The sequence below is a fragment of the Temnothorax nylanderi genome, unplaced genomic scaffold (assembly GCF_030848795.1).
Source record: "Temnothorax nylanderi isolate EJ_2023f unplaced genomic scaffold, tnyl_v1.0 TNYL_tig0009_pilon, whole genome shotgun sequence".
NCBI lineage: Eukaryota > Metazoa > Arthropoda > Insecta > Hymenoptera > Formicidae > Temnothorax > Temnothorax nylanderi.
In genome coordinates, this window is record NW_027249071.1 from 2,719,006 (window position 1) to 2,841,536 (window position 122,531).

The 122,531-nt window shown below is 35.8% G+C and overlaps 14 protein-coding genes across 18 annotated transcripts; 8 read left to right on the plus strand and 6 right to left on the minus strand.

Moving 5' to 3' along the window:
• Positions 1-308: 308 nt before the first annotated feature.
• LOC139786035 (uncharacterized) lies at positions 309-2,265 on the minus strand. The gene is made up of 4 exons (XM_071725199.1): positions 1,928-2,265; positions 1,542-1,658; positions 1,042-1,424; positions 309-685 (listed from the first exon to the last, which is right to left on the minus strand). Exons 1-4 carry the CDS (start codon positions 2,112-2,114, stop codon positions 524-526), a joined length of 849 nt encoding a protein of 282 aa, XP_071581300.1. The 5' UTR covers positions 2,115-2,265; the 3' UTR covers positions 309-523.
• A 3,900-nt stretch (positions 2,266-6,165) lies between these two features.
• On the plus strand, positions 6,166-8,294 carry LOC139787457 (cytochrome P450 9e2-like). The gene has a single exon (XM_071726558.1). The coding sequence runs from the start codon at positions 6,436-6,438 to the stop codon at positions 7,498-7,500; it is 1,065 nt and encodes a 354-aa protein (XP_071582659.1). The 5' UTR covers positions 6,166-6,435; the 3' UTR covers positions 7,501-8,294.
• Positions 8,295-8,850: 556 nt separating this feature from the next.
• On the plus strand, positions 8,851-12,396 carry LOC139787456 (uncharacterized). Its single transcript, XM_071726557.1, has 5 exons — positions 8,851-9,243; positions 9,882-10,140; positions 10,243-10,424; positions 10,905-11,144; positions 12,235-12,396. The coding sequence occupies exons 1-5, from the start codon at positions 8,988-8,990 to the stop codon at positions 12,381-12,383; spliced, it is 1,086 nt and encodes a 361-aa protein (XP_071582658.1). The 5' UTR covers positions 8,851-8,987; the 3' UTR covers positions 12,384-12,396.
• Positions 12,397-12,519: 123 nt separating this feature from the next.
• Gnptab (N-acetylglucosamine-1-phosphate transferase subunits alpha and beta) lies at positions 12,520-15,910 on the minus strand. Its single transcript, XM_071726554.1, has 8 exons — positions 15,890-15,910; positions 15,510-15,767; positions 14,872-15,293; positions 14,577-14,788; positions 13,700-14,477; positions 13,451-13,622; positions 13,176-13,363; positions 12,520-13,061 (listed from the first exon to the last, which is right to left on the minus strand). Exons 1-8 carry the CDS (start codon positions 15,893-15,895, stop codon positions 12,752-12,754), a joined length of 2,346 nt encoding a protein of 781 aa, XP_071582655.1. The 5' UTR covers positions 15,896-15,910; the 3' UTR covers positions 12,520-12,751.
• A 1,859-nt stretch (positions 15,911-17,769) lies between these two features.
• Positions 17,770-41,007, minus strand: LOC139787459 (putative fatty acyl-CoA reductase CG5065). The gene is made up of 8 exons (XM_071726560.1): positions 40,340-41,007; positions 25,972-26,248; positions 23,120-23,436; positions 21,491-21,738; positions 20,821-21,007; positions 20,075-20,260; positions 19,736-19,996; positions 17,770-19,649 (listed from the first exon to the last, which is right to left on the minus strand). Exons 1-8 carry the CDS (start codon positions 40,537-40,539, stop codon positions 19,571-19,573), a joined length of 1,755 nt encoding a protein of 584 aa, XP_071582661.1. The 5' UTR covers positions 40,540-41,007; the 3' UTR covers positions 17,770-19,570.
• A 13,679-nt stretch (positions 41,008-54,686) lies between these two features.
• On the minus strand, positions 54,687-59,661 carry LOC139787458 (F-box/LRR-repeat protein 4-like). Its single transcript, XM_071726559.1, has 8 exons — positions 59,550-59,661; positions 57,447-57,680; positions 57,225-57,333; positions 56,683-57,133; positions 56,103-56,241; positions 55,659-56,013; positions 55,243-55,576; positions 54,687-55,107 (listed from the first exon to the last, which is right to left on the minus strand). Exons 2-8 carry the CDS (start codon positions 57,669-57,671, stop codon positions 54,786-54,788), a joined length of 1,935 nt encoding a protein of 644 aa, XP_071582660.1. The 5' UTR covers positions 57,672-57,680; positions 59,550-59,661; the 3' UTR covers positions 54,687-54,785.
• A 13,564-nt stretch (positions 59,662-73,225) lies between these two features.
• On the plus strand, positions 73,226-83,208 carry LOC139787461 (uncharacterized). The gene is made up of 4 exons (XM_071726562.1): positions 73,226-73,719; positions 74,398-74,514; positions 79,369-79,492; positions 80,112-83,208. The coding sequence occupies exons 1-4, from the start codon at positions 73,625-73,627 to the stop codon at positions 80,154-80,156; spliced, it is 381 nt and encodes a 126-aa protein (XP_071582663.1). The 5' UTR covers positions 73,226-73,624; the 3' UTR covers positions 80,157-83,208.
• Positions 83,209-87,728: 4,520 nt separating this feature from the next.
• Positions 87,729-90,144, plus strand: LOC139787460 (uncharacterized). The gene is made up of 5 exons (XM_071726561.1): positions 87,729-88,032; positions 88,405-88,515; positions 88,601-88,723; positions 88,978-89,073; positions 89,773-90,144. The coding sequence occupies exons 1-5, from the start codon at positions 87,944-87,946 to the stop codon at positions 89,774-89,776; spliced, it is 423 nt and encodes a 140-aa protein (XP_071582662.1). The 5' UTR covers positions 87,729-87,943; the 3' UTR covers positions 89,777-90,144.
• Positions 90,145-90,650: 506 nt separating this feature from the next.
• Positions 90,651-100,347, plus strand: LOC139787462 (uncharacterized). 2 transcript variants are annotated; one of them, XM_071726565.1, is made up of 12 exons: positions 90,651-90,787; positions 91,069-91,168; positions 94,215-94,798; positions 94,944-95,819; positions 95,895-95,920; positions 96,031-96,197; positions 96,268-96,444; positions 96,525-96,827; positions 96,908-97,067; positions 97,175-97,305; positions 98,175-98,783; positions 99,718-100,347. In XM_071726565.1, the coding sequence occupies exons 1-12, from the start codon at positions 90,777-90,779 to the stop codon at positions 99,892-99,894; spliced, it is 3,321 nt and encodes a 1,106-aa protein (XP_071582666.1). In that variant the 5' UTR covers positions 90,651-90,776; the 3' UTR covers positions 99,895-100,347. The 2 variants fall into 2 exon arrangements, with proteins under 2 accessions (XP_071582666.1, XP_071582664.1); XM_071726563.1 differs by having other exon boundaries at positions 94,944-95,920.
• A 700-nt stretch (positions 100,348-101,047) lies between these two features.
• Positions 101,048-104,034, plus strand: LOC139787463 (serine/threonine-protein kinase VRK1-like). The gene is made up of 7 exons (XM_071726566.1): positions 101,048-101,434; positions 102,105-102,157; positions 102,238-102,307; positions 102,444-102,640; positions 102,725-102,938; positions 103,066-103,689; positions 103,785-104,034. The coding sequence occupies exons 1-7, from the start codon at positions 101,098-101,100 to the stop codon at positions 103,805-103,807; spliced, it is 1,518 nt and encodes a 505-aa protein (XP_071582667.1). The 5' UTR covers positions 101,048-101,097; the 3' UTR covers positions 103,808-104,034.
• Positions 104,035-106,808: 2,774 nt separating this feature from the next.
• Dbp80 (putative ATP-dependent RNA helicase Dbp80) lies at positions 106,809-110,423 on the plus strand. Of its 2 annotated transcripts, none has more exons than XM_071726569.1 (9): positions 106,809-106,832; positions 107,219-107,305; positions 107,626-107,867; positions 108,023-108,115; positions 108,183-108,400; positions 108,478-108,655; positions 108,741-108,978; positions 109,064-109,226; positions 109,350-110,423. In XM_071726569.1, the coding sequence occupies exons 1-9, from the start codon at positions 106,824-106,826 to the stop codon at positions 109,601-109,603; spliced, it is 1,482 nt and encodes a 493-aa protein (XP_071582670.1). In that variant the 5' UTR covers positions 106,809-106,823; the 3' UTR covers positions 109,604-110,423. The 2 variants fall into 2 exon arrangements, with proteins under 2 accessions (XP_071582670.1, XP_071582671.1); XM_071726570.1 differs by lacking the exon at positions 106,809-106,832 and adding an exon at positions 106,942-107,097.
• LOC139787464 (heat shock protein 60A) lies at positions 110,369-116,512 on the minus strand. Of its 2 annotated transcripts, none has more exons than XM_071726568.1 (5): positions 116,131-116,512; positions 113,312-113,723; positions 112,529-113,115; positions 111,674-111,977; positions 110,369-111,599 (listed from the first exon to the last, which is right to left on the minus strand). In XM_071726568.1, exons 2-5 carry the CDS (start codon positions 113,721-113,723, stop codon positions 111,199-111,201), a joined length of 1,704 nt encoding a protein of 567 aa, XP_071582669.1. In that variant the 5' UTR covers positions 116,131-116,512; the 3' UTR covers positions 110,369-111,198. The 2 variants fall into 2 exon arrangements, with proteins under 2 accessions (XP_071582669.1, XP_071582668.1); XM_071726567.1 differs by lacking the exon at positions 116,131-116,512 and adding an exon at positions 114,662-114,848.
• A 1,291-nt stretch (positions 116,513-117,803) lies between these two features.
• Positions 117,804-119,964, plus strand: LOC139787467 (10 kDa heat shock protein, mitochondrial). Of its 2 annotated transcripts, none has more exons than XM_071726574.1 (3): positions 117,804-117,994; positions 118,927-119,094; positions 119,574-119,964. In XM_071726574.1, exons 1-3 carry the CDS (start codon positions 117,992-117,994, stop codon positions 119,715-119,717), a joined length of 315 nt encoding a protein of 104 aa, XP_071582675.1. In that variant the 5' UTR covers positions 117,804-117,991; the 3' UTR covers positions 119,718-119,964. The 2 variants fall into 2 exon arrangements, with proteins under 2 accessions (XP_071582675.1, XP_071582674.1); XM_071726573.1 differs by lacking the exon at positions 117,804-117,994 and adding an exon at positions 118,216-118,536.
• A 203-nt stretch (positions 119,965-120,167) lies between these two features.
• Positions 120,168-122,525, minus strand: Sas10 (UTP3 small subunit processome component Sas10). Its single transcript, XM_071726571.1, has 4 exons — positions 122,283-122,525; positions 121,355-121,908; positions 120,415-121,091; positions 120,168-120,321 (listed from the first exon to the last, which is right to left on the minus strand). Exons 1-4 carry the CDS (start codon positions 122,297-122,299, stop codon positions 120,232-120,234), a joined length of 1,338 nt encoding a protein of 445 aa, XP_071582672.1. The 5' UTR covers positions 122,300-122,525; the 3' UTR covers positions 120,168-120,231.
• Positions 122,526-122,531: the final 6 nt, after the last annotated feature.

Genomic DNA, 122,531 nt, shown 5'->3' on the forward strand with positions numbered 1-122,531 from the left:
AATAATTATAAATAATTATGGGCATTTTGGATAATCTAAATTTGCAATTAAATAAATTTGCAAGATTGTATATATGTATACCAAGATGTATACACAAGTATATAAACAACTACAAACAAATGAATCGTTTAACCTTCTTAATCCGTATCCGAGGGAGATATTATGACTTCAACCTTTTTTTGTTTGCGACAAAATTCACGAAAAGTCATTCGCTTACCATCTCGACCACCGGTTTCGAACTCGTGGTCTATTTCCTCTGTAGTTGGATCATATATATTATATTTTTGTTTCCGTGTGATTTTTTTCGTGTTTCTTTTGTTGATCTTTGTTTTGCATTTGCCATTTTTATTCTGAGAAGAACTTATTTCATACCTTTTCCATTTTCGTAAAGTTTTGTCCCAATATCCCCTAATGCATGTCATTCCTGGAGGAATCGAAATACTTTCTGTCTTCCTAGGAAGATTAGAAAGCAAGTTAGGAAGGTTTCGGTTAAACTCGTTAATTGGTGACCACGGAGAAGATACTAAATGACGAGATGTTTTCCCAGGATATGTTTTGACAGATTGATCCCGACGCAAATTGTTCGTTGTTGTCGACAATTGTATATGAGAACTAAAGTTTTCAGGTTTTTGTTTCGAGATTTTTTCTGGATTCCGTAATGAAACATGTGTTTGTGCATTGTTTTCTAAAATAAGCAATTTTTTAAATGGAATTATATACATTTTAAATAGATAGAGCAATAAAAGTATGTTGTAAAAAAGATAAAGTAAAAGTTAATAAAATTTTGCGAAAACATTTCACAAACATTAATTATTATACGCAAATGATGTAGAAATATGCGTAAATAATAACTAACATACAATAGAAGAAATAATTTGGTCTCTGCAATAATTAAAATAATAGAAATTATAAAATAAGCATTATTGAGCAAAAATTTAACTACAACTTTAAAAGAATTATTGAACGATTATCTCTCAAGTGTGTAACAAAATCTCGACAAGTATTTCTGGTAAAAATCCTACTTTTCAACAAGATACATACGGAATATTGTTTCATCTTCGTCTCTTCTAAACTTCGTACTTCCGTTGTTAGTGAATTTACCGGCAGCAGTGTATCTTGCAGTATGATATCATTCTTTTTTGATATTAGATGCAATCTTTTTCTTCTGCAGGAACCTATAATCGGTGATTCGTAGTTGTGAAGAATTTCTTCATACGCAATTGGCCGGTTTCGAATTTTCTCCGGTGTACACGGAGGATCCTGAAATAGTTTTATGCACTCATCGTCGATGGATCCTCGCGAACCTATTAAAGGTTCGTTAATTGACTCTTCCGTTTCGGTTTCCCATTCATTATCCGTATCTTCTAATATTCGCTTTCTTTTGATGGCTTTTTTCTCGCTCCTTAAGTTTTTCTTTCGCTTCACTGTCATATAAAGAATATATTAGTTTTATGATTGGTGAATATGTATATATTTTATATACTTTAATGTTAAAATAATAAAAAATCTTATATTTTTTGTTAATTTTAATTGATATAAACCATTTAGAGATTCGTCGATTAACTGTTTCTGTTTGGCTTCTAATTTGCTATCATCAGAGTCTTTCATTCTCCATTTCGTGTCTTCTCTTTTCTTTCCCTTCGTATGTCTTTTACGCTCTAAAACAGATTAATTTAATGGTATGTATATATTTTGTAGTTTAATTTATTTTAATTCTCAGTGATTTAGAGATATCTTTTTGAAAATTTTTTTTCTCAAATTTTAATTGACAAACTATATTTTTAATTATATAAATTGTTATTATAATATTATTAAAGAGAGCATATTTAACTCATAATTAGTTTTAATAATTTAATTTTTATTGAAAAATAGTTCATCTATAATATATTTACAAAAATATAATTAAGCATACATAATAATTCCTCACCTTGTAGATGTAACTGTAAATTTTCTCTGCCACTTGAAGAAGAAGCTGTATCGATCTCAGATAAGGATATACTACAATGTTTCATAGATGTATTGGTTATGCTCGTGGGTGTGCTCGTGTACAAAGTATTTATAGTAGCACGTTTACGGCTGTTATTTATATCACGTTTATTAATCATTCGTGACATACTACTGATTACTGAATGCGCGTAATCGGCGTAATTAATATACTAAAACACTTAGAACTTTTTCACAATTAACACTTTCGACTCCGATATTTGCGTTCGATCGAGGATCCATTCAGCGTTTGAGTATTATATGAGAAGTCGACGAACGGTATCTCTCAAGGTTTGTACACAAAACCGTGTCCACAGTCTCCTTCACCATATTATGCGATGTAAACATATTGGCCGCGTTCAGCAGACACAACTGTTGAGTTCGTCTTACCAACACTCTGCGTTGATTGGTTGGTTCTAAAAGTAAGAGCCAATCACGTTCGACTGTTACTGAGCGGCTTGGTCTGCTGAACGCGCCCATTGTGACTCCGACAAATCGATCGTATTTCGGCAATCCAATATTTATCATTTAAAAGAAATAAGATATAAAAATGAGAAAACTGTTTACCAGTCTTTTTTTAAATATTTTATTGAAAGTTTCTTACGTAATATATGTTTAATGGAAGATAATAAAAAATATTAATATATTTACTAAAATATTATATGTTATATAAAATATTATTTACATATTATTCCTTATCATACAAATTTCCAATAAGATTATTAGTCTTTAATAGTATCTTGCTGCTAGCTAGTACATACGTCTCATAAGTGCAGTCATGTACTTTAGTTTAGTTATCGGTCGCTTGATGTCTATCACCTTGTATCTTTTGCGATTGTTTAAGTTAATTACAAAAATTACATTACATGTACACTTATTATATTAGAATTTATAATATTCTTGTGAAAAGTCTTGCAAATAATTGCATAACTTTAATTCTTCAATGTTAACTAGGATTTATTATTATAAGTTTAATTTCGAATCACTAATACCTAGTCTCATTTCGGAAAAATGAAATTTAATAATTACAAATGTTCTCGATAGCGGTTGTTTTTAGTATGATTCTTATATAAGGATAGGGCATAGATGGATACTTCGGATCCTAGGCAGTATTCATAATTCAATCTTGTATTCAAGATTGTTTTCATCGTTCGCTCGAAATGCTGTAAGGTCATTTCGTTTGCGGGGGATTGAGTCCGGCAGACGGTCTTGAGTATAAAATCGAACTGTGAATATTGTTTTTAAGGATCTGTCTGATACTGGTCAGGAAAGCACCTTTACCTTTAATAATACCATAGTTTTATTCGCGTTTTTTCACTTTCTGTTACAACGTGCCATTTCACTGCCATGCTAAGACGAGTCCTAAGTTAAGCTAAAGAAACTTATAATTCCCATTAGCTTAATTTAGAACTCGTTTTAGCAGATTCTCACAACCGGTCATGTGTAATATGTTATTATCTTTAATCCTATATTTGTTTAATCCTATATTTGGGTTAACCAATCCGAATTAGGAAACTGTTTGCTTATTCGAATAATAATAAACGTTGGGTGCCAGTTTGTGATTCTATAGTGCACGTAACGCGCACTGTATAGAAATCTCAGAACGCAGCTACCTTCAGGTGTAAAGGCATTTCATGCCGTGTGTATATTGCAGAAAAAAACTGAATGAATAAACGCAGTTTCCTTGTTCCAGTTAAATATTGACTGCCAGTAAATCTAGTCCAATTAGTTTAAGTTTAGAATTAATGGTGTTGGGAGATGGGGTAAGGGTAAGTATATTGTACTCACTGAACCAGTAACGTTGACTATTTTTTTTTTTACAAAAGCTATGTCTTTAATTTTTTAACATTAGTTACAATAAATAGGGAACATAATTATCCTATTCAAAAATATTCAACGATGATGTGGTTGAGATCCACGTATCTTCAGTTAGTTTTTAACCCAACTCAATTCGTTATAAATGGTAAACTTTATATGTCAATAACAATAATCTTAAAATAGTAAGATAGTACAACTTATCAGAAGGCTATCAGAAAACTGGTGCAATCTTACGACATTCACATCTGTGCACTTGAACTAGAATGAATATAGAGTAGGAAAGTGTTTATAGTTTTTATATCTTGCACATTTTTAGATAACATATTAGAACGATAAGTTATCATTTATTGATCATAAACGTTTCTAAGTTTCTAGATAAAAGATTAGAGATTTAATAAAATCAGTGGTAACACAGTAAAGTAAATTTATTTATAGCAAAATTGACAGTCTTGTATATTTTCGTGTTTTGTAAATATATGTAAATTTAAAATAAAGATAACTTTTTATACATTTTTTAAGCAGTATTAAAAAAGAAAATTTGAAATTATATCAGCTTTTTAATATCATATCATATAATCTCTGGCTTACATTGTAAAATTATTTTAGCTTTAGTTTAGCTGATAAAATATAAAACTTCCATGAAAAATCTAAAAACAAATGTAATACATATATGCTGCGACTATGTATTCCGTAATTAATCTGTGAACTTGATTTTTAATTTAGTTAAGTGATGTTGATTTTTAAATTAAAACGGGTGATTAATTTGAACAACTTTATTTGTATTTTTAAATATTCATTTATGTACTTTTAATAAATAAACAATAATGTTAAATAAAATTATTTATAAAAATATATATATTGATTTTACACAATTGCTATATAAGAAGAATCAGGCCGTTCATTCAGTTTATACAAGTGCAAGGATTCCACAATTTACTGCATTTGTCCAAAGTATTAACCGGATTATTTAGAAAAATCCTGGGGTGTCAATCGTAATAACACATATAAGTGGCACTATGTATATAAGTACCTATCAATTTCTCAAATCACCATTCCTATTATTATCACATTTAGTTGATGGAATGTGTCCTTAATTGTGACGTTCTATTCACCTTGATAAATTTTTTTGTTAGAATAACTATTGTGTAATTCTCCAAAGCTTTGACAATGTGGCGGTCAGCTGTCCACCACGAGTGCGCGACGGTACGCACGCAACGCGTGCAGTATGACGGGTGCACGGTATCGATCGATGAGCAAGGGTACCGGCACCGGCTACCGCCCGCGCCGCGCGCCTCCCGTCATACTGCACGCGTTGCGTGCGTACCGTCGCGCACTCGTGGTGGACAGCTGACTGGAGCTGACCGCCACAGACAACATAGGAATTATATATTCATAACTTGAATAGAAATTTTGTATCAGCAAATACAAGAGTTAAAATTTTATTACGTTATGCTGTTGTATCAAATGTTCGTTGCGGAAAACGATCATGCTCATTTTTATTACAATTTTAGTCATATTCCATATTCTACGATATTTTATACTGTCTTATAAAAATCGAACTCTGATTTGTGATCAAAGTAGTTCTATATTTATTTTATGAATCTCTTGATCTCTGTTGATTTTTTCAGTTAATGAATACATAGCTATATAAATATATAAATATAGTTAACGTTATCACATAGAGTTCAGTTAATATAAGAAGCCTCATTATTTTTAATTAATATAAGAAGCATTACTTAAATCCAAATATTTCTCAAAGATTACGCAATTAGTCGAAAGAATTATTCTACATCTTTACTGTTTTTATTATCAAACAATTATCTTCTGTTCGATTCTATCATGATGGACTTATATTGGACGTCTTGCACATTGATAAATAATCCGCACGTTATCGCAGTTAACCTTCAACTCGCTTAATTCTCGCAACTCACTTAATAAAAAACAAGTTTTACACACCAATAAAATTTAATTCATGAAAGAGCTAGTAAGTCAATGATATAGTACCATCGTATTAAAATTTTATTTAGAAGAATGTCTGCACTATATATATATAAAAGTCCTTGTTCTTAATACAAATCCGATTTATTAAATCATTAACGTACGTGTTAAAGTGATTTAAAATCCTGAAAAAAAAAAACAATTTAGTGATTATTCTTTATAACTTGAATAGGTAATATCCCTTGCGTTCATGCAATTGACTGTTTTCGACTAATGTAGAGTGACCGCGTAATCCAATTTAAAAGAGCGACGAGCTTCGCATATAGATAAGAACGTTTGCGAAGAAGTGCGCCGTCATTTCAAGTTTCAAGATTTATATCTGAACACTTGCAATTTATATAAGTTCACCGCGGGGTACGTGTAGTAGCCAGTCATATAATCACGCTGATATTGTGTACACCTCAATGCCAGATCCACCGAGTTAACCGTGTCTAAAAATTTAATTAAACGACAATTAACCAAAGCTATTACAATAAAGTAATTAACGCTGTTTTTCCTCGCGTCACTGAGATTACTTTAACGATCAAGGGTGGATATCGTTTCATCAATCCGAAACAGAAACTGCCGACAAACAGAATTTAATCAGGAACGTCTTCTTCTTGTACAATAACGAATCTGGAGATTGATCCCGTCGCGATGGAGTCATCTACTTTGCTTCTGACTATTCTGACAGCGAGTATTTGCTTATATTATTTTGTTCTAAGAAAGCTATCTTACTTCGAGCGACTGAAGATCCCGCATGTGAAACCGGTTCCATTATTGGGCAACATGGCACCTTTCATTTTTCAACGTACATCCCATATGGAGCATATACAAAGATTCTACAATCTCTTCTCGGACGCAAAATACTTCGGTCTCTACGATTTTATAACACCGACCTTCGTTATCCGTGATCCAGAGTTGATTTCCACGATTGCCATCAAAAAGTTCGACAACTTCTGTGATCACAATAATTTCGTGAACGAAATTCTTGATCCGATAGCCGGTAGAAATCTGTTTGACCTGAAAGGAGATCACTGGCGCGAGATGCGAAAACTTCTTAGCCCTAGTTTCACATCCAGTAAGATGAAGACGATGTTCGGACTTATGAGTCAATGCGCCGAGAACTTCGTCGATTTTGTGACAACGCAATCCGGAAAAACCGGCAAGACATATGATATGAAAGACATACTGAGCAGGTACGCCAACGACACAGTGGCCACGTGTGCCTTCGGGATCAGCGTAGATTCTTTTAAGCACCCGAACAACGAGTTCTTCTTGCTTGCCAAGAAGGCAATGACTATTGGCAACTGGCTGGCCTTCAAGTCCTTCATGCATAGAAACTTCCCGCTGCTTGCAAGACTCCTCAATCTCAAAATGTTTGGCCCAAAGATAGAAAATTTTTTTAAAGATATCGTTTCCAACACAGTAAATGTCAGGGATGAGAAGGGAATTGTTCGTCCGGACATGATTCAGTTGATGATGGAGACTAGAAACAAAAATAGCGGACCTGCGTTCGAAATTGACGAAATGACCGCCCAGGCGTTTGTTTTCTTTCTCGCCGGATTCGATACTACATCGTTAACCATGTGTTTTATAACGCACCAACTCGCTGTCAATTCTGATATTCAGAGCAAATTAAGAGAGGAAATTGATGACGTTCTCAGACAGACCAACGGTAAACCTACCTATGAGGTAAGCAAACATGACCAAAAAAGTTAATAAATTTATTTATTATGTTTCTTAACCGTTCAAGTATTGGAGAATTCTATAAAGTTTTCTGCAAAAATGTGCAATGCACGATAAGAAGCTAAGCTTTAAGATAAGCCAATGATGAAATTAATAAGATAAACCGCGATAAAAAACTGGCCAAGGGGACAAATCGATTGATGATATTCGCGATACTAATTCTCGAAAAAGATGTGAAAAGAGTTAACCGATGAAACGTTTTAGAATAGCTATCAGCGAGAAAAGCGGAGCTTTCACACATCTCGAGAAATGTCATTATGTTATTAACAATGCTATGTGTTTTTTAATGTAAAAAGCATATGCTTCTTCTAATAAATTCAACAATAAAAAGCTTCAATGAATGTTGTTGCATAATAGTGGTTGACAAAAAAGATAAAGCGCTAAACTCCGATACACGATTATTTTTAATTTATAGCGTTTTCGATTTGTTGACTCGACCCGACTCGGGTCAACTTGGGTCAGATTAAAAGTTCTGAAAAATGATAATGAAAAATGATAATAAAATATGATAATATGCCACGATAATGCTAAAATCTTTGATGGAGGTCAAGAAACGCTTGCTGCCATGATAGTTTAGAGTCATCGAGTTTCAAACCGAAATTCGGATCTGACCCGAGTCGGATCGAGTCGACAAATTAACGCTATTAGTTAAGTCATATTTGTTAAAGTGACAAATGCATGATCAATTTGAACAACTTTATTTGTATTCTCAAATATTCATTTATATACCTACAATAAATAGGAAACATTCTAATCAATTTAAGAAATTGGCGAATTTTCTCTTACCTCTTACAAATTTGGTAAAATTTTAATTAGAGGGTAAATTGAAGCATTGTCCAGACGTTAACGTCATTAAACAAATTTTTTTCTTCATATGATTGACTATTTTCGATTTACGTGAAAAAATTCTACAATCGTATTTAAAAGAATAATAATACGCGCGGTTGTATATATCTTGCAGATACATCGACATATGCATGTTTGTAAAAAAAAAATATTTTAGGATCTTATCAAAAACCTCTATCATTTTTTCTTAGGTATATGAAAGAGAACTAAACCCGTCTCGGTCATTAACACTAGAACAACCAGCGTTATTTTAATATATGTAGACATCCTCTATACAGAACTTCGAAATTAAAGTGCTTAATAGAAAATAAATTGACAAGTATAATCATTTTTTATCTCGCCAAAAGTCAACATAAATTCCAACAAAAGCACCTTAATAATTTCTATAATTTAAAACAATTAAGAAATTTGAAATTCCTCATTCCGAGTTGGTTATTCCTATAGTTAAAATAAAATCACCCCGCTTAGAATACTTCGCGTGCCCGCGCGCGAAACTGCCGTCGCCGACGACGGTTTCCGTTTCCCGGACGACGGAAGGCACCGCGGGAGCACAACAATCGGCCGAGCCGACCGACCCGCCGTGGACCGTGGACGACGCCGTTGTATTGCCGAGGATGTCGTTCGTCGAACAGCCGTCGCTCGGGCGAGAGATTGCGGTGCCGGCCAGACTGCCGATGATCCTGAAGCAGTTCTGCAAGGCCGCTATCCGTACGCAGCCTTACGACCTGCTCAAGTGGTCCGGCTCGTACTTCCGCGCGCTGGCCGACGGCGAAGAGCCGCCGGTCAAGCCGCGGCTCGAGTACCCGCCGCCGAGCACAGCCTCCGGTTTGACTCTGGGCTTCCTCAGGGTACTGCTGCGGCAGTTTGGAAGTACGCGAGTGGCCACCGAGAAGACAAGGCTTCGACCGGGGTATCTTTTCAACAAACACCAATTAACAGTGATATTACATATCAATACCCTGAAGAAAAAAATTTCTCATATTTTCTCAGAAATTTTGTAAGAATTAAGACTTATGAAAAATTCTTAAAAAAATATATAATTTCTCTCTCTCAGATGCTTTCAGAAATAATTGGATGAGGCTTTTCGGAATATTTCAGTTGCCGTATGTATAAAAATTTCTTAATTGCACAGATTTTCTCATATTTATTCAGATTTTTACAAAGATACGTTGGCGGAAAAATCTGAAATATTTTATTCTTATTTTGTCCGAGTTCTTTCAAAAAACGTTCTAATTCATATTAAAAAAAAGCTGAAAAATTGTGAGCAAAGTCTGAAAATTTTTATAAAAATTCTGATTAATAACATGAAAAATTCTGAGATATTTTTCCACCAGGGTATTATAATTTTCCATTCTGTGAAATATATGTAGGTATAATATAACACATGTTGCACATAAGTGAATATAACACAGTTGAATAGGAAATTATAATATTGATATAATGTCACTGTTAGTTGGTGTTTGCTGCGTTTCTGCATGATAATCTAATATGATGATAATCCTTTCCAGATTACAACAAGACGCTGCCGGTCGAAACGATCTCGCGTCGCTGGGACTGCCTCTGCCTGGACCGCAGGGACCTCGACACGATCCTCGCGATTGGAAGATTTCGTCGCACCTGCCAGGTGAAGAAGTTCCTCGCTATAGCGGTGGGCCTGCTCGGCGCCAGTCTCACCGAGACGATGATCATGGTCTGCCAATTATTCAGCCACGAGCCGGACGGCGGATCCGCGATGATCCCGCTCACCTTGTTTATGGAGATATACGAGTAAAGCTCGGCATATAGTGATGCCTCTCAACTCTTTCTCCTATCTCCTCTCTATTATATTGATTGCGATTGTCCGAATAACACGTTGTCCAAAATGAATAGGTATTTAGCGGGACTCGCGTGCGACGGCAACGAGAAAGACACGCTTGATCAAAATACAACGGAGCGTACCGCGTGTAAGGATGAGAGCTCCGTCGATCGTACCTGCTCCATAAACAGCCAAGACACCGACGTGGACATTAATTCGGAATTGATATCCAAGGACGAGGTCGATCTGTCAAAGAGTACGTTACTCTCCTCTGATGGAAATATTTTTCGCTGAAAGTACTATGAAATCGACGAAAAGGGAAATGAAAGTTGCTGAAAAATTACTAAATATATTTCAAAATAAATCATAATTTTCCTTATGAAATGTAATGTAATATTGTAAAATATAAGGAAAGTTGAATTATATACTATTAAAAAGTAATAACAAATTTTTTGAAATATTATGAAATTTACTAAATTGAACTGAAAACTGAATTTTTACTGAAATTTCAATGAAATAATAATGAAATGGGGTTGAGAGAGAGAGAGAGAGAGAGAGAGAGAGAGAGAGAGAGAGAGAGAGAGAGAGAATTTCAAATACGTTTCAGTAAAATTTTATTATTATATTTTCAGTAAAATATTTCCATCAGGGTCAACTATTACGTTTCTTACGTAGCTCGTGCTCGTTGAGCTTATTTTACCCATTTAAATTCCTTCTGTTCAATTTCCTCTTGTAGCCGATTTGTCGGAGCTGATAGATAATAGTTCACTCGAAAGGGAAGCTACTAATTATGAAGAAAAGAGGGATGAATCTTCGACTAGCTCAAATAAAGGCGACGCCTTGACCGGCAAAAATCGCGCGAATTACAATGTAACGATCGGTAGGAAATTCTGCGGAGTGAAAGATGCCAATGACGAAAGTCTATCTTCTGAAATAGAGAAGGCTACGAAAGTTAGGTGTTATCCGAATGTGCCAGGTAACCAAGCATTCTCTTATATATATCTTAACCGTAGAGATGTGCGAATCAAGGCTTTTTGATATCGAATCGAATGGAATTTCATTTCCTCTTTCGAATTTTAATTAAATCGTTGAAATATAATTTTTAATTAACAACATAATTATTATTAGATTAAATTTTACACGTAGATAATAAGAGGATATTTTAAAGTGGAAAAATAATATTGATTATATAAATTCTTTTTAAAGCAAAAAACATATTTAAATATTTAATATGAAACTAATAAAGTATATTTTATTTAATGTCACAGTAACTAAAACAATTAGGCAAAAAATCATAGATAAATTATTAAAATACTCTAATCTAGTATCCAATAATATTATTCCAATTACATTCATAGAAATTAAAATAAAATAATAGTTTATTTATTATCAATACTCATAACTTACTATTTTTTATGCATATTCAAACTTTTACTTACAATTTGATAGAATCAAAAGGCATGTCAAAAATTGGAAATAAACTTTTTGACTGCTACTTCTAGCCGCTCAGCGGTGAGCGGTTAGTGCTGGTCTACAACCTTGCTTTAAGGGTATTTAAGCTCTAAGTCGTAAACGTTATAATAATGAATGCACTCACTGAATGCATCTATTAACATCGTCGTACTTGTTTATTAATGGAAAATATGATTTTATAAAATTGACAATATATATGATGAAACTCACCCGATTCGATTCGATTCGTATTCGAATAGTTCACACATCTCTTCGAACTTAACCGTTCGAATGCCGTAGGTGATCATGATACGAAAAATGCGGTGCGTTCGCGCCTCTCCTACACGTCGAAAAACGCTGCAGATATTATAAGTAAAAATAAAACTTACCATACTTTTTTAATTTTTTTTAAAATAAATTAAAAGAAAACACTTCGATTGATAATGCCTAACCAGATTCTGAGAATCGCGGTAGAACCTGAGCGTATTATCAGCACGCTCGCCGAAGTCTTTCAACACGAAAAAGTAAGCAGTGCGGTCACGCTGCGGGCACTCGAACGGTCAATAATCATCCGCTAACTTGTCCATTGGAATCTGTACACAATTGAAATGTAGGTATAGGACCTCGTGTGCCAGCCGAGCGAGTTGCGAGCGTAACAGCGTGGATGCTCGAGTGCGCGAGGCTGCAGGAGGGTATGGTCGGACCACGAAATATTCGACATACGAGCTGCCCGCTTTTGCACGAACGATCGACGTCAAAGTGATAACGCCTCGTTATTTCGTAATAATGAATACGGAGAATGCCGTCATGCAACGTGTGCTTAACTCGTGGGACTAAAATCTTCGATCTTCAGACATACCTGTCATTCACACGACCTTAATTAAATATTCCATTATATATAAATTATATGTCAAACTTTTTATTAAAATGCGATTATAAAAAGTGTTTATTGTATCACAGATATATCGTTATCTGATTTTAGAATATGTCGAATCAAAAAATTCTTACAGATCTTCCGACGAATGTTTTTAAATTATAAATTTAACATTGCGTATTATATTGATAGTTAATATTGTTAGTTCCATCGTGCAGCTGTACGTGGATTGATAGTTTGGCTTTATTATTAATTCTTCACGCTAGAAACGTAGATAATTCTCGAGTTCTGCACAATCTGCGCATGTGATGGTAGAGTACGTGATAGAATGTAAACATACAGAGCAACGCCAGAAGGCACAATAGTAGGTTTCTAGCTTTCGCACGACTTGCTCGCCATTCAAGAAGTTCGTGTAGGTGGGAAAAACGATTTCGATATTGTGACGGTAATTCAAACGTGCTTCGCAGCGGATACAGCGAACGATAAAAATCGTTTAACAGGGCGCGAACAATCTCGTTCTCGGAACGTCGAATAGGGTCGATGTCATCGTTCAAGCAGATAAACTTCCTGAAAGCGTTAATACACATGTAAATTGTTCCTATATGTATGCGAATCGTTCCTATTATATATGTATTTAAGAAAAATGAAAAATATAATATATAGTATATATGTATGACATACTTCGGATCTCTCCGAATTTCATCGAGCAATTGTACTGTTAAGGAAACATTGCTGGTCAACATCTCGAAAATTTCATTCTTGCCAGCCTTTATTATTTCATACGGATACCGACTACCTTTGCCGAATTTTAATTGCATCCTTCTAGAAACTGATTCGCAGTTCAATATCAATTCTTTCGAAACCACTGGCTGTAAAAAAAAAACAAAGATATTGCAATTTTCCAAATCTTATTTTAAATCCGCACAAAGTATTATTAGAGTGCACCTCGTACTTACGAGAGTGGAGTCCAGATACCTCTCTCCGGGTGGAACGTCAATGATATCCGGCAGATTTACCCGACGCGAACAATTCATTATCTCACTTTCAAATTCCATGACTAGATTATAATCGAGTGGCAACGGGTATAATCTCGATAAAAGCGTCCTTATTTCTCTGTCCGACCAAGTGCTAAGGGCATCGGCCGATTTGTAACGTCATTACAATTACAATTTGGTGTAATCATAGGTGGGCACGCTGTTTCTTACCGTGATTTGTCAGTGTCAAACATGTCGAATATCTCCCCGACGGGCACTCTCCGTTTCTCGCTTGATAAAAAGTAGAAGTAAGAAAATGCAAATTGCATATCCTCGGAATCTCTCACTTTGTGACTAGACGTTTTCTTAAATTCAAGATTAAACTTCTCCTGCATACTATTTACGATCCATTTATCTACCAAGTGCGGCATATGCGCTGGCACTCGCCTCCGTTCGAGGCCGTAACCGGCGTTGTATATCTTATTAACGTATAACAAAGACTCCGCATAAGTGTCCAATCCTCGTGCATTGCGTTTCCACTGATTCGGATATGCGAATTTATCGAACTTAACAGAATTGTTGGACTGCGCATTCATATTGCGATAACGTTTTAATCGTTTGATACGATATGCAGTTTTGCTCGAGGCATTTACGTGTAAAAGTTTGGAATATATTGTCTTCAAATTTCTTATAGATTTATACTTTTCTCCATCGTTAATTTTTATATTTCGTGCTTGTAATTCCTTAGAACTGCTATTTCCGAGATTGTGAAACGTTTGGATTGGCGTAGAAGTAGTACTGAGATTATACAAATGTAATGTTTGAACTGTGGACATTAGCATATCCTCTGGCGATGGACGAATGACGTTTCTATTGCGTAAGATGCTTAACAGTTTCAGCTCGTTATTATTGTTTTCACGAGAATCTTGTAGATACTTGTACGGATAGTCATCTTCCTCTTCCATCATCTCGCTATCTATAGGGACATCAGTCGTTTGGCAATCTCCACCTATGCAATCCATCGAAATACACAACATTCTTTCAGATAACGTATAAAAATACATACTTGTACATATCGTCATTAGAAAAAGATAATTTAGATAATTACCGTCAAATTCGCACAACGTCGTATTACAAGCGTGATCGCACGATCCATCGCCGACCCATGCCCACGGACAGATCTCGGAGCAATCGGGAACCCACCACGCCAGGTATACCTTTTGTCCGCCCGCTTGAGTTATAAAGTCCTCCGGCCATATTTCGGCACCTAACATGACGTCGTCGTTAAAATACAAGAACTTATCGGAGACTCCAGGTATCCTGGAAGAAGAGAGATATTGTTGCTTGTCTGTGCGCCCCTGCTGTGTTCGTGTGCACATAATGTATTTCATATTTCCAAGCACCTATGAATATGACTTTCAATAGCAGGACTAGAAAAGGTTGGTAAATCACTTTTATTCAGAAAAATGTCTTCGTGAGTGACCAAAGTCACCCGAGGATTGTCCATATCGAGCCAGCTCGGTATTTGGCCGTTGGTAACGATGTAAACGTGCCTCACCCAGGGTGCATACATTTCCAATGATCGCAACGAATAGCGCAGCTCGTCCTTGTCACTGAATCTCGAAGCTGCGGCACTGAGATCCACAACTGGCACATGTTTCTGAAGACTTTCTAAAAATAGCGAATCAGATCCGTTTACCCAGGTGTAAACCACGTCTATGGGGACGTGCTGGCACAATTTGTTTTGGAAAGATTTTCCCAGGATATTGTCGTTGAAGGAGTGAAAGACCGCCTCATATTTTTCCTTGCTCCATATCAACCATACCTGCGCAACAAAGTCAATTGAAGTCTATCAAAGTTTCAACTTGTTAGATATTCCAATATGTAAAATATTATGTTGATAATGTAAATGCTGAACGAAAAATTTCAATCGGAAGACCAAACAATTTGGAATATACATAACTTTCGTTGTAAAACGTTGTTACCTGGACGTATTTATGATACACGACGTGCATAAAGAAAATAAATGTTGTATTCTAACCTCTCCAAAGTGTACTATGCCGATGAATATGCAAGTAAACGCCACCAATATCACGAGCAATGAGTACTTATACGAGAGCAAGTCGTAACACCGTCGCTGTATCAACTTCCATGTGCTCATTATATTGATAAAGACGTTAGATGCAATTAGCATCGCTATGTTCAATCGAAGGGTGAGACCGAGACCATGCGGTGCTGCGCACCGTGTGGCCGTGGGTGTACTGGCAGTACTGGGTGTGGGCACACTGGGCACTGTGGGCTGTGGGCCCACAAATATTTAAAAATAATGAACAAATATTTCGTTCACTTAATCTAACCTGATTTATCTTTAACGAAATTCTGCTTTTTTGCAGCTTAAGACATAATAAATATATTACTTACATCCATTTTGTTAATTTCTTAAACTTAATACAGTTAGAAAAAAATAAAAATTATTCTTGGATATATTTTTCTATATATATTCAAGATTTTTTTTTTAATTAAACAATTTTTTTGAATTAATTAGCGATAATTTATAAGCATGAAAAGAGATAATGGGAGCTTTCCAGCAAGCGACACAAGTCGATGACACAATTAAATATGTCGTTTTGTCTTTGTTAATTGTTACTCAATGCCAAAAAAGAAAGATAGAACGACGTTTGTTTCGATTTGTATCTCTTGCTGGAAAGCTCCCAATGCAACGTGAATGAAAATTAGCAAATTATCAGGAAGATAACAATAATGTCGCCATTTACTGTGTAATGGGATCATATGTTATATATTCATATGTATATATTCATATGTACATTCATATGTACATATATGTTTAAATTAGTATTTTTTACGCAGGGACCACATATGATATATGTATATTGTATATGTATATACAAATATATGAAAAGTTAATAAATGTGATATGGGCCAACGATTATATCACGATTATATTATATTTATTCTACAATCAATTAAAGAAATTGCTGTGCACATGTGTGTCATAAAGATGGTGTTACATATTTTATCTCAATGATCAATTGAACATTATTTTTACATATTTACGATTTTTACGCGGGGACCACAATAATACATTTTATAAAAATTTATGAAAAGTTAATAAATGTTATGAAACAATGATCATATCAATTATATTAATTCTACAATCAATTATTTATCAGTTAAAGAAATTGCTATGCATGTGTATCTCATAAATATGCTAAGATTTTATTTTACGGCGCGATATCGAATATGATTGGTTCTGTGGCGCCAACCAATCACATTCAGCCGCTCGGCGAGCAGGCTGGCTGTTTGAACGCGCCCTATACTTCAGCCACCTTCGGCCATCATCCTTCGCCGTTCGCCGCGTCGCCGCGTCACAAGCGCGAAGTCATCGGGTCGCGCGGTTTACGTGACGAAGTACGTGAGATCGTGCGATTTAAGTAACCGAGCGCAGTGATGCGTCGACCGTTTAATCGCGTCTGCATCTCGCGGCATTTAGTTCTCGAGTTACGTCGCGTAAGCGTGTCTCGAGTACATTTTCGGACGGTCCGCTCGATTCAATTTAGTTCATTTGGCTTCTGATTCGACTCGCGTTGTATACCCGTCGCGCGGCGTCGCGTCGGTATGAAGTTGGCGTCGATCGAATGTCTCGGGCGCGTAGCCGGATATTTGAACGATGGAAAAACGCCGTGATATGTCGGATCGTTTCGTCTCGCGGGAGTGCCGGATACTGCCGGATAATATGTCGCGATCGTCGTATAGTGACAATTGGTTCGCTCTCGGTCGCGTTTCCGCGAATGTTGCGCGTTTCGCGAGTGTGCGGCGAGCGGCGACGGGACTTGAGACTGGTTGAGACGAGGACGAGGCCTGGGACTTCTGGGAGGCGTCAGGTTCATTGGCAGGTGCGTTGACAGGGCATCGTATTGGCGAGTAAATTTCTCTATTGTATTAACTTACGACGAGACTAATGGATTTGTATGAATACAGTTTCGTGAGTGTGCAGCGACGAGACTTGAGACGAGGACGAGGCCTGGGACTTCTGGGAGGCGTCAGGTTCATTGGCAGGTGCATTGACAGGGCATCGTATCGGTGAGTAGATTTCTCTATTGTATTAATTACAACTCTTATTATTTTTTTATACTTCGACGATCATTATAGACATTTCATCATTATGTACATTTCAACTTTTATATTGTTATTTCTTACCAGAGTATATTTGCTTAATTTTAACGATATTTGAAGGATTTCGAAAGATGTGTGTTTGAACTATTGAAATATTCCACAAGGACTATTTATTAAACTATTATTTATTACTAACATACATAAAATTTATGATACACGCCCGAATAAACGAAACAGTCAGATGTTAATTACAAATATGTTTTATGTAATTACAAGTCTTGTACAAGTTTGATACATGATAACAATATACAATATACACATTAAAGTATATAAAACATAGTTTTAGTAGTAGACATTGCTTAATAAGGATGTATTCCATTAATTTGTCTATGCTTACCTACGATATGTTATTACGCGCAAAGAAAAGTAATTTAGGTAAGTATAATACTTACTTGAAAGCTTATACGTTCAGGAATATGCTTATGTATATGCGTTGAATATTCGTCTCGAGAATTAACAAAAATCATTACTTTATATTTAAACGCCATATTTTGCCATATTTTGCGAACGAATATTTTTGTTATACGTCAAACAAAAATCAAAGTGTCTACTAACGCAATACATAAACTACATACGAAAGATCGATATTTCTAAAATATCTCGTACATAAATATTCCACATAAAAATCAAACTACAAATATATATATATGTGAAATGTAAATGTATTCATATTTATTCGCCATATTGTAGATATACGTACGATGCATTTATGTCCCCGCATTTTTAAAGAAAATTTGCTTAGTTTCTCGTGCATGGACCAATTTGTCAGCATAATTAGTTGATACGAATTATAATAAACTGTCGTAATAGCTCTATCATAGATGCCTATAATTCCTCGTTCGGTTTCGCACAAAAGGATAAACGATAATCATTTCTCACGTAACACGAGCATTTAAAAAATATTTCAGCTTTTTCATTCTTACTACGAACAAATTTATTCGTTCCTGAGGGTAATACGAATATTGGTTTAATACAATTTATTGGTTTAATTATGGCAATTAGAATATCTGATGGATTAGCAAAAATAATTTTCTTTTTGATATTGATAATAATTAATAAGGCAATAGTGTAGGTCTTCTCTTTTTTTTTTGAATATATCGTTTTAGTATATTTGATTAAAGTCAGTCTTCGCAAGTAACGATATTATATTTAAGAACTTCGATTATTCGTATTGTACTATGCGTAGTTTAGCTCGCATATGCATATGTAACGTGACACGCTCGATACATTTGGTCTGTGAGCGCTCGGAGATGTGATTTTTATCTTACAATTAATATTTTAACATTATAAGGGTCGGATCGCAACAATTTAAATACAAAACATAGTGATTATTCAGTATGATGAAGAATCTACATTTTTCTGATATATACCATTAAAAATATTTTGCATTTAATTGTTTAAAATACACATTACTATGTTTTGATTGATGCAATAACATGGTAACTATTGGCAGAAGAGATGTTTCGATGCGGATTTACAAAGAAGCGTTTGCTCAAAGTCCTTGTCTCTAATTCTATCATCTCGAACACGTACTCTGAATATATTGAACAGCTGAAAATAGACACGTATTTTTTTTGTATATAAGTACGTGTCAATCATACGTTAGGAGGTCGAAACAGCTCTGCGAAGCTAATTTAATATTGCGGAAAGTGTGACATATATACGAAGAAAAAGGTCTTAAACAAAAGTTCTATAATATCCGTAGGATCCTGCATCCGAATATTTTTCAAAATACCTCCTCTCCCTCTCGTTAATATTTGATTTAATTAGTATATTAGTACTTGATAAAGATCTTAGTCTTCGAGAGATAAAGCGTGAGTCATGTCTCTTTCTCATGATATTTCCTTTCACGATATTTCTGCGGCGTTTCTCGGATCGCGCGTGTCGCGATTCAGATTCTCGATGGCATCACCGACCGGCGCATCTGATTAATCCTAATAATGCGAATATACTGAGTATTTTGGTAAACTTATGCATCCAGTACAACCTGCAATACAATCGACTTATTTCTTGCGCACACAGCACATTGCAAATTTAAAAGTTGCAAGATAAAAATGAAATTGGAAGACTTACCTCGATAATCGATTTCGGGCGTTGTTTAACGTATCTAGATTGTCCTTCAAGATATATTTTCGGATTCCTAACATGTACTCATGCAAGTACATGTCCCAATCCACGTTTTTAATATCTACATCAAAGTTATCACAATCTTTCGACGCTCTTACAAATTTCACCAATTTTGTCATGTTACCCGAATAAAATTTCCACTCGTTCATCGCGAAGAACTCCCCAGTTTTGGCGGCGCGCTCGAACCGTTTGGCTACTTTCACCATCCTGAAAGGAAACGACGCGCGTTATATTTATCGTTATAAATAAAATTGCCACGCGGTGAAACCGAGGGGAGATACTTACATGGGTTTGCAACCTTGAACCCTCAGTATAAGATCCACGATAAATGCAGGCAAAAAGTGCAACGTGGCCACTATGATAGAGTGAATAAATTTGTTTGTCCTAAATGTAAAACCTGGATACCACATCACGTATTTCGATGGAGATTCTATGGCGTGTTTCCTCACGAGGTATCCAAATTCGCCCCATCTACAAGAATCATATATGCATATACGTATACAAGATGATAACACTATTCAACAAAAATAAAAATGCACAAAAATGAGTGTAATTATACGTCTTATAGCTTTTTGGACGCTGAATACGATGCCGTTTGTCAAATTGCTCTATCGTCACAATTTTGAGAAATTTGTGATTGTCATATTAGGAAATTTGTGTCATATTAGGATTTTCAGTCCTTAAAAAGAACCTGCTGTGTGTCGATTAAAAAAAATTTGTGAATAAAATAGGATCTGTTGCATCAAAGTTGCGATTTGCATACGCCATTAAAAGTCTACTAAATGTTTTTAAATTAAATTATTAAAACTTAAAGTTGATTATAGATAGCGGAATCAAAATTTTAAAATATTCGAATTTTCATTACAATTTAAGTAGAGGATTAGGGTTTTTAATGCAATTTAAATTGAATTTATTAACTTTGACATATCAGATTAGTATTTAGCAACCTGAAAAACTCTCAAGTTGCGCGGGTGCTCGCACACATGCATTTATTTAAATGTTTTGTTATGTCTATTGCTGCATATACTCACGTAATCGGATGTACTGTACTGCTGGTACAATTGTAAATCTTTATCGTGTCAGTACGTTGCATGGCATTGTGCCAAGATGCGCAGATCAATGTATTGACAACAAAATCGACAGGTACAACGTCTACCACTAATTTCGCGTTACACACGATACTTCTAACGGTACCTCTTCCGATCTCCGTCATTATACCTATTAAATGTAAACAATTAAATGTGACACATGTATGCTGATATCGACATGGAAGAAAATTATTTAATTCCTGATTAATCTCGCCCTTTCCATCTGCATGTGTTTTTCAAGAACACTCATTTCTCGTTATAATAACTCGTTAAATTTAAAAATGTATTAACTTGTAAAATAAAATTTTAAAACATTTTTTAAGTGTCCATTATAGCAACAAACATTGTAAATAATCAATTATATTTATTGGATTTTTCCGGTAACTTTCAGTAAAACGAGTACAGTCTCTTCTCTATTATTCCCATCGTCGTTCAATATTTTACAGTGAAATGCCTATTCTTTCTTTAATAACCCGAGAAAAAATTTTTCATATTATGTATATAATTATATATAAAACATATGTTTATATACATATATGTATATGTTTTCTTTCTCTTGTATAATCTTTACGATTCATACAATTTATACGATTGTATAAAATTACGATTGTACCTGTAATACCGCAAGTATTATCTATCCATCCTGGAAATGGCTCTTGGTACGCGGCACAGACTATACTCGGTCGTACAATTGCGATCGGTAGGCCGCTTCCCTTAGACATTACGATCTGTTCCGCCAATCCTTTGGTCAACGTATACGTATTCGGATGTTTGCCGATCAGTCTCTTCTCTATTATTCCTATCGTCTCGTCGTCCAAATTTTCGCACATATCGACTACCGTGTACGGCTTCACCTCCGTGCTGTAATATTAGCAATATACGATTAAGCGCCTTTTAGCTCTATAATTCGCGTCAGAATTTAGGATAGAATTTTATTCTTAATTTTATATATGTATGTATTTTAGTATAAATTTTATACATACAAGGTGTCCCATTTTGAAAGATCCACACAAATATCTCAGAAACTTTGCGTTATCTTAAAAAATGTTTTAAATAAAAGTTGTAGGATTTTAAGAGGGCCATTAGGTGAGTTACCTAGATTTTAGATCTGGGGCCCTACTGGGCCTAATATGGGCTCCTACTACTAAAATCCTACAATTTTTATTTGAAACATTTTTTTAAGATAACGCAAAGTTTCTGAGATATTTGTGTCTGGATCTTTTAAAATGAGACACCCTGTATGTACTTATATTCTAACTTTTTGAATGTACATTTTTCAAGTCGTATCGAGTTTATTTTAGACAATTTGTAATTCGAGTCAGAATTCAGAATACAATTTTATTTGCAATTTTACGTGTGTCCCGTAATACGAAAAACATTTAAAGAATCGACACTTGACGAGACACATAAAAATATAAATAAAATTTTGTTATTGCAGATAATCGGAAATTATGATAGATTAATTGGGTAAATATTATAAAACATTATGAGTTAATATTAATTAGGTATATTAATAATGACATTAATTAATATAGATTAATAGATAATTTAAAGCAAGCATTTCTTTAGGAGCATTATTTTTTAATACCTTTTTACCATTTTGAATCCTATCGTAAACTGAATTGGATTACATAAAATGCAATTCGTATCATGTAAAATAAAAAAAATGTACCCGCAATTTAAATATCTATCGTAGGGGAAGATTGCAAGCAAGAAATAGCTAGTTTATTGAATGTACTTATAGTCTAGTCATTAGATTCCCCTTCTGTTCCGCTTATCGGACATTATGTTCTTGAAGAAAAACCCTTTGCTCGTATCTATAACTCGTATATTTTCATTCTTAACATTTTAATGTATATAAACGCGATAATTTAATGCATTACCAACCGGCAGCTTGATATTAATTAATAAGCTTTGTGCCACCTGCGCTTATTGATTAGAAGTCTACTAATCGGCGACAAACCGATTCATTATTCTTATCACTGCATTTATTTGTCAAAATATACCGATCATCCAATAACATATTATTGTGAATATTATTTATAAAAATATATTATCGCTCGAGAATGTATGTCAATTTTATCTACCACGGGCGGTAGATAAAGTGTTAACAGTATCGCAGAAGGAAGTATTTCCGCGGCGAAAATAATTTGATTGAGGTGATCTTGAAGATCTACCCTCGAGATGAAAACGGTAGCGCGTTATCCGTGCGGCTGTCACGCGTGCTTAACTGGCAGCTTACATGTATATCGATTCTTCAATCTCCCGTCGGTCGGCATTACTGTAGGCCGTGCTGACGTGAATGACGCTAATAAGGTTTGTCATGCGCTTGCACAAGTCCAACATACGATCGGTGCCCATCGTGTTCAGATTAACGGCTATCTTCAGCGACTCGTTAAAGCGCACGGTGGCCGCGCTATGGAACACGATATTAACTCTCTGTATCAACATATCTCTGTCTTCAGGCTGGAGCCCCAGCTCCGGCAGGCCTACGTCACCTTTCACAGGGAAGATTTTGTTCAAGGTGCTCGGAAACTCCGATCGTATCCTGTCGAAAACCTGTCACAGAGAGAGAGAGAGGCACGTTACCGCTTCGTTTCGTAAGAAGGGTGCGAGGAGCGCGCGGAAAAATATTGAACACAAAATTTTATATACTTATATAGAAATATATTATATATGTTAATTTATACTCATACACATATATTATTTATATATTAAGTAACATAATAGAATAAAATAAAAAGAATAGAATAGAATAGAATAAAAATATTATTTATTTTTATATATTAGATATATATAAAAATAAATATAATAAATAGCATTGTATATTATTTACAATAATTGTTATATTTATATGTAATATCGAAAGTAATTACGGTTCAACATTAATATAATTTGAGATAATCGTGAGAATGGCGACAATCGCGACCTTTCGTCGTGCATTTCGATGACAACTTGACACTTTAGACATAAAGCTACGAATAAAATATTTAAGACGTCCTACATGAGGTTGTGCGAAATCGATATTACATTAATTTAACAAGTGTGTACGCTATTACGTCCATAAGAAATTTGGCGTGAATACGCTGCGATGAAGTTACAGAAGGATAAAATAAGCTTCTACACTCAAAAAAATGATTTTGCACCTATACCAAAAATTTTCTGGGTGCAAAAAATTAGCTAAGGTAGATAAATGATTAGCAAATACTGTGATATTGCTTATGTTTTACACTTAAAAGGACGTTCACTGGTCCTTATACTAGAGAAAATCGATTTTCTATAGATTTTCTTGAAACTGTGAATATACGTTAATTTAGATGTGCTTTATGCGTGGTATAAATTTCAGTACCTCTTGCGGTATAAAAATCGAGATACTGATCTTCAAAGTTTCAACTTTTACTAAATTTTGGTAAAAATTGAAACTTTGAGGCTCAGTATCTCGATTTTTATACCGCAAGAGATACTGAAATTCATACCACGCATAAAGCACACCTAAATTAACGTATATTCACAGTTGCAAGAAATCTATAGAATTTCGATTTTTTCTATAGTATAAGGACCGGTGAACGTCCTTAATCAATCTATATGACAGAGACATAATTTATATCTGAACTGTTTGTAAAATTTAGAAAGAAAGTTTCTCTGTGGCGCCTATCCATGTTAAAGCCACTGTATAATAATCATATTTGTTATAAAGTTTGACTGTGGTACACAGAAAAGGTTAACGGCGAGAGACAAAATGAATATATGATCCTCATACCTAACATAGTTCGTATAATGCGCCCAATATGTCTAGCTCTTTTAAAAAATCTCGCGCTCAACTGTTACGCAGTTATCGCGTGCAAGTCTGTGTCGGTCAGTCACTTCAGTCATTCAGTGTTTAGTGGACAGCGTACGTGTTTGTAAAATTATTGCGAATAAAAAAGTATTGTTGTGAAGTTCTCAGCTTATAGCCGTAGTAGTTTGACCTTTTCCATCATTTGTGAATAGAAAGAGATAGCTATGTTGGCCAACGCGCCTCTCTTTTTCTAAATTAATTACACTTGTTTATCATTCTACATACACTGAAAAACAAATTATTATTTGTAAATAAGAAAATATATTTCTTTGACTTTGGTTTCTTTAATTCAAAGAAGCATTGGGTACATTTAACAATAACAAAACATTTTTCTGAATTTAAAATATTTTCTCGAAACCTAATACTTCTTTGAATTAAGGAAACTAAATTCAAAGAAATCTATTTTCTTGCAAATAATAATTCTTTTTTTTTTAGTATAGGTATCCTAAAAAGCTATATAATTATTATGGCTGCAGATAAAAAAATAAGTTAGTGACATCTAGAATGTGTTGTTATATATTATCTCGATGCTACAGTTATAATCGGCAGCTATATTTTTCACAAAGATCGTTCTAGCTGTAGTATCGAAACTCATATTTATTCAATGCAGTGATTAAAATTTTGGGACCTAATGGGGACAATGGGACCTAAATTTTCCAGAAGATGTTACTAGAATGTTGCTGCTATAAATTCTATATGTGGCAAACAACATTCTAGCAGATACGAAAAATAGCGATAAATTTTGTTGTTGTGACACCTAGAAATCTACCTACATCAACAAAACATTTTTTTGAGTGTACATCGAGAATTTCCGAGACTTATCCAAAAGCGAATGTTCCTAATATGAAACAAATATTTTTTAAATTCTCTTCAGACTAAAGCTTTTTGGAACAAGTAAGAAAGAGAAAATATTGTAACGTACAAAGTAAACATAAAAATTTTCGTTTTAAACGAGTTTAATTCTCGTATAGTCTTCAACGCATAAATATGTGTGTTATGGCGAGTAGTGGGAAAGTGCCTTAATTTAAAGGCCATAGAAATTCTCGCGTGCGCCCGTCACGCGATGTAGGTCTAAATTAGCTCAATTAGCTCGATTTAAAGCAGTTCAATTATTCCGATATTTCCGGCGATAATAGACTCGAATAATATTTTCCTATTTGGCTAACAGAAATAATTTGTTTATGCATAACTGAGCTTTAAATGCGATATACGCGGGAGTGCACATATTATACATATATATAGGTATATATACGAACGGGATTGTTCAGTAGTTCTTGAAAACGTTGCTCGACGGACTGGTCCTTTTTTGGACGGATCAGAACGAAAATTGTGGCCACCCGGGGACACGAGCGCAGCAGCTTTTCCAGAAGAGCTTTCCCCAAGAAGCCGGTGGCGCCGGTTAAAAAGATCACAGTCTCGGCGAAGAACGCGTCGATCGAACCTCCCCTCGGGTGAACTTCGTCATGTGCGTGCCCCGAATTAGTTTGTGCGTTCGTCGTACCCATCTTGATATCTGTTTCGAGCTCTACACAACTGTAAAAATTCATATTAGTATTAGAAAATCTTCTACAATTTTTTAGATACCGGGTTGAATTTTGGTACACAAATAGAGTATCATAGAAAGTATGTTCTCCTCTAATTTTATTAAAATCTGTCGACCGGTATGGATTTTAAGGAGATTTTTATTTTTTAGAAAAGTGTGTTTTACGCTGTAGCTTTCTCAATATTTGAGATATCGATCTATTTCTAATTCTATTATATTTTTCAGTTTTTTCTACCCCTATTTCATATATAATTCTTTAAAATTTGGTTAATCAGTTCTTGAGTTATAGAAATTTCAGTAAACTTGACTGTTATAGTTTTCTTCTAAGGAACTTGACTTCCTTATAGTTTTTAAGTGTGCAAGTAGAAACCTTCGCTCATAAAGCTTCCTCTATGAGGAAGCCAAAACAAATAAATACTAATAATTATACATACAATAAAATACAAGCTTCCTCATAGAGGAGCTTTGTGAGCGAAGGTTTCTACTTGCACACTTAAAAACTATAAGGAAGCAATGTGCAGGTTTCTACTTGCACACTTAAAAACGATGAAAAAGCAATGTGCAAGTTTTTACTTGCACACTTTTTACTTTGTTTCAAGATACACAATCGATCTTCTAAAGGCCAAGGTCGAAAGACAGAGATATATGTTAACGGAGATGCTTTCTCCGTTACACAGTACTCTAGGAGGTGGCGATGGGGAAAATAGAAGTGTGAGAGAGAACATTATAGTAAATAAAAGAGAGGAATAATGTGTGTTTCATAGTGTGAAGGCATAAGTTTATAGCCTTCTCACATTAATACATCTGATCCTGACCCTCATTCCGTACGCCACGTGTGTTTTTATAAAGGAGCTTGATTAGAGAGTTGAAGATTGATTGAAAGAGTATGAGATGAATGGGCGATAATATTTCAGGGATTTACTTTTACAAGCACAAACTGATTGAATCTACAAATTACGAGATTCGAGAAAACGGACAACAAAATGTCAATTGCATGAACGTATCGAGTTAAAGTATTTATAACTGGGATATGAGAAAGATTAGCACAAAATTTGATAAAATAGATGTAATGGAGATGATAAAAGCGGATGTCAGGATCCCACACAGAACATATAATATTTAATAGATATCCAATGGATATTTATATATCCATATAACGTCCATATCTATTATGGATATTTAATAGATATCTAATAAATGTAAAAATATCCATATCTCTCAAATAGCCAGCAGGGATATCCATTAGATATCCATGTGTTATCCACATATCCATGTCCACAAAATATCTACACAGTAAAAAAGTTTGTATATTTTTGTTAAAAAAGGTCCTTATTAAAATTTTTATGTTAAAAATGTAACTTATTTATGTGTTAATTTAACTAATTTTGATTATGTTATCTTATTTATTTGTGTTTAATTCATATTTAAGTAAATCAAATGTTAAAATAACACATTATTATATATATGTAATCGTAAGATTAACATAAAAATAATATAGTTTTGTTTAAAAAATATTCTTTTCATTTATATTTAACATTATACAGATGTTTGTTGAAAATAAAATTTTTGTTTATATATCATCTAACTTTTATTTTTCAAAGCAATATATATATTCTCTTTGTAATTGGCACAATTTAAAGATTTCATATATTTTTTGAAATACATATTACTTGCATTGAGTTAAATAACGCAATTTTGTGATATAATAATTCTGTTAAGGAGAAATTAAAGCTACTATCTCAGGTTGAATTTTTGGATTTACAAAATACATTGCTTGTACTTGGCACCTTTTTTGAAAAAGGTAATTTTGTACTTATATTATTATACAATAAAATTTTAATAAATTATGATATTAATTGTATTGAATTAATTATTTAATTTATTGTCAAATTATTATTAAATAATTAATAACATCTGAAGTTCTTGTATAGTTTCAACAAAATTTAATTTGGAAACAAAATTGCATGTTTTTATAAATATTTTCTTCAAATTTATATAAATTTTGATGAAAATATTCGTTAAAAAAACATGCAATTTTGTTTCCAAACTTAATTAAATTTTGTTGAAATTATCCCGAAATTATGTTAAAATTATGCTGAAATTTTGCTGAAATTATACTGAAATTTCGTTGAAATTAGGCTGAAATTTCATTGAAAAGTGTTCCAAAACGTGGAACAATTTCAGAAAATTTTCAGTGAAATTTCAACAAACTTTTCAGCGAAATTTTTCCACTAGGGATGTGCTTCCAAACAGTGTAAACATCACAATAAAACTCTTCGTAAATAGTGTAACCATTGATAAAACTCTTCATAAACAAATATAAACACAATATCTCACTAAAAATTTTCGCCAGGGTAATACTGTCTTAACCCATTCACTGCTTTAGACGAGAATACTCGTGCGACGATATCGCCCATCAGACGCTTTGAACGAGAATACTCGCGCGACGATATCGCCCATCAGACGCTTTGGACGAGTTTAACTCGTTTGTTAAAGAAATTAGTCAAACTCTCAGAAGTCAAGTCGTAAGCATTGTAATGTTCTCCTTTGTGTTGTTCCATGCTTTTGAATTTATCGCACAGAAAAACAATTCAAATAAATTAGTATTTTTCTTTATGCATTTTTTTCTTTTACTTTTCCTCTTACCTCAAATATTAATATAAAATAAAACATTAGTTGCTGTTGATTAAACAATCTTGATTTTTAGTCACACTTGTAGTCAAATTATGAAGATTTGCTTGACAAACTTGCGGTCCAAGTTAACTCCAAAACGTCTGACGGGCAATATCGTCGCGCGAGTATTCTCGTCCAAAGCAATGAAAGGGTTAATGACGTCACTAACATCAATAATACGTCGTTAAAACATATTTAGACGTTAACTTGTTAACTTGTTAACTAGGTGATTTTTTAATTAAATCAATCGACGGAAGGGGATTTCGCTGAAAGGCCGTAGCCGGATAAGAAGGGTCAATGTGCCCCCACACGGATCATGCTCATTTTTTTTGCTTTGATTGCTATCAGTGTCACTTACAATTTAGTCAAATATTAGCCCTTAATATTGAACCGTTTTGCTGTAAAAAATAAAAGTAAAAATTTCGAAAATAATTCATATCTTTTGATCGGCTTAACCGATTTTGATAAAATTTTAATATGTTGTAGATATCATTGAGACACATTTGTGGAAAATTCGGGAAAGGTTTTTGATGACAGAAACATTGATAAAAAAAAATAAATAAATGTTCTTGATTTTTTTTAGTCCGATATCTTTCTTGTACAATTACGAAAAAATTTTTCTAGAATCTTGGAGTAGTTTCCTATCGGACATAATTTTTGGAAGCGATAAATGGGTAGGCGGTACTTTTAAAAAATAAAATATTCTTATTTATTTTTTTTAAATATGATATGCTTTTGGTACGATCGTCATATATTTTATGTAGAATTTTGGAATAGTATTCTACAACAAGTAATTTTTTCGAACCAATAAAATAGGCGGAAGTTAAAAAAAATAAAATATTGTTTTTTATTTTCTAAATTATGATATGCTCTTCGTACCATTGCCATATTTTTTTGTAAACTTTTGAGACGGTATTTTATAACAAGTAATTTTTTCGAACTAATAAAATGGGTAGAAGGTACTTTAAAAAACAAAATATTTTTTTTCAAAATTATCATAGTTTTTTCGTACCATAGCCATATTTTTGTTTAGAATCTTGGAATGGAATCCTACAACAAGTAATTTTCCGGAATTGATTAAATAAATAGATGCAGGTACTAAAAAAATAATAAAATAAAGTAAATTGAAATAATTATGAAAGGATAAACTATAATCGTATTAAATCAAATGTTTATTTTAATGAAGTACACATACACATACACGTACACATACACTAAAAATAATGACGTACACATACACATTCGTTCACATAATCACTCTCATACTATTATTTACACTATTTATAGTCATATGGATGGACTAATCTTCATCACTATCTTCATTGATAGTAAGCGTGATGCCGTCTGTTTTAAATATATTTAAATATTTTTTTATATTTAAATATATTTAAAACAGACGGCATCACGCCTATTATCAATGAAGATAATGCTGAAGATTAGTCCATCCATATAAATATAACTATAAATAGTGTAAATAATAGTATGAGAGTGATTATGTGAACGAATGTGTATGTGTACTTCATTAATAAACATTTGATTTAATACGATTATAGTTTATCCTTTCATAATTATTTCATTTTACTTTATTTTATTATTTTTTTAGTACCTGCATCTATTTATTTAATTGATTCCGGAAAATTACTTGTTGTAGGATTCCATTCCAAATTCTAAACAAAAATATGGCGATGGTACCAAAAAACTATAATAATTTTGAAAAAAAATATTTTGTTTTTTAAAGTACCTTCTACCTATTTTATTGGTTCGAAAAAATTACTTGTTATAGAATACCGTCTCAAAAGTTAACAAAAAAAATATGGCAATGGTACGAAGAGCATATCATAATTTAGAAAAATAAAAAACAATATTTTTTTTTTTTAACTTCCGCCTACCTATTTTATTGGTTCGAAAAAATTACTTGTTGTAGAATACTATCCCAAAATTCTACATAAAATATATGGCGATCGTACCAAAAGCATATCATATTTTAAAAAAATAAATAAAAATATTTTATTTTTTAAAAGTACCGCCTACCCATTTTATCGCTTCCAAAAAATTATGTCCGATAGGAAACTACTCCAAGATTCTAGAAAAATTTTTTCGTAATTGTACAAGAAAGATATCGAGACTAAAAAAAATCAAGAACATTTATTTATTTTTTTAATCAATGTTTCTGTCATCAGAAACCTTTCCCGAATTTTCCACAAATGTGTCTCAATGATATCTACAACATATTAAAATTTCATCAAAATCGGTTAAGCCGATCAAAAGATATGAATTATTTTCGAAATTTTTATTTTTATTTTTTACAGCAAAACGGTTCAATATTAAGGGCTAATATTTGACTAAATTGTAAGTGACACTGACAGCAATCAAAGCAAAAAAAAATGAGCATGATCCGTGTGGGGGCACATTGACCCTTCTTATCCGGCTACGGCCTTTTTGAAACTATGGGAAAACGGCGGAACTAAAATCGTTACTTATACCTCGTGCATTCCGAAGTGTGATATTTCGAGCGAAATTATAATTTGCGCCGCACTTCTTGCGCACGTGTAATCATTATTCATGCATTAATTATATGGTGCTTGTATCCTTGACCCGAGAACATCATAACTTCTACTGCATATCTCGAATCGATATAGCCGTGTGGTGACGGTCATCAACCGACGACGTCGGAAAAAGCTCTTTATTAATATTTCACGCGGGAATATAGTTTCGCGGCTATAGCTGCGGCGAAATGTTATGTATGTCGCTCACGAGCTCCACTTTGCTTCATGACGTCACTTTACAAACCCTGACTGGATATCAGTAGTGAGAATAATATTATTCAACATTTTCACTGCCAAGCGAAATAAAAAAATAAAAAAAATTACGCCCTTAGGCCAAGGCTGTTTTTTGATCACTTGCTGTATTTTATTGCCGACTCGAATACAGTTTTGAAAAGGTCCACCCTTCAATTTTCATGAAATTCGGTGAAATGATCCCAAATACTGCTAAATAAACATATCTAAAAGGTTTTTTGGCACAATTCAAAATTAACCGAGATAATACTAAATAATAAACGTAATATACAACAAGACCTCGTATCGCCCTGTAAGCAGGGAGTGAGGTAAAGTGGACTCGCTTCGCGTAGAAAGTTGGAAACCCGAAAAGTTATTAATAAACAAATTTAAGAAATATAACAGTTTGTGTCAGCGTCAAGGGAAGTAATTTGCTAGTACACAGTAAAAACAATTGTGTTAAATATAACATAAATCACATGTTCCAAACGGTCAAATTTTTGTGTTAATTTAACATAATGTAAATATGTCAAATTATGACACAAATGTTATGACCATAATTTAACACAAAATAAAGAAAGTTTGATGATATGTGAACGAAAATTTTATGTTGAACAGACATCTGTATAATCTTCTATATATATAAATAAAATAGAATGTCTGTATGTATGTTCTTTATACACTCTTAAACTATTCGACCGAATTTTTACCAAAAGTATATAAAATAGGGGTAGAATTTTCTGGGGAGTGTTATAGAGTGTATAGTTTTTCGTTACCGATCTTTTGGGAAACCGGTATCAGAAATTTTTCCAATTTTTCGGGAAATAATTGACCGAATCTTAAAGAATTGTATACAAAACAGGGGTAGAATTTCCCAGGGAGTGCTATAAACTGTATAGTTTTTCGTTACCAATCTTTTTTGGAACCGGTATCCGAAATTTTTCAAATTTTTCGGGAAATAATTGACCGAGTAGAAAAAGATTGGTTACGACATGTTTAATCCATGAATATTCTTTATGTTTGTTCACAATAAGGATATTGAAATATAAATGAAGTCGTTTTAAGAAAAACGACTCCCGGGCGAAGCCCGGGTAACCAGCTAGTGTTAAATATAAATGAAAAACATGTTAATTTAACATTTTTGTATGATGTACTATAGACATCTGTATAATGTTAAATATAAATAAAAAGGATATTTTTTTAAACAAAACTACGTTGTTTGCTTTGACAAAGCTTTCGACCCGACCTCGGTGCACACGATATTTTTCACAACACTTTTACGGAAAGTTCGACTTCCATGCCTAGAGAGGGGCGAGAGTGGCCAATTTCACGCCAGGGCTTACTTTCCTCCCTAGAGAAGAAAATTGATACTTTTCGCCCGCTATGCCGGGTGGAAAGTATCAATTTTCTTCCCTAGGGAGGAAAGTGGTTACTTTCCGCCCGCTATGCCGCCCTGGCGTGAAATTGGCCACTTTCGCCCCTCTCTATAGGCATGGAAAGTCGAACTTTCCGTTGAGGTGTTGTGAAAAAACATTTTTCGGACAAAAGTTGTTCAAATTAATTAGTAGACAATTTAATAAAAAGTGGAGGTTTCCACTTAAATTTAACTTGGGCTCTGCTAGGTCCAACACGGGTCCTGGACCCAAAGTCTAATAAGATCGTCTGTTGGCTTCCTTTAAACCTTCCAATTTTTATCTGAAACATTTTTCCAATAAACCAATACTGTCGGAGATAATTGGCCGTTCCGGAACTTTTGGTACGCACGTATATATTACATAGATTGTAAATTTTGTACAAATCGGACACAAATTTTTGAATAAAATATACGTGTATACATTAAATAGTCTCTCATTGATCGAACGTCGTCTTTTGAAATGCTGTGTGACTCGTGGCACAATTAACAGCGGGTGGTTCTATCAAGGTCGAGTTTACGTTGAATGCTTATCGTTCTGGCCATTACTCTGCCCTATGCGAGAAGATAATTCACCGCGAGACTCTATACGGTCTGGAGATATAATTACAAAACAGTGTATCGCGAGATTAATAATTACAAACACTGTCTCAAGATACAATTGCAATCTCGTGGACTCTTATCTCCGACTGTCCGAGACAGAACACTGACCTATCTCACGCTGGATGGGACACGAAACGCGAGACGAAGTGGGAATTAAGAAATACTGTGACTCGCGCGTTCATATTGCGGATTTACGATACATCTTAACAGAAGAAAACAATCAAACTATCTATATGTATATAACTGATTAAAATGAATTATTATATAATTAATTAAATATAAATAATAAGAAATGGATTACTACAAACATAAGTTTAAGGCTCCTGATTTTATAATCTTATTGACTAAAAGCGAAAAATGTAAAATTTTTGTTCTTATATTAAAAAAGAAGATTAGCTCTCTCGCATGCCATCATTCGCGTTAATACAAATTGATTAGATATAAAAATTTCGTATTTTATTTGTAGATGATGTGTACTTTATACTAGCTTCTGATAGTTGATTTAATTATTTATTAATTTACTTCTGTTAATTAATTCATAGCAAAGTATGTTTTGGGTTACACTGTATTAACTGTTTATTTTTTTATTTGAAGATGGAAGAAAAAGTATCTTTAATTCAAAAGAATAAACCGTATTAGAACTAATGATGTTATCGCATGACTATAGTATAGACATGTGACTATTTATTGAAGTTTACTCGCTGTTCTTGAGGCACTTAGAATATCGAGAAACCTGCTCTTGCGCCAAGTTACGCGCGACAAACAGCGAAGGCGTATATCGACCATACATCGCTCCTCTCATGTTTATACCAGAACCATGAATGTGCTTTTATGATTAAAATAGAGACCCTCAAGTAAGAGTCTAGCCACTGATCGACTGTGTGCTGATTGGTGTTGACAAATCGTGGCAGAACCAATCCAAAATATAAAAAGCGTCAAAACGAATCCAGCCTATATTTGTTATTTATAATTTTTCATACAGAACATGTGTCGTCGTGTGTCTCTAATATATAAACTCTATATATTAGAGTGCATTATTTTTAAACGCAGCCACCATTATTTGTCAAATTGGCCAGACTCTTAACTTGAGGGTCTCTAGACTCTAGACTGAAGGAAGAGGGGGCAATCAAAAATTAATTTATAGTTAAATTTGAATCTGAAATATAAAAACTGACATATCTGCAAAAAAATTCAAAAAAAATTGATTTCCAGAATTATTTGAAATTGTAAATTTCCAAAATTTATCTAATTATTCATAATATTGGCATAAGGGGAACGATATATACGCGAGCCGACAAGTTGAGAATACTTCAGATTATATCTCAATGATGCTCTTGAACCGATTCAACTCTTAATAGGTTCAGTCGATAACTGGGAGTTTTGATTACATAACATAAGTATTTTTATTTCTGCTCTGTATATCCTGTTAATAAAAAGTATTTTGCAGTAAGAAACTTGACATTATCGTCGATGAGACGTTATAAAAAACTTGATTATTATAAATATATATAATTGAGAGATATAATGTATAATTTAAAAATTGAACAAACTTACCGTGAAGTTCAACTACAATTGTGTTGTCTCGTCTAGATGGATATATTGTAGTAGCGTTCCAAACTGTGTTATCCTCAACAGGAGGAAAACGCTACTACAATATATCCATTCGGACGAGACGTTGCATATAATAGATATTATAAAATCGTTATAAAATCTACATAATAAAATGATTAATATTCGATGCATTTGCAATAATTAATATTATAAGTGTTTACGTGATTGTACGATGTTATTCGGCACGATATTGATTGTTGTCGATAATTGCGAACGTACGCACTTATTAAAATTCCGCGCAATTTCGCGTACGACGTGCGTATATATGTATATATGTGCACTCGACAAAATAAAATAGCTTCGAAGACCGGAGAACTGATAACACATTTATGTTTTTTAAAGCTTGAATTATCTTTAATGACCTTGTGTCATACATCACGGAATTTGTCTCGACGCGACGTCTCGACTGTTAATAATACGTAAATAAAAATACGTTCTATTTTTGAACGATTTAATTTTACATCCGGAATATATATGTTTGAAAAGTTATATCTCTAGTAAATGTCGTGTCATTAAGGCCAAACAGAGGAAGGAGGGACACTCTTACGACCCTCTCTTTGTTACATTGAATTCGATATAACTGTCACAGCTCGCTATATCATTATATGATTGTGTGGACGTTTTAACAAAGTCGTAAAAATTGGACAAACAAGAAAATTAGGTGGAAACTCAAACATAAACAAACAATAATTAATTTTTTATGATTATTGGAGTCTCTCACAATTAAGTTAACTCGATGTTATCAACCAATTTTTGAATTTGTAGTTATAACTCGAAATTTATATAATCAAAATATCTCAAAAAATACTTTAAAAACTATCAGTAAAAATTAGACAAACAAGAAAAATAGGAAGTGCTTAGGAAATTATTAGAAAATATATTCTTGAAAAGATATTATGTCCTTTTTTTAATACTTTTTTTATTATCCCTTTTTTGCACCGATAAAACTGATTTAAATATTTATGAGTATAATAAAATTCTGTTTATAATGCAGGATATATATAAAACTTTTCTAAACTAAACTTCTAACTAAAGAGTATAAAAAAAACCATTAATTTTATATTAATTATATCTCTCAACAAGATTAAGTGGAAACTCAAACATAAACAATAATTGATTTTTTATGATTATTGGAGTTTCCCACAAGTTAACTCGATGTTAGCAACCAATTTTTGATTTCGCAGTTATAACTCCAAATTTATATAATCAAAATATCTATAGTAAAAAAAATACCTTAAAAACTATATCAGTGTTTCGATAATGACCTTAATGGGGTGTTTAATATGATGAACAAATAAGAAAGCTTTCGATATCAAAACTACGTAAGTCTAATCTCATGAAAAAAGAATCAAAGAAAGAAATAACAAAAAAGAAAACACGTAGTAGAAAAGATATATGTGACAACACATTAATTTAAGATAAATAAATAGCTGCGAGAAATTTGAAATAAATAAAGTAAAAGGTGTGCAGTGAAATCGAAGAAAAGTAAAACGTGATACATTTGAAATGCACAAATAGAATTAGCATGGCTGCACTGCAGTCGAAGACTGAACGTGCTGACATTACGCGGATGTCGTTCGACCTGTCGTTGCGTCGTCGTTGACGATTTTTCTCATCAGCGTCGTGTGCGGGTATCGGTCGCGGTGAAACGCGAACGGTATCTTGGAGAACGGACGCGCGGCGGGAATCGCCGGCGGACCCGCGAAGTCCTTCACCAACCTAATCTAACCTTCAACGCGCGGCGGCCAGCGGAGAATCTACGTCCCGGATTCCCGGCGACGCTCGCGAGCCCCGAGGGGCTCGTCGACGTTTTCCAGCGCGCCGTCATCGTCACCGTCATCATCATCGTCGTGGTTACCGTCCCGCGATCGCCGGTTGCATCGCCGCAATCGAAGACTTTTGACACGAGTGCTTCCCTTTCTTCCGTTCGTCTGCGACGACGGCGGCGATGGTGACGATGACGATGACGACGACGACGACGAAGATTCGCGCGGTCGCACCGACCGCGCGAATCTTCGTCGTCGAATTAAAGAAACAAGAATATACAAGTAGAAAAATATAAGTCGATTAGACAAGAATCGAGACTTGCAAAGGTATTCAGAGACACAATCAGAGGTAAGGAAAACCCATATGGAAGAAATATGTGAAAGAATTGTTTCAAAATGTTAAGAGTTTCCGGATAGCCTTGATATTTTGTCGAGAATAGATTGAAAGTATCTGTTGCAAATTTTGTCGATAGAGTGCCAGCAGAAATATGACAGAAACTGCTAACAGAATATAATTGACAGATTGACTTCAGAAACTGAGCAAAATCTACTGTTTCGAAACCATAATTTAAATGAAGTATTCCATTTAAATGTTTACAAAATGACAGATTCTGCTCTTGATTTCTACCGACAATCTGCTGTGAGATTATATCGGTAGGCTTATCGGCAAAACACGAGTTTTAATGCCGACACAGATGATACCGGATCTGTTGCGATATCTGAGCAAATCTACTGTCGATCTGTGTCATACACTGCAGGCAGTTTGCTTACTGGGTTAGTAGTGGCACTGACTTATATGTAATATATATATATATATATATTTTTTTTAAATCTTTTTAATATTTAAACTAAAATAAAAATCAAAATAGACGATCTTTGCAACGACAGTTGCTCTTGATGCAAAACAAGCACCGCGTACATCGAACGTATGCATGTCAAGCGAGTATCTCGAGCATCCTACATGTCATTCACGGGGACACTAATGAGCGAATAAGAAAAAAATTAACGTAATAGATCTGTAACTATTATGTTTATTTCTATCAACGAGGATTAAATCTTAATCTTAATCTAACTTATTATTTCTACTTCTTGGAACAAGAAAAAGATTACAAATAAGTTAAACCTGCAAGATTAAAGTTAATCTGCATTGGTAGAAATGGACATTAGGTGATTGTCTAATATTGCAGAGTTCGAATACGCGCTCTATGTAAATCGTTCATGGGCGCGGATATACGCCCTTTGCACAGGAAGAGTTAAAGCAAACGGTCTGGCCGCCGCGGCCGCGCCGTGAAGTCGCACGTGGTTGTACAACTTGGGAGAGCGATCGATCGACCTATACGCTCCGAATATCGATCGGCCAGCCATACCAGAAGTTACACTTTTCGCCTATACGTATGTGCGTAAATATCAGTGTAAATCTTGCTTGTTAAGATTAAAACTACTGCGACAGTCTTGAAGAACGACGTAGAAACTGCTTCGAACGACTGAAATAAGAAGCTCCGCGGATATCGCCTTTTTTCTTCTTTGTTTATTATTATTATTATTATTTTTTTTTTTTTTACAAAAGTCAGGACTTTTTCTTATATTCGCGGATATAATTTCACGCCTCACATCCTCGTCATTTTTTCGCGAAAACTAATTCCGCCGATGACTTCCTTTTATCGCGTAATCGAACGCGTGCAATAATTACGTTCTATAACGTCAATGACAAAGTAAACAATATATTTCGATCCGGTTTTTCGACTCGGCGTGCCAAGTAACGAGAGCATGCGCCACTGTCGTTTTCTTATCTTATCGCGGTTTTAAGTGTCAGCATAATGCAGCTAAATTCTCACAATCAAATTACCGCATGGCACAAGGACGCTGCGACGAATGGAATTCGCGACGGAATATTTCTCTTTTAACGAGGAATCGTGCCGTTCTTTCAATCGAGAACATCGATAAAGCGTGTTACGAAAGTGGAGGGGAAGTAAAAATTGGACGGCATATATGATTGCGGCGCGATAACAGAAGTTTCGAATAAAAGTGATAAGAGATAGTTTCGGGACAGTTTATTTTGGTAAACGGACATTAAGAATTACATATAAAGCTTAACCGTTTGCCTAACAAATTTAATATTTTGCTCCGCCAGTTTTAAATAAAAATTTTAGATACCTCTTTTGATGTAGAAAGTAAAGAATGTATTGGATATTTTATAATTGTTAGTATATTTTAAAACCGATTTATTACATTTTGTGTTTTAATTTTAATAATGTATGATATCGTTTGAAACACTTGCCCGGTTCAGGTTTCCTTTCACGCAGGACAGGAAAAGTTTTCTTTCACATTAAAAGAATAAGGTATTCCAAATTGAGGTATTGGGAACTGTTACGGAAACGAATAAATCCTACGTATTTTTACGTATTTCGAGTAGTAGAATCCGAAAATGGTCATAACAATCACGCTTGTAGCGAGAAAATCGTGGAAAATTGAAAAAAATGTGAAAAAACGGGAAATTGTTATACTGTCTAACAGGCGTTGCGTTTGCGCAGAACAAATCGTCTGCTATCTGTCTTACTTTATCGGCGAGCACACCGCTTAATTGGGAAGTTAGCTGGCTAACAATATGGAAGTATTACATACATATATGTATCGCTTCTCAATTTGGAATACCCTTTTAAGGATCAAGATTTTAAATCTGTTAAATACCCAAACAGCACCAGGTCCAAATTTGGGACATAAGACTTTTAGACATTATATCATAAGACGTCTTAAAGATGTCTTTAAGATGTCTTACGTACCCGATTTTGGACATGCGTGCTGTCTGGGTATGTAACGACGCGATAACGAGAATAAAAAACAAAGCGAAACATTGGTATAATATAAATACCGAATCATATAATATGCATAATACTGTCAATTAATTTTAATAACTTAATTATTTAATTAATTTAAAAAATATAGGAGAAAGTATATAAGAGCTTTATGTCGAGTCTAGCTCGACATTGGAGCTGCTGGAACGAAATATCGTATCGAATCCAACTCGACACAGATCTTCGAGTCTTAAGGATATTTTTGTGGACACAAATATTTGCTAGTTCTAGATAACAGACAAGCGGAGTGCTCCGACATTAAAAGCGCATGAAAACCGTGGTGTAATGCGCCTGCCTCTCTCTTTCTTTCTCTCTCTCGGTGCGCGACTGTCATAATGAAAAATCGTTCGCGAGACTGACACAAATTTTGACACGTGTGTCGACTCACTGTGTGCCGTGCGCGTTAACAGTTCCTGATGGGTGAGCCCGCTCGGCGCCTGGTTCCTCGACATACCCTCCATCCCTCTCTCTCTTTCTCTCTAGTTTCATTGGCGTGTCTTCCGGTCCGCGTGCCCTGGAAGAGGCGGAGCACGTCCTCGCGCATCTCGACGATAGAATTTTCGACGCCGGCGGAAACGCGGGCGACATCGCGACAATTACCCTTTCGTGAATCACGACATCGGTGGCCCGAACTGGCTGTCGGCTGTCGGCTGTCGGACGCGAGATGAGATGCTGAAGATGCGGTTGCCACGCGAGAATCGCGCGCTGTCACCAGGAGTGACTTAGACTCACCGGGTGGCCGAAGAGGGAGGCTCGAAAGCTTTCCGAATCCTCGATCACGAGGTTCACCACGTCGCGTGGTGGATGTGCCGCGTCGCGCCGCGCCGCGCCGCACCACCGTTCGTCGAGGGGCCTCGATCGACCACCTCGCCGCCTTGCACCGGAACGAACCGTCCTGAACAAAAGGAGTGAGATGCACTGGTCCGGACCTCGTCGCACCGTGTCACGTCGCACCGTGTCGCGGGCACTGCGCGACTGCTGCGCGTTGCATTACCACCGCACGTCGCCGTCGAGCCGCGGGACGGCCGGAAATCACGTGTGTATGTGTGTGGGGGGAATATAATGCCCGTGGCACACATGCGTAAGGGGTTGCGCATGAGGGGGTTGAGCGCAGTTGGAACTCTCCTCGATTGAGGGCCGACCGAGGGCGAAAAATCGATCGGCTCGCATTCCGGGCTGCTTCGCCGTCGTTCGCACAGATTACGTTGCTTGCGGCGAATCTGCCGGCGTTTGGCTCCCGTGAAGCTCACTTATGTACATTTTTACGTCGTATACCACCTTTTCGCAACTAACAGCTCTGAAAACGTTCGGGAAAAAGCGGAAGTGACAAACAACCTAAATCTAAGAGAATCAGCAAAATAAGAAAAATGAGACCAAGATGGAGGGGAGAGAGAGAGAGAGAGAGAAGAGTTAAGGGAAGGTTCTCACACACACACGTGGGTGGAAGAAGTGGGTGCTTTTGGTGGGCAGTAGCAGGTCCTGCGCGGCGTGCTTGGCTCAATGGCGGAGGCTGCAGCTCCTGTAAAAATCATCATAAATCGAAATTTCAAAAATGTGGTGAAACTAGATGAAATTTGTTGGAGGCCAAACCAACATTTGGTTAAAAAAGTTGAAAAGTGACAAAATGGCTGTCGTTTGAATTTTGAGGTCGATTTTTCACTTTTTTTCGTTTTCGACTTGTAAAAAATTGTAATTATTTAAAAGTTTCACTTTTTAGTGGTTTGGCCTCCAATAAATTTCATCTAGTTTCACCACGTTTTTGAAATTTCGATTTCTGATGATTTTTACTGGAGGTGCAGCCTCCGCCATTGAGCCAAGCACACCGCGCAGGACCTGCTACTGCCCACCAAAAGCACCCACTTCTTCCCTCGAAAAAAATTTATTTTGTATACTAAGAGTACAATAAATTTATACCAAAAAACCTCCTATTGATATCCCTTACAATTCGCTTGAAAAAAATTCCCAAAGTTGAGCTACTTTTTAGGTCTGTACATGAGAACCTTCCCTTAAAGCTCTCTTCTATATACTTATGTCTCCTTAAATATTGCAAGGGTATCGCTTGGATCATTACTCACGTGTATTTTAGACCAGTATGAAAAACTATTGTACAAAATTGTTTTAATATATTCAATGAAAAATATAAAATAATTATGCATTTTAACATGGTGTTGATTTCCGGAAGAAGAATGTTTAGATGGACAATAAGTGTTCTCAGACAGCACGCATGTCCAAAATCATAATACTGTCTGAGTTTTTAACATTTCATAATTTTAAAACATGTTGATAACAGAAAATTGCGCCAAATGACAAAAGGAGATATATGATAAATGTTATTAAATAATGCTTATCACTAGAGATGTCGCCAAGAATGTCCAAGGTCTAAGCACGGGCGAAAGTGCCAAATAGGCTTGCTCCTACTGGCTGTACTTAATATTTTTCTAATAAAAAAAAGCACGGGCGAATAACCGGTTCAAGGTAATAATACTGACGTATAATGATAGAGCAGATCGTCGTTAAGTGGAAAAAACGGCTGACGGTGGGTAGCATTCGGGTAAAAAACCGGTTCCAGATCAAATCCGCGTGGCTCCGAAGTCGTCTCGAAGAACTCCGATTCAATCCGCTTAACACTTTAGATACGCCGTCGGCGTGTATTTAACGGAAGCTGTAATTGAATCTGCTGCAGGCAGCTGTTGTCGTAAACTCGATTGCAATTCGAGTCCTCGCTTTGTACGCTCGCGGAGTTATTTTCCGACAACATCCGCTCGCGTCCCGTTTCCGTCATAGGAAAACGATTTTATTCCGTAGTCCGGCCGGTGCGGTGTTTTGTAATCTACATCCGCGCGACGATCCGCACGATTGGACGAAACAACGGAGTGACCGAAATGGAAAATGGACTCAACGATTTCTCTCCGAGAGAAAGAGAAAAAGGATCGTACCTCAAACTGTTGCATGCACAGGCGCGAGAAAATATCTGCCTGCATTCTCGCGGCTGCGAAATGCAGGCAGAAGAGGAGGGCGACCGAGGGGGGGAGAGCAGCACGGAGAGCGAAAGGGACAAACACTTTCCTTCGAATCTTTGCAACGAAAGTATTATGCAACGCTGGCCTGCCCCGCGCCAGGCAAAACGCGGAAGAACTTTCTTCGGCTGCATTTACGCAATGCACACGCACTTGCAGTCTCCTTACCTGCTTGCGCCGGGCTCTCGTGTATAAACCGTAAACCGCTGTAAACCGCGCCTCGACCTGTCTGTCGCCACCACCGTAACTTCCGCAACTGAGGCATGAACCTCATACGTACCTACCTTATAATATTCTTTTGCTCCGTTGAGAGAGACTGTCCCTACTTCTACGGTGTTTAATTCTCGAATCTGCCCAGTTACACTCGCGCGTAATAACAACTTCGTAATCTTCGATACGTCGCAAAAAATACGTAAATAACATGCACACAACGCGCGAAACATATATCGCTCAGTTGTTGTTTTACGTCCGTATATAACTCTGTTGCTGTATTTAATTTATATAGACGTAACACGGGTTTGTCGCATAGAATATTCTTCAAACACATAAACGCTTCATTTTCTTCTTCTTTGAATTGAAATTTCGTATTTGACTTCAACAGATTAGTCAACGGGCGCGCAATGATAGAATATTTCGGTACACATTTTCTAAAGTACCCACTCAGACCGATAAAGCTCTGCACCTGTTTTACGTTCGCTGGTTCTGGAAATTTGCACATTGCTTCGATTTTATACTCGGATGAATATACTTGACCATTCTCTATCACGTGACCAAGAAATTCTATTCTGATTTGTAAAAACCGGCACTTTTTCCAGTTTATATATGATCAATCCTGCCTTATTCGCGATTTTTAACACTACTTTATAATTCTTTATTCCTGTATCTTCATCTTCAGAAGAAATTATCACGTCGTCTAGATAAGTTAATATGTACTTTCATTGCTTTCATCTTGCCAAAATATTGCTAAGGTCATTTTTAAATTAAAAAAATATCCAAATGTCGGATCATCTGATAGATGGCATCCGATAAGATTCGTTTCTCGTAAGTAAAATATGATGAACGGTGGATATGAGAACGATACATAATCACGAAACTGCACAACTTATATCAGTTGTATCATGGAGTCCACTCTCTTATAATAAAGTGTGGCACACTTTTGGATTGATGGTAACGTTAATGTAATTTTATTTTAGTTAATAGTACCTTATTATATTTGAAGACTGATAACAAGATTAATTTATCAATACAATAATGCATACAATATGCAAGATGAGAGACAGCTTTGCTATTGAAAACAAATGTACAGCAAATACGTGGCACATAAGCTCGGTAAACTCCACCGTGGGTCCATAAGCAATTAGATGCAGCATATTTTATGCAGATTTGTCATCATGCTTTTAAGCAATAGCTTGTTCGCATATCTTGCGCACGTATTGGGGAATCACCTTGTCCCGTTTTTACTCTTCAATTTATATGTCGACTTGACAGCAACTTGCCGGCAAAATTGCAGACATTTTGTTATCTGGGTCATTACCGATAAGAAATTTATAAGTAACCGTATCGTTAAAAACAACTCGAGCAAGGCTAGAATATGAATGTTTATCAATATAATATTTAATTGCGCACGAAATTCTCCGAGTGCTATGTTTTCTTTTAATCCTACGTCGTGTCTCTTTACGCTCTGACAAAGGAGATCCTATCTCAACGTATTGGTCCTCGCGCATAAGACACAAATCACTTCCGGTATCGATTGAAGCAACAATTATATGATTATTAATCGCAACCTCTTTACTGCATTTTGTCTGAGTTACTTGCGTCGCACAGTGGTCCCAAATCCTAAAAACCTGGCCAAAAGCTAAATTTTCAAATATTTAATAAAGTATTTAAATATAAAATTATATTATCTCAAATGTTTAATGAACAAATTTATGCAATAATTATTTTTTGAATATGTATTGCAACTTTGAAATACGTTCTCAAAGTCGGACAATTTTATTAACACAATGATAATATTCTATAAATTTTTATGTCCTTTGAATGACAACTTGATAAAATCTTATGCTAACACATATTATAATAGAAAATGCAATATGCTGTGGTTATATTAACATTTATAATATATTCTTTAAACAGTAAAAATTTTATGAACGGATAATACGAATATTTGTCAATATAAAAAGTGCGACGCAGAGTGACGGATTCTTTCTTATCTCATAATAAAGATTACTAAGCATAGAAAATAATAAAAAAGGAATTAGCTGCTTATAGCTAAATATCCTGCTCCTTGCAAAATATCAAACCACAATGTGGTGGTGCCTAGTGGTAGAATCAAGAGACACGGTAATGTCTCGCGCCAAGTATACGCGAAGCGACACCGCATATATTACTAGTTCATGAGATTAGTAATGACAATAGATGATAGCTTCGTCTTCTTTTGTTTATTTATCGCAGTACATATGTCAATTGTGTATGTATGGTTTGTCAACAGCTCAATAATACCTTACAGTTCGTTCTTTGTCTTAATTCAACGCGAATAGAAGCACAATGTATTCGAGAAATATAAGTCGCCGCGAAATTCACGCAATTATTTTAGAAAATAAAGATGAATCAGAGCATGTGCGGAAGCAACGTGTTTTAAATTATTTAATAAATTTATTTAATTTGAGTGAAGATAAAAATAGAAAAAAAGAACTAGTAATGTATATAAGAAAGCATTTTTTTTCAGAGGGAGAGAGAGGGAGAGAGAGGGAGAGAGAGGGAAAGAGAGGGAGAGAGAGGGAGAGAGAGAGGGAAAGAGAGGGAGAGAGAGGGAGAGAGAGGGAAAGAGAGGGAGAGAGAGGGAGAGAGAGGGAGAGAGAGAGAGAGAGAGGGAGAGAGAGGGAGAGAGAGGGGGAGAGAGAGAGAGAGAGAGAGAGGGAGAGAGAGGGAGAGAGAGGGAGAGAGAGAGAGAGAGGGAGAGAGAGGGAGAGAGAGGGGGAGAGAGAGAGAGAGAGAGAGAGAGTATTTGCGTGTCTTATTACATATGTCCTCCGGGGCGAAGCCCGGGTAACCAGCTAGTACTTTAATAAATAGAGAAGTAGCATGCACGCGCGTATTAATAAACGTTTTTTATGTAAAAATAAATAATATATATGTCCGCCATATTGGATCCGCCATTTTGTTTTTCGTAATTTTGACTATTTATTCGTAATCCGCGATTTCGAAAAGCATCAACCCAGACTCTGTCTCAGTACGTGCGTTTGATACACGAACGAATGGTTGCAATTGCACTCTCGGCGATTCGACTTCTCACCTCAGCAAATCTAATTCCGCTTCGAGCGTACGCTTATTATGAGAATACAATTCTCTAGTTGTGCCTCTATCACAGAGATGCTTATCTCACCCATCGTCAGTAGCGCTTCCGGTCGCTTGAATCTCTGGCTGCTCTTCAGTCCACGTACCAGAAGGATCCGCTTCATTTAGACGCACTATCAGTTCATTTTTCTTCCCCGAACAAGATAGTCCTAGCTCCATCAATTTCTCCTTCAGTTCTGACATTGTTAGGTCACTTACTCCTCGCACTTATGATGTCTGTCCCGAATGTATCTCACGTAATTAACGCGCGGTATAATCTCTCACGGCTGCACCTTCTCACAGTGACGTTTTTCGCGGTCTCTCACTAACACTTGTTACTTCCCGAAACTTGTTATATTCCGGACCGAGCTGGCTTGATCCCAAACGAGCCTCCAATAATATGGGATTAATTGGCCAGAAGTAACGGGAGAAACAAATAGTTTATTTGACGGATTAAAAACTCTCGATTTATAACTTTGATGCTTGCTCTACGACTGCTCGACTAGCTCTCTCGCTCTCTATCGCTTCCTTAACAACCCTACATTAATTTTGCAATTGTTAATTTAATTGTTGAAAAAATTTATTTATTTTAACCTTCCAGCGGGCGCGCCGTGTACTGCCAAAGTACTGCGTGGAATGAGATTGGAAATTTGAAAGCATGAGAGATATTTATCATAAAATAAATATTATGCGGTGAAAGTTTACGATATTTTAAAGCTTACTGGACACTGAAGGAATAGCTCGGGGAGCCAGAACTCAAATTGGAAGTTTCCATAAATTCCCTTCAGAATCGCCGCGCGAGTACACACGCGCGTCCGCCGAAAGGTTAAATAATTAAAATAAGTAATACAAAATAAAAAAAAATTTTTTACGAAGCAATCGCCTGATGTTATCACCATTTCCATTTTAGCAATTATTGACTCAAAACTTTTGTGAAAATTTATATGTTAAGACAAAAAACAGAATTATAGCAAAAAAATTTTTTTGAAAAGTCGAATTTTACTTATGTAAGTCGTTTATATGGGTCGTTGGGATCCTCGACAGAGATGTTCACTGCTCGCCAGTTGCAGGTAAACTAACGAATGCCGGCGGATCCTGTGGTCTCACACTTCCCTCATTCTAAACTTTTTTGTAAGGACCGTTAGGAAACGCGCCAAGTAATCGGACTTTTGGAAGATACTACATAGTCAAAAATGCCAAAGCCGCGAACGACTCATTATGGTTGCAGGATTAAAGTAGAAAACATTGAATTCTTGTCTCATATTTATTCCGACAGAATTAATTTCTCAAATAAAACAGTGAACTTTGTGTGTATATTTGTAAATGTTTCTTTCTTGTTTTTTTGATACATATTCGGAAATTTTAATACATTTTAAATACTTTTTTTTTTAAGCAGGAAACAGTTAAAATAACGATTTCATAAACGACTTAGAATAAGAACTATATTGTATAATTATATAATTACATGCATTTAATTTTTGTACCATTATTAAAGAAACAATTTACAATACTTTTCCGAATACTAATAAATTTCTAATAAATGCCTATTTTCCTAGTACATCTAATTGTAAGTTATATTTCAAAATTGCATTCTTATCACATATTGCTCGTTACTTATTGTTAGTTGCAACATTTTCTTCGCGATATGAGATAATTTTGTTGCTACGAAAATGCAGTAGTGATGATTTTGGTGCAACAGCAGAATTATTTTTTTCCATGTAATTTTCCCAGTACACCTGAGTTTGCATTCCAATCAAAATTACATTCTTATATCACAGGATACTGTTCGTGACTTAATTCCAACTTTTTCCTTGCAATATGAGATAACATTGAAGTTACATATTCATTATCAGCTGTAAAAGTATTGTACGTATGAAAGGAATGTGTTTGTTTAAACACTAAAGAGAAAACCATCGCCAAGTAATAGAGAAATATAACATAAAATATTTCAAGTATATATACATAAATAATTTTGGTAATTTTTTAAATAAATAAAATTATTCTTTTCTTCCGCGCTTATTATTAGTGAATTTTTTACGACAAATAATAATTAACATTCTCATCGCTGCATAGTTAGGTTCTAGGTGTATTGTAAATGTATTGTAAATGATACATGTAGCGATGAATATGTTAATTATTATTTATCTATGAATAAAATCTATCTCTACACGTAAATGTCATTCTAAATAGGAAATACTCCAAATTAACGAATTGTAATAGGTAACTGTGGTCTCTAAAATGTATAGCTCAGTCTGTGAACACTTGCCTGTTGCGCGTGCCGATCCCTGTCGTAAATGATACCGATTAATTAAGTCAAAAGCTGTAAAAAAAGGGATTAAAAAAGCATAAATACTATAAGAATCAGCAAGAAAACACAGCAACTGATCAAAAAACGGTCTTAGCCTGAGGGCGTTATTTTTATTTCACTTGTCAGTAAAAGTGTTAAAATGTATACATAAATAAAAAAATTTTAATGTTTGTTATTTAAAAAATTATTTAAAGAAATTAATTTTTTTATTAATTAACTGTTATTAGGCCATAAAGTTTAATTTATAGCTTGCACGTTAATTATATGCTAATAAGTTAAGAGACAAAAATTAATTGAGCAATAAAATTCGATATTGGCTGAGCTGTGAAGATTAAAAGTGGATACGTGTTTTAAAACCTCGACGGAATGGCAGCCCGTCAGGAATATCCCTTGCCTCGAAGTGAAGATTAAAAGTGGATACGTGTTTTAAAACCTCGACGGAATGGCGACCCATCAGGAGTATTCCTTGTCTCGAAGTGAAGTTTAAAAGTGGATACGTGTTTTAAAACTTTGACAGAATGGCGGCCCGTCAGGAGTATCCCTTGCCTCGAAATCCCCTCTACCTTGCCGTTCGGATTCGGCGTTAAACTGTAGGTCCCATGTGCTTGTGTGCAACCTGCGTGCGCACCACAAGCACATATGATTTTGGGGGAGGCCTAGGTCCGACTCGGACTGTTGCGCCGTTGGAATGAAAAAAAAAATGAACGTGTTTTAAAAACATATGAGAAATATATGCATTTATTTCGCTTTAAACGTTTTTTAACGAAAAAGTGTAACGTATTACAGAACAAAAATCTCAATTATTCCACGCTAATAAAATTACCTAACAATGTATACTTTTTATTGCGATCGGTTCCTAAAATTTATAACTCAGTCAGTTTACTATATACAGTTTACTGTATACCTACCCTGTTGCGTTAATCGTAGAATGGATTCGTAGGAAACATGCACGTATCTCTATAAACAATAAGTATATTTTCTTGTAGCTTAAAGAGTTCCAAGTATAAGTATCATCATGCACGAAATAAACTGCGTCTCATATTCACGAGAAAACATATTGAAGTATCTCCTTTCGTTTTTAATTAGTTTGTAATGTCGAAATCTAGACCGAAATAGGGGACACATATTTTTTATACGTGGTCGTATGTACTTTTAGGCAAACATCCCTTTGAAAAAGAATTGAAAGCTAAATTATTTTTGTAACGTACAGAGTCATTTTTTATTTTAGTGCAGTGTTTTTGTAATTATTTCAAAATAATTGTCGTGATAATATTGTTGTTAAAATATACCGAAAAGTTTTATTTTGTTACAATTTAATATGCAAAAGCAAATATTTATTTTAATTCAATTCTTTTTTCTTTTAAAGCGAATGCTTATAGAATTATGAAATATGTGAAAAGTATTAATATCAAAAATTTTAAATAGATATTTGTATTTACAAAGTCGCACTCGTGGATCAGATGACGGAACGATGCCACGCACTGAACTACTTATGCTCGCAATGCGATGACATTTTTTATTTTTTTTCTTCTATTTATGTATAGTTATTTTTACATTTAGCTTATTAACATTTTACATTACTTATATTTTGCAAATGTCATATTTTTCTATACTTTGAACATTTTATGTAGCTTTTTAATTTTAAGGTATTTTTTTATTATTTTAAGTTTTTGTCAACTAAACTAATAATGATAATTGTGGTGACCACCCAGGTCTGGCCTCGGTGTATATTTCTTATTGCGAACAAAAGTTACAACATTTTTGTTCATCGAGCACATTTCGGGTTCTGCACCGTACATATTTTTGAACAACACCCTTAAGATGTTTCATGAATTTTTACGTGCACATTAATTAAAATTATGAGACTGAATTCAGTCTGGGTGTCGGCCACCCAATGTGGCCGGGGCGTATTAAAAAAAGAAGTATGACCTTAGAGGGTTAATATTCCTTTATTTTTAAAGTTTCGCGTTTAATTTTTAATTATTTATTATCACTCACATTAACTATACTTAAAACTAATGATTTAAGCAGAAAAGTTCGAAATTTATCCGCTGCAGACACAAATTTTGGCAATTTCCAAACTGCACACTAATTACCCACCACTTTCATTTTTGCTCGACTTTGCATCGTTCTAAATATCGCTCAATAAATATTTAACAACAAAATTATTATCAAATATGAGTTCACATACTTGTAGACAAACGTTTAAAGGTTCCATAGCTGCATTTAAATTAATTGCAACTATAAAAGCCATCTTGTATTAACAGATTTACCTTAGATGCGCACTATTATCCCACTTTCCCCTACTACTGTATTAAATTAATAAATGTACAATTTTGATTCGAAGCTTCGAAGCTTCGAAGATTTTAATGTCGAAGCTTTGAAGTTTGAATATCGAACGATTCTTCGAAACAAATCACCAGCTATTTAACATTTACATTGTTAAGTGCGAAATTATAACATAGATGTAATGTCACTGATGCTCTATGTCGACTGGAAATCTTTCCAAAAATGGGCAGCAGTCATGACTTGTCGGCGTTCTTAATACGTTCGCCTTACGTGTTTTCGTAGGGTGTAGACACATGTGTTCTCGCCGAATCGTGCACAGAGAGAATTTTCTCTTAAAATTTACCCTGAAATCATGGTAGTTGTGGGACAACATGTACCACCAAGAATTTTATGCGAGCTATTTTGATTAATATCTACCATAATAAAATATATTAATATCTATTACATTAAAATATAAAATATGTTTGATTAATTTTACTAAAAATTTTACTAAAAATATATCTAGGAAATTTCAATAATATTTCAAAATTTACCAATCTGCTTGATAATTTTTATCGCGTTGTTTGTAAAATGTCTTTTGTATATTTTAAAAATTCTTTGGTGTTGCCAAGTTGTCCTAAGTTTGTAGTGAATTTAAGGATAAAATATAACAAAAAATTCTCTCCGTGTGAGAATGCGCGAAGCGAGATGGAGATATCGCGATACAACTACGCGCGTCGAAATTGCCATGCCAATTCGTTACATTTGAAAGCCAAATGTCCCGTGTTACTCGTAACAATAACGCACAATGTACGACTTTATCGAAAAATCAATATTGAAGTGAAAACCCAGAAATGATTCATACGCATGCGACGTTCGATAAATACGAATCGTTCGCCGTATCGCGACGGGCATTATCTCTCTTGGAAGAAATTTGAAATATTTTTCATTTTCATATCGTGAAAGGATCTCTGACGGATGAGGGGCTTATTCAGAACGGCCGGAAATCGAAGTATTATTTACTTCGCCGTCGCGAAGTTTTCAGAAGAGAGATCGTATCCTCAGTACTGTGTCGGTATTACCATGCCGATAGTAGACATTACGACAGACATATCGGATCATATCCTGTTGTAAGCGCGTGTGTGACATACGCAATGCGCTCGTTTCTCCCGAAGAATTTTAAATCTCCTCGAATCTCTCTATTCACGGAGGAAAAGATCTCTGAAATGTTTCGCCGCGACGACGGGGGGCACGATGACGTTAGATCTGGTATGCTTTCAACAATCGACCTTCCAAGAACCCGTCCTATTTACACGCGTCCGCATTATTTCGGGCTCGCGATTTATGTAAAGCGATTATCTGCTGGTTACGAGAATATCGCGTCTGCATAAGCGGCGTACAGACAGATTCCATTTGTAAGAATTACATGCAGGTACATATTGTTCAATGACGCGCGGTAACCTCAGTGGACACAGTGAGGACAGCATTCTTACTGTGATGCGAGGACCGCCGAGGACGTTTGAGGATACGTGGCCTTAGGTGGACCTTCGTCCTGATTCAAGCAAAGCGCATCGCGTTTTACGTGTCTTCGCATATACGCTCTTCTCATTATTTGTTCTCATTCTCACTATTTTTATTTTTATCTTATTTATGTGTATATGTTTATTTTGGGAATTATAGATATATGTACGAGTAGATATATAATGTATAATAAATAAGTTTATTTAATTATAATATATTTTAATAATATATTATTATATATTATTAAATGTAATAATATACTATATAATGAGATAAGGATAAACAATGAGATTTCTATATTTATTAAACTAAAAAAATATATATGTATACATATTGTATATTATATCTTATTGCGGAAGTCGTCCATTTTTTAACTAAATAATTATTCAGAAAATAAAAATTAAAGAAAGATATTTTTATTTTTGAAATCCTATAATAGAAGTTTATATCCAATAAATATTAGAGTATTATCAAAAAATTACTTCGTTATTATTTCTTCGTTATTATTACTTTGTAATTATTTCGTTAAATATTTGCTTAATAAACTAGAATACAGAGTTCAGTGTTCAGTAATTATTTTCTGAAATAGTGACTGTTTCTTTTTTGCAATGTTTTAATTTGGATTTTATATTTGCTTGTTACAGAATCATCGTAGCGACGTTGCAGAATAACTCCGCTGTTGCGCATCAGTCGGTGAGTGATGAATAAATTTTTATAATTGAGGTAATGGATCTATATATATATATATATATATATATATATATATATATATATATATATATATATATATGTAGATCCGTATATATATATATATATACGGATCTACAATTACGTTAAATATATTGCAGAGATGCTTTTGTCAAATTACAACAATAAATTATTACATATATTACATTGCATAGATCCACTACCTTAAAATGGATTGACTGTAACATATTAGGATTTAATATTTAATCCTGGATAAATCACATAATCCATTTAATATATATATATTTATATATATATATATATATATATATCTTTTTTGTTCAATTTGATATATAACTATTTAATTTATTCTACGAAGGCATGCATATATAATAAATGGATTATGTGATTTATATATATATATAAATCAACTAACTCCTTGCAGAAGGGGAAATGGAACAAATCGGTTTTAGAGACGCAAGAATTTTTTTAGTGGTCTGAAGGGTAGTTTATTGTGTGTAAGGGTGCCTTGCGACGCGTGTATTCGCTCCTACTATTTTTTGTTGTTTGTCTGACGCTTAGAACTAACTCTGTGCGAGATGGGAAATGGAACAAATCGATCTTAAAAAATCGCTCCAGGAACGTTCCAAACTTCAACCAGCTGATATTCGAAACGATAAATCGAAAATATGGGCCTTAGATTTTCTCAATTGTTTATCAATTGTTACTCATTTATTTCGCATTTTTATTAAAGTTCTGCATGCTTGTACTATCTACATTTAAAGTAAAATTCCTGTTTTTCGCGAGTACAGTTTGAATTATACGCGGTTGATTAAAAGCTTTTTTTTAAATTAAGAGCTTCTGACTAATTAATATCTTTTTTGTTCATAATTGAAGAAATTATCACGTATGTAAATTAGAATATATTATATAAGATAGTAAGTAAATTTTAGACGTTAGTAATTCAATAATTAATTAATTTAATTGCTATATATGAATGGTCCTTCGCGACGCGGTCGTGTTTCGGGAAAGAGCGTAAAATTATTGCGTTCATCTGTTGTTCCATAATCTGTAATCAAGCGGCAATAGAAGGAGTATTTCTCCTTCCTGTCTCTGGCTTTGCCGCCAGAATGGATTTGGCCAGAAAAGGGTAAGGATAAACTGGCCAGAAGAAATAAGAGAAAGAGTACACAAGGTAGGTTGGTGTCCAACACCACCAAAATGTAACGTAATACATACATACAGGTAAGATAATATTTCTTGCATATATATGTATATGTGCATGCAATCGCGGAGACAGAAAAGAGATGACGTCTTCAGTTTATATAATCTCTCTTAGCCGCGAACTTAAAATCTTTTAAACTATTGAAATTTTTAATATATACTTCCCTAATCTCGGGTACTTGCGGTCGCGACTAATTAATACTAATAGATTAAACAATAAATTAAATAAACTAATAAATAAACTAATGAATACGGGTAGGTAGGAATATATGACGCGTTAGGTAAATAGGATATGGATAGGTATAGAAATATGAATAGGTAGGTCAAATACATTGACAGAGAAGTTCGGGTGGGTAGAGACTAGAAACACGGAAGGATTATAATTTGAAAATATAATGTGTTAATTATACATATATACATCTATGGTTTTGAATCAAATTTGATATATAGAAATATTCACATATATACTCCTCATCTTATATATTCTCGTGTAACACATGTGGATGACTTTTCTTCAACTGGCTAATCAAGTAGGGGCTAATATTGTGGTGTTCGAGGACCAACTGTTGCAATTTAGAACATTGCTCGAGAATAATGGAAACATTATCAGGTGTTACAAATTTCACGGTTCTCAGATGTAAACGTTTCAAGTTTTTGCACTCCACTAGTAATTTCAAATGGCAATCAGCGAGGGTCTTATAATAGATATAATTCAAATATATTTCTTCCAGCAGTTGACAGGAGGAAAGCAATCTGCTTAAGCTATCATCAACTCCATCGTATTCCATCACATTGTTACTAGAACCATATAATTATTACAGAACTTCAATCACAAAAATAAAATCAAAGTAACTTTTTCAAGAATCTTGCAAGAGAAGCAAATTTTAATAAAGAATACGTAATATATATTTCGAAAGAGAATGTAGCACATACATTGACCGAAGATTCACTGTTCGTAAATTCTTACAGTCAGCAAGGGCATTAATACCCTTCGATGTAATTGTTTCATATAGATTTATTATTTGCAAGTCCCGACACAAATTTCCTAACTCTATTGCAACGGTGTCGCCTGGGTACCACTTCCGAAAGTAACTCTCCCTAACTGTACAATGCAAATATAATTCACGCATCCGTTTATTTTTTTGCAATATTTTGCAAAGACATTGAATTTCTATTTTTGGTGTTTTAAGTGCCAACTTTTCCAGGCTCTCGAGATTTTCGAGACATGAAAGTCCTTCATCATCAAAATATCCCGTCAGATACAACTCTAAAAAAATATGTATTGGTCATACATGCAACTTAACAATAATTTTGATATTTGTATAATCTTTATATATATATATATATACCTTTCAAATTTTTGCATATCTCTGAAATTTTGAATAGGATATCATTGTCGCCGAGAGATCTGCATTCAGTCAATCGTAAGTGCGTTAAATGCCTGCCGCAATTCTCAAGAAATTGCACGAAATGCGAAGAAGAAAAGTTGTTTGATGTAAGATCTAATTGTTGTAAATATTTACATCTAGGTGTAAAGTAGCAAAGTATATTATAAAAATAAGTAGGACAACAGATATTTCGCATGTTCAAACGTGTATATAGTAGAGGGTCCCGTGTTAAATCATTGAAGCGCTTATTTACTTGGTTCATGATGCATAACGTTTTCAAGTCTAAGTGCTTTAATATTTCTAGAATTACTTCATCCTGCGAAAGATAAAACACAAAACTTTAGTACACGAGATAACATCGAAATAAATATTATTATGAGAAATAGATTTCTTAAAATACTTTACAGAAAGCGCAGAAAAACTGTCAGGTGATAGCTCTTTGGATTCATCTATACGATTTATATAATCAGGGATTATCTTCCTAAGAAGTACAGATGTCTTTTCATTCCCGAAATTATTCTTATAAAAACTGTTTTCTATATCGCTGCAAATAATGTCGGAACAAATTTATTTTTATTATTAACAGACTAAAGAAAGATTGAATATTCCCAGATAGCAAAACGTCAGTTATATTTACGAAATATGTGCGTAAATTCGTGAAGAATGTTTGTACAAACAACATGTAAAGCTACGTCTGTAAGTGCTCAGCAACAGTATTGAATTTGTTTCAAGCAATGGTCTATTCATTATTTGTTACATTTTAGTAGCAACAGTTTACGCCCGGAAGCTCCATTGGCTATATAGTTTAAATATTATTGATGGAAACAACACATTTTTGCTGCAAAGCACCATAAATATGAATTCTATAAAGTTACGATTTCATTCGTGTTTACGCAATGTTTGTGGCAACAATACATAAACTGTTTTCAGCAATGATTTGCACACTCACGTTTTGCTATCTACTTAATGTTGACAAATGTAATACCTTTTACAAATAATACAGTGTTCAGGAAAATTCTTTTGAAGATGGTCAATATCCAAATGTGCATTTTCGTAATTTGCTGTTAGATTATGGACATCCTCATGGTGAGAATACATCCAGTTAAGTCTTTTTAATAGATCAGTTAAACTCTCTTCAGGATTTCTGGGAAGGATAAATTCTGACGTTCCGATAAGCATCACAGCGTCTAACTTTGTGTAGTCAAATATACTGTGCTTAAATTCTAGTTTGAGTATGTTGGTTTTAAAGTTACACAGCTGTAAAGGTGGGGAAAATAGTCTTGATATCGGAGGCACAATCTGAGGCAATCCATCCCACAATAAAATCCACCGATCATTTGAAGAATCTTGAGCCCAAATTTTAATTATGTTTCCAGGATTATATACTTCGTATATAGAGACTCTGATTGGATATAAAGCTTTATGAAACTCGATTTCTATAAAGTAAAAAGTATAATTATGATTTCTTCCCAATGGAAACGTTTCTTCTTCAATAATATTTTATTTATCAATTAAAATATTACATACCCAGCTGATTGATGTGTTTGATATCTTTTTCACGCCATGGCCTTTTATCAGGTAGTACAATGTTTGCAGGCCATGAAGAAGGTAATGAGATATCGAAATCATAAGTTCTCTGTATTAAAATATTGAAATGTCAAAATGTGTCAAATACTACAAAATCTTGTAGCATAATGTTAAATTGTGATTACTTCTACAGGACAATAATTCCGCGAAATATACGCATACCATAATAAATGTTTTTGAAAAATCTCCATATTTTGGAAATTTGGTAGGTGCCCCAGTTATGTAATGTAAAGTATGAAGTGTGGCGAGATTATTGACACAATCATTTTTACAATGCTTCACATATTGATAGATAAAGTCAACAGAATTTTCCTCTCCTGTTGAGACCCTGCCGAAATAGGGATATTGACTCAAACTCTCACTCTCAAATGGATAATGGAATGTCATATTCTTTCTCTGAAAGCAGATAAAAGATATAAAGGTTATAATCCTTGCCCTTTTTTGGCATAAAACCGCTAAAATGCTGCATTATAATACTTTACATTTATTATAATTATATAATTAATTATATCTATTATAATTATATAATATATATAATCTTTAAACATTATATAGTATAAATTTGTCTTGCTTGCTTTTGCATTATTAGTATTGACATTCAAAAGTAGCACACTTTTGTCCGTTTATTAAAATACAGCATACAAACTCTATTTAGCCGAACGGTAATTAGCGCGTCTAGTGCAATCAAAATTAATTTTATCAAATAACTGTAATTAACAATTTTCAATAATGCTTCTTGAGATTAGTGAATCAATGTTGTATATTTTTATTTCTATTGAGAAGGAAGTAAAGATATAATTTTGATTTATAATTATAATTATTGTTTATTTACATCGCCTGAAAAAGACGTTCAATTTACTGTTAACCGGTTATTGTGATAAATATTACCACATGCTTTAGTGGTCAAATTGGTACGTGACACCCTTCACGGAATGTGGGAGGTTCCAAGTTCGAATCCGGACTGAATTAATATTTTTCGCAATCATTTCTTTATTTAATGATTAAATCGAATCGATTTAATTGCGGGGAGAGAGGAGATTTTGCTCCAACGGGAACTGTGTTAATTATAAGTCTGACAAATCTAGTCGGCTCGCAGTTTACTTATTATTGGAAAAGTTATGTGTAATACACAGAAAAAAATATATGTGTATATATTTTTTTCCGTGTATGGTAGCCAAATTATTATATATATATATATAATAATTTGGCTACCAAGATCCAGCTCGGGCCGCTATTAAATTGCGATTTTAGTTTAATCTTTTTGATTGTATATCATATAACGGTCGTATAATTATCATATTATTTCTTATAATTATTATATATGATAATGGAGTATTTAGAGATAATCAATCAACTTGTTCAAAATTTGCTTATTCCTGAAACATTGTGCAATAGAAAACAAGTTTTCAAGCATTGATTCTATTCTGAAAATAGATAATAGAGATCTGTTCTTTTTAGCTGACTTTTTGTACGGCTCATCTTTCCTTTTTTCTTTTTACGATGTAGAGAAAAAAAAGAAAAGATAAAATGTGCGAGAAGTTTAGTTTATATATTTGTTACGCGTGATTTTTATATGTTTTTGTATATGTATTTATATATATTTGTACATGTGAGTATAAAAAATATTCAATGACATTCTCCATTCTTGGAAGCAAAAATGGCTGCGAAATGAGCAATCTAGTGGTATATAGAAGTCTATGGAAGAAACTGAGCCACTAGTGCATATGCGCACTGTCTGTGTTACTATGCCACGTGCCCTAGCAATAAGTATAGCACAAGTAGTCTGTCTCGTGAAAAAAGAAATTGAGGTTAGATAATAATGTGCTAGTGTTTGAAAATATAAATTAATTTGTAAAAACATATGTATATCATTATTAAATAATTAAATATTTTAAAGAAAAAACAGTTTCTTAAAGTTTTTTAAATAAAATATGGAAACATTTTTAACCTAAATCTGATATATCGTAAGCACGTGCTTCGTGTTCTTTTCTTTTACCACGTTAGTAACAAAGAAGAAACAAAAAAAATTGCAAAAATTGCTCATGTTTGCTGCACTTAGTTTTCTAAGTAACTAATATTTTCAAGAATGTATATTTTTTATATTATTTATAATATATTTTCCGTCTTACATATCGATGTGCATAATAGCGATTAAGTCGAACATATATGAATACAGCGAATGCAGCGAATAAAGGAAATTAACGGAAATTTGACGAAAGCTAAATTAAAGATTAATCGGAAAAGCTAATCGATTTTTATACTCACTGTTTATGCGAAGTAGATTTAATTTATCCGTATAAAATGAAAAATCAAGAAAGAGAGAACATGTGGGAACTGGGAACACGCAGTCGGTGAGCACCACAGATACTAGACTGCGAGCAGTATGAGTTTCTTTCAGAGTAACGATCATGTAACTAGATCCCTAGGGCGGAAAGGTAAAAAGGGAAAATTTTCGCCATTAAGGGTCGACAGGAGTAACACTACCGACCTCTGTCGGGTTGCTTAGCTGCGAGTCCGTATTTTATTTATTATAAATTTTTTAAGAGCCAAAATGGAAAATCCGGCTATGTACCGGGTTACGGCTGATCTTACTGATTAAAACAAGCATAAGTTTAATGAGATTCGTTAATTAATTTGGCTAAAATTTGGGAAAAACCGTTTCTAAGCAGCTTTGCAAGCCTCCAAAAGAGTGAAATCTCACTGGAGTGGCAGAATTCCCATTCCAAGAAATTTAGAGAGTAAGAAAATTATATATTCTTGTATGCTTATACATGTGAAACAATGATCGTGTTGATTTGAATATATTTGTCTTGATTAAAGACTGATTTTTTTTCTATGTACTTTTAAAATTATATATCTAAAACTTTATATCTCTCATATCTCTAGAATTAAACTTTTGTCCACGCTGAAATCTTGTCGAGTATGGTTCTCTGATTCTAAAAATTCCGGTCGAATCGAATATATTTATTGTCGCTCAGATACGTCGGAATCGATCGTTATAACAGATTGCAGCACTCTCTCCGCTATCTCTTCATCGGATTTACGCTCTCTCTTCTTTTACCGTCCCTCTTCTCTTCCTCCTTGGTCACCACTCTTGCGCGAACGCTACGCGAATAATTCGCTATTCTAATTTCTCTGAATTGATTACATCAGCTTTATTAATCTATATACGTGATCGCCCACATCCGCGCGAGTAGCGGCTTTTACCGGATGTCTCCTCCTTCGCTACTTTCGCTGTCTTACGTGTTGCTCATGATTAACATTAACTCCTTTCTCCTCTTTCGCCTCCTTGGCGCGAGCGACGCTTACTCTCTCGGTCGCTCCAGACGAGCGCCAATATATACTTGGAAGAAAAGATGATGTAAGCGTCACAGATGCATCGATCAAAAACATCTGATCATTGTGCTCCAAAATGGAGTGACGCACTTGTAACACTTATGGAGAGACAATAAAATTTCTCTCTCTCTCTCTCTCTCCTCCCATGCGATGATCCATCATTTAGTTCCTTCTTCCCTTTCTTCGTCTCGAAGCTGCTGACGCTCGCGCGTAAGATGCTTCACAGAAATGGCATAAGATCCCGGCATTCCCGACTCTCACCGCGCCTCGGTTTCGTCACGGTTTCGTGCCGATCGCGATCCGATGAACCGACGCGCATAGCTATTAATGAGAGGACTACGGCTATTTTTAATCCCGCGCGACGTCATTTCTCTCGTTATGAGGAGCGGGACGAGAAACGGGAAGAGTTTAAGAGTTGCTTGACCGAGCGTCGACTCGGAGGGAAGGGACAGCAGCGAGAGAGAAATGAAGTAAAAATTGATCTTACATTTTCTCCCTCTCTCTCTCTCTTTACATATTCGCGTTTAAGATCCGCTGATCGTTCGCGCAATATCAATAGGATTTGCGCATTTTGCGAGTTTTGCGAAGTTCACGTAACAGCTAGCGTGTCGCTTATCGTGGCGTAATATTCGATGCACTTATCAACTTTTTTGTCATTGTGCCTATTAATCAACTTTCGCACGAGACTCTAATCCCGAGTTACTCGTGCATCTCGGGCTCAGAGCACCAAAATAGAACGGGTTATCGTGCCGCGACCTAACGCTCGCAGCGGCGAGAAAAATACCGCGGTTATTAGCGCGTCTAATTGAAAACACGAAAATTTTTCGTTATACTTCCCGCTATTCCGATTTCTGCAGAGTACGCGGTCGCGGAACGCCCGCGTGTAATTTGATATTAAAACGAAAGAAAATATATTGAGTATAAAACACAGGTTATTTATAATGATACGCCAATAATGTAAGTTTTGTAAACTTTTAGCGCAGATACAAACCATTGAATTTAAAATCCGATTTTTCCGTGCAAAAAAAGTCTTGTCCTCGTACCTTGTGCCTGATCGTTGATTTATTACCGAACTATTCGACGCGTGAGATACGCTTAATAATTGTTTGTTAAGACAACTATTATTTATCTATTATTTAGACAACACGCATGTCCAAAAAACGTCATAATGACATACATGTCTAAAGATGTTTTTACGTGCGTGTTGTGCGGGTTAGTTTTCGCGCATATAGCGAATCCGCCTCGCGAGGCAGCTCAAGGAAGTTGTTTTTGCGAGAGCGATAGGATCGTCTAGGTGCTTTCGAGTGGGAAATGCGCGTCTACAAGTACCATGACGCAATGATAAGTCTCGCTAACGAAGCGCGTATTCCCGAGAAGTACCGCGTCATTGAGTTTCAGTATCGCGGCGAACGCGACGAGAAAGGATGATCTCTCGGACGTATATCTTATTTTCACTGTGTTTCACTTTCTAAAATAAATAAAACATTAGGCTGATATAAATTGCATGGGTAATACTATCCAGCACCATGTCCAAAATCGGGATATCAGACGTCTTTTGGATACCATATTATAAAACGTCTTAAAGATGTTTTTATGACGTCTTATGTCCCGATTTTGGACATGCTTGCTGCTGGGTAGTTACACCAACATAAACTACATGTCGGCTTTCCGACGATTCGAATTGCATTACGCTTCTAAGGCGAGCGCGGTCTGCGTAAGCAGAATAGATGACCATTTCATTACCCGACTTGGCATTGAAGCCCACGCGTTAAATCGTACGGTCATTGCATTAATATCCGCGCGTTATATCGGTCCAGACTTAGGTATTCCATTAGCATCGGCAAGTGGCACAATGACATTCCCGCGAGACGCAGAGAGAATCGTTTAGGAAACACCTTCGCGAAACCGGACATCGGCCGCTTATTACGGATACGCTGCTCCCCCCCCCCCCCCCGCCTCTCGATCGGATTACATAATCGAAATAATCTCTAGTCCTCGACAGCGGTGAACGGGTAAGAAAGTTGTCGATACGTAACATCGGTGAGAGGACAACAAATAATTACGAGGGCGTTGCAGTCAGAGGAATTACTTATCGTTATTGTGATAACGATAATTCAGACCACGTTCGACGCGCTCGCGCGCTTGTTTGTATTTATCTTATAATTATCTTTGCGCGCGTTGCTCAGTCAGCATAGCAAAAGCGTAGAACATGTAGTTTCTCTTTATTTTACGATGATATGGATTCGAGATGTTTGATAGAGGCATGAAGAGGAGGCACGGTACGCCAATATTTCTTCGTTCAATTAATTCCTTGTTGCTTAGTCATTGGCATCTTGACGGCAAGCCAAACGCCGTAAATTTCCGGCTGTTATCGACAACGTGACACAGAAAAGATTATAGACCTAAGTAGGTGACGGGCGCGCAATGCTTCTTTTTGCACGTCTATCGATTATAGATAAAATACCGATCGTATCAACATGACATGTTAGTTTTTTTTTTCGCGAGGGACATCATCAAATAAATCCGAGCAGTTCTTTCGCCTTGGCACCTCTGTTGCATCAACACTTGCATCGAGCACTTCGTATCTGCCGTAAAATCTGCCGTACAGCGTTTTAACAAGCTATGTTGTAAATCGACATCATTCTGCTCTTTTCTCTTAAACGCACTACAAGAAGAAATTACATTGTTGTATATATATTACCCGTCCATAAATTCCATATCTTCCATATTTTTTAAGATATTTGCTCGGACATTTATGTATGGACGGACATCCTGTATATGTATATATATGTTTTGATAAATAACATTTAAATCTTTGTGTCATCAAAAGATAAAGTTTGTTTTTATAAATGAGATTTGGATCAAATTGATTCAAATCCAGAATACGTTACGTGTAAATAATTTCCGGTTTATTTGGTCGATAGAGCTAATGCGTCATACCTCTAATCGATGAGCTTATCGTTAAGATAGCAGAAATTCCTTACTAATCTCCCATCGATTTTGCATTATCTAATGTCAAATCTAACGATCCATTTTGCACGTATCGATAACTGGATTGAGTTACGTGTATTGAATAATCGAATTGTATTATACATACGCACACCCCCACCTACACACATATATATTGTGTATATGTGTATAATATAAATTATAATTAATATATTATATATTATATATATAATATATGTAGGGGAGACCGGGGCTATCTGTCTACGGGGGCTATGTGTCCACAGTACTGCTATCTCAAGTTTCAAGAGACAAATGTCTCTACCATTGTAACAAGTAGTTGAAAAATGCCCTATACGTAAGATATTTAAATGTTGTTTCTTTTCTTGCGATGCCTCTCGCAGACGCTATATACGTTAAAAGAAAAGCGAAAACAATTATTCACATTTTTCGACGGTTGCTGTGCGACAGTAGTTTAACTCAAATTAAAGTAAGCAATTCATAATATTATTAATTAATATATAGTTATCAGGTGTGAGAAGCGTCAAATCTTAGTTCCGCATTATCTAAAATTGGCAACATGTTAAAGACTGAAAAACGTAGTCGGGGAATTGTTCTTTTATAAATAGATAATGTTGCGTAACTACAAAATAAAGACTTTCCTTAAGACGGATAAGGTAGACACATCCAATAAAATTATATTTAGAGCGATTAAAAGAATAAAAATTGAGCGAGAATCTTTTCGTAAAAACACCAATTAGACTTTGGAATAAATGTTCGGGCTCTCACTCGCTACTATAAAAAAGTAACCTACGAGCAACTACTTGATCCTGCAATTCAATAATCGTTACCAAATTTTTATTTTAAAAATACACGTCAAGTTAAATATATGAGTTTGTCTTAAATTATTGAGTATTTTCTATTTCAAACGCTGCCGAGGATAAAGTAAAGGCCCCAAATAAAAAAAAAGATTAAAGAATTGAGGGGACAAAAGAAACTCGTCACATTGATTTTGCAACGGACTCAAAATCAGTTTGATGCCACCGTATATAAAGAAAAGTCAGTTCTACGCAGGAAACTTGTCAAAAAATCTACACAAAGTGCCTACTACTTCTCTGACTCCAACTAGGCAGTTTTTTCAATATTATATATTAATAATAAATAATATTATAAATAAGTATAAAAATTAATATAAATAATGTGTTTTTTATTATGTGGACAGATAGCCCCTCGAATGGGGACAGATAGCCCCGCATATGGGGCTATCTGTCTACGCTTGACTTGTCCACTTAAAAAATTCGCCTCTTTAAAATGTTAAAAGATCAACGATTCTAATTATGTTTTTTTTTTAATAGCAAGGTTGAAAGGTTATACCATTAAAATTTTAGCCAAATATCTTTATTAGTTTTTTAGTAAACTTGAAAAAAGCGTAAAGTGTAAACACATAGCCCCGGTCTCCCCTACATATATATAATTGTACAAATTATATTATATATTGTATTGATTAAGCTATGCTAACTTTTAAGAGAAAAAAAATCATATCTATTGCTCCCGTTAATATCCAAACTGCCAGAGTGCGGTTGCATTCTTACTTTTCAAATTTACATTTTTATTTACATCTCGCTTCTCGAGAATCGAACATATTGTTGCCTTTCCATCAATATTCGGGTCAATGATATTCTTTAATAAGAAATACTTGAAACTGATCGCGTTAGTAATTTCGGAGAAAAATGATATACATTCTGGAATTCCTGAACGAAAAAATGTTTGTCCTCCCGATTGTCTCTCCCGAGAAAAGATTTCGCTTCCTTTCGAAGAATCTCACATGCTCAACGAGCGTTCAGCACTCTATATATATATAATCACATATGACTATACGAACTAATTTTCCCTCTCCGCCAAACTCACTTCGTCACTTCCTCCGCTTCGTTCGATCGCCCCTCGCGGGGCTCGCGCAACAGCCTTGTGCAAGTCGAAACTTGTAGGCTTATACAACTCGGAACTCGTTACAAACGAATTAGCACTGTATATACAGCGCTGATACAACAAATTTTGCCCTTTTGAGACTTTCGAGAACCCTTCGTGTTCAAATCAGAATTTTTTTAATACAAAAAAATTTTTTCTTTCGCATACATGACATTTCTTCGGAACGTACGAAAAATGCAGTGATTCCGGTACTTACAAATTTATTACATTACAATTCATGTAATATGGATTACATAACTGTTGCAATGTCTAGGGTTATTAGTCCATTTATCTAGCATCTAGCAGTTAGAGCATGTATACAAATCTAAATATAAATTGCATATCTATATATTCTATAAATATTGGGAATAGGATCAAGTGCAATGTGTACTTAAAAGTCCAGGTCAGATCCAATAATCAAGTTTTATTTACTAAGATTCGTGTAATATTTATAAGAAATGATATCTAATACATTGTATTCGCGAAATAATGGGTCCCGAGTTAGTTTCGAATTTTAGAATAGGTACTTATAGGATTCGAAATGTACTTATAAGTAGTTTTTATCGTAAAGAATCGAATATCTTACAAGTAGTGCTTGAACTCTAAGAATAAAGTTGTTAATTTAAAGAATGTAATGCATAAAGATTTTAAGGAGGTTCGCCTATTAGTCGAAAGTCAACTTAGAATCTTAATTTTTTTATATGATTTACATAAACACTTTACACAAATAATCCCAAAAATTGAGCAATATTAACCGTATAGTTTTTTTGTAATATTATTCAGAAGTTGACCATCTTTGAGCCTATCGTCTCATGAGAAACGGTCACTCTGAGGTAAATGATCACTGATTAATAGCCGTATTCATAGTCCTTCCTTGAGGAATAAGGATTCCTTGTTCCTTATTAGTTATTCTACATTTCATTAACCTTCCTTGATCGATTAAGGAACCTTAAAATTTATGAAGTGTAGAATGAGGAACAAGGAATCCCTACTCAAGGAAGGACTATGAATACGGCTATTAGTACACACTTAGCCAACTTAGGATTTTGAAAAACTAGCATTTGATAAATGAAACATCAAGGATTGCATAAAAACTTTAAAAATAGGATTTTACCGTGTGGATTTAAAGCTTTATTGTCTGCACAAAGTTTACTTTTACCTCGTGGATCGAATTAGTAATGACAGACGTTGCCATTGGCAACGCAACAGCTGACGCGAACCCAACCTCACAAACAGTGTTTAACCACTAATCATGAATTCACGACACGCAATCGCATCAATGTATTAATCATTTTAAGTCTTTAGTATTCTCTGACAATTGTTCATATAGGTTTTTATAAATTATTTGTGATTTTTTTTTTACTTTATAATGTTGGATAATAAGTATTTGACAACGATTCCCGAGTCATTGACGCTCTCATACTTCGGCATATATTTGTTAATATTCTATACACTAATAATTTACGAAGAATATAGCACATAACTTGCATCCACAATTCATTATACTAATATTGCATATAATTTGGGATCGCTGTAATGACATTATTATTCCATCGCATTTTTGACTTCAGAATAGTAGGCGAACCTTCTTAAGGTGGTTCATGCAGTACTTTTATTCTATATTTTTAATGATATTTTTTTATATTTAATTTCAACAGTTGTTAATAATCTAATATTTGTAATTATATCAAAAAATAATATAATAAGATAATTGTCACTTTATACAAACGTTTTGATTCGAAGAAACATAAAATTTCTACTAAAGTACTCATAAAAGATTCAAACATATTTGATTCAAGTTCAAATTCACTTGGAAGTAATATTCTTGTTTTTCGAGGTGCTCAGAGAGGGTTCGAATTTATTTCGTCCAAGTTCGAGTCTACTTGTATTGCATTGCTTTTATTTTTTTAAGTAATCACAGAGGAGTTTAAAACTACGCCAACAGATTCGAATCTACTCGTATAAGGTACTTAATCTCATTGTTGATGATAAATATATAAGCACATAACGGTCTGATGTATCTACATTTTTTCGCAGATTGTTAATTTATTTATGTAATTAATATTAAAGACCTGACATAAAGTAGCGCGCCGGCCAGAGACAATTACACGTACGCGTGCCGAAGATACGACGATATGCAGATAAGACATGAAAACATCAACATTTTCGGATTCTTCGCGCTACGCCTACGTTCACCCTTCGAACGGGCCACCCGCCCCTGCCCGAGTGCCGGAACGATGTTTCACGTCTTTTATTAAGCGTTTCTACGAATTCCGGCCGCATAAGGTACGGCTGATTTTCGGTACCGCGGTCGCCGCAGCTATTCGAAGGATTCCCGTTTTCCAAACAATTTCAAACATCGTGCAAATTTTTGGCTACCGAAATATCAGGGGAATGCGTCCCGATTACAATCCCGATCGAGCTTATGACGGTATATATACGTGACTAAACGCGCGTGCAATGGACGTGCGCAAACAGGCTATATATACGCAATATCGCATAAAAGTGTCAAGTGAAGCGCCGCGAGAGGAGGATAAAAAAGTTTTAACAGTATCGCATATAATTAATGTTTTTCTCTAAGCTTATCTCGAGGACAGACGGCAATAAATAAAAAAATCGGATAAAAGCTTCTATAATACAATTAATTCAAGTATATCTGTCCGTAATTTCGTCATGCAGGGTGGAGCATCAGATTTTGTAAAAATAAACGGAAGACACTTGTTATATAAAAAAAAAAGAAAACACGTTGCGTCATACCTCCTCTCTGCTTGTCAGTAACTATATTACTATACATTTGCAGCGGTGATAATCTAGGTCATAGAGCTAGTATTATCTCTCGTCTGCATTATCTCGTAGATGTTTACGAGAATTTGGGCAAAGTGCAAGTACGCATCGCAGGTGGCGGCTGCGTGATTCCTTCCCGTTTCATCGGCATTGAAAATAAACTACTCATACTTATTGCGACGCGCGAGAAGCGGCGAGAGCTGGATAAGCTTAACGCGAGACGATACGAGAGAAAAGATTCGAATTTGTACGACAGCCCTTTGCAGTGTCAATGACATTTTGAACAGTTGTAATAAATAATTCACGAGTTCCATTTATGGAACATATATATTCACGGAAAAAAAGAATTTGCTACTAAAGCAAATCTATTTGTTAAATATGGGATAACAAACATTTTTTGCTGCGAGAGCTAATTAATTTTGCTATTAATTAGCTCTCGCAGCAAAAAATGTTAGTTATCCCATATTTAACAAATAGATTTGCTTTAGTAGCAAATCATTTTTTTCCGTATTCTCTCTCTCTCTCTCTCCCCCCCCTCTTTCTTTTTCTCCCTCTTTCTTTCTTTATTAAGAAATCAGTTAATTCCTTTTTCTTCCCGATTCAGTTCTTTTTCTTTTAATTGAATCTTTGATAGAAGAATAATTTCCAGATTACTCGACGTTGTTGTTTTCATTAAAAGATAAGTACCTTGTTTTGTTAAACAGTTAAAAGATAAGTACTTTGTTTTGTTAAACAACTTGTTTCAACAAAATGTATTATAAAGAGTCTCTTAAGTAAGTAAAAATGTCCCTGCAAGAAAAAATTAGAAAAGATATATGAGCCTGACAAATTTCTTGGCTTAAACTGGTCCATAGAACATTATAAAAATATATTAGGGAGAGAGATACAAGAATTTTACTCTTGCTATATCCGTTACTATAGCGGCACCTTTCCAAAGATAAAGAATGCATTTTAACATTTTGACTGTTAAGCTGATTTCGGCATCAAACTTAATAAATCTAGCGTGTTATTTTGATACTTTATTTTATGGTTTTTTTTACGCATGCAGATATATGCAGAGGGGTCACGACGCTCCGAATCGAGTAATACGACTAAGAAAATTGTTTTTTTTTTTACCGTCTTAATGTAATTTATATTGCTTTTTTATATTTTGAATACTTAATAAAATCGATCTTAATCGGGTAAATAAAACCGTACATTGTACTCATTTACAAAATAAGCGTCAAGATTTTTGCGGAAATTTACACGTCACCTAGACATAGTAGTCAGTATTAAAAACGTCATAGTTAAAAGCTTGCAAAGTCCGATACTAGAATCTTTCTTAGAATGGATAAGTATATCGAAAATGCCTTGTGAGATTAATGGACAGAACCTGTCGAACCTTGCAGCTGGGAAATTTCGTGGGTTTCCCCGAATTGCGATTTTAAATATCTCTTGGGTAACTGACGGAACGATGATGTAGGCAACTTCTGATATATTATCAAAGTGTCGCCGCGAAACATTTGGCGGCTCTTATTTTCAGTGCAAAGTATATACCGCGTTATGCGATAAGCGGTCATCAGCGCGCTTAATGAGTATCAATTTTGCGTCAATCGTTGGTATTTGCGATTTAAACGCGATAAATTGATAAGGGATTAACGCAACCGACAGACGAATTCGGGAAGCGAAATAATTGGGTGTTCTATAATTATCATAGCAGCGTTTCGTCGCAAAATAATACGGAAGTTCAAGTAAATCTGCACAGAGTGTGATTCTTTGTACGAAATAGCTTAACGACGCACTTAAAATCTGATCGATAATATAAATTTAAACGGACTCATGAATTACGTACCTACTTTGCTTCGAATTATTATTACGTATATGTATGTTCTACAGTTTCTATTCTCCGCTAAAGTTATACACTGTTAAATATTATCCAAAGGATAAAATTTTAACCAATATCTTGAGAAATAACATTTTGTTATTTTGAACTATTATGCATGTCAAAATTTATTATTTTATAACACAAAACAGTACACGGTAAAAAATATTTTGTATTTTAGTGGATTTCCATCCATGTAGAATTTTTAACATACACTGCGGTGTTAATGCAACATGTTGTCATTGTGTTATTTTGACTTTTCTGCGTTAACACTCAACATTTCTAAGAGTTAAAATAATAGAATTTATATGTAAATGCACGAATTCTTGGTGACATATATTATATGTTAAAATAAATACCTAAGTTGTGTTTCCTCTCTATAAGAGTTTTTATCTGTTAAATCTGTCGACATTTTCTTTGTTATATATTATAAAAAAATATCGCTGTCTTCTGTTTTTTGCAAGAAAGAGAGAAGAGAGAATAACATTTAATGTAAAAATAACATTTTGTTTTAATTAAAATTAACATTATAAATATGTTAATTTAACATAAACTTTGCTTCCAGATAGCGTCCATGTATTACAATTTTGTGTTTATTTTTCACACATTACTTGTGTTATTTATTTATATATTTGCCTTTTGTTAAAAATGATTCAAATTGAGTAGGTATAGTATTTTACAAATTTAACAGTGTACGATTAAAGTTATACGCGTTTATTTCGCGTGTTTCTTTTCTCTTCCAATTGCATAATATCTTTGCAGGGGTCTTCCACACGATCTTACGAACTATGACGTCACGCGTTAAGTCAATTCATTTTTATGCTTTGTAACGCTTTGCGCAATTTATAACGATCAAATGTAATATCGTCTATATCGTCTAGATAGCCGGCAATCTCGCGATATGAGAATATGCAATATTAGCGTAGCGGATTGAAAATAGAGCGACAGTCATCGAGAGTAGCCCCAAACTAGTGATAACCGCGCGCCTGCAAATAGATCTTAGGAGATTACGAATGAAACTGTCATAAAAACAGTCTGTCATTTTTCCCAGTATCGACGAGGTATTTCCCTCTCGTGTGTAGTTTACCTTTACGTCAGCGGGAATACTTAAGGCACGTTAGAGTGCGGCGAAACATTTAGACTTACCTTCTCATAGCATTCTCGAAGCTACGCCGTAGCTACTTTACGATGATCCTCGGAAAAGTGAATGTACAATCGTGCGCTCTTCCAATTAGAATTTTGACGGTGGCGAGTGCCGCAAAATTTATCCGCGGTAACAGTAGCAGTAAAACATCTGTCCATCACAGCTGCGCGTTCACGCGGCGGATTGAGAATCCGTTTCGCGAACGCTATATGACTTCTGATTAAACATTAATTTTATTTTAATGTCAGCTAGAATTTCTGCAAAATCAGGCTCGTCAATCATAAAATTCTTTATTGTTGATTAAATTATTTATGAATTATTAGTATGATTATGTATGAAGAGTTTTTTCCAAGTTTTATTTTTTATTCTACTTTATATATTGTCGAAAAGAAACGGGTTTTTTTCGAACAATCCGTTCACCTGGTGAACCTGTTGTTACCTTCGACTGTCTTTTGTATTGTTGCATTTATAGTACCTGTAGTATTAAAAAAAAAAAAAATTTTTTTTAGCATTATATTTTTCGACCTGACATCTTGTTCAATGATTTTTAATGACTATTGCGAAATTGCAATAAGTTGAAATAATTACATTGAATAAAGAATAAAATAAATACATTTTAAATAAAAAATTCTGCCATTAGCATCCTTTATCGATAAATATTCCTGTTGCTATTGATCATTGTATTATTCATGTAATGCGATATTCGAATTTTTCAAATTAAATAAATTGTTCGTTTATTGTTTAAACAACATGCTAAAATAAATTAAACAAAAGAAGCATTCCTTTGTTAATTCTATAATACAATCCTTTACATGATCTTTCCGTTTTTTTTTTCCGAAAAGCATTATATTTTACATAGTAAGGGGAATTAATAACAATAATTCCTGAGAGATAAAGTAGAGAATGGGCGGACAATTTCGTAAACAATGCGCTGTGAATGTAGCAATGATACATTCGCGTTAATTTTATTACGTTTTTGTTTATTCGTATTTGTTTCATTAAAATTCTAACTATAATAACAACAAGAACGTAATAAGTGATAATAATAATTTATTAAGTAAAAGTCGATTGGAAGAACTAATGATGATTCTTTAAACCGGATATTCGCCTCTTCTCTTCCCCCGTTATTGCAAAACATTAACAATTTCTCGCACTATTGTTGCCTTTTTTTGCGAGGTAACCTCATCGTTTTTATTAATCTCCCGTTACTCATATGTCGCGAAGAAAATATTATATTTGTCGAGAAGAACGGAGAGACGATCGTCTCTCCCGCCTCTTGTACGAAGCTAAAACGGATACTGGGAAACAGAACCTTTGTCCTCCTGGAGTCTCAGCGACGTGGGTGCGCGATGCAGGCAGGACGCAGAATCGCGTATCTAGATATTACACAAAGAAAGTAATTAAAGTTTTTAAGTACGCGCCATCGTAATTAGTTTTAAAGTATACTCGAGATATTGCCTCAAGTTGGGTAATCACGAGTTTGGCAAATTTTACGAACGCAAAGAAAGACACAAAGATTAGTACAAGCCGGAAAAAATCGTCCTAGGGCGATATGAAGTGTACAACGTATCTCGGGCGACTTGGTCATAATCGCTCATTAAGATAATATCGTCGCGACGTTGTTGTTCGATTATTTAATTTTAAATTATTGAATTATCGAATATTCAAAAAACATACGTCACTTTACCATTCGATTTTACGATCAAGCGAAGAAAGAACGTGCTGAGTGTGCGATAGCATGTAACTTTATGGCTTATGTGTCGCGTGATATATTCAAAAATGACACGTATCCCTCGCAGAGGGGTGGGGCGAGGGAGGAGAGGATCGCACACGGTTCGCGCACACGAGGGAAAGGGAGAGAAGGTAGATCCCCGAGTTTAGGAGAAGAGAGCCGTGAGTATATGTGTATGTGTATATTTTGCGTAAAAAGCGAGGGTGGATCCGACGCTGATGAAGTGGGGGACAGTCTTCGTCGTGGCGACAGCGTGGGGATAGGGAGGGCGGTAACGCGGCTATATATGCTCGATGCGGCCGAGACTAGCTACAGTTCACCAAGAGGCAAAATCGACGTAAGAGGAAGGATCGGGATACGACGCGCGATCATATCGAACTCGGAAGTCGATATCATCAGTGAAAGAGACTTATCAGTCAAAGAAATCCCCGCGAAAGATAGGGGGGAGGAGAAGAGGCAACAAGTGTGTGACAGAATTCGGTGTCAGAATCGGTTGTAGACTCTTGTGGCACAATTAGCGATTGACTCCGATTCCTGTTCGTTTCGCAAATTTGTCTGTGGTGCGCGCGAAGATGAATCTGTCAGTCGGCACGCCGATTCTGTGCGTCCTGCTCGCGGTCCTGCTGTCGGAAACGGTGCACGCCAGGCCGGCCGATTGGCTACTAAGGTACGGCTACTGAAGAGAATCTAATTAAATCGAGGACTTAAGGAGGGAATCTTGTCACGCGGTTCGAAATGCCGTGAGGCAATCCATGAAATTATTGCGACACTCCCGCTTTCTCCCGATCGACGAGGTCCAAATTCAACTTCGTCGATTCAACTTCGGCTTTAACGTCGCCAATTATTGTCTATCGATATCGTATCGATTCTAGTGTAAAATTGGATTTATTCGAAACAATACGGATTTAGTCGAGTAACTTGAGTCAAAATCCCGCGCGATCGGATGTTCGATTAATTTAGTGCGGAGATATTGAACAATGCGGAAGATAATGCGGTGTAATATAGCTCCGAATCCAACGATCTCGATTTCCATACGCGGACGAAGTGACCGACTTCCTCTCTGAAACCCTCGCATGCGACGATAACATGTTTACTGAAAATATAGCTAAAGCTTTGGCGCACGAGCTCTATCTGTGTCGCGTACGTTCGCAAGATTAGCGCGGCTATTGAGAGAGGCAACGGATCTCTCTCTTTTTTCTCCCGAGATTAAAACTGGTCGCGGTTGTTGGCGACTACACGAGAATCGGGATTTTCGTCAAATAATCGAAAAAAAGTCCATCACGCGCGCCATCCCTAGAATTATCCCTAACGAGAATAGTTTTAGTAACATGTCGATTTGTTGCAGTCGGCAGAAGCGCCTTTCCGATCAAAGACTCGCTGAACTCGAGACACTTTTAGCGCTGCAAAATGTGAAGGGCGTAGTGGTTCCCGTAGGATTCGGAAAAGTAAACCCAGCTATCTTGTAAGTTCACTTTCCAGTCTGTTTCGAACAATGATAAACTAATTAATTAATCTTTATATGTATCGTTCGTCTTATTAATTTTTCAAATGCATTCCTAAATGCTTACTCTTAAATATATTTTAAGAGGACAAAAATATGCTATACTACACTGTTAAATATTAAAGGGCGAAATTTAAATCAATACCTTAAGTTAATTATTATTTTTAACTACCTATGTGTATAAAAATTTATTTTAACCCGTACAGAATAGTATAATTTTAACTCCATTGTTTTAGTTAAATTAACGACATATTGAGTAGGTGCGGTTAAATATAATTTATTGATACTACAAATTTAACAGTATCTATATATAATTCTAGAATTAAAATTATCCGCGTTCGCTGAAATTCGCCAAATTTAATTACTGCGCCATTGTAACGCAGACAAGATTAAACGATAATCGCGAGGAAGTTAGTCGTATTATGATAAGAATTGTATCATTCATTCTATCAATTTTTCAAGTATGTCTCTAAGCACATGTGGAACTTTTTCTTAATCGCTTACATGTGGAATTTTTTCTTAAGCGCAATAAGACAAAAAGTCCTAAGATTAAAATCGTCCATCCGCTGAAATTTGTCAAACTTAATCACTGCGCTGTCGTAACGCCGACAAGATAAACGGTAATCACGAGGAAATTAGTCGTATAATGATAAACATTTAAAAAAAGGCAAATGATGTTATTAATAGTTTTAAGATTAATCTTAATTTTAATTAATCATTTTAATTAATCATTTTAATTAATCATTTTAATTAATCATTTTAATTAAAATCTTCCACTCGCTGAAATTCGCCAAATTTAACCCTTATAAGTGCCCAGCTTTACATATATCCAAAAATGACTTTTTAATCTGTGCACTCTCTGTGCACTCTCCCCTTATAAAGTTCGAATTGAAAACGCGGCTTTGCACATCTCTGCTCTTACATCATCATAAAAATAGTCCAAAAAGGATTCAAGTGGTTCAAAGGGTTGAAATTAGTAAAGAATAATTTTTTAAATATTTTTTAAAGCATTCCTTAAGCATTTATTATTTAAAAAAGAATAAGAATGCTACGAATTGCGCATTTAACGATTAATTAATGCGCTATCGTAACGCAGACAAGATTAAATGGTAACCACGAAGAAATTAGTCATATTACGATAAAAATTATGTAAGAGAATTGGCTTCTTCGACATATTATATTGGCGTCTCCGACTTATTGTATAATTAATTTTATTAATTTTTTAAATATATTTTTAAGCGTTTTCTAATTGCTTACACGCGGTACTTCTTGTAATTGTAATTAAAAAAGGACCATAAATGTAACTAATAGTTCCAGAGATAAGATCATCCGTTTTCAGATTTGCCAACTTATGTCACGTGTGCCATCACGAGTAACACAAATTAAATCACGAGGAAATTAGTCATATCACGATAAGTGTGATACCGTTCCCTCTTCATTCTGGAAATCCTTTTCTCAAATATATTGCTGCTAGATACGACCGGTGCGAAGAGTACTCTTGATATTAAAATTCTTACTAAATCACAATAGTTGCATTTAATCTTTCTTTATCGCCGGTGATTCGAATTTTTAATAAACAGTAGATAAAACATTCAACATCGCTACAATGCCATTAGAGATTTCATCGGTCGCAGTTGCACTTGTTGCTTCTTCCTCGAACCTTCAAATAGCTTGTATACTATACGTCAGCTAGAGAACTGCATAAAAAAGGGATTAAACAAGAAAATAAAAAGCTATAACGATGTAAGAAGTGATTCGCCCGCAACCTGAAAAATTAATGCATGGAAAACAAGAGCTTTAAATATTCAATATTCTTGGAGAAATATTTCAAGTTGTGGAGAAGTGACACGACGGTACGAAGAGAAAAGTTTTTGGCTGGTAGTTTAGCAATAATCCCGTCCCCATCTTGTGACATCGATAGCGCGCGCGCTATCGATTTTAGCAAAAAAAAATTGAAAAGATACAATGAATACGCCTACAAATTGTAATGCAACGACGCCCGCTGAATAACATAATTGCATCGGAACAACCGAAGAAACGAGAATGGAGAGAAGGAGAATAAGAAGTAGACGCGCGGCCCGTGACGAACGAAGACGGAAGAAGGCAACGACGGCAAATGGAACCTCTAACTGGGTTACTTCTTGTTGAATGTCTCGTGAATAAATTTCTATCCGGACGTTGTTCCCGCTCGTCGTTCTGTGAAAAGAAGCCCCTGTGAGCGCATCGCGATATCGTCACCGCTCCCGTCTCGTTATACCGCGCGTAAATTAATTGACAATATTTATGACGATGTCAACGACGTGTCCAACGTCGTAATTAACACGGGACATGAATATCGTCGAGCGGCCGCGCTGTGTATACACCCCCGATGATTGACAAGCCGGCGCTCGAAACCTGACTTCTTTCTTCGCACCTCATCCCATTATTGCGTAATCGCACATGTAACGGCTGAAATATTCGAGAATAGCGGAATGCTAAATAATGTATGCAAATTAAATTAAATAGTTCAAGGTTGCCCTGCTAGAAATATTTTACTGAAATTCTTTTTCGACCTCCTTTCATTATTATTCCATAAGTTTCATGGTACCTAACATAAAATAAATTTGTTATTACTTTTCAATAGTATAACTTAACTTTTCTTATATTTCACAGTATTACATTACATTTTATAAGAAAAATTATTATTTATTTTGTAATATATTTAGTAATTTTTCAATAATTTTCATTTCATTTTTCATCGATTTCATAGAATAACAATGAAATAGGATCAATTGAGAGAGAATTTCAATAAAATTTTATTATATTTTCAGTAAAATATTTCCATCAGAGATGTGCCGTGAAAATTGGATAAAAAATGAAATATAGAATTCGTGTAATAAAACATATTTAGACTTTAGACTGTGATTCGTCCCGAACGATCGGCATGGCAGACGGCGAGTACGATACCCAAATTGATAGGAAATTTAAAAATACCTCGATCCACGAGCGCGATATTATACGGTCTTCTCGTTAATAGTTGCCCATTATTCAGCGAGGCCTCTTTCCCGCGTATCTCGGCGACGATGTTATCGGGATGGGGCAATTAATTGAGCCTCGATAAACAAATTATGCTACGACAGATATTGCCGTTGCTTGTTGGCAGCCGCGTAATTTACGCGTCCTCGCGCATAACACACCCGTTCGCCGGCGATAAAACTCGTCAGATATATTATATTACTTGGCAGATCTTCGACGATTGCATGACTATTGCATGACGATTGCATGACTATTGCGTGGGATGGCGTTATCGCTTCTTCTCCTTTCGGCACACGAACTCAGCGTGACCGCGCGAATTTATCCGGAACGTAACCGTTTCTATAAAGAGGACAGAGACTCAACATTGACGGAAATTCAAACGACTTTGTATGTTATTAAAGCGCATAAAAATATTTACATTATTTGTCAAAAATTAATAATAATATTAAATTTATTGAAGCGCAAGAGATAAGAAATGTTTTACAACCAAATCTTTTGTTAATTCGATAACAGTATTAATGGAACAAATAACGTTTTATTGAAACAAGAATATGACGTATTTGTTTCGTTAATATCGTTGTTGAATTAACGAGATTATTTCCAATTGGAATGTGCTGTCAGCTCTAATGCTGTTAACTCATTAAGTCCTGGAAGAACTTTACGCTTTTCCGCTTTAAATTTTTCTAATTCGGGTCTTGATTAAAATTTTTAGATCGCAATTGGTATCTAGGAGTAAAAAGAGTTGCTAGAAACCCCTGCCTTTTTACTGGCAAATATTTAACTAATACAGGGTGTCCCACGGAAAGTTGTTAAAGCTAATTAGCTATTATTCTGTAACGCATACGAGAAAAACAAAATTGCGTTTAACAAAAGACGTTTAGTTTTATTTATAGAGTATACTAATCTGTATAATGAAAAATTTTTACTGAATTTTATTTGATTTTATAAAAAGTTATTTTGATACATATGTAGATTAAAAATGGATCAAATCGTTTTAAAAACGGAGCACTATATGAATATAAACAAATAAATTTTTCTAATCTTTTCAGAGTGTTTTTGCTTGCCACTCTATGCGTTTTCTACTCGGTACGAAATGCTCTATACACATTAACGTACACTTTTCCTCTAGCAAAGAAGCCCTAAATAAGATAAACTTTTTCTTCTGTCTTGAAGTCACTCATTTTTCGACACACGTTCTTATTTTCGAAGAAGGTTTGAATAAAACAGAATAAAACTGCGAAGTTCCAGGTATAAGACTACAGACAATCTACCTAAGTCGTGGAGGGAAAAGAGACGAATTTAATTTTATTGTCAGCAACTTCCCGTGGGACACCCTGTAAAATAATTTCGTCTACCTTTTTGAGTAAAATGTTTTGTTATATGAATCACTCAAATAATAATTATATCGATTTATTCTACTCTGAAAAGAGAACAGACAAAATCATTTATTAGTTGAATATTTATCAGTAAATGGACAGTGTTACTTATTTTTTTAAATTCCATTTACAATCTTTATATCTTTCTCTTTCAAATATCCCACCCCATCGCCGACTATATTTTCGCAAAGAGCAACTCTTTTTTTATCGCTAAATACAAATTGCAATCTAAAAATTTCCGATTAAAATCCGAACTACAAAAGATTTAAAACAGGAAAGCGCGTATCTCTTAGGGCTTAATGGGTTAATGCAACATTATTTCTTTTCTGCGTATAAAACTAATAATAAAATCAATCATGATCAATTGATGATCCGTATTAAATGGATTGATTTTTTCACACGCGTTTTACTATTGTGTTTGCAGAGGCCGTAAACGGAGATCCATCTCGGAAGACAATTTTCGAAAATTGCATCATCTTCTGCTGCTCATTGCTCAAGATGCGGAATCAACTGCGGACCAATCCGATCAGATTCGTCCTTTACCGTGGGTAAGTACCGAATAATATCGTCGAGATCGATACGCGCATAATATATAATTTGCTTATCGCGTCCTTGCTTCGCACAAATGTCGCAGTTACCAACTTTCACGCGATAATAAACACATGGGACACATTATCGGACACTCTTCCTACATTCGCTCCATTTTCGGGGACGCGGTGGTTTCCTCCACGGTGAGGAACCGAGATCGTTTATCATGCGTGTACTTGAGCGATAATTTCACGACGAAGAAAGATTGGCCGGACCAGCGGCGCCTGTCGCTGAAATCTAATGAACTGCAGGAGCGTAATTAGCGTGCTGCCTGGCACGAAAGTTTCCGAGACGCGACGTGTGACGCTTCGTTGGATGTTCTCCTCGGTTTATCTACTTTCTTTTTTCCTGTTAGTTCACGTCGGACGACAAGTAAACGTACGAAACGTACGAAACGCGACTACCCCTTGCGTTTACATTTCGTAGGTGTACGTGCGAGATCTACTTAGATCTAACAAGCGAGAAAGGCTCGATGACGCTATATCGCGATAATACGTTTGCGAGAATCGCCTTCGTAATTGCGAATCTGTCGTCTCAAGAAGATCGGGACTAATTCCATTTTCCCTATTCTAATTACAGAAGGAGGATCCGCGGGAGGAACAAAGGGACTATCAGTTGATTTAATTCGGAGACTCGGTGTCGCTCGAGAACGAGGCGAAAGTCAGGAAAGAGAGACGGAAGAGAGACAACGGGGGAGAAACGATCGTGCGAGAAAGAGAGGGAGACAGGAAGGAGGAAGTAGAACAATTAACAAAGATACACACATATCCACACACACATGCACACATATACATATGTGCACGCATATTTAATTTGATCTCTCAGCCATGATCCGTCGACAACGCACTACTACGGACTAGCCTCCGTCCGAGCTTCCAATTTCTTTATAAACTTTCGCCTTAACGGGATGCTGGAGTGACGGCAGATATAAACTGCCGTCGGATATAAACTACAGTATTTTTGTCTTAAGCAAATATTGTCGTCAGTGACAGCTCTATGTGCCGAAATTTTTAATTTTTTTTTGTTTTTAATGTAAACTCGACTGCAGCACCCTCCGTTTTTGTGCGTACTTTAATTCTGTAAAAAAGTTTTTTAAATTCCGTAAAGCCAATTCAAAGTTTCGTGTGTTCAAAAAAATGTCGGTAATTACTGGCCACTACAGCATCCCCTTAAGAAATAAGTAATTAACTATCGACGCGAGTATAGGAAACGCGCGTAACGTGCGGAGGACCTGGACGGCAACAGCGGGAGATAACGAAAGCGTACGGCAAATTACCGTGCAAAGTGCTGCATCCTTAGGGGAGGAAAGCGGCACGATCGTGTCCAGACTGCGTTCTTTATTTAAGTATTCGAGACTTAACGAGAAAACAGTATTTTACATGTGAATGCCGTCTTAGTATTCGTGTGACATAATGTGACAATTCGCAAGATACGTTCTCGATAACGCGTCGGACGAATCTTCGCCTCCTCTCGCCGGCGAAATCTCGATTTTATTTAATTCTCGATTAATTGATTTCTTCAACTTATCGCCTTCATTATGCAAGGCGCTTGGATCTTCTCATATTCTCTAAAAGTCAAAGAGTGAAATATATCACTCACAACGAGTGAAATGCAAGTGTAACGAAAAGTGAAAATTGAGCCTGTGCACTTCGAATGATTCGCCACTCTTAAGAAAGAGTAAAATTGCACTCCATTTTAGTGAAAGGGCACTTTTTGCGAGTGCAGTAGATCAGTGTCCGTAGGAGTGAATTATGTCACTCCACAATTTTGAGTGGAAAATTTCACTCTGTTAGAGTCATTTATCAGCCGATCTTTAGTAAATCGTGATTCACTATAGCTTTAGAGTGAGATCGTATCACTCCGGTAGAGTAACGGCTCCAAAAATTTGAATTCCCGGATTTACTCAAATCAGAGTGACAACCCTTTCTTTTAGAGTAACTATCGCAATCCCTCTAAAGTGTCGTCTACAATGGCAGCAGGAGTAGTGGATTAAGATTATAAGACGTCAGAGTAAGTTGGTTAATTCCGGTGTAATTGGGCGTAGAGTAAAGCCATAAGTGAAATGGTTGAGTAGACCGTAGAAAATGGGATTCAACCATTTCGCTTACGGTCTTACTCTACGCCCTTTTACACGGGAAAATCAACTTACTCTGACGTCTTATAATCTTAATCCACTACTCTTGCTGCCATTGTAGGCGACGCTTAATATATTAGTGGCAAAACCACTCTATGATATTTAGAGATAAAGAAAGCGCAAGCTCATTCCGATCCGCTTTCGTTCGACCGCGTCGGATTCAGTCGATCGCTGCGTAACATGCAAAACGCTCAGATGGAAAATCTCGTGAGAAAGTGAAAAATCATTATAACCGGCTTTTCTCGATCGCGTCGGTTTCTTCCGCGCGAGAGACGCGCAATCACGACAAACGCACGGTCATTCAGCCTTGAAGAGGAACATTTGCAGTTTCACTTTTCTAAAACGTCGACGTCTTACGGTGTCATGAATCTCAAATGCCTCATAATAATTTTGCCGCTAATTGACTGAATCCAACGCGGAATCTTAGCGCGATGTAACCACGATTGATCGTGCTGTCTTTTGAATAGATTTGTGATGCGCAATTGTGATGCGATTACGAACGACGTTCGTTAAGAGACTCTTGCGAATTTACCTTGGCGAGTTTTGAACTAAGGCGATTATTTTTTCGCAGACGATTTACGTCGAAATTACGCAAAAGATCAGGATTAATGTTAATCGTGGATTTTGAAGTCCTTACGTCGCGATGCGAGAGGCATGTATTGCATTCCGGGCTCGGCCATGTACATTTATGTATTCTTATTTAGTTTTTTTTGTTCTTTTTACAACGTTGATAGAATGATAGTCATGATAGAGCGATAATTTATGTTAGACTAGAGGAACGTACATCTGTTATGGTTAAACCCCGAAACGTGGTCAATCCTAGAATTGACTAACCAATTCTGCCGAACGGTCAAGCATCTTGGTCAAAGTTTTGTAGTAATTTGTTGATATGTGTGTATAAACAGTACACAAATAGGGGCGTGAGGGGTCGCAGGCGGAGCCCCTTCCCCGCATAATAAAACTAATCAAACTCCCAGCCTGATACCTAACTGCTTTAATCAAGACGCTTGGTTATTCCTCAGGATTGACCAGTCATTCCGCAGAATTGACCAGTCAATGCTAGAAATGCCCGCGTTTCGGGCTTTGACCATAATAACATATCGACGGGATTCGAGGGAACTCGACACAGAGTTTGACGCGATATCTCAGCTAATTCGAACTCTAGGCGAATTTTATTTATTTTCTAAGTTTGATTTTTGGAGATTACGTTTAGATTATCGTTAGTATTAATTGGACTCGCTCTATGCCCTGCGAGTCCGCGTTCCTTACTACTTATTGTCATTTGTAATGCCCACTGTTTTACTTGTATACGTATTTATTTATTTATTTATTTACCTATTTATTTATTTATTTATTTATTTTGTTCATTGGACATGATGCACGTGACTACGCGTGAATTTTAGGACGTGATTCTCGACTCTTGTATCGAGCACCGACATTCATTATCTCTTTTCTCATTTACTAATCACGTCGTTGGATTTGAACAAACATGTATACGCGATTGTGAATGCAATAAAAGGATTTAATCGATTATTCATGCAATTTATTCTCGTTTTTCATTGCATATCCTGTCCGCTTTTGCAGGCAGCATCCCACGGACGAAGTGCTATATTCGAACATTAATTTTCATTTTTATTTCATTCTTCAGTTTTGAAAACGCAATGTGAGAGATAGAGATAGAGAGAGAGAGAGAGAGAGAGAGAGAGAGAGAGAGAGAGAGAGAGAGAGAGAGAGAGAGAGAGAGAGAGAGAGAGAGAGAGAGAGAGACGTCGGATCGAAATACTTAATAAATTGTTAATTCTAGTTCTCGATACATTTTTTTTATTTTGTATAGTTTGATGTTCGAATATTACTTTAATTATTGTTAGTATTAATTGGACTTGTGCTCTGCAAGTCCACATTTTTTACCATTGATTATTTATCATTTATAATACCACATTTTTTATTTATTTATTAATATAATAGGATATAAACGATTATGCGTTTAGATGTAAATTTTGCAAATAAATTTTTTTCAAAAAATTCTCATTGCGTCGAGCACTGATATTTACTTTCATTCTAAACGAATTTATTTATTTTGTAAGTTCGATTTTTTGAAATTATTTGATATTGTTATTATTATTGGACATGTGGCTTGCAAGTCCACGTTCCCTGACTACACTTACTATTTATCATTTGTAGTGCCTATTATTTGTAATGTTTTACGTATTTATTTATTTATCTATTTATTTATTTATTTGTTTGTTGGATATAAACGATTTTGCTTTTGGACGTGAATTTTGCGAATTGATTGCTTTCACAAAGTTATCGCTGCATCGAGCATCGACAATTACGTTCCTTTTTTCATCTACTAATCACGTCGTCAGATTACCTTGAACAAAATTGAAAGCGTATGCAATTGTAAATGCAATAAAAAGAATTAATCGATTATTTATGCAATTATATTCTCGTTTTTTCATTGCGTATTCCGTTCACTTTCGCAAGCAGCGTCTCGTGGACGAAGCGCCGTTATTACCGATTGCCATTCTTCAATTCTGAAGATGCGATACGAGAGAAACGTCGGATCGAAACGCTGCTGAAATTAAACCATCGAATTCGCGAAAAATTAGATTATAACTCCCTCTGTAAAGACACAGCGGAATTATACCCTTTCTGTCGGTAAATATATACAGAATTTATCTCTCTCTCGCGCGTATATACGCAATCCTATGCGTTTGTTACGTCGTCATTATTGTATTTTGTTTTTACAAATTTTTTTATGCCAAAACGATGAAGGCCTTGCCGAATATTACAATAAAAATCTGCATGATGCTCGGAATTAAAATATCTATTGAGGACAGAATAAATTCTTAAGGAGTGGTTGAACTATATATTTTTAATGCGAGAAAATGTGCTCCGTATACGACGATTTAATTCGAAATATTGACAAGATGCTATTGTTCAATTCGCAAATACTTCGCGTGCTAATCAAGAATTACGAAATTTATTTAAAAAAAAAAAAAAAAACAAGTCCTCTTTGTAACCTGTCGGCGAGGGACCGTCGGGCCAATTATACTTTGTACTACTTGCAACGCGGGAAGGGGGCAGCGATACGCCACGTGATTCAACCGTGGTGCAATTTATATCTATTTTATTTTACGAAAGATTAATTTTCGTCGTCTTGCAAAAAGTGATGAGTAAAAGTCCATCGAGCGAAAGTTATACAAATTACTTGAAAATTCGCAAGAGTCATATTCCACTCGGATCGGTCCTATAGTGCTCGAGCTCACTCGAGTAAACAAAAGAAAAATAGTAAACGTGAACGAATAACACAATCACAACGATATAAATATAAATAAATCTAGCAATCTAATTAATATATAAGAATCCACACCGTGAATAAAAACCTACACACAGCAAAGAAAGGCTGCACAGACATATTGTAGAATAATTAAAAGATTGCAATGTCGCAAATTTGTTACGAAACATTGCGGCACTTATTGCTGCACGATTACAGCAACATTAAAATGTCCGCCTTTAACTAGTATATAATGCTGCATACAAAATGTTTTTGTTTCTGATAGCTAAACATCGGACATGTAAAATAAAAAAAGAACAAAAGTTTGCATAATGATTTCATATTCAAGACATATATTGTAAAGTTATACATAAATATAATCATGTATAACTTAACACTATTGTATTTGAAACATAAAACCATTTCAAACTTCTATTTGTATGAATAATTTTTTTCGTTTACGTTTAGCAGAACAACTATACTGATCCGCTATCTTGTTAATGATGATATGCTAGATCTAAGGCCGGTATTTATAATCTAATTTTATATTTAAGATCATCTTAAGTAAAAGATTAATAAATAGCAATTTAGTACGATATTGAATACAAGAACGGACTATTAATTAATGGGCTATGATTTATCATCTTAAACAGCTTTTATTTATCACGAATATAATTAAAAATTATTATGATATTATTATATTTTATTATAGTAAAATTATAGAATAATTTTGCAATGTTTCCGAGATTTTAATGTTATGCTGCTAAAATATCTTACTGACATTTTGCTAATCTATATTTCTACAATGTTGCCGCAATATAGCTGCAATGATTTGTCCTGTATGGGAAACTACTTGAAAATTCGCAGGATTATTAATTCATTCCACTCGGATCGAAGTGTTTGAGTAAACAGAAGAAAAATCGTAAAAAACAGGAAACGAGTAACGCAATCGCAATGATGTAAATAAATCTAGCTATCCCATCGCAATCCACACCATGAAACGCGACCGCCAAAGCTGGCGGCGTGATCTTGACTTTCAGTTAACACCCAACACAGTCACCCGATACTTATCTGGTAGATACGACGCATATTTAATAAACTTTTGCGTGGGCGGCGCGCATTTCGCAACGAGGGAATCATCCGGTTGACGATTAACAACATTGCGTTTCACCAAAATGTATCTGATCGCACTTCCGTCGATCGCGCAATCGTTTTCTTCTTTCCACTGTTTTCTTCTTTTTTTTTGTTTTATTCAACATAAATCTCCTTGTTTCGTCGCAGCCATCGAATCAATGAAGCTTATCATAATGAGTTATGAAACTCACGTATCTTTTCGTACACTTCTTTCTTCTCTCGCGCGACTCTTATATATTGCGTTAGGCAAGAACGTTTTGTTGAACGTTTTCGTTGAGGCAGCTTTGCGCGGTTTCGTCACCTTACGCTGCGTCTTTTCAGCCTCAACACAGATTATTGTGCCAGGAAAAAGACGTGTTAAATTGAAAAATTGTATATTCAATTTTGAATATACTGCATATATACCTATATATACAAATACATTGTTTTAATTCCTATTTAAAGAAAAAAACGTGTCAAATCGACGAAATGATATGATGTATTTGCACGAGGCGTATCATCATTAGGCGCATATAATATTCTAAAGTTCGTCACGCGCATCATCCTTGCTTCCGTATACGTCTCGGGCGCGATAAAGTTTAATGATCGAGATATAATAAGTGATTAATGCCGGAAGTGAGAAATAAAAATGTAGAGTCGTAACATTCAGCGGGCAGTAGTGATTTCGTAATGACATGTTACGCGATTCGCCTAATGGCGTCTAATTGATGTACGTACAACGAAAGTTTGCGATAGGAGTAAAAATTTAAAAACGGCGACTAGGCTCACTGGCGGGACTTCATAATGTTGCAATACAGAATGAGAGAGAGAGAGACGATAGAGACAATTAAAATTACATTCCCGTTAAATAATATAAAATATTTGAATTGAGAATTATCGCTGCAATTAACCCGTTAGCTTGAAATCGTTATGATTTTTTTTCATAATACAATTTGGCCGAGTGGTCATAAATGAGCACAATCGTATGGCGCATAAATTATATATATTATCTATGCACAATCAAAGTTTTATATCAAAATGAGGTCAGAAGTTCATTTTTTTGCCTCTACTTAAATTGCCAAAGTTGCGCTCGGTTTATTTCTCAATGAGAATTTAATGTCATGAGTTTTGCACGCGCGGCCAAATAAAGTTACGAAGAACGAGCGTTATGTACTTTGCCTTCTCGTTTTACAAAAGAAAAAAGTTGATTATTGCGACGTAGAAGACGTAGGAGACGTACCAGACTGAACTGGAAAATCTTGCGATTGCTACGTAGGTTTTTCCGACGAAACGAAAAAAATGCAATTCGCGGAGCGCGGGGCGATTTTTATATGGTGTGACATTCCAGCTAAAAATTTATATTACAAAAAAATGCGTTAAACGTAATAAAAAGAGAGAGAGAGAGAGAAACAAGACGTAGAAGACGAGTCGAAAGCGCGCAAACGCGATTCTCTTTGATCGTCGTAAATCGTCATTATTAATAACATTTTGGAGAACGACGTTGAATGACACGAATCGACGGCGAATTTCGCCGCGATCGCATGAAATTCTGCTCGGTGGAATCCTTGGAAGATCGCTCGAGGGTATCTAGAATACCCACATATCTAGAATAAATCGGTTTGATGCAATTTGTCAGAAGCGACCGAAAGGCGGGTGCAAAAGCGTCGGTGCCCCGCCACGTGAGGAGGGGGATAAGGATCCCTACGTATATATGACGGTGACGTTCGCCACTCTAACTTAATAGTTTACACACAACGAACCAGTAAACCTTCCAAGATCGCGTTTTAATCTCGTTTCGAGCTCTCGTCCGGAGTAAAACGCTTTTTCTTGCTACGTGCTTCTAGATTTCTCCTTTTGGTGACCGCCGGAAGTTACTCGACGCTCGCAATGGGACATTCGTTGATGGCGACCTGCGTCCTCGTGGCCGCACTCGTGCTGCCGAGACTTATTCACGGACGTCCTGCGACCAACGATGGGTAATTAACTATTCCTTTTTCCACGTATTCGTATAGAATTTGTCAATCCCTCGTACTACCGAAAATACACGTTCCCGTTGTGCAGCGGAAGCGTTCCGTTCAATTCTCTTCCCCTCTTATGCAAAATTTCTTACGTTCGTCGCGTGCATGTTACGTCAGAATAATATTATGAATATACCGGATATTATTACATCATGCTGGCGACGGACGATGCAATGTCAGCCCTTTTCGGCACGTAAATATATATCAATTGCCTCGCAACGAGGGAGACGCGTCTAAGAATTCGTATTTTTTTAATGAGACGCGAAAAGTGACATTTTCTAAATGTGCTATCTCATTCGATATCTCATTTTTCTTTTTATTTTATAATAGGTCGGTCTTGAGCATGTTGGAGTCACGTGTCTCGAAGCCGGAGGATTTCTCAGAACCAAAAGCGATCTCGCCGCTCATCGTACAAGAAAATCTATCGATCCCAGCTAAATCGTAAGTCGAATCGAATCGAAGTTTCTTTCTTTCTTTTCTCAATCGCGTTGTTGAATCCACCGCGTAACCGGCCACGTGTTCGCAGTCGACAAAGACGTTGGTCGGATCAAAGGCGAGCTGAGCTGGAGGCGCTGGTGACTTTGTCGAAAATCAATGGCAAGCGGTCGCTGACCACGCGAGGAAGCGGGCAACTGGATCCGGTGAGAATGTAAGGGGAATTTAATCGAAAAATTACATATAATTCATGTAATAGTAAAAGAAAAATAAAAGAGAAAGAGTTAAAGAAAAAATAATGAAAATAATAATGATAAAAATATACTGTTATGATGTATATAATTGTATATAATAATTTATATATTTTCTCTTTCCTGTAGTCTCTATATTTTACATTTTAATTACATTTTAAGTTGCATGGGTGTGATAATTTTTCGAATTTTATAACTAATCGATGAAACGTTGCAGCGGCCGGCGACGACGTTTCGCGATGGACCAAACTCCTACCGAATTGGTATCTATCAAAGCGAAGTACACCGGAGATCCCGCGTATTCTCGAATTAGGTAAGTTGTTTTCGTTCGTTTATTTTATAGATTACACGAGAGAAACTTGTCTCGGCGAGACCGCGAATCTTCGTCGTATATATTGCATCGACAAAAATCGGCGGGAGAACGCGAAATCAAGGACATGGCGGCGAAGATTACATTTTTTTTTTCTGCGGCACGCGGCACGTCCGCAGCGCGGTTATTCGCATGCGTAAATCGCGGCTTCGATAAGTACGCAATTGCGTAGGTCGTAAAATTGAAAGAGTCGTTAATGTTAACATAAATCTACGCTCCAAGAGTGACGCAAGGTCGCTGTATCAGCGATGATAAGTCATCGCAGCGCTCGTTGGATCGCCGTCAATTCCCGCCCGTGCCATCGCGCTTCTTATCGCCGCGCGCGCGCGACATTTCGCAATTTATTTCGATTTACATAAAAAAAAATAATCAGCGCCGCCGATTACGTCCTAAGATGAGAGAGAGAGAGAGAGAAAGAGAGAGAAAGACAGAGAGAAAGAAAGAAAGAGATTATAATTTTTCTATTTTAAATTTTATATATTAATATGATCTTTCTATATACGCTGCAAAACTTAATGAGTCTAATCGGGAGCGATTAATTCCTATCTTTAAACGAATGATTACGTCAATTTATATGTTCCTGATAAATCTTTTTAACATTTTAACATTTTAACATTTATATTTATTATATTTTATTTTTAGTTGAGTAGACTGCCTGATAGAGCGTCCGACAAATGAAAGACTGCATTATTATATCGCGAGGGATGAGCCTGGCACGTAAAAGGAGAGACCGTTTCGGGGAAACAGCTACTTAGGAGTTAGCGAAATCGCGGAACGAGGATTATATTTTATAGCGACATGGGGGTGCATGAAGAATACCATAGACTTCTTAGATTCAAATCCATGAATATTATATATAACTTGATTGGGAAAAAATATGTATGTAGGCCTTTTAATTCGTAATTTCAAAGGCAAAAAGAGAAAAAAAAGGTCGAACTATTTATTAATAGATTATTTATTTATTTATTTACGGATGGATTATTTTTTTAAATAAAGGTTGATTGCTACAAAACACATACAAATGCTTTTCTTTTTATCGTAATGAATTAACATTATATTTTATAATTATTGCATTAATATTTTTATAATGTTCCCAAAACATTACTAATAAAGTTACGAGTTTAATACTCGTTATCATTTCACTAAAATTTGTAATTTTTTTGCGCGCGACAAAGGAATTTGCCCTCTTAAAAGTCAAAGTCTTAGGGCCACTTCGACCAAGCTCTGATTAATTTAATCGTTGATTAGTCCATTGGAAATGACCAATCGCATTTTCTCATTAAGCAGATTGGCAAATGTGATTGGTCATTTCCAATGGACTAATCAACGATTAAGTTAATCAGAGCTTGGTCGAAGTGGCCCTTATTTCATTATATATTTTAAAATTTGGCGGGAAGTTTCGCCATATTCGATCCGACGTAAAATTGGTCAATCAGAACGAAATAGAAGATGTCCGGATGTTTCGCTTGAGGCGATCTACGGCCATTTTTTTTCGCGCGTATTCCCTCTTCCCTCCGCCCTCCGCTGACAGTCCTTTCCGACTTGTTCCACGGGGCACGGGGCACGGCTTCGCGTTCCGGTCTACCTTGCTACGTCGTTCGAACGCCTCGACTCCTTTCTGCCCCTACAAGAAGCTGCGACTTACGATGTCAGAGCAGTAAGTATTAAAACATTTCTCGTCTCGAAAGATCACACGATTAACTTTGATTAAATTCTATTTCTGTAATTCACTATTGAGACTATACTGTAGAAAGCGGTCGTTTCGAATCGACGCGATCGCGTTCGCGTTCGAGACGCGAATAGGTTAGGATCGCGAACGCTTCCAACAATGACGTAGGTTGTTGTCACTTTGGAAAGCAGGGGATTCCTCTTCTCCGTCAAGTCCGATCTCGCGATCGCATTCCTCGTAAATGGCACAATTCTCGTTAATTCTTTCAGTGACGATACCTTACTGGACGAAGATCTCGGTGACGAGGAATATGATCTGGGTAACGACGAGGAGGAGGCTCTCCTAGCAGATGACTATGAACTGGAAAGGGTAAGCATGCCGTTTGCCCATTATTTTTCGGACGGATGAAATCTTACACCCTCTTTGACATATTCGGCTCTCTCTCTCAATTATGTTTCCTTTATACGATGATCCCTTAATGGATATTGTCTCATTTCTAGATCCTTATTTATTGTCGCTTTCGTTAAGTTAACTTGTATCGAGGATAGTTTCCGCAACTATCATTATTGCAGGTGATCGAACAGATAGCGTTAAAGTAAAAGAACAAAAAAGATTTAAGCGTTAAAAGCAACAACGTTTCCGTTTTCCATAAAAATGTTTCTTATGAGAGATTCTAGTGCGCACGAGTTTAGACATTGATATCGCTCGCAAAGCTTGAAATTCCTTAATTCCGTACAATAATATTTATGACGTATCGATACTTATAATTTATATATATGAAGAGTACAGGAGAAAAACGATCAAAGCCCACTTTTTGTCGAAATTGGTCTGATCATGCTATCTTGTGACATTTTCAAACAACTTACCTAAATTTTATCTGTTTTGATTTGTCAGAAGAATTGTACTGTGCTGGGGAAAAACATCGTAGTCCATGCACTTGTAGAAAAGAACCATCAGAATCCAATATACAATATAAACACTAAATAAACCCTTAAAGGCTGCGTTCCGATATTCACACTGCCAGAATATCTATAATGTACATAAACTATCTGATGTCTTGAAACTTTAAAATTCTTCTCGAAATTACTACGGATGGACATTGATCGTTCTTCTCCTGTATTCTTCATATTCTTCATATGTTGTTGTTACTTGTTAAAAATTTTTAATGCGTTTTGTGCATGAGTTAAGAGAACCAGAGAACCGCAATACAGATGCAATACCGATTGTATTAAGGAACCGTTTACTGTACCAGGAAAGAAACTTGATCCTCTCTCGTGTATTCTCTTCTATCGCATACAAATCCAGAACTTCAAACATGCGCGATATATAACTGTTGTGTATATACACACATATATATATATATAGTTTAATATATGTAGATATATTCATATATGCCACGTAATATCTGTCGCGCTGGATATTTTCTCAATAGTCACGAAAAGACCTTTTCCAAATGGAAATACATGCTTTTTACACAGAGATATATGACACAGGACTGTACTTAAACTACGACTTCAATGGTTCAGTACGAACCGTCATTTTTATCCGGATATAAATGTTTAATTAAAATTGTCGCACATGAAAAATGTACGCTTGGTGTAAGCATGTAATTTAATGTCGATGGACAGTTATATATAAAATTACACAGGTAAAAAGAATACAGATAGCTGCTGATAAAACGCTCCGACATTAGAGAGAAACTAGAAATGAATAACGTTAATTTATTATATACATGAAAAAGTTATAAAAGTTACCACATTTTGTTTTGGGACAAAAACATGTTATTTTTTGCTTGAGATACCAGCTTGAGATATTTAGATTTGTTTTAAAATGTTTTTGAGCCACAACGCAACGCATGTTCAAATTTATATAAATTTTTAGACAAATATTGTATTAAAAGATGTTTATTTAATAATATAAGTGCTATGTGTATTTATTTTACCTGCCGTGTAAATGCGATTATAAATTAAGAATATCAAGCGGAATCAACGATAATTGAACGGAAAAAGCGTGCAATGTTCGCAATCCCATTTAAACAATTGATTGACGGTACGCAACTTAACATCCTGCTGATTGCAAATGTAAATTTCTATGATTATATTTCGCTTTCTTCTTTAAAAGAGTTCGTTACTCTGAATGGCTTAATGTGAAGTAATGAATATAAAAATGTATAATTGCGTTGTACAAAAGGAAAAATATTATTTATTTTCTCATTTATTCGAAGCGCTAATATTTTATAATAATAAATGATTGCTTCTTTTGCGTGAGAATAAATTTTTATTTTATTTTGCAATTTATAAATTCCAACAATTAATAAAGGAAATATTTGTAGTTCAATAAATACACGCGTATATTATACATGTGAAGAAATCTTTATGATGACGTAAATATTTACATTAAGCCATCTCGATATTTTAATCTTAGAAGACTTCGTCTCGATTTCCCACAACGTAGCGGTTGTGAAACGTTACCGCGTGCAATCTTAATGCGAAATTGTACCGCGATTTTTAGTATTAAGTATCCTAGTTCAGCCGATGAATAGACGCTGCAAAAAATAATTCAGTTATATCGACGCAATGAGATGTATTCTGACTTTATTGAACTTTTTTATATAACGATCGAAATTAGACAACGTATATTTTAAAATATTGAAGCTTATTGAATATAGTGAAAGTAACTTGTGTCTGATTATAGCTTACATGATATACAATAGAGTTTTACGAATGCATTGTGAATCTCATATATGCTGAAATCTGGAAAGAGTAAACGTAAACTTTGTAAATTGTGTCTATACAGTTCAATCGTACAACTGCATGTATATATTGAGTTATAGCTGAATTATATTGTATTGCACTGATATATATACGAGTCTTCTTCCGCGAGGCATAAGCAAAATTTTATCACGTATAAAGATCATTCGAGATATCATTCGATTGTTATACGATACTATTTGTCCCACGTTACATTTCTTTTTTTTTACCGATAATATATCGTACCGCATTCACTCACATTTTTTTACTGCTGTGTACTCGGACTTGCCGCTATCATCGATTACGCTTCTTTATAAGATTTGTGTTTCATTATTATTATCGTTAGAAATAAGAGCATGCTTTTCCCGAGTATGTTAACGAATGTAGTAGGCGGAGAGAAAAATCTTTAAGAAGATGGAAGTCATTGAAAATCACGTTTTACATGCTGAACGGATTATATACAGACATACGTTGGGAACTTGAACTTGTGCGAATGAATATATTTATACCAACACGTTTATGTTTCACTCGAGCAGAGAACGGAGGATATTCCATATACGCACAACTTTAGATACGTTAATGATATATAGATTATATAACTACATTATAATGGATAAATTTCGTATTTGCATTACAAATATCTGGCAATTTGATTCCCCGAGCAGCAGAATAGCTATAAGGGAGAAGAGGAAACAGATGATGTACTGGACTTAGGAGTCACGGACGCGCTCGACGACTTAGACGCCGAAGACGAAAATATAGAGTTTAGTAGAGGCAATACTGATAAACGTAGCGATAACGATTTCTATAAAGACGGCGACCATCCGGAGGCACAGTCGACGTCGTCGTATTACGAGCAGGACGAGAATGCCGATTACGCGAACGAGCACGAGGCGTTGCCTCAGTCCAGCAGAAATTCGGAATCGAGTAGCGTTAACATTTCTAATATCGGCAAGGGTGATCTGCGCGAGAAGTTGCAGAAAAATGTACAGAAGAGCATGTACGTCGGCAACGGGCAAGGAATGGAAGATGACGACTGCGAGGAGGCGAAGGAAAGGCGGAACAGATTTCAAAACGAGCGCACGATGATTTCTCCAAAAATGAACAATGATATTCCGGATACCTTAGAGAACGTCCTCACATCGGAGCCATCCAGAATGCCGTTCAGAGGAAGAGGACGGGGTCGTGGGACAAGAGGAAGCAGAGGAGGAAGATTTATTTTACAAAATACTGGAAATTTCAATCCAAGGTAACATTTGGCTTTAATAATAAGCTCAAGGGCCTTATAATTAATAAAAATAATAATGAAATGAATAAGGAAACGAAAGAAAACGGTGTTATCTGTTTATGTCTCTTATTCACTCGGATGTTCTAAGACAGTTTACATCCCGCAGGTTTGGTACGACACGGCCGGGTTTTGAAAATCAACCGCCTGCGTGCAGACCGCCACTAATACAGACCAGACCGTGTGGTTCTCTCCTTGGCGTACCAAGTAACATACAAACTCAGCAGCTAATATACCAACAAGCTAATCCACAACAATCCTTTCAACAGCCCTTCGGCCCGAATGGTCCGATGCAAGGGCCGCCGCCGGCGCAATTCGTGGAGAATAGGCCGCAGTTCAATCCCGGACAGTTCCAAGGCCTTTTGGGACCGCGGCCAATTAGTTCGAGGCTACCTGAGTATGGACCCAGAGGTCCTTTGACCGCGGGATCAATGCAGGGACCGAACTATAATTGTCCGCCCAATCAGCCACCGTATCACTCGCAACCGCCGATGCAACCGCCGTTCCAAAATCCAGCTGGCATTATGCAGGAGAACCGGCCGATGCAGGAGAACCGGCTGATGCAGGAGAACCGGCCGATGCAGGAGAACCGGCCGATGCAGGAGAACCGGCCGATGCAGGAGAACCGGCCGATGCAGGGTAATCAGGGGCCTTTATTGCAAGGTAACCCGGGTGGTGGATCGCTCCTCGGTAATCCGAACATGCTGCTGCCCGGGAATCCGCCGAATATGCTGCCACCGGGGGGAAACCTGCCGATGCCGCCTATGCAGGGATTCCCGCGCCAGCAGCCCGCCCAGGGTCCACCCATGCAAAACCTGCCGCCGAACGTGCAAATGCCTAGTCAGCCACCCTTCGAGAACAGACTGCCGCCGTTCCAAGAACCGCAGTTCGAAGGCCGGAGCGCCTACGACGCAAGGGCTGGTTACCATCCCGATCAAGTACCCAATAGCCAATTTAATAATACGATGCCACTGGTACAACAACAGTCGGTATCTAATGTGTCACACAGTGTGTCGTCTTTGCCTCCAGGCCACAAGATTCTAATCAACCCTCATTTCAGAGGCACCGTTCAGTCTGCGAACGACTGTGAGTTCTTTTAACGAACATTAATTATGTATTGAATTCAATTACGTAATTGACTAGTATCTCTGATTGATTAGTATCTCGTATTCCTCTTTTATGGTAAATGCATTTAGCTCGACTCGTATGGGATTCTAATCAGCAAGTCCAACCACAAGCTTCTCACAGCGGGCAATTTCCACAACCTCACCCGTCGTATCAGAATCAGGGATCGTACAATCAGTCTCCTCAACAAGGTCCATCGCAGAACTATCAACAGAACTATCAGCAAAATAAAAGTGATGTAAGTAATTGCGTAACGAAAAATTAATAAATCGAATGGATAAATTGCAAGTCATTAAATTTTATCATAGGACCCGTATGCATATTTTTCTGACGTGTGGCAAGAAAATCGACCACAGAGACCTCAAAATATGAGCCCGCCGAGCAAGCATTATCCTTCAGATAGCAATTATTCTCGCGAAAGTAATTATAGCGATAGTAAATATAAATCGGAGGGTCAATGGGATCAAAAGGACAATTATCAAGAGGTAAATATTATAATTTTCAAATAATATTTGCATTATTTTGCTTACTTTTACAATACTTATTCATTTTATCATGATATCAGGATCACAGAGGATCTCACCAGAGTTACCGAGAAAGAGATTTGCCGCTACGAACAAGAAACGATCACGTGCAGAGAAGCAGAACGCCGCCGAATGTGTATCGCAGCGATCCTTACGACCAAAAGACCTCTAGGCCTCCGATAAACGTTGCGTCTCGCGGAGTGAGCAGGCCTCCACAAAAGAGGATTTCTGAATCCTTGGATAAAGGGCCGCGGGAAATGAGCCCGAAACGCAGTAAGCCGCCTAACAGAAATCTTCAAGAGGTGCGAAGAGTAGATACAGTAAATGAAACCGTTGCTGACAAGGTAAATTTCTCATTCTACAAACAATATCTTTCGAAGCAATAGCTTTTAAATCTAAATATATCGCGGAATTATAATCTCAGGAAGAAGATAATGATCCAGAGATGCAGGAATACCGCAAGAAAATGGAGGAGCAAAAACGACTTCGGGAAAAATTGTTACGCGAGAAGGAGAACAGGCGTAAGATGGCCGCGATAGAGAAACAAAATGAGGATGCGAAGAGTGACTCGAGTATTGTCGCAGGTAAATTGTATTATTATTTCTACAGTTCTATTCATATATCATACAAGAATTATAGACGTATCCCCTGTTTTATTATCGATTACAATGATACGACCGAAATATTTCAGCAAATGAGAATACGCAGCAAGAAACGAAACCTGTGCCGACGCTGATGGGATTTGTAAATGACAGCGCTGTTAAAACTCGCCCTGTTGTTGCCAAAGGACGCAATCGTCCTGTCAATACACAGAGCACAGAGGTACAACATTAAATGTATCATTATGTTGCATTCTTCAATCCTGATTAATTGTTTAATGTTGAACAATAGGATAACAAGATTATGCAATTGTCAGCTGTACAATTGTACAATATATATCTCTTCTTTCTCTCGTGAATGTGTAGATCTTTTGTGTGTATGTGTGTACGTATCTGCGCGCGTGAGTCCATGAGTATATGCGTGTGTATGTGTGTAAAAAGAAAGATTTTTACGACGACCAAATTCCTATTCCTGCATCAGTATAAATCAAATATAGATAACAGAAATAAGTCATCCAGTGATAATATTCGTTAAATGATACTTTTTTAAACACATTTTACAATACTTGTAAATATCACATAAATTATATATAAGTACTTATGTGCATGTAAAGAGTGACCATAGATCGGTTTTTTAGACTAATCAAAACTATTCTCTCAGAATCGCAATATTACTGTACATTCATTAAGTATTAGTGGAAGAAATGTCATTTTTTAAACATTTACACTAATTATCACTAATTATAATTATATACATTTTAAAATAAATTAGTGATTTTTTAAAAATAATATTAATAATTCTTTATACGAACAATTAGATGTCACTGTACATTTTCCTTATGTTTTAATAAAATATACTTTTTCAATAAATTTTGTTTCTTTTATTTCCTCCGGATTGAGAGACGTGTGTTAACTTTAAGATTCAAAGTTCGCTAGATTTTTAATTAAAGTTACTTCTTTCATTGTTTAGAAGATGCAGATATTAGAATTAAAACTAGTTTTATGTTGTCAATATCTTTTCTTTTTTATAAAGCAATTAACTTGTCTTCTGCGTAGTAAATTTTTCTCTAAAATGAAGTGTTTTTGTTGTAGGCAGTGGACAGACCATCTAATGTGCGAATTATCAGAACGATACAAACCAACGATTTATCCGACATGAGTGGTTCAAAAAGTAATTCCGGACATGCGACTAATCAAGCCAGCGATATTATACAAACAAGGCAAGTGGTGCAACAGTCTGGCGTGCGAAGAGTTGTGATACAGAAGCCTCTGTTGAATTCGCAAAAGATCGCCACAACGATTCAAAAAACTGTCTCCAATCTGCAAAAGAGTCAGGGACTACAGCAGAAAATATCTAATACGCAAGTCATACAGACGCAGAAAGTTTTACAGAATCAGGGTAATATGTTACAAAAGTCTGCGGTCGTCGGTTCGAAAGCAGCAGTCGTCAATCAGAGAATAGTAGCGCATAAAACGCCGGGTGGTCTGCAAAAGACCGTGATTAATGACAGCGTAAATGTTCACGGCCAGAAAGTCACGAATGCGCAGCAAAATCCCCAGCGAATTGTGCTGCAGAAGTCTGCGATTCAAGCGAAAAAGTTACCCGAGATAAAGACAAACACAGTTAAATTAGAAAATTTGGCCGCGAGCACGTCTGAGACCCAAATCAGACGTATGTGTCAAGCCATCGGAACCATTGAGGTGACTATATTTACATGAAAAGTGTTCACCTGGCACATCTACATTTTTATTAATCCTTATCACTCTTATTACGCACGTCTCATATACTTTCCTGTTTTTACGTTTTCATGATTGTGGAAAATATTTAGGCTTAGATTTACTTAGAAATTTCAAAAGGCTATGATTTATTTCTGCATGCATTTCTTTTATATATTTCTACATAAAAATCGCTAGTTTTATTTGATTAAATACTGATTTTAAACAAAGATACAGGGTATAAGATCTCAGGGTATGAGATATCATTCCTATGATAGATTTATAAAAGAATTTATAAAATTTACTTTAAGTAAGTTTTAAAGTATTGGAGACTGTTATTCCATATACATTATATTCTGTCGATTGTGTTCTTTTAGTTTTTAATTTTATTATTGTTAACTCTAAAGATATGTATTATAATTATACTCATTCCAAAGATATGTATTAGAAATAAAAAATATTTCAGTTTTTTCTTATAACACATATTTTTTCATTGTCTAAAATATTTGTTTTATATAGAGTTTTATATCTAGCTATAAAGAGTCATGTGGGTCACCCTGTATATGTATAATTTTAGTTTATATAATTTTCTCAGTATTATTTTCTTCTTCATGTATAGAATGTAATTCAGAAGCTTTAAAGATATAACAAAACATGTAAATTTCTAACACAGGTTTAAAACAGTTAGTGTAATTTAAAAATATTCACAAATTCCATATATAAGACAATCGTTAGATTGCTCAGTTGACAACTTTACATTAACTCGTTTTATTTCTCTTGTATGTAGCGTGGATATCATCCAAGATTTATCTCAAAATTTATGCTTTTTTTACTTTTTATAGATTTATACTTATTTTAAATAAACGATATGTACTCGATAATTTAATAACCAGTGTCTTCTTTATTCTTCGTGTTATAGAGCATACGCATGGGCGAGGGTAGTGCGACCATTGTGTTTAAGACGCAATCTGCCGCTATGGTGTTTCACAAGAAATACCAGCGTAAAATGCTCGATCTATCGCTGATAACCGTACGTCTCGTGCCGCAAAGTGCATCCGGGAATAAAGCGGTCACGGCGATCACAAAGAAATCCTAAAGGGGAAAGAAAGAATGTCGAGATATCCTCAGTATATCTTTAATGTTAATTTGATGTAAACCGCGGATTCCTAGATGCCACTTTCCTCGGTTCAAGGTTCATCAAACCTATTTAATAGAGATATAAAAAAATATGTATTTATATTTTATATATATATATGCACACACACATACACACACACCCACACATACACATATTCGTATACATATATTTCCACAAATATATACTGCAGAAACTTGTAAATTTTAAAAAATTTAGTTTCCAATGAAACAATGATGTAAAGATAAGTTTTTGAAACATTCAAACATATACTGAATGCGATCAAATATTATTTATGGATTATGGATTCATCTGTACATATGATGAAAAATTGTATATTTCATATAAGATAACATGTAATGATTTGCATATAAAATAAAGTTATTCGCAACAATACATCAGCATAGAAGAGAATAGCAATTGTATCTAGATTATTATAGTGATGTAATAATAACCCAGAAATGAAAGTTCTTCTTTCGAACGAAAATAAAACCATTCTGTTGGATTCGGCTACGTGGAGAAATACCGAACAAATAGCATAAATATTTTTTATTTTTATCTAAATGAGAAAATGCTCATCGTATAGAAATGTTAATATATAGCGATAATACATAATATGAATAGCCGATGATAAAATCTATCAGGTGTAAAAAGGGAAACGCGTATTACAGCTTAGAATGTTAATAATTAATTTTATTTTATATCGTATATATTTTATAAATTAAATTTTTTTTAAACACATCAATATCACCGAAAGTGGTAATTGAACACGAATTAGACATTGTAATAAGGAGAGTTTTGAAGAGTATGGATATTATTGATTGCTGATATAAATTTTTCAATCAGCATTATAAACTCGATCGGTTTCAGAAAAACTGCGCGCGGTTTTGGACGGTTAAAAAAAAAGCGTCGCGTATTTGACGCATGCAAACATTATTTGTTTGCAAAGAAAATTATATTATAAATTTCATGCCATTCTTAACATTTTACATTTTCCTTACTTCCTTCAGGATCGCTAGCGCATATGCGGAAGTGACGAGTCTACTTCAGCGCTCGTCGGTGGGCCGTCCGCCGAGTCGCAAGCGTTTGAATTCTTTCGGCGACTTCAGGGTCATTCAGGGTCATATTCCAAAACTCACTCTTGCCTGTGTTGCCTGTCGTCACATGTTCGTAACGGAAGCCTCGCATTTATTCGCATTGTCGTGCATATTGGCGGTAATCGTTTATTCGTTTCTCGCATACGAATTATTCACGATCTGTTGGTCGGTTCTGTTACGTGACGCATCCAGTGAGCTGATCTTTGATTTCTTCGGACGATCCGACGCCGACGACGTGATGGCAGATGGAAAATCACCCAAAATATCACCTAGAAAATCACCAAGGAAATGTTATAGAATGCCCGAGCCGATACCGGACGGAGAGATTCTCAGGGACATGGCGGAGGGCCAGTGGATCCTCGGCAAGTCGATCGGCGTCGGCAGTTTCGGGGAGGTTTACTCTGGTACGCAAAACGAATCCCGTTGCCCGTTGCTATTATATTGCGCGACATATTGTGCCCCCGCGTTGTAAACACAAACGGCAAAATACTCGAAAACAGGTCTATTATAGACATTTAGATAGTCGTTATTACGCAAAGAAGAATTATAAATATTGTTTTTTGCAAGTTTTATATGCACAGTTATCTGCATAAGACACGTAAAGACTTCCTAATTATGTCTTACATAACTATATCCAGCTATATTGTATTTCTTTTACAAGATATATCTTTTAAAAACATGTTCCTTAACACTGTGCGGACACTGTGTTTTTGGAGCACTCTGACCCGGTCACCCTGGGACTTTTATAAGGGCCACATCGACCAAGCTCCGATTAACTTAATCGTTGATTAGTCCATTAGAAATGACCAATCGCATCTGTCACAAAGTCCAAATGGTTTTTGAAAGTGTTTCTATGTTACAAATAATCTATAAAAGTTCATGTACTATCATCTTTAAGGTTTCAAAAAGTGATTTCTATATTTACATAGGCCGGAACTGTTGCAATTTTTTTCCACTCCTGTGGAAATCATAAATGAAAAATTGACTGTATCTTAAAAAGCCCACGGTGTCCGTGCAGTGTTAAATATTTTAGTTATTGTACTACGTAATTAATTGATTATTGATTAATTGCAGCTGCACCATATTCTGAAAAAATTCCTAAAGATTATCCTAATGCTATAAAAATTGTAAGCATTATATCTCCTTATTCTTGCTACTTTTTCCCAGTTTTCATCCTAACTTTGCTTTTTCTTAAAATTTGTTTTAGGAACCACATGAAAATGGCCCATTATTTGTAGAAATGCATTTTTATATGAGAAACTGTAAACCAGATGAAAGTAAGACTAAAAGTAAAATTTATTTTTAACATTCTATTACATGATTAATTTCTTTTAAAATTGCAGTCTACAACGGATAACATTATCCAATTGCATAACAAAATATTCCAGAGATAAACATATAGTGTCTTTTTAGTTGTTAGCTGGCAGAAAGAAAAGAAACTTGCTGCGCTCGGAATGCCTAGATATGTTGCTTCTGGAAGTCATGAATATAAAAATACAAAATATCGATTTATAGTAATAGATCGATACGGAAAAAATGTATGGGAAATATTTAAGGAAAATAACAGACAGTTTCCAGAACATGTAGTATATAAACTAGCTTTGCAAATAGTAAGACAATTGTAAAAAAAATATTTGTAGTAAATAACTGCTTGAAGAAAAGATAATTTATGTGTTATTCTAATAAATTTCTAGATAGATATATTGGAATATATTCATCACAAGAACTATGTACATGCTGATATCAAAGGTGAAGATTTGCTATTGGATCTGCATTCCTATGATCAAGTCTATTTACTTGACTTTGGTTTAGTTTCTCGTTGTACATCGAGCACTGAATTAAAAGTTGATATAACTAGAATACATTATGGTACTTTACAATACACAAGCAGAGATGCTCATATGGGAGGTAAGAATTAGAAATTTCAATAAAATTTAGCAATTCTGATACTTAACGCAATTTATCAGTTTCTTTTGAATATAAATTATAAAAATTATTATTATACTTTAAATATGTTTTCTTTGCTTTTTTTTAGTACCAACACGTCGTGGAGATATTGAAATTTTGAGTTACAATATAATCATGTGGTTATGTGGTTCGCTACCATGGGAAAAGTTACTTGAACCAGCTACCGTTCAAAAAGAGAAAGAAAAAGCTTTCAATAATATAGACAGTTTCCTGGCCAAGTGTTTTCATGGATCTGTTCCACAAGCTGTACATAAATTTATGACTTTATTAGCCAGTATAAAATTTAATGAAACACCGTCTTATGAAAAATTGAAAGAAATATTAATAGCTGGCATAAAGGAACTGAATCATAAACCAGATGAGAAATTAAAATTGAACATTACACAGAAAATTAAAAAACCCATAAATGAAATCAGAAAGAGTCCTCGTACGAAATATTTAGATGTTCCAAGTGCAGACATTCCTATGGCAAACTCTAGAAAAAATACTATAGGTGTTGTAATTGACAAAAAACGTAATATAAAGGATATTGAGAAAGCATTAGATGATATGGATTCTGATGGTGAATATGGTATACAAATTCTTAAAAAAGCGAAAAAAGAATCTACCAATACAGCTTCATCATGTCGAAAAAAGATTTCAATCAAAGATGACTCTGAAGATGATTCTGAAGATGATTCTAAATATAGAGGTAATTTTAGTAATCTATCTGAAAAAGGAGTACGTCACTCTTAATTTAATTTTTAGACTTTTTTGTTATTAAAATACTTATTTCTACCATTCTAGCCGTCACCAAAACGTCCAAATAAAACAACGGAAAAAGCCGGAAAAAGCCTTCTGATTTAAAATATCTTTTTTATCTTTAATTATATCTATCGGTAAATACTTGATATTAGGTTTTAATTATGATTTATGTATTTATATATTGCTATTTGTTGTTAATTTTATTTTGGATTGTTCTTATGTCTATCAAAAAGAAATACTAAAAAGCCCGAAACTTTGGGCGTTATATTTTTATATCAATTGTTAAGTAATTATATAATAAATGTTTGCACCAACATCTCTTCGTTGGAGTGACTTATTTCGAATTACTGGCCCTTCTGCATTATCATTTCACGTGAAGAAGTTTCTTTGTCTCTAAGAAACGGCTATAGCTGTTTTGGCAGCTTTGCCTCTCTTACCAATGCCAGGTGTCGTGGGCCGCGAATAAACAAAGCAATTAAAAAAGAAATAATAATGTACGGTGTGTGCGGTGTGCGTTTAATATGTTATATCTCGTGTATTTCAAAGTAAATTCGGTACGTTCATGAATTTTTGTCGCGTATATGATGTTACTAAAAGATATTTTTCGAAAATCGTTGTGTATCGCGCGCGGATTTTCGGAGTTCTTCCTTTCTCGTCGATCGCACTTTAACACAGCATATTCTAAAACTTATCACTCGGCGCTCGAAGTTTCAAAATTCGACGAACGGCACCAGACGAAATCCGAGAAATACGCGTTTATTTTGAACATTGTTATGTGTTCTTTAATGAGAGGCATGCTTCCTCTAACAAGATTAGACAATAAAGAGTTACAGAATGATGTTGCATAATGCTAGCTGACGAGAAAGAGGTAGCAGCAAATGCCGTCGGAAAGGTATAAGAATTAAGCTTCGAAATGCAATGAACTCTTTATCGTCCAATTTTATTCAAGAGAGCATAAATTAATTCGCGTTATAGAACACATAAGAATAATGTTAGAATAAACATATCTATCGAGATTCATTCGGTGTCGTTCGTCGCATTTCGGAGCCACGACTCTCATCGACGGCATTCGCCGCTACCTTTTTTTTGTTGTCTAACATTATGCAGCAGCATTTTATAATTATTTATCGTCCAATCACATTCGAGAGAGCATGCCTCGCATTAAAGAATACATAACAATATTAAAACAAACGTATTTCTCGCGATTTATTTAGTTATCGTATTTCGAAGCTCCGACTTTGTCGTCCAACGCTGCCCGTCGGCATTCGCAGCTACCTTTTTCTCGTTGGCTAGCATTATGCAACAGCATTTTATGATTATTTATCGTCTAATTACATTTGAGAGAGCATGCCTCGCATTAAAGATTACATAACCATATTAAAATAAACGTATTTCTCGAGATTTATTTGGTGTCGCGTATCGTATTTCGAAGTTCCGAATTTGTCGTCCAACGCCGCCCGTCTCGGCATTCGCGGCTACCTTTTTCTCGTTCTCTAACATTATGCAGCAGCATTTAAAAACTCTTCAGTGTCTAATATTGTTCGAGAGAGCATGCCTCGCATTAAAGAATACGTTACAATGTTAAAATAAACGTATTTCTCGAGATATATCTGTGTCGTTTGTCGCATTTTACAGCATTTACCTTTCCGCGGCGACAAGCACGAGCACTGATACACTCGCAGTTTATTCATACATACATTTAAAAAATAGTAATTAATATAATTACATTACAAATTTAATAAACATATATTAATATTAAATTATTAATAAGTAATAGCGAAGAATGTATTATGCATTCGTTAAGACGCTTGAAAGATCATAAAAATTATGAAAAGAATTTTAGGTTACGAGGAAAGCGAGAATCTCGAGTTTGGAGTCGTCTATAATTCCTGAGGAATCGCTCCTGTTACGCGGGAAGCATGTTGAGCGAGGAGGTTGCAGTAGGTATTCGAGCAGCGTTGGAACGGCGCGCCGGGCACGCGACGAGGATGCCCAGCCTACGGCCAATCAGAGCGCTGGCAGGTATGCATAGGAGGGGCAGTAGGCTCCCGCGCTCTGACCAATAACAGCGTGATTACGAGGAGGGAATGTGGGGAGGCAACACCCGCGCGGCGCGGCGCGCTCGGAATACCTACTGCCACCTCCTCGCTCATCATGCTTTGCTGATACATCAGGAGTAAATTTTCGTGATTTCGCGGTGCGAAACCTGAGTTTCGCCTACTTTATCATCCGAATTAATTCTTCTATTAATTTTTATTATCTTCTAACGTCTTCGCTGATGCATAATTAAATTTTTGCTATTTTCTAATTATAGTTTAAGATTAAAATAACCAATTTATTTAATTATTACTATATTTATTAATTATACGTATATGTATATGTATACATACACATATGTATATTATGTTTAAACGTTTAATAACTACTTGCGTAAATTATTTCACTAAATCGCTAAAAACGACAAATTGAAATATGCTGTATAAATGGTTTTTTTTTTTTAGAATAATAGCAAATTACTTAATATATCTTAAATTAGTTTGCAAAACTACAGATTTGTTTGATAAATTAATAATTAGTGTTTATTACTTTATTAAACGAATGAACAAATTTATTACGAAGTCTGACATTATTCATTGTCAGATCTCTTGCTAAAATGCATAAGAAGCATTATCAAACAAACGCAGTACGATGCGATTATTTTATTGAAAGAAACAGATTTCTCGAAAATTGTTTAGTTTTTCAAGTTATGCTTGTGTTATCTGACGCCATCTTAACTCACTCACGCGCGCGCCCAGTCGACATTCTCGCAGTCATGTATCTTTTCCCCTAGGACGGAAACGTGAAAAGTTTATCTCTTTCTATTCAACACCAATAGAAAGAGATAGTTACATAAAACTTTTCACATTTCCGCTCTAAGGAAAAAGTTACATAGAATCTGTTTTCTATTGTTGAACTGGCTGCGCTAGTTCAGAGTTCATCTTTTTCCTTCCAATGTGGAGTGAAAAAGATAAACTCTGGAACTAGTGCAGCCAGTTCAGCAATAAAAAGCAGATCCATAATCGCTATCCTGGAAAGCATCTAATGGGTGTCGTAAGTCGAGAGTCGTGAATTGACCAATCAGTCTATTCCTTGCAGTCGAAGAATAATAAACTGTGTAGACCGGCCCGTACGGACGCGTCCGCCTCCATTTTTCAATCTTACCAATCACTTCGTATCGCGCGCAACATCAGTCTATTACCAACAACAAAAACGTTTTTATCTTCGTGACGGGACGCGCGAGTGAGTAGACTGGTGTTCGGGTTCGGGGTTCGGGGCATCGGGATTCGGGAGTTTCGAGACTCGAGAGTGTAGAGAGGTGCGCATCTGTCTTGTAACGCGTGCGATTGGATTTCTTGGCTAACCGGGATAGCAAATATATACTCGAGTTTTGGAGCTTTATCCTGATAATCAGTTCAAAGAACGTTTCTCTATCGCAGATACTGGCCAGGCGGTCGGCAGATATGGCTTCGACTAAGGTCGACTGGGGACAGTACGCCGACGAACAGGACAAATTGGCATCGAAGGTAAAGCGGGACTCCAGACTGTCCACGGATACGTTGCACCGGCGTGATCCTTTTGATGCTCATGACGCCTGTTTTCATAGTACGCAGGGTGTTATCACTCAGCGGACTCCTGATTCATACTTAAATATCATGAGTTGTCATATCATACGTTGTTTTGTTTGTATTAACTCCCTAGGACGATAATTCATCTCTTGTACAGCTGATCTTATTTGTAGAAACGTGCTACACATGCGTTTGTCATATCTGAAGCAGGGAACTGAGCACTAGTTTTTCGTGAGGCCAGATGCAAAAAGTTCATTAACCATATGTATTATGCATAGGTGACGAGTTTGAACCTGGATAAACCGAACTCAACACCCGTCCCTACCCCATCTGTGAAAGATGGAGAGAGCGTCAAGAGCGATGACGATACGTCGGAGGAGCAGATCTCACCGGCGGAAAAGTCGCTCCTGCAGAAAATTATCAGGAAAGGATTGGTCGAGACGACAAAGGATATAGAGATTCAAAGGAAGGATCCAAATTCACCATTATACAGTGTCAAAACCTTTGACGCACTTCATCTGTAAATAATTTATATATGCATATATATAATTAACTTTTAGTCGTGACGTGAGGGCCTGATTAGATCCACTCGTTCACTACTACTATTATTTGTTACATAATTCAATATAATGGTATATATGTATGTAAATTGTACTTTTTTTACTTTGCATACAGCAAACCTGCCTTGTTAAAAGGTGTTTACGCTATGGGATTCAATGCACCCTCGAGAATTCAAGAAACCGCTTTACCCACTTTACTCGCCGATCCGTAAGCATTTATCAGAGACTACTTTCAGCCTTTCTTAAAACACATTTTATGAGGAAATTCTTTCTAGGCCGCAGAACATGATTGCGCAATCCCAATCTGGTACGGGTAAGACGGCCGCGTTCGTACTCGCCATGTTGAGTCGGGTAGATCCCGCAAAAGATTACCCGCAGGTACTTTGTTTATCGCCGACTTACGAGCTGGCGATCCAAACTGGCGAAGTAGCGGCGAGGATGTCGCGCTTTTGCCCTGAGATAAAAATTAAGTACGCTGTGAGAGGAGAAGAAAGTAATACAGCGTTTTCTTATATAATTTGAATTTTCTGCTGTTAAGATACTCTCTTAATATCGCTTTAATTGTTACAGTAAGCCGTGGATCGAAGATCACCGATCACATTATTATAGGAACTCCGGGTAAAGTGCTTGATTGGGGACAAAAGTTCAAATTCTTTGATCTAAGCAAAATATCAGTGTTTGTATTGGACGAAGCTGACGTTATGATCGCTACACAAGGCCATCAAGATCAGTGTATCCGTATTCACAAGTAATCTTCTCGAGATGTTTAATATTTGCATGACTGAATACATCTATGTTTCACGTGAGATATTCACCATTTATTTTATGCATAGATTACTGCCACGTACATGTCAAATGATGTTCTTCTCTGCGACATACGAGCCAGAAGTGATGAACTTTGCGGAGATTATAGTCAGTAATCCGCTAATAATACGGTTATTAAGAGAAGAAGAGAGTTTGGATAATATTAAACAGTACTATATCAAGTGCAAAAATTTAGACGAAAAATATACGGCTATCACTAATATCTATGGCGTGATCACCATTGGACAAGCGATTATTTTCTGTCACGTAAGATCGATCGTATATTAAATACTCATTAAATCCATTAAATAAGCAACTCATTTGTAACAAAATACATTGCTTTACTTTTCAGACGAAAAATACGGCCAGTTGGTTAGCAGAGAAAATGACGAAAGACGGGCATGCGGTAGCAATATTGTCTGGGGACTTAACAGTCGAACAAAGGATTTCTGTGCTGGATAGATTTAGAGCAGGACTTGAGAAAGTTCTTGTCACTACGAATGTTTTAGCTAGAGGTAAATATGAAGAAATTTAATATATAGCAAATACATAATTCCTGAACTTTTGCCTGTACCTGTACCTAAGCATAGTATAACGATAATATATTTATAATAAAATGTATGGTACTCTTTTGGCAGGCATCGATGTAGAACAGGTGACGATAGTGGTTAACTTTGATTTGCCGATGGACCAAAAAAAGCAAGCCGATTGTGAGACGTACTTGCACAGAATCGGAAGAACAGGCCGATTCGGCAAATCGGGGATCGCCATTAATTTAATCGACTCGCCGAAGGCAATGCAACTGTGCAAAGACATAGAGAGACACTTTGGCAAGAAGATACATTATCTTGACGCGGAAGATGCGGATGAGATCGAAAAAATCGGAGCTTAGGCTAATATTATGCTTTTATTATGAATGTATCTAGGCTTTAATATAATATTTTTTAAATCGGACTTCTCTTTGTGTATTTTGAATATAAAATGGATATTTTTTCTTTTTCAATCAGTCAACTACGTTAGAAAATCGCTTTTCTTTTGTTTCATACTTCATTCTTTTGGCTATTTTCTATGTTTCATTGGATCAAAATAAGGCGATTCAAAATTGGATATTTTTGTCGCATGTGCCGAATGCACGCGTATAGGTAAAATTATATTGATCTCTCAAACTGCATTGAAATTTCGTTTCACTTAAGCTTTGTTTTCCGAAGAAAAACTAGCGGAATATTTTTTTCCAACCGTATAATTTTATTTATAATAGAAACGCACTTAATGTACTTGACATTATAATATAATTTACGTAACAGATTACGTTAAAAATTTAAAACAAGGATATTTTATCTATATTAATATAGAAAAAACAGAAAAACGCGAATATTTTTTGTCTTACGTTTGTCTTTTCGAGTAATCGCGCACGTATGATTTAATCAACCTGAATATCTTCTGAAATGTTTATAGTTTCAGAAAATAACAAGTTTAAAGTTTCACGAGCGTATTCTGAAAATATAAATGTCGATAGATCGATATTTAAGATGATTACGGTGGAATAGGCCTTGAATAAGAATGACGACAGCAACAAATTCCTTATGATTAAAAGATTGTTTTGGCATTTGTATCTATTGCGTTTCAATGATCGTTTAAAAAGAACGAACACAATTAATAATAATGTAATAATATATATTTATATTCATTCTAATAAAACTCTTCTCTCTGTACTTATCAATCTTCTTAATTATTTGCTCATTTGCCATATAACTTATAATGTTAAGTACCGCATGGGGACATAATTGTAATTTAAACATACATTTATTCAGACGAAAAATAAATTCAACAATTACAAAATTATGAAAGCCTAAATAATTAACCTCCCACACAGTTAATACGCATATTCATTTTTACATTTGCGTCTTTAATGATTACTATAACTAGAAAACTGTATAAAATATTGAACAAACTACTCATTCTCGTGTCTGGTTTCGTGAAACAATTATAATCTGAAATATCGGGAACATAACGATGGACAGAATAAATTGGTTTAAAAATTATTATCGTGTAATTGGTTGAATTGTCAATTCATCGTAATTCTACATTCTTTATAAACATGTTAACAAGTTCGTTTCACGTAGTTATTTTTTTATACATTAGTAAATGCATTTGTATTTGAAACATTTGTGTGTATGCACCGCATGCGTTTATTGAATAAAATAAAACAAGCGATCTCATATGGATTCTGTGACAATAATTACAGAAAACAAAACAAAAGGAAACAGTGTTTCATAATAATGGTTTCATACTACACGAGTGGTATTTTATCGCCTGTAATGTTTCAAAGTACAAATTGTACAAGACCGGATATCTCTTCTATTCCGTTCGAATGGAATCAACGTTTGGAACTATTTGAACAATGTTTCGCGCAGCATAATCGCGTTTCATTACGAACAAGATCGCAACACTGACTGTCTCTTTTGCTCAGTCTTTGCGTTTCTCTCTTTACATCATGCCACCCATGCCGCCCATTCCACCCATACCGCCCATACCGCCCATCGGCGATTGCGGTTCCTCCTTGGGTATCTCAGTGACCACCGCCTCCGCCGTCGTCAGCAACGACGCCACGCCGGCAGCGTCCGTAAGTGCCGTGCGTACAACTTTCGTGGGATCGATGATGCCCGTTTCGATCATGTCAACGTACTCGCCGTTCAGGGCGTCGTAGCCGAGCTTGCCCTCGCTTACTTTGGCCACCACAACACTGGCATCGACGCCGGCGTTCTGCGCGATCTGCAGACATGGTATACGCAGAGCGTTCGCCACGATATTGATTCCGGTCTCCTGATCGCCATTCACAGCCTTCAGCTGTCGTAGCATCGGTATGCATCTCAATAACGCGGTCCCACCTGCAAGAAAGTGATGTTACATTTAATATGTACGCAGGGTACGTGAAAACGAGTAGACGAAGATCAAAATTCACCTCCGGGAACGATTCCCTCCTCGACGGCGGCGCGAGTGGCGTTGAGTGCGTCGTGCACACGGTCCTTCTTCTCGTTAACTTCCACCTCGCTGCTTCCGCCAACTCTCAGAACGGCAACACCGGACGCCAACCTTGCCAAACGTTCCTGCAGTTTCTCCTTTTCATAATCGGACGTGGTATTTTCAATCTGATCCCTGATCTGATCAGCTCTCCTATCGATATCAGCCTTCTTTCCCTTGCCTTTCAGAATGAGAGTATCGTCCTTTGTGATTATAACTTCTCCAACCTGACCCAAGTCGCTTGGCTAGAGAAAAAAGTATTACATTCATTCAAGTGTCAGATGATTACGGCGCTGGATAATTTAGTGATAGAGTAGTTGCTTATCAATCAAAAGATAGATTTGCAATAAAATTAATCTTGCCTAATATTATTCACGTGAATTTATGTACAATTCATCGCCCTAGCAAACCACGCGCCATTACTCTCAAACTCTAAACGTGGCTTCAATCAAAGATAAAACAGTACATCACATAATTAAATTAATAATCTTGTATCCACAAGATATAGCATGTTGCGAAAAATAACACCCTAGCCAGGATTCGAGCCTGAACCTCCCTACATTCCGTGCAGGCGTCTAAACCAATCAGGCATGTGGTGATATTTATGAGAGCGATCACAACTCATAGTCAGTCTCGATCTTCACATTCCATATATGCCTCAATTTATAAGTTCCACCACATGCCTGATTGGCGTGTTGAAGGTAATTTTGCGTCAGAGTATGAGATAAATAGTAATCCTTATCGGAAATAATAAATTGATACGATTAAGCTACTGCTAGATTGAACAGATGTTTACCTGAACATCTTCCAATTTGATGAGATTTGCGTCATCGCCGAACACAATGCCACCAGTAGATATCGCCATATCCTGAAGGGTAGCTTTCCTATTGTCACCGAATCCGGGAGCTTTAACCGCAGCCACTTGCAGCCCGATTTTCAGACGATTAACAACGAGGGTCGACAGAGCCTCGCCGTCCACATCCTCGGCGATTATAACGAGAGGTTTGCGTTGCGAGTTTGCCAGTTCCAAGGCAGGTATAATGCTCTGAACGGAAGAGATTTTCTTCTCGCTGAAGAGAAGGAGCGCGTCTTGAAACTCGACCTTGGCGCCTTTACTGGAGTTGATGAAGTACGGCGAAATGTAGCCTCTGTCAAACTTCATCCCTTCTATGACCTCCAGCTCGTCGGTGAGCGTTTTGCCGTCTTTCACAGTGATCACGCCTTCCTTCCCGACTTTCTTCATGGCGTCCGAGATCAAGTTGCCGACGGCTTTGTCGCCGTTAGCGGATATCGTTGCCACTTGAGCGATCTCTTCGGGTGTCGTGACAGGTTTACTCAGCATCTTCAACTCGTCTTTGACTTTGTCTACTGCTAACATTACACCTAGAACGCCGCAAATTGTTTAACGTTATTTCAGAGAAACATTCATATTTTCATACTTGATAAAAATATTGCATGTAGTGACGCATATAGATTGCTCATTGATTTATCTCGAAGCTCAGGTCAAAGTTCAACATTTCCCAAGACTCTCCGAGATACATAAAGACAAACTATTCATTGTATAAATTGAGAGGCCTACCTCGTCTGATTTCTATAGGATTGGCACCTTTGCTGATCTTCTCAAATCCCTCTTTGGCTATCGCTCTAGCTAATATGGTTGCGGTTGTGGTGCCGTCTCCAGCTTCCTCATTGGTATTGTTAGCTACGTCCTGTACCAACTTAGCTCCGATATTCTGAAACTTGTCCTTTAATTCGATGCCCTTGGCCACAGTCACGCCGTCCTTCGTGATCTTTGGGCTTCCCCAGCTCTGTTCCAAGATAACGTTGCGTCCTTTAGGGCCCATCGTTACGGCGACGGCGTCCGCCAGAATGTCCACGCCTTGCAACATCAAGGCACGAACCTCTGCTCCAAAACGCACGTCTTTGGCATAAGTGCGCGCCTGCAACTGGCGCAGGGCAACTCCTCTCAACATGGTAGGTAGTCGATGCATCTATAAAAAAAAATTTATATTAAAATAAAAACATAAAAAAATTAAAAACAAAGGAGATAAAAGGGGCTAACAAACCAAGCCAAGTGTACGTGCTGTATATTAGTATGTACAAAATATATATTAGTTAAAGATAAATTATCTTTCAGAGTAATACGCTCAATCTTAAATAACTCTGACACAGTTGTTAAGAACACTTTCAGTTTTCGTTTTCCATTGCCATTATTTCAAACAAGAACATCTAATTCTTAAAGCCTCAGAACGGATAACAGACAATTGGTCGAGATAAGTGGTTAATAGCAAGCATATCCTTCGCGTCTCGTAAACGATAAAATGCAAAAAAAAAAATAGTAACTCTAAGTTTAGTTCTTTCATTATATTCCTCGAACGTTACTCGAGTATTTCGCGGAATGTGTCTCGTTGGACGCCGAAAAGGTTAAATCGTACGAGAACGATTTTATCACGGGTAACCGAAGCCGGAGGACTAATTAACGTACATCGTTATGAAAATGAAATAAATTAAGATATGTAGATATATGTTTTTGAAGTTTGGCGAAAGCGAGAGAAAGTTTTAGTGCAGTCCAGTGCGGCGATAAACAGGCCTCGAATTTCTTGAAGCCGCGTCGCGAATAATTTTCCGGGGCGAGAACGCGGTTATGTAAAAGTCCCGCGTGGCGCGACGATTGAAGGTTAACGTTCGGGCGAGATTATCGCGGGATCTGACTGAAAATCGTCCGATCGACCACGTACTTTCTCTCGCGCGAATCGTTCGCGAGGAAAAGAGGAGAATATTCTCGCTGACGCTCCCGAAAAATCGCCGGCAAGGATATTCCCGGCCGGCGTAGAAACTCGCCCTCCCACCCCGGTCGCCGGCGAAGTTTCTCGAATTTTCCGGAGAAGCACGTGGCGCGAATTCGTTGCGGGCTCGAGCGTGGCTTCACCTTGGATTCTCAGGGAAGATTCTTCGACGGACGACGATCGACGATCGGTGTCGGGAGCTGAGCGGGCTGAAGATCGTCACGGCGCGACCGAACGTCTCGCGGATAGAAGACGAGTGGAGCGAGGAGCGAGGAGCGAGGAGACGAACGAAGAATGTGCGCTATCACATGGGTGCAAACTGCAACGACGGGAGACAGAGGGATTTTTTACGCGTGCGCGCGCGGTGATCGCCAGTGACGTATATATCGCGATACATCATAGGGCGGAATTCAATAGTCCAAAGTCCGATCTTACGTTCAAGGAGAGAGATTACCTTCATCCTCAGAGATCATTGAGTCCTAGGAGGTCCAGGTCCTTACCCAGGTAGAACATGAAGCTAATGACATCATCATGACTCATGATGACGTTATCATGTTGTCATTATGAGTTTGTTCTACCTGGGTACGCGCTTTTATGTTCTAAATCCTTGGAACGATCGGGTCCTAATCAAAATTTTTAGACCGCAATTGGTATTTAGGGGTAAAAAGAGTTGCTCTTTCTAGTCGACGATGGAGGGGGATATCTGAAAACAATAACAATATTTTTGTTATAGGTCACTCAAATAATAATTATATTGATTTAGTCTACTCGAAAAGATAGACGAAATCATTTATTAGTTGAATATGTGCAAGTAAAAAGGCAGAGGTCACACTTTCAACCTTTATATCTTTTTTGCAGATATCCCATTCCGTTGCCGACTATTTATAGATTTTCTGAAAGAGTAACTCTTTTTATGTTTAAATATTAAACTACAATCTAAAATTTTTGATTAAAATTCGAATTACAAAGATTTCAAATATAAAAACGCGCAGAAACCTCCAAGGAAGTCTTTAGAAGTCTGAGCATCTTAAGATTTCATCCAGCTAATGAAATGCAACGTCTCGAGATACCACAGAAACCCTATCATTCGAACGATTTTAATAAATCGCTGTAATAAACGTGTTAAAATACGTAGAAAAAACTATACTGAAAAATAAAAAAGGTTTCCCTAATTTTCTTCCGGTAAATTAGGGTCAAGCCGGAAACTTGAATTTTATTACAAATTCACATGGATGATTATAATATATAGTTAATTGTTTCACGTCTACATATATAAAATGTATCTATGAATATTTAAATGGCTTTAAGTTGAAATGTACAAATTCGCCTTTTTTGGGCTACGATTTTTAGAATTTATAACTCTTGTAATTTTTTTAAATTGTATATTTATACATTATTAATATTAATATAAACAATAAAAAAGAGAGAAAACATAAAAAAATATAGGCCCCAAAAATGTCTACATTGGTATCTCCCAAATACGAGTCTGTCGGACTAGTCACGTGGTTCTCTGAGCGTGTGGTAAATATAATAATGAGCGGTGGGGAAAAGTGAGGTAGCCTTTCCTCCCTCCCCTGCCCGTTTCTTGATCAACGCTTTGATTGAACTTAACCTTATCGCAACGGGTTAATCCCGAATAATGAGGTCTTCGGTGATTAATCTGATGTCATGTGCGGGAAATGACCGAGACAGGAGACCAGCTGGAGCAGTTTTCTTTGACATCTAACCAGGGATTCGGCTCCAGTTGTTCGCAACGCGACCGAATATCGTACGAAGTTGCGGCGTGCCGTACGTTCCAGAAAGTACGACGATTCAGTATGATGCAATCGGCCGGCCGCCGACAATCACACTTCTTTTTTTACGTTTCTTCCTCTCTGTTGTTGCACCGTCGTAAAACGTAACGGTTTCTTCCCGCGGATCTTCGTGGAAACGATTAGTCGGAGTTACGATTTCGGTCAAGTTCATTCAGAATGCAGCCGAAAAATTCGTTGCCGCGGGTACACGGAGGAGTAATTAGTGTAATTACTGCCTTAACACGTGAATGCATGTACGAGTCGTACGCTTCGACATGTGCGTAAATTCACGTGTCATGGCATTACTAATCCCTTCGGAAGAAACGAGAGCGTCCTGATGCATCCTGATACTCCTGATTATTGTTTTCATTATTACGGATAAACGTAAAGAACGTTCGTTATTTTCGTAGGTTACGTCATTAAAATTTTGAATTTAATAGGAAGGAGTATTTTTTACTATACGTTTGGCTTTATATCTTATCCTTCTTTTATCTCGCGCTGTAAATTATTTACAGCGTTATCGGCTCCCCGGCGGAAAGTCGACCATCGTTCATTTTTCTGAAAGAAAACTCTGATATACAGTTTGTATTAAAATATACAATATTGACGAAGATTGTCGATGCCAATTCTTATACATTTCTTGAATTGATCAAATAAATCCTGATAGAAAGAAGAAGAGAGAATTAAGGATTAATGATTTATGTTAAAGTGGTGTCTCAGACAACACGCATGTTCAAAATCGGGACATTGGACTAAGTTAAAGTCTTAAAGAGATATTTAAGACGTCTTATATATATATGTCCCGATTTAATCTGAGTATCAAACTCTTCCTTTTCCTTTTTATTCCACGTCTTTGATTTTCTCGCAGAACGATCAGGAATAGATACAAAAATGAATTCGTTGCTTTTAAAGTCAGCAGGTCTCTTAAATTTCGAGGAAAAAGAATTCGAGCCTCTCTCATTTATATTTATTGACACTATATATAAGTACAATACGAAAAGGTTGCGAAAAGTGGAGCCGTCTAGGTGGAGTATTCACCTGTAAAATTATCGAGTATACAGTGATTGATAAACTATTTCGCTAAGGCTAAACCATTGAGTTGTGCATACCCCGGTGAAAAAATTATCATATTTCATATTTTCAAGAATTTTTTAAATTTATGGAAATCTCTGAAAAAATCTCTTAAACTTCTTCAAATTTTATAAGCCTTCTTCGGAAATTGTAAAACGAGAAATCTTAGAGTATTTCAGGATTCACATATATAGAGATTCTGGAAAAGATGTAGACTTTCTCAGCATTTTTGAAAAGCATTCCAAAACACAAAAATTCTAAAAAAAAGACGAATAAAAGAAAACGAAATAGAAGTTTAGTTGCCGGTTGGGGACCGGTGACGCTCATATTACGTAATCACTCGCGATCCTTTTTTCTTTCGTTATGATCAATGTGTGCGATACAGAGCGGCGCAGCGAGGCGAGGGGGAAGGAGGTGAAGTTAGCAACCGCGAGGGGGAGGAATCTTCGAGAACGTCGCCGTCGCGGTTCGCGCGTGCGCGCAATGCTCCGTCTCGCCGCCGGCCCGGTCGCAGTTTAGGTTACACAACGTGCACGAGTTCTCTCAAGCGTGCGTTCGCCGCCGGTTTCGCACTTCGACCGACTCGGTGACTGCAAAGAGATCGCGAACATGGTGAGATATATATACATACATACGTTTCCCTGCGGATTAACGCGAGAAAGGGAAACGACAGCGAGAATTTCTCTCTCGCGGGGAAAATCCGCGCGTCACGCGGGTACCCCGCGCGTTTACGGGGTTATTCTCCGATAACCCTCGAACGGCTCGGTACCCACGCGACGACGCTCCCATGTCGCCGCGTTATCTTTAAGACTCGTGTTGCAATAGGTGGTAGTAAGTCTCTAGCCCCCTTTTGCTCCGAGCTCTAAACTTTACAGATGCGACGTGGCCATAGCTTGCTTAAAGATTAGGAATTACGGTTTAAGACAGCGCTTTTTGTCGACAGAGAATATCATAATTTAGAGCTTAGTGCAAAAGACAAAGGCTTACCCCACGAGTTTTTCGTTGTATCGCCGATCGCTTCGAGACGAATCGCATTTGTTCACGAATTTGTCGAGAAACAGGAGCAATCGGTGTCTCGAATGCATGCAATTGCAATTGTATCCTCGTTCGTTTGTGTTCGTAATAACTTGCGCGAAAAGTAGTCAAATATGCAGGTATTTCGCTAACTTTTGCCATATAAGTGAAATTCCACTGATAACTTTCATCATCGTATACTTCTTTTCTTATCAAATTCTGGTATTGTTTTAAATCTACAAAAAAGTTTGGAGATGACGGTTAAGTAGTGCGCAAGTCAACGTAGTCAAATTAAATTTAAATCAATGCAGATCTTAACCCTAATCTCGGTTTAACTTATTTTTTATCTTTTTCCAATTCTTAGAAGTAGAAACTGAGATTAAAGTTAATTTGCATTGATAGAAATAAACATTAGTCGATAATTAAAAATTGAGTAATAGATTAACTATCTTAACAAGTTCTTAACACATTAATGTCTGAAGCTGAAACATACGGAACATCAATAATTGCAAATGTCTACGTATTTTCAGGCTGCTGCCAATGCTGTGAAGAGGCTGATTCCTCTTTTTGACAGAGTCCTCATACAAAGGGCCGAGGCTATTACCAAAACGAAAGGTGGTATTGTACTGCCAGAGAAAGCTCAAGCAAAAGTCCTGCGAGGCACAGTCATTGCCACAGGTCCTGGAGCAAGGAACGATGTACGCACATACACGGAATATCTATGACTGCTATGTATATTGGTCATCATTAATCGGGATTGATAACATCAGGAGTTATAACTACTGCTGCATAAAATGTAAAAACGCTCGTTAAATTCGACTTTGTAACGCCAGTTGTTATTACTCTACACCCATTAACAAAGAAATGTAGGCTTATCAACCTGGTTTTAAAGAAACGTGTAAAACACTAAGCAAGTTGTTATAATTGCATTGCCAACTTAGATAAAATTATGAAAAGTATATCTGTTGTATTTCTTCGACAAGATCAAGATTTCTTTGGAGATAAAAGAACATCCCTTCTCGTGTAAACGGGCATGCGTTTTAGGATGTTAATAATTACATGTTATTAAACCTGATTAATAGTGACATGTAAACGTAGTCCATGTTTACATCTTTTACAAAATGTTTCTGTGAATTGTCTGTTAATATTTATATTATCTTTTGTCTTTTCTTATCAGAAAGGAGAGCACGTGCCTTTAAGCATCAAGATCGGAGATGTCGTGTTACTTCCCGAATACGGCGGCACGAAGGTTGAACTTGAGGACAACAAGGAATACCACTTGTTCCGCGAGTCGGATATATTAGCCAAAGTAGAGGTTTAACTCGTTGAATTTAAGTTACGTTTCCAGTTTTGTATAAATGCTATATAAGTTCTTCTAGAACTTCGCGAACTAGCAGCAAAAAATATGTATACAGAGTACATGTTTTACATAATATAATTGAAAGTTATTCGTTTAGCTCAATAAAGACCTAATTTTGTCAAAGAATCTGTTGCTGCTAAAATGCCATTGTTTCTTACTGTACATGTACATACATTTTTCTGATAAAATAAAGCGTTTGTCTATTGTATTTATGTCGTTATTTCGTACACCTAATAGCGCTTTGCAATTATGTGGCGATTAATCGCCGCTGATAATTTTCTAACAGTTTGAAAATCTACTTTTTGCGATACTGGACTCTCAGAAATATACTGGTTAATAAATACTGGATGGTTAATCTCAGAAATTGTACATTAATAAGAGATTAATATCCAGTTAGAGCACACAATTAAATACAATATATATTCATATATTTGAAAAAATATCCAAGTAATCTATATTGGACAAAATCTGTGAATCATTTTAATTTAATGCCTTTCTTCACACCTGCCTTGATACCAGAGATCTCTCCCGCATAACGAGTCAATTCCTTTCTCACTTCTCTCACCTGCAACAAATAATTATTTTTATCTCACATCCCAAGAGCTCTCGTATGTCAGTATAATAAAATAAACGTTTTTAATCTTTGTTTTATACATACCGCGCCCTTTCTGCGAATCTTGGCTTTACGATATTTATTTCTGTGCTTTACACGCGGATTGCGCAGTTCCTTCTTCCGATAAGGCGTAAGACCTCTGTTCTTTGCCATTTGGTATGTTATCGCTCTCTTAGCCTCTTCTTCTTTTTCATTCATACTATTTAGAATGGTAGTATCTTTTTCATCAGCCACAGATTCGCCATCATACTTCTCTTCAGTATCTAGATCTTCAATGCTTGCTTCTTCATCCATACTGTCAGATAGTGACTGTTCTTCTCGCGTTACTGCTTCTTTCTTACTTGCCAGCTTTTTAGATAAGCTAGTAAGCCTTGGACTCTTTTTACTACTTTGTATCTGAAAACCATCCGATATGCTGTAAAGAGGTCTACCTTCTTTAATTGCTTTCAGTATCTCTGCCACTTGCTCCAACAAATCTCCCTGCTCTGATTCCAGTTCGCTGATCAGATGACGGTACTGTGCCAAACGTTTTACAACTGGATGTGATTTCACTGGCAGTCCCTTGGTTTGCAGCATCAACAAAAACGAGATATTTGTACAATAATTTAATATAATTTCATACTTGGTTCTAATAAAAGCTACTGCATTGCATTCGGGACATGTCCCATCTTTGACCAATTCGAGAAAGGGTGCCAAAATGTCTTTTGCTTGCGTCATGTAATCTGCAATAGAAGTAATTATTCGTTTAATACAATAAATATTTTTAATGTTAACATTTCTGTGTTTATGACTATATAACGTCAAACAAAAAAATATAGTTTTTATTTACGAGACTAAAAGAAATACGGATTGTGAGAGTTTTGTTCAAAGCGTGTCAGAAATAGAAATTCTAATTCACAATCAGATTACTATAAATAATAATAATTAGCACAATTAGCAATAAATTCATAATAAAAAGCACGTCTTTAGTATTATTATAAAATACCTTTAAAAAGCTTGACCATGATCATGAAAAATTCCTTATCAGACAACTGCGTACTGTCCTTTCGAACTTTGCTGTCCTCTATAACTTGAGCTGCTTTATTATTACTAAAACTTGAACCATCAAGAGCTAAATGCTGTCCCATCGATCTTAAATGCAATCTTCTTCCTTCTTCCTCCTCCATGTCCGCGTTGACCAAGTCCTTTTCGGGCGCCGATGCATAATCTGTATATTTAAAATCCGACGAGTAAAAGGCTTTTGCTTTAGTGCCCCAAGCTCTGTCATTGGGCATATCGTAATCCTCCTGTGCCCCCTCAATGTCAGATTCCATTGAATCTCGCTCATCGTCTTCTTCTTCCACCTCGCTATCACCTTGCAGCCCGTAAACCTCATCGTCGCTATCGAAATTTTCAGTAGTGCGCTGTTTCCGCACTTTCTCCAGTAATTTTTTTTCAGTTTCCGTATATTCCTCTTCTGAATCCGTCACAGTATCCATATCCACATCTTCGATGTCGTCCATATCGTCAATATCCTCATTATCGAGAGGTTTTCTTGTTCTAAAAAAATATAGAAGTAAATTCATAAATAGGGAACATTATTCTCATAAAATGTAGGAAGAGGCAATAAAAATTGGAGTGTCTTGATACATAAAATTTTCAAAGCATATAAATAAGTAAAATTTATCTATTTTTTCTACTCTTTTAAGTAGAGTTGATACAAATAATATTTTATTCGACATTTTTTATTATAATTAATATTATTATATTATTATAACTGTTAAATCAAACTTTGTCCACGAGAATAGTCATCCAAAACTCTAGTTCAAACCCAATAATTTCATTACGAGATTCTATATATATATATCTCTCGAAATTTTCCTGACTCTTAGGATTTAGTCTTTATTGATTTGATAAATTTTTTTTTTAGTTACCTCTTTTTGCGAACCATATTTGCGAGTGATACAAAGATACTTTGATGAAATATAAATAATTCTCACGTTGTCTTACGTTGCCTATTTACAACCTAACCTAACACAATTAATCAGAAAACAACCATAAACAAGAAGTGCAACCGTAATGTAAAACGCTGACCAGTTAGCTTTAGGAATGCTCCGAAGATTTCTTTATCCTGATTGGTCAATCGAGCGTTTCAAGATATTTGTATATTATTTGTTAATATT

What these genes read in the sequence shown, in the direction of transcription:
- LOC139786035 (XM_071725199.1), bottom strand. Translation starts at nt 2,114, where the DNA reads ATGTCACGAATGATTAATAAACGTGATATAAATAACAGCCGTAAACGT. An exon ending in TTTACAGTTACATCTACAAG is followed by an intron (nt 1,659 to 1,927) that starts GTGAGGAATTAT and finishes AATCTGTTTTAG; the next exon opens with AGCGTAAAAGACATACGAAG. An exon ending in CGAAGATGAAACAATATTCC is followed by an intron (nt 686 to 1,041) that starts GTATGTATCTTG and finishes TGCTTATTTTAG; the next exon opens with AAAACAATGCACAAACACAT.
- LOC139787457 (XM_071726558.1), top strand. Translation starts at nt 6,436, where the DNA reads ATGGAGTCATCTACTTTGCTTCTGACTATTCTGACAGCGAGTATTTGC.
- LOC139787456 (XM_071726557.1), top strand. Translation starts at nt 8,988, where the DNA reads ATGTCGTTCGTCGAACAGCCGTCGCTCGGGCGAGAGATTGCGGTGCCG. An exon ending in CGAGGTCGATCTGTCAAAGA is followed by an intron (nt 10,425 to 10,904) that starts GTACGTTACTCT and finishes TTCCTCTTGTAG; the next exon opens with CCGATTTGTCGGAGCTGATA. An exon ending in GTGTTATCCGAATGTGCCAG is followed by an intron (nt 11,145 to 12,234) that starts GTAACCAAGCAT and finishes ATTGAAATGTAG; the next exon opens with GTATAGGACCTCGTGTGCCA.
- Gnptab (XM_071726554.1), bottom strand. An exon ending in GCATAGTACACTTTGGAGAG is followed by an intron (nt 15,294 to 15,509) that starts GTTAGAATACAA and finishes TTTGTTGCGCAG; the next exon opens with GTATGGTTGATATGGAGCAA. An exon ending in GGTATCTGGACTCCACTCTC is followed by an intron (nt 13,364 to 13,450) that starts GTAAGTACGAGG and finishes TTTTTTTTACAG; the next exon opens with CCAGTGGTTTCGAAAGAATT.
- LOC139787459 (XM_071726560.1), bottom strand. Translation starts at nt 40,539, where the DNA reads ATGTCGCCCGCGTTTCCGCCGGCGTCGAAAATTCTATCGTCGAGATGC. An exon ending in GTTCAAGGTTGCAAACCCAT is followed by an intron (nt 19,997 to 20,074) that starts GTAAGTATCTCC and finishes GTTTCCTTTCAG; the next exon opens with GATGGTGAAAGTAGCCAAAC. An exon ending in GCCCGAAATCGATTATCGAG is followed by an intron (nt 19,650 to 19,735) that starts GTAAGTCTTCCA and finishes ATTGTATTGCAG; the next exon opens with GTTGTACTGGATGCATAAGT.
- LOC139787458 (XM_071726559.1), bottom strand. Translation starts at nt 57,671, where the DNA reads ATGACATTCCATTATCCATTTGAGAGTGAGAGTTTGAGTCAATATCCC. An exon ending in TTTCAAAAACATTTATTATG is followed by an intron (nt 57,334 to 57,446) that starts GTATGCGTATAT and finishes ATTTTAATACAG; the next exon opens with AGAACTTATGATTTCGATAT. An exon ending in ACAGTGAATCTTCGGTCAAT is followed by an intron (nt 55,108 to 55,242) that starts GTATGTGCTACA and finishes ATATGGTTCTAG; the next exon opens with TAACAATGTGATGGAATACG.
- LOC139787461 (XM_071726562.1), top strand. Translation starts at nt 73,625, where the DNA reads ATGAATCTGTCAGTCGGCACGCCGATTCTGTGCGTCCTGCTCGCGGTC. An exon ending in CCGGCCGATTGGCTACTAAG is followed by an intron (nt 73,720 to 74,397) that starts GTACGGCTACTG and finishes GATTTGTTGCAG; the next exon opens with TCGGCAGAAGCGCCTTTCCG. An exon ending in AGATTCGTCCTTTACCGTGG is followed by an intron (nt 79,493 to 80,111) that starts GTAAGTACCGAA and finishes TTCTAATTACAG; the next exon opens with AAGGAGGATCCGCGGGAGGA.
- LOC139787460 (XM_071726561.1), top strand. Translation starts at nt 87,944, where the DNA reads ATGGGACATTCGTTGATGGCGACCTGCGTCCTCGTGGCCGCACTCGTG. An exon ending in CGTCCTGCGACCAACGATGG is followed by an intron (nt 88,033 to 88,404) that starts GTAATTAACTAT and finishes ATTTTATAATAG; the next exon opens with GTCGGTCTTGAGCATGTTGG. An exon ending in CTATCGATCCCAGCTAAATC is followed by an intron (nt 88,516 to 88,600) that starts GTAAGTCGAATC and finishes ACGTGTTCGCAG; the next exon opens with TCGACAAAGACGTTGGTCGG.
- LOC139787462 (XM_071726563.1), top strand. An exon ending in ATGAAACCGTTGCTGACAAG is followed by an intron (nt 96,828 to 96,907) that starts GTAAATTTCTCA and finishes TTATAATCTCAG; the next exon opens with GAAGAAGATAATGATCCAGA. An exon ending in TGACTCGAGTATTGTCGCAG is followed by an intron (nt 97,068 to 97,174) that starts GTAAATTGTATT and finishes GAAATATTTCAG; the next exon opens with CAAATGAGAATACGCAGCAA.
- LOC139787463 (XM_071726566.1), top strand. Translation starts at nt 101,098, where the DNA reads ATGTTCGTAACGGAAGCCTCGCATTTATTCGCATTGTCGTGCATATTG. An exon ending in ATCCTAATGCTATAAAAATT is followed by an intron (nt 102,158 to 102,237) that starts GTAAGCATTATA and finishes AATTTGTTTTAG; the next exon opens with GAACCACATGAAAATGGCCC. An exon ending in CAGAGATGCTCATATGGGAG is followed by an intron (nt 102,939 to 103,065) that starts GTAAGAATTAGA and finishes GCTTTTTTTTAG; the next exon opens with TACCAACACGTCGTGGAGAT.
- Dbp80 (XM_071726569.1), top strand. An exon ending in CCCACTTTACTCGCCGATCC is followed by an intron (nt 108,116 to 108,182) that starts GTAAGCATTTAT and finishes AATTCTTTCTAG; the next exon opens with GCCGCAGAACATGATTGCGC. An exon ending in TACGAATGTTTTAGCTAGAG is followed by an intron (nt 109,227 to 109,349) that starts GTAAATATGAAG and finishes CTCTTTTGGCAG; the next exon opens with GCATCGATGTAGAACAGGTG.
- LOC139787464 (XM_071726568.1), bottom strand. Translation starts at nt 113,723, where the DNA reads ATGCATCGACTACCTACCATGTTGAGAGGAGTTGCCCTGCGCCAGTTG. An exon ending in TCCTATAGAAATCAGACGAG is followed by an intron (nt 113,116 to 113,311) that starts GTAGGCCTCTCA and finishes GCGGCGTTCTAG; the next exon opens with GTGTAATGTTAGCAGTAGAC. An exon ending in TCAAATTGGAAGATGTTCAG is followed by an intron (nt 111,978 to 112,528) that starts GTAAACATCTGT and finishes TTTTTTCTCTAG; the next exon opens with CCAAGCGACTTGGGTCAGGT.
- LOC139787467 (XM_071726573.1), top strand. An exon ending in GTCCTGGAGCAAGGAACGAT is followed by an intron (nt 119,095 to 119,573) that starts GTACGCACATAC and finishes TTTTCTTATCAG; the next exon opens with AAAGGAGAGCACGTGCCTTT.
- Sas10 (XM_071726571.1), bottom strand. An exon ending in CATGGTCAAGCTTTTTAAAG is followed by an intron (nt 121,092 to 121,354) that starts GTATTTTATAAT and finishes CTTCTATTGCAG; the next exon opens with ATTACATGACGCAAGCAAAA. An exon ending in AGATTCGCAGAAAGGGCGCG is followed by an intron (nt 120,322 to 120,414) that starts GTATGTATAAAA and finishes TATTTGTTGCAG; the next exon opens with GTGAGAGAAGTGAGAAAGGA.